Here is a 144,179-nt window from a genome sequence, read left to right on the forward strand (position 1 = left end):
GTGCATGACCTGAGACAAGTACTATTGGAGGACATATCGGCGCACACCCACGTTATCCATAGGCTTAGTGGTGAACTGCCTTTCTGAGCCGTTCTGCAGCAACTAATGCCTCTTTTTGTATTTGTATTCTGTCTATTTTATTTCGGACAGTATTTAAAATTTTGTATAATCTACTAGATGCTCATACACTTGTGACACCAGGTCTTGACACACACACTAGTAGAATTTGTGGATTTAATTATTTTACTTGTATTTTAATTTATCTTATTTTCTCATAACTTTCTTAAATTTTGAAATTTCGAAGAGTTTAATTACTCGGATAATTTTTAAAGAAATGAATATATATTTAAATCATTAGTTGGCTTGCCTAGATGAGATGTTGGGCGACATCTCGACATATAGGTGAGTTTGGGTCGTAACAGTTTGGATATAAGAATTGTGAAATTTCGAAAAAGTAAAAAAAAAATTCAAGTTAAAATGATATTTAAAAATTAGAGTTGTGTTTGGACATGAGTACTATTTGGAGTTGTTTTTAATTTTTGTGAGTGATTTGAAGTGAAAATTTTAAAAAATAATTTTTTGGAGTTTTATAAATTTTCAAAAAAAAATCAAAATTTAACTTCAAGTGATATTTGAAATTTTTATGGCGTTTTTGAAAAAGTAAAAGGATATAGAAAAAAAAAAAATGATTTTTGTCTTAATGGCCAAACGACAAACGGCCCTAAAAAGAAAAAGGAGAAGAGATGCAACTCCTAATTTCACCTTTTGAGAAATAGGTAAATGCATTTAATTTCTGTCTTCATTACCAATTAATAATTCCCGTCAATTTCTCTCTTTCAAAATTGCTTACACCAGCAAGAAGAAGAACCGAACAGAACCCAAAATCCCCAAATCTCTCCTTCCGCATCAATGGCTGAAATGGAAGAAACTCCACAGACCCAATTAGAACCCACTAATTCCCACGATACCCAGAAAAATTTTTCATTCAGAATTTGGCCACCCACACAGCGCACCCGTGACGCCGTCATTCAGCGTCTCATCGAAACTCTCTCTACCCCTTCTATCCTCTCGAAACGTTACGGCACTCTCACAAATGAAGAGGCTTCAGATATTGCCAGGTGCATAGAGGAAGAGGCCTTTACCTTTGCTGGATCCTCTGTCTCCCCTGACGATGATGGAATCGAGATCCTTCAGGTACGTAAAGGGTTCAACTACTTTCAACTTTAACCATTGTACGTATATACAAAGAGACTTATGTATACTAGTACTTAGTCATTTATCTGCTACTCTTTACTTAGTCATTTCTATATTTTGAAATTATTTGATTTTATACTTTACATTTTTCTTCTCTATTGTTTGAAATAAACTTTACTCTATTATTTATTTTTCTTCTTCTCGAGGCTATGGTCTTTCGCAAACAACCTCTCTATCCCTCCGAGGGTAGGGACATACATTCTACCCTCCCAGACCCTACTTGTGAGATTATACTAGGTTGTTGTTGTTGTATATTTTACCTTTAATGAGATCAGTGACAGTAAATTACACTGTTTAGATAGGTAAAAATTATATATACTCTGTATTAATTCCCTTGACTTTCTTGTGTACACTTCTTTAAATTTTAACTCCTTTCGTAAAAATCCTGGCTCCGCTACTGAGTGATGATTTATAGCCACAAAAATGTCTATGGTTTATTTTAGATCACATGTTTCAAAAGACTTTCTTTCGACGAAGAGAGTATAATGTACTATATCTCACCCACTTCTTGACGAATCTAGCTTGTAACTTAGGAGTTCACGTGAATATAATAGCCTTTGCCTAGATATTCTATATTTATTAAGAAATTCATTAAATATCTATAAATAGTTGATCGTGAACCTAGTTATTATTGTATATTGACTTGATGTTGTTGGAGGAACTCATAAACATCAAATCCTGGATCCGTCTCTACACCTAAATTGTGATATGTATCTCTTTAGGAATACTACCATGTATATGTATAATAAACTGTACTTCTTAAGATCCAGTGACTAAATGGTGGATATGTATCTGCTTTAGGTATACTCCAAGGAGATTAGCAAGCGTATGCTGGACGCTGTGAAGTCTAGATCTGCTGCTACCACTTCCCCGGAAGCTGAAAGTAAACCATCAGAGTCGCTGGCGAATGCTTCGGAGTCTTCTGCTCACACTGGGGAAACCTCATCCATTGAAACCGAGTCTTGAAAGTTGCACCGAGGTCATTTAGTTTTCGTCTAATTGATTCTGCAGTGAGAAAAACTCTAGGTTTTAGTCAATTTAGGTGTACTGAGATCTCATTGTGCTGTTTATGGATTATGTAGATCGATATATATAATGTTGGATCAATAAACATTTATGTGAGAGCCTTCTGATTTATTGCCTTTCTTCAGTAACATGCATAAGATTGAGGGTTCCTGATATAAAGTCTAGATTCTGCCTGTGCTTTGTTATATCTGACACTAATCTCCATTGATGCGGACGGGATTGACTTGATTTTATATTTTATTTCTGGGAGTCAGTGAGGGATGCGTTTATTTTTTTGTTTTTTCGATTCTTCACATTTTTTGCTATTATTAACTTGTCTGAGTGTATGTGATCACAAAATCAAATAAAGCAAGAGAGTTGAGGTTCTATGTGATCACAAACCCAAATAAAGGAGGAGAGTTGAGGTCTCTAGATGTTAGCGTAAAGAGTAACTCTGATAGATACTGAGGAATCATACCACCAACCGTAGCTAATTTGGGATTGAAGCTTAATTGATTGTTCAGTTTTATTTTTACGTTTTTATGATTGGTGCTTAATGATCCAGATCCTCCTCATCTTGATTGTGTTATAACAACCATGGTTCTTAGGGATGCTGTTTTGACGGGATGTGTCATTTATTGCTTATGCTGTCATGTGACACAAATAAGTTTATCTAGTCCCTTGATAATATTTGGGGTTATTGCTTAATTCTCTGTTAATTAAGATGGTATATAATAGCTGAATATTATTATTGCTTCTGGGATATTTGGTTGGTTTTGTATGGACATGACTTGTGCTGGATCTCAACATTAATTTAGAGAAAAATGATGCACATTCTATTAAGGCGTGGAGTAGGAATCTTGGAAGTTTTAACTTAAGCTGTGTATATTGCTTACATTCACATTTGTGTCAGAGGTAGTTCTTACATTTGTTTTGGTCTATTGTGTAACTTAAAAACAATTTCCATTGCTGATAGAATCCAACCTCCAATTATATGTGCGAGTAACAGGACAAAATTGGGGAATTGGAAGCCTTTGCATTTAGTGTATTTGCATGGATATACAATTGCCCTTTTAGAGTTTAAACCCAATTTTAAGTTTTGGTGGACAAAGTTATTCGATACATGTGCTGGTGCGAGGTAGTACATATTCGGTGGAATAATCGAGTTGTGCGAAAGCTTGTCCAGAGACCACCCTCAAGGCCTCAACCACAAAAAGGAAAGGACATGAACGATGAGATATATCCTTAATTAAGCTGGAAAGAATCTGGAAACAAACGCCATCTTTGGGAGATGTTTGTAGGGAGTTGGAACTTGACTTAACTTACATAGGTGGTAAACAGTTGGGATACTGAAACCAACGTTCTCAAATTAGAAGTACCAGAATGAGTAAAATGAACCTAACGTAGATCTATTGTTTGTTAATTCCTTCTAGTAAACCAAGACTCCAAGAGCCTAATGACTATTTTATTCACGTTTAGTTATTTGCTATGGTAATCAAACGTAATTTTGAACTTCAAGTGATCATATATTAATATGGCGTCATATACAATAGTAAATTATCCTAAAGAAAGTTAAATATTACATAATAAATCATTAATCTAGCTTAACAACTTCACTTCATACACTAACGTAATCATTAGAATTTACACTAGCACTATTAAGCACATTTGAGTCTCATTGCAATAAAGTTGTGGAACTCTTTATTCTGTATATATTCTGATGAGTGATGGGGGAACTGGGAAGTGCACAAATAGCCGTTTTTAGGACCCATATTTGAAGAATAGTTAAAATTTACAATACTTTTTGATTTTGGCCGATTGTGAGTCGAAAGTTTCTAACTCAGACTCCGGCTCTGTCAAAACCTAACTTTAAACCTCAGGTCTTAAGTTTGTATGCAAGTTAACTTTCACTTCCCTTATTTTTCCTTTTACAACTCCACTTTTCCCTTATTCCTGATGTTAAGAATAAAATTACTCCTTTTGACGCAGGAGACATGTATGTATTGTTTAAAACGGTTGTTTACTCTAAACCTAATAGCGTCCAGACAAATCCTTTCTCAATTTGAATACGGAATGACCAGTTCAATTTATGGAAATTCCAACATAGAAATTATAAAGGCAGCTTAATATCGTTCCCTTTTCCTTTTCCTTGTCGCATGCAAATTTCTTTCACTATAAATAGAAAGACAACCAAATTCACAAATACTTGGGACAATTAATCATGCAAGAAAAACATCAACAGAAATCAAAGGCACATACCATAGTACGTAACAAGAGAAATTCAGTGAAGAATTCAAGAACAATGACAGATTCAGATTGTACGGAGTTTGAGAGAACGAAACCCAGAAAGAGGCGTCAAAAGCTTATTAAGCGTCCAATTTCAAGATCAAAAACTGTTTGTGATTATTTAGAAGAACTGTATAAAAAGAAGTAAGTTCTTACACTTTTCTTTTTCTTCAATTTCCCTAGTTAAACTTTTAAAATTTAAATTAGAATGATCTGCTATTAATATATATGACTTGGTTTCTTTTTTTTTTTTTTAATTGTAGGGGATCCATAAGAGAAGACGCACTAGGCAAATTGATCAATGAATTTAAGAAAGCGGTGCGATATGAATTTGCTCAGAATATGTACGTAATATATTTAATTTTGCTGATTGTTTTTTTGAAATTTAATTGGCAGATAACAATATTTAGGGAAATATACTGATTAAATCATTGGTGTATGTTTTATTCAGTTGTGTTACTTTAACACACCGATGCGAAAATTCGTTGAAGCGGGGTTCTGCTTTGGAAATTGATCTTGCACTACAACTTATAGGTTTGTACATATTTCCATTAAATTACACAAGTGATATTTCTCGGCCACGATTTCAATAACTTCAAGTGCTAATAATTGATTTCTAAATTTAATATATGAGTACATATTTAATAAATTTCTTAATACAAATATCATGTTTGACCAAAATCTACTGGATTCGATCGAACCCATATCTGGACTTCTACGTCTTGCCCTGTAGACTATAGTTGATAGTACTATTGTTGTACTCATTAATTGATTGGGATGTAGGATTGTTAGCAATAACACTTGGGGCTGGAGATCATGCACATGAGATATATGAATATTCACTAGAGTTTCTTCCTCAAGTTCTCAAATCCAAGTCATCTCATTCTGCCAAGGTAAACTTTTGTGTTTGATATATTTTAAATATATGATATGAAATAGTTTTATGTTTATCTGAATTTTGGACAAATTTCATGAAATTAAATTAAAATTACCAGGTATTAGAATGTTTGGCTATTGTCACCCTTATTGGTGCCAAAAATACTGATGAAACAGAAAGATCCATGGAGATTATTTGGAAAATCATGAATGAAAAAGAGACAAAACCCAGTGTAAGTCCTTCGTCCTTCAATTATACTTGCTAGCTACTTTTTATGCACTATTGTTTTATCGTTCTCGATATGTTATTAAAGCTTTACCTTTTAGTCCAAATCCTATATTTGTATACAAACATCCACGGGATAATTTTAATGGAACTTAAAAAGACTAAGCAGATGTTTGAATAAAAATTATAATTTTTGAAAAAAAGTAATATTTGGAGTTAAGTTAAAAATAGTACTCCCCTCCGGTTTAAGTAATTTTTTTGACTCTTTTCACACATATTAAGGAATCCACCTTTTAACATTAATTAGTAATAAAATTGACCATATTAACCTTAATTTGCTCATTAGAAATATAACAAACTACTCTCAGACTCTTTACTCCATGAACAACTTTGAAAAGTAGAAGTTATTTCCTTCTTGATATCTTAAAAAATTAAATATTGTGGACCACAAAAAAATTACTTAGAGTGGACCGGAGGGAGTATTTGGAATTTGAAATTATGTTTGGAATGCATTTCATTTGGAAAAAAAAAAGTTATTTTCGAAAAATCTCCAAAACATGCAAAATTTCATAGACAAACACGATTTTGAAGAAAAATTCGAAAAAAGAAAAAACAATCTATGGGAAAACGGGTCCTAAAATTCCGAACACATAAATTTCAAATCATAATAATTTTTACTTTTGCTATATTGTAGGTTGTTGCTGCAGCAATATCTGCCTGGTCTCTTCTCCTTTCAGAAATAAATGGATGGTGTGTTAATCACAAGAAATGGAAAGGGTATGATATATACAAATTATTTTTTGTGATTAGTTTGAATTAATTTTTCCAATTATATTTTCAGTTTAAATCTCTTCAAATTGGTGCAGGTTGTTCTCGTATTTGCTGAAACAACTAGAGGAAGATTATGATCAAAATGTCAATTCTGCCTGCGTAGAAGCACTTGGTGTAATTTTTGAAAATGGCAGCCTTGAGAAATTTTCAGATGATGCAGAAAATTATGCAAACTTAAAAGACATGAAAGATGATATATTGATAAGAGCTTCAAGTGTCACCAAAGAAAATGCTTTAAAACTTCTTGAGGTGTTTTAATTTCCTACTTAATTATGTCAAGAGTTAATTAACATTTGCAAAGTTTTCTTGTTTTGTTAACCAATAATCTGTCAATTTCATTACAGGATAATAGTGAAAAGAAAATCACACTCACAATATGTGAAACTACATTGACCTTAAGCACTTTTTCCCTCGTGAAGCAGGTAAACTTTCCCAATTTTTGTTTTCTTTTCAAATGTCAGTGATTTTTTTTCATCCGGCGTCTTGTATCTGTATTGGACTATCTAAATCCGAATTTGGGTCAGATAATCTCATATTGCGAGTAAAATACTTTTTAACAAAGACAACTTCATGTTCAGGGCAAATATTAATGATTGTTATGCTTTAATTAAGTTTTATTAACAAGTCTTTCAAATGCACTTCTGTGACAGATTAATTATTTAAAAAGATATCTAGGCGATGGCTTTAAAAATCACATGAAGGTTAGTTAGTTTCATCCTCTTAAGTTTTTCATGCATTTTGAATATTAATTACGTTAATATTGCATCTCATAATTATTTGATTGGAAATACAGGATAACGAGCACCTCCATAATATTTTTCAATTTTGGCCAGAGACAACTTCTGAAGATGGCGAAGATTTGTATCAACCCGAATTTGAAGGGGTGAGCTTTCTAAATTTTTTTATATAGAGAGAGTTTATCCATAGTGTTAATTTTCTATTTTCGGTATTCTTTTTTGTATGTTCATTTTTATTTCTCTTTCCTTCTTCACCAATTAATTGTTTTCCCTCAACTTCTAAAGTACTGAAAAGTCTTACTCAATACGTATATTTAAGGTGGCTCTTCGGGTTTTTGCACCTCACATTAGAAGGGAAGCTTGCACAAAGGTACTTTGTCACAGAATTAAATTCTCTTAAATTCATGAATTATGATATTGTTAATTATGAATGCTTATGATAGATATTTACCTATAATTATATATTATAAATAATGTGACTGCGTAAAGTTTTTACATCATTAGTGCATACAACTTATATACCGTTTTTGATATAGTGATCTTGATTTGAATCCTTGTCGTCTGATTTTTCTGTACAATCTTTTTTCCTTTATTTTTATTTTTGGTATTTAAGTTATATAATTTATTTTGTTTCGTTCCAGGGTTCATCTATGCCCTTTTTAACCCCACCAATACAATTTCGTATTACAATCTTGCCAGTGTTAATTATTGCTTTATTTTAATTTCTATACTATTAATAATCAGCATACATTCATCCTGTGAACTAATTAGATGAGCGTTAATAATTTCATAATTTAGGTTGTAATCAATTTCGTTGGATATCGTTTTTGAGCTTTTTACGCTTTGTTGAACTGTCACTAAATCGCCCAAACTTATGGGGTTTACTAATAGTGTGAATTTTCCATACAATAGATATTGGTTTGATTCGCAATGTCCACCTTCCCTTGTAATAGAAATATCAATACATTTAATAAAACTGTCATGACTAATTAGCTCAATATCCTTTTTTGTTCTGTCTATAGAGGATTTCCATGTCGCCTAGTTCTTTCCTGAGCAAGGCAAATACTCAATTGAGGAACAAGTACAGGATGCTTGCAGAGGTATTTATGCTTCTTTTCATATTTATTTTTATAAATTATGATTGTGATTTATCGTTTTGATTGTTAGCTCATGTTGTTCTATGTGTGTTTTTTAATGAGCAGAAGACTAAGGCTGGAGAATATGGAGTTGATCAAGAGTTTGAATATGATGAATACTAGTTGTATTAAGATATACTATAAACCGTGTGTTTTGTTACAGTACTCCTATGGAACAATTATTTATTTATTCAATTCAATAAAATTTTATTTTAAATGTCCTTTGCTTATATAATATATGATGATTTAGTGTATAGAGTTTAGCTTATACACGAAAGATCAAATCATCGGTTCTTATAAGTCATAAAGTTTATGTGCACAAACTAATGAAAGAATTGGACAAACCAATGGTTGTAGCACAAGATTAAATATAATTTATCTTGATTATGGGAATGGTTTAGTTCCGACTTCTTGTGCCAGTACATTTTGTATGTATTGAACGGATCAAATGGAGATAAGTATTTTATACTAACTTAATGAAATAATTCTCTAATTCATTCAATGTACATATACTCTTAATCTTGATATAATTATTATTAGTTGTGTGTGTCTTTTATTGTTTTGATCTATTAAAAGACGAAATTCTTTCGTAGGTCAATAAGCCTGGTAAATTGGACAATAATGATATACATTGACGAAATAGTAATTAGTTTATAGAATCCATATCTCGGTTTTAATTTGAGATTGATGATACTCCTTTATGAAAGCTTATAAGTTTTTATGTGTAAACCCGGCCGGTAGATTTTGTATCCGAACATGAAATAAGTTAAGCAAAAGTCCAAAGGAAGTAATCAATAAATTTAATTGCCGGTAATTTATTTTGATTGATTAGTATATGAAAACACTGGGAGTTAAATAAGATTTTATGAAAGAATTTCAAAATTGAACTAAGGAGTGCAATTACAAATTTTAGCGGAATAATTCGTAATTTATTATGATAGATATTAATTAGTTCCATAATAGGGAGCCTTGTTAAGTAAATTTTATGGTGTCTACCGTGTCTAAATATTAGGAAATAAACGAAACCTTTTCTTGGTCAACAAGTTTTGGCAAAGGATTTTTATCTTAAAAACGTGTCTATATATACATGGGTTTTTCCTCCATAGAACTGGACGAAAATTTGGTGCTTTTTTCTTGAAATTTCGTCCACACGAATTGTGGGACGTTTTTGGAGGTTGTGACTGTGTTACTTTGGCACTGGAGACCAATGAGATAAAATTATTTTGTTTACGATTCAAGAGATAACTCGTGTAAACTCTATATATGCTAATTATTTAATTTACACGTGAATTCAATATCTAAATTATTTTCGCTTCGTTATATAATCGAACAAGTTGTATATTACTTAGAAAATCTAAAAAATGAATTGACTGTCTCTAGCTTTACTTTAGTTGTAAAACACTTAATTTCTTGCTATATTGGATGAAACTGACTCCTTCATGTGACTCTTATTTTCACGTTCGTCACAGTAACGGAGTCATATAGTAGTTGTTACTTTGACATTGTGCTTTCTTTTCCTTGAATTTTCGATTATTTATTACTGTATTCACATAATTGTTTGCCTTTTCATACCCTATATATTTTTTCAGATGTATTATTGAGCATGTTTCAAATCAAAGCAACAGGGTTAAACGTTAAAAAAATAATTAAGAATTTTGAGTTCGATAGAATAGTAGAAAATGCTCATGGAGTGTGTATAGAGTTGCACATTCACCGACAAGCTTATCTTCAGTTCAACTGAATGGACCTAACTACAGTTAAGTTGATATTTATACTATTGAATAGCTGGCTAATTTTTGAAAGTCTTATTTGCAGTTTTAACAAGTTAGAAACATGATATTAGGCTCTTTAATAGAGTATAACAAAACTACAATAAAATGCATCACAATACTTGTAGATATATGGTGGCAGAAGTAATTAAGGACGTATAAGTCCTTTACATTTTCTATAAGACTTGAAGGTGGGGAATTACAATATTGTATTTTGATGAAACTTAGGATCCACCAAATTGTATTGGGTACCAGGTTCTCTATCAGTTTCCACAGAACATACACAATAAGAGATAAGTAAATGACACAACAGAGTTTTACGTGGAAAACGCTCAGCTCACGTGATTAAAAATCACGACCTACACTCGTAGGATTTCAACTTCACTAACCGAACAATTTTAGATTACAACCTATTGTAACCTAGGAATAAAACTCTTAATCTATCACTCACTTGTAATAACTCTATTACAAGCCTCTTTGTAATAACTCTATTACAAAGCTAACCACTCGACTAACTCTAGCCAAGACACAAACACAATGTTTGTGGTTTTACAAATGATTTCCTACACAATGCTTCAGCTAAGCTAAGTAGGAATTACAAATAATTCATTCTAACAAAGGCACAATACAACTTAGGACATATTGATAACATAGAGCTAGAAACGGGTCCTTCGTTCCGCTGTTCTTTGTTCTTGAAGCCTGGAAGTCACTTGCAAGATGTCAACACTCTTGAGAGAAAACATGATTAATTTTTCAGATGTGCAAGTGTGTATTTTCTTCATTGGTTCATGTTAATAATATCCAAGTGACATCACTTGGATGATGCAAGCAATATCCGGTACAAGGCATTCCCCAAAATGTGACTGTTGCACTATTTACACTGTTGCATGTGTGCAGAGAAATAGTTGCAGCTACTTTACAGCTGTGAGAAGTTGACTGGTACAGTCAGCAAGGGAACTAATGTCCATTTGTTCCCTCTGTCGTATCTTTAACTCTAGCTGTTGGAACTTGTGCCCGATTTGAGATTTGTTGTGCTTTGGCACCTTGAGGATGTGTAACAGGTTTTCGATCTGGTTCTTATCATAAAGTTTGTTAGATCATCAAAATATGAAAAGGCACACATAACTTATCAATTTCTCCCTTTTTGATGATGACAAACTTATAATTGAAGTTCCCCCTTAGAACCAGAATCATGTACTTCGCCCTGAACCTGTTCTCCCTCTCAATTAATTTTCCCCCTTTTGGCACTTATAGTTAACTCATGCCACATGTGTGCACATAAACATGGATAAAAACATAGCACAAGAGTATATACGGAATGCTCAGTAATTTTAAGGAAAAGAGAACAGAAAAGTAGTACCATTGGTACATAACCATTCAAAAATCAAAATAACTTAAAAGTACCAGCCACAAAAATAACAAAACAAAAAAGGGACCAAGGTAGGACATACAACTTTTCACTTGTCACTGGGGCACGGATGAAGAGGCAAGGGTTCTGAGAAGAATATCCATTCGGGCGTTTACATATACTTTCTCGTTAAGAAGCCGCTCCTTCAGGTCCTCGACTTGTTTCCTGAGATATGCATTTTCCTTGTTAAGAAGGGCAATCTCTGTGCCAGGTGCACTACTGGAATCAGGTGCCTCCTGGGCCTGACTAAGCTGCCTTTCAAGAATAACATTACGTGCCTTCAACTTCCTTATCTCTTCATTGGAAGCATTCTGAACATCAATCAATTGAGAAATAGTGGAATTGCTGCCAACCCCTCCTTTCTTATCAATGCACTCACACTTTTCTAAGGTGGTTTTGGAGAAGGTTTGCTTGCGAGTTCCCATTGTTGCTTTTCCCAAAGGGACTTTGAAGAATTTGAACACACCTTCGTGACCAAGAACCTGTAGGGCAACCCATGATTATCATCCTTAAAGTCTGCCACTTTCTTCATATGCTCGATCATAAGGCATGGCAGATTGATTGTGGTATAGGAATCCAGTGCTTCCATTAGGAACAGGTCTTCTCGTGGCATAATGGTACGATTTTCTGTACGTTGAAGCAAAACCTTGTTCACCATCTCGAACAACAGTTGATACACTGGAGGGAGGGACTTCTTGTGCACCCATTCCCCTTGTTGCATTGCATCATCCTTCAGAATGGCATTTCTGAAATTGAGAGAACAGGTCCTCTCAATGGATGATATTTCTTTAGTAGGCACTCCCAAAATGCTCCCCAACACAGCCTCGTCCATCACAAAGTCTACGCCGTTGACCTTCAAACAGATGTTATCCTCTTCCACTGTGAATATGTCTGCGTGGAAGCTACACACTTCTTCCTCATACACCTTAGGGCTCTCATTGGTGAACAAATATGTCCAATGTTGAAATTCACAAATATCAATCAGTTAGCGCATCCCCATCATGTCAAGAATGTTAGGGGTAAATGTTCTTCCCCGCAGTACCCTTTGTTTTCTCAGATTTTCTCTGCTTTCATCCTTGGCCTCACTCACTTTGGCTTTCTTGGAGGAACCAGGTTCATCGTTGTCACCAACCTTCATTTTCACAGACTTTCTCACACTTTTCTCTTTCTTTGTAGACTTCTCAGACACTTTCTCACCAAACTTCTCAGACAAAGTTTCACCAAACTTTTCAGACACCTTTTCACTAGACTTGTCTACCTCAATATTTTTCACTTCTACAGCTTTCACAAATGTCTCTCTCCGGGGTTTTGGAATCACATGTTTCTTAGAGAACTTACGAATCAAGGAAGTAGGTTCCTCATTCACTTATTCATCATCAACATCAACAACAAGTGTTGGAGGCACTTCTTCCTCATTCACCAGCTTTCCCCCTTTCACCAGCCTCCTCATTTTCTTCTCGTCTTTATTTTTCTTCAGAACACATTCAAAAGCTTCCTTCTTTTGCGGCCTAGGAGTGGGTCCTTTAGGAGTGGGCTCTTTGGGAACTGCCTTCCTATTCCTAGCTGTAAAGAAGCTTGCTACAGATATATTGTCAGTCTTCTTCACTGTTGTTTCTCTTCCTCAGAAAGAGATCTCATCTCAGAAAAGACGATGTTTAACAGCTCAGTATTAAAGTGAGGAGAGTGAGCAGGATCAGTACTGACTTGGGGATCTTTCGAAGAGCAGGGAGTATCATCCTAAGTAGGAGCAGAGTGATAAGTTCCCTCATGTGTTTCCCTACTAGTACTATCATGTGCCAGATGTTCAAGTGGCACCAGTTCCCTACCCTTTTCCTTATGACCTTCACCTTCCTCCTGAGATCCAATAGTCTCATTAACACCCTCAGAACCACCAACCAAACCTCCCTCTGTAGTAATTAACAACATGTTCTCAATGTCTTCTTATTCATTTACCCCCAAAGTAGAGTCAGAGGGTACAAGAGGATTATTACCTATAGGGTTGGCAATATTCAAATCGAAGCTTGAAATAGGCGCTACTGATGCGTCACTACAACGAACCATATCATGTTGGGCTTCATCACTCTCCCCATCCTTTTGACTAGAAACTTATTGACCTTCATCACTATCTACTGTTACACCTTCTGCCATTTTTTCTGGCGAAGCAGAAAGAGAGGTCTCAGCAATGAATCGTTTGGGATTCTGAGTCTTGCGACTGTGGTGAGAACCAGAACTCGATTGGGTTGGAGAGGAAGTAGTGGGTAGTTGTTGGTCTGGTATGGGGTTTGGACTGGGTGATAGAGTAGACTCCGATTCTCGTTCCTATTCTTCATGAGATGAGGACACAGTGAGGACTACACTAAAGACGTTTGAAATTTTTGGATTTTGAGACAAAGTGAAGATTTATAGTGAGGACATGAGAAGAAAAGTATTTTCTTTGAGAGAGAAAATGGAAATTTTGGCTTTGATGTGGATAGTGAGGAAAGAGACTAACTTTTGGGGTTATTTAGGGGAAGTGAGAGACATGTTATAAATGGGTACGAATCACCGGGTAGACGGGTCATTTAGCAACATGTGTGATATTTGAGTTTTAAGAGATAAGAGAGAGAGAGAGAGAGAGAGAGAGAGAGAGAGAGAGAGAGAGAGAGATTGAAACTTTTAATGATGTGGTACTTTTATAGCCGTTTAAAAATGTGCATGAGAATACAAAGGAACTACTAACCTGTGTCAAGAGAACTAGGTTCCCTGACTTAGTTTTGTAAATGTAAGCCTCATCCCTTTACCAAGATGCAACATCATTAGCTACTTGTTTGCTTTATATTTGCCATGTATGTCTACCTGTAACAGTATAGAGATGAGTTAGAACTTGCCAAAAAATACTTTTTAATTGTTTTACATGTTCATTCTTTCATAGTCAATCATTGAGGGACCTGGTGCTCAGTCCAATTTTATCAACCCCAATGCCAATCGATTCTTTTCAAAGTGCGGGGGGTTCCATCATCATCAAGAGGTAAGTGATTTCTTCTAGTTGTGAGTTAAATACAAGGTTTATACATGGATTAAGACATGAAAATTTGTAGAAATTTAGAATTTTATAAAAAACCCTAAAAATTGGTATTTTTGAATTTTGACCACGAATTTGGGCATGAAATTGGGAATAAATTATATATTTGAGTTTATGGTGATATGGGTAAGGTTTATCTTCGAAAATGTTTGGAATCCGGGCAGGTAGGCCTGAGAGTGATTTTATCGACTTTTCAAGCGGAGTTAAGGATTGTTATAAATTAGATTATAATAAGTATTAGAGTGTGTATTTATGATTTTGCACGTTTATTGACTAGTTTTGGAGCGTTGGGCATCGGTTTGAGTTGTTGGAAGGGCTTGGGGGCCGGTATTAGAACTTCGGAGCGAGGTAAGTCTCTTTTCTATCCTTGTAAGAGGGAATTTACCCCATAGGTGAACTTAATTAATATGTGTTGTTAATTTGTGGGGGCTACGTATGCACAAAGTGACGAGAGTTCATACGTAGCTACTATTCCTGTTTATGTCCAGGTAGTTTTAGGTTTACATCATGCTTTGTGGATACTGTTATTTGATTATATTTGTTAATTGTATCAAATGAAACTAAGTCGGGGATTTTAAGGATTTAAAAGCTTCAAGTTGAATTGTCTTTATTTTGAAAATAATAAAGAAAGAGTTATGAGTTATTTATAATTTATATTTGACCGTGTCGCATGTATGATTCGCGAGCGTGGTAATAGATGCCAAGAAAGAGTTATGAGTTATTGATAATTTATATTAGGCTGTGTCGCATGTATGATTCGCGAGCGTGGTAATAGATGCATCTATGGTTCGTGCCGTTCGACCCTCGGCAGTACACAATTTACATTTATGTTGAATCGGGCCGAACGTCCTCGGTGAAATTTTGTGTGTGATAATAGAACTGGAAGTTTCTTTTATAATTGGTATAAATTCATTATTTGAAAGATTATTTGTTTAAAATGAAGGAAGTGATTTGGGTCCTTAAATAGGGTGATGAATTGTTCAGTTATTTCTTGATCTGAGTTTTTATTGATATATATATCATGCTTAATTAGAGTTTCATATTATCATATTGTTGGCCCTTAGTAAGTGTCGAATTCGACCCTTCGTCATTACTTCTTCGAGGTTAGGTGGGATACTTACTGGGTATGCGTTGATTTACGTATTCATGCTACACGTGCTGTCCATTTTTTGTGCAGGTTCATATACGTCTAGTGGCCTTGTGGGCGCAGAGGCGCGATTATTACGGGGATTTATGTGAGCTACATTCCATGTTACGAGTCCACAACCAGCAGAGTCTCCTTCAGAGTATTTATATTTTCCTGTCCAACTTGCATTCCGGACAGATGTTGTATTTTATTTTGTGTTCCTAGTTGATACTCATGCACTTGTGACACCGGGTCTTGGGCGAATTATGAATTTTACTGTATTGGAATTTTTAAAGATATTATTATTTATTTTGAAAACTCCATCCTTTACTATTTAATTGAAGGAAATATGATTTTAGAAATATTAAAAATGATAACCAAATTAAGTATTTATTTTTTGCTTGCCTGACAACGGTGTCCGGCGCCATCATGAACTTTAATAGATTTTGGGTCGTGACATTACACTTCCCTCTTTAATCAATAAATTATTTTGTTTTTGATAAAGGAAAATATTAATTAATTTATCACAATAAAATCACTGGTGCCAGAAGAAAGAGATGTTTTACTTAACCTTTACTTGTTTCTGGTGTATTGGCAATGTATGTGTAAAAGTTTTGACATGTGACTAGAGTTGGTTTATTTCGCCTCTGTCTCTAACTCTCAAGTTGTTTCCTTGTTGCATTCTCATCAACTTTGAGATTTTGCATCTTATCTTCCCTGGAATATCAGTTTATACTTTTTGTCTTGGGCTTCTTAATGGGTTTGATAATGTGGGATCTACCTCCCCAGACCCTACGGTGTGGGATAATACTGGGTATGTTGTGGTTGTATTTGTATCCAAGAAAACAAAGATAGACTAGGGGTTGTTATGTATCTAATTTCTTAAATATTTACCTTCTCACATACTGTTATATATTCTTACCCGTTGTTGGGCTAAAGTAATTTAATTTTTTTTTATGTATGATGAATCAAGCGCCAGCTCTTAAGAAAAAAGTTTTGAATCCAAAAAAAGAATATAGGTTTTGATTTCCAATACCGATCAAGTGCTGAGTTAGCCAAAGAAATTCAGATTAAGAGAGAAAATCTTGCTAATGATTGCAAGGACAAAGCTGTGAAAGAGCAGGCATTACTTGGAGTTAAAAGGAAAAATCATATACCTCCAACATCAGAAGGACAAAGTAGATAGAGGTTAACTCAATCCGATTAGTCAGTTCAAAAGTTAGGAAGGAGTAAATTACCTATGTACAAATCAATTCAATCGCCTTCAAGGGAAGATCTGAACACTTCACATAATATTGCAAGAAAAGGACAAAGTAAACAAAGGTTAATTCAATTGGAGGAGCCCATTCAAAAACAAGGAATGAGTAAATTACCTATGCACATATCCATGCTCCAATCATCTTCAAAGGTAGATCGTAACATTTCCCGTATGATTGGAAGAACACAAGGTGAAAGAGAGAAACAACTTGATATCCAGGAGCTACAGAATTGCCAAAAGGTAAAGACAAACTCCGTCCTACCATCGACGAGTCTTAATCAATTTATTGAAAAATATGGGATACACGTTGGTGGTGAAAAACATCCTCATAATCACGCAGTAAATGAAATCAGATTTACGTCATCCTCTTTTATTGATGAGCATGAAATAGAATTGGTTAATTTTGCTGCACAAGAAGAAGTTGGTGATGATGAGTTTGTCGGAGACGAGGATATGAACATCGATTGTGCTATAGGTGTTATGTATTAAACCTTGTAATTATTTTTCATATTGCAATTTTTTTCTTATGTCTTGGCTGTTATATCAATCTAGGGACATCAGAGAAGAAAAGAGTTCGAGGAAAAACAACATGTAAGAATATTCATGCAAGAAGTTTTGAAGAAAGAGAGGAGGTGACATTTGACAAAGGACAAGCAATGGGACCAACTGACAAGAGAATGTCTGATTTGACCAACTTTATACGAACAATTGTAAGAAATCCTAGATTTATCCCCTTGGTGCATACTAGTTGGCATGCTGTGTCAAAGAATATTAAGCAACGAATGTGGGAATATGTCAACGTAAGAATAATTAATTTTTCAATTGTATTATTATGTATGTTTCCTACTAAGTGAAGATAAATATACGTTATTTTGCATAGTCCAAGTTCATAATTCCATCAGAAGGAGAGAAGTCGGTAATGGCTGGTCTTCGTGGTGCTTGGAGGCGGCACAAGAGAAGTATTAAGATGAAATATTTCAATAGGAATGCTACTGATGAAGATATGCTACAAAATCGTCCGAATGAGATACCAGAAGTTCAATTCCGCCAATTGATTAAGTATTGGAAGGACTTAGATGTCCAAGTAAGATTAAACTGTGCATTTCTACTCTGTTGCATTATATCTTTTTTACTTTTTGATTTATTAATTAATATACTTCTTTTGGTGTTAGGCTATGAGCGAGTTAAATTTTGAAAATCGAAAAAAATAAAAGTGGAGGCATCGAATGGGACCTATTAATTTCGCAAGAGTACGCGTGGCATTGGTAATATTTAGTCAACACTTTGTAAAAAATCTGACTTCCATTTCTTTTTGTACTTTATCGTAACACATTGATGTTTGTTTTTTACTTTCTTTGATGTAATTTGTAGCGCGCAACCAAAGAGAACAACGAGGAACCATCAAAGTCTGAAATGTTTATTACAACCCGTACAAAGAAAGGGAAGGAAGTTTATACGGATACTCAAGTTGCAATAGTAATTCGTGTTGCAAGTTAAGATCTTGTTATTATATTTTTTCTCTCATTAACTGAATGTGTTTCTTGTAATGTTTCAGCTTTATTCTTTAAAAAATATTTACAATGTTACAAAAACTGAAAAATTATTGTGAAATAATGAATAGTGACAAGTTGACGAAATTTGGCAACAGAATAAGGGGGTACTTGGGAACAAAAATTAGTTCTGTTTGTGTGAAACTTCATATTAAAATGGTTACTATTCTTGTCGCTGAAAAATCTATTGATACTCTTGGCCAAATTTTGAGGTTCATTAAACTTTTTGAATTTTTTTTTAATTGTTCGTGTTATTCATTTCCATCTTAAGGTCAAGAGTTGAAGTAAAATAGTGGAAATGTAACAAACTAATTGTCAAAACAAATGAAGTAACAAAGTTTTTGGACTTGTGATTCTAACAGTTAGCAAATAGAGTTCTTAGGGGTTGTCTATCCCTTGTTAGTTCTAGACAGTTAACTCTAAGAATAAGATCTTGCTCGTATTGTTTTAGTGTTTGGGGCGGGGCGGAATATTTCATTTATTATTGAGTAGCCTATAGAAGACTATTTTTTTTCCTTTTCTTTTATGGTGCTTGACTCGCTTCCTGAATTTCTAATTTCTGCCACATCCAACATTCTTAGATGATTGCTACAGCGCGATATGGTATTTAATGCAAATAGTTTACAAGAAGTAAATTTAGCGGCAACACTCAGATGCATAATGGCAAATTTTGTAGTGAGATGTTGTCACGCCCCGAATGTTCCCACCTTCGCACCGTGATGGCGCCTAACATTTCACTTGTTGGCAAGCTAACGTTAGAATAATATTATCTATTTTAAAAATAATTTTTAAATTTATTAATAATCAAAGAACAAATGCAGAAGTAAAGTCTGAAATGTAGTGAATAATCTATAAAAATAACGGTGTCTAAATACCATCCCAGAATTGGTGTCACACGTGCACGAGCTTCTATAATAATACAGATAAAGGTCAGAATAAAATAAAGCTATCTGAAAATAAACACACAGCTAAAGTAAAATAGACGGGGACTTCAGAACTGCGGACGCCATGCAGTTATACCTCAAGTCTCCTCCGAGTAGCTGAAATCCGAGCAAGTCTATGGTACACCGCTGGGACCAACTCCAAAATCTGCACAAGAAGTGCAGAGTATAGTATCAGTACAACCGACCCCATGTACTGGTAAGTGCTGAGCCTAACCTCGACGAAGTAGTGACGAGGCTAAGGCGGGTCACTTACATTACCTGTACGCAATATTAGTAACAACAACAATAATAAAAATAAATCAGGTAAATCATTTATAATAATTGAAGCCAACTCAACAGTTATAACCAATTGTCATTTTCATTAATTCTGTTGCAGTGTGCAACTCGCTCTCACAATATATTCACATTCAATTCTGTTGCAGCGTGCAACCCGCTCTCACAATATATTCACATTCGGTTCTGTTGCGGCGTGCAACCCGCTCCTCCAATATATTTAGTTTAATCAGGTCTGTTGCGGCGTGCAATCCGATCCACCAATATATATATATATATATATATATATATATATATATATGTATGTCGACTTTTAAATAAGTCTATTGCGGCGTGCAACCCAATCCTCCAATATGGACTTTTAATAAGTCTGTTTGCGGCGTGCAACCCGATCCTCCAATATATTCATTATAATCAATTCTGTTGCGGCGTGCAACCCGCTCCTCCAACATATTCATTTACCCATTCTTATAGAAGAAATTTTCCAAATAAATGCAACAATTGATATAAAATTATAAGACAATAAGCATACAATAATTATGATTTAATTATGAAATAAACAATGATAAATAGTAAATTATTATGAAAATCAGGGAGAAAATAGGCAGTTTAATATTTAATATGCTAAATGTCAATAACAATTAAAACACATAATTCAAATAACATGTAACAATTAATGCAGGAATTCAAGAATTAATATTTGACAAAGCATAGGAGAGAAACAATTATTATAATAATTAATTTATTATTTTAAAATAATTTATGATTTTTCAAGTAAGCAGGCAAATAATTAATTTGATGACGTATAGACACTCGTCACCTTGCCTATACGTCGTTCACATGCATTTCACATAACAAATAATTTAAGGGTTCTATTCCTTCAAGTCAAGGTTAACCACGACACTTACCTCGCTTTGTAAATTCCAATCAATTTCTCGACCACAACTTTTCCTTTTAAATTTGTCTCCAAAAGCTTCAAATCTATTCACAAATAATTCGATATACTCAATACGAATCATAGGAATTAATTCCATATGAATTTATAAATTTTCTGGATAAAAATGCAAAATTTATTAAAATATTCGGCAGTAGGACCCACATCTCAAATTCCGGAAAAATTTACGAAATCCGAACACCCAGTCCGAGACGAGTCCAACCATATAAAAATTATCCAATTCCGATGTCAAATGGACCTTCAAATCTTAAATTTTTGTTTTTGAAAGATTTTATAAAAATCTAATTTTTCTTCTATAAATTCACGGATTCATGATATAAATGAGTATGAAATCATAAAATATAATCAATATAGGATAAGGAACACTTACCCCAATATTTTTCCGTGAAAATCGCCCAAAAATCGCCTTACCCGAGCTCAAAAATGAAAAAGAGTTGAAAATGGGTCGAAACCCCATTTCCAGAACATAAGATCTGTTTCTGGGATTTTTACCCTTCGCGAATGCGGTCAATACCTCGTGTTCGCGAAGCACAAATTTGTGCTGTCCAATTTTACTCTTCGCGAACGCGAAGCTTGCCTGGCTTGGCCTTCGCGAACGCGAAGGCAATTGTCCTGGCCAGCCCCTTTCCCTTCGCGAACGCGAGGCTTCGATCACGAACGCGAAGCTTCGCACCTCAAGCCTTCGCAAACGCGTTCTCTCTGTCGCGAACGCGAAGCATAAAATGTGTCAGCCCCAATTTGCTCTTCGTGAACGCGAAGAAGGAAACCAGAAATAGGTTTCTGTAGTTTTCTCAAGTCCAAAAATGATCCGTTAACCACCCGAAACCAATCCGAGCCCTCGGGGCTCCAAACCAAATATGCACCCAAGTCCTAAAACATCATACAAACTTGCTCGCGCGATCAAATCGCTAAAATAACACCAAGAACTACGAATCGGACACCAATTCAAAGGAAATTTTCAAGAAAACTTTAAAACTTATATTTTTACAACCGGACGTCCGAATCACGTCAAATCAACTCCGATTCTCACCAAATTAGGAAGACAAGTCATAAATATTATAGTGGACCTATACCAGACTCCGGAATCAAAATACGGACCCGAGGTCAATAAATCCAACATCGGTAATTTCTTAAAAATTATTAAGCTTTCAAGCTTTTAATTTTTCATCAAAATTCCATATCTCGGGCTAGGGACCTCGGAATTCGATTCCGGGCATACGCCCAAGTCCCAAATCACGATACAGACCTTTCAAAATATTCAAAACACTGATCTGGGTCCGTTTGGTCAAAATGTTAACCAAAGTCAACTTAGTTGAGTTTTAAGGCTCTATTTCACATTTTAATCCATTTTTCACATAAAAACATTTCGAAAAATTGTACGGATTGTGCACGCAAGTCGGGGAATGGTAAATGGTACTTTTTGAGGTCTTAAAATATAGAATTATTTATTAAATTTAAAGATGACATTTTGGTTCATCACATTCTCCACCTCTAAAACAAATATTCGTCCTCGAACGGAGTTAGAAAACAAATACCTGAGCTGGTGAATAAGTGTGGATATTTACTCTGCATGTCCGACTCAGACTCCCAGGTTGATGCCTCTACCGGCTGACCTCTCCATTACACCTGAACTGAAGGATAACTCTTAGACCTCAACTGTCGGACCTATCGGGCTAGAATAGCCACCGACTCCTCCTCGTAAGTCAAATCTTTGTCCAATTGGACTGAGCTGAAATCTAACACATGGGACGGATCACCATGATATTTTTGTAGCATAGACACATGGAACACCGGATGAACCGCTGATAAACTAGGTAGTAATGCAAGCCTGTAGGCTACTTCACCCGCCATTTCAAGAATTTCAAAGGGTCCGATATACCTAGGGCTCAACTTGCCCTTCTTTCCGAACCGCATTACCCCTTTCATAGGTGAAACCCGGAGCAATATTCTTTCTCCAACCATGAATGCAATATGACGAACTTTACAGTCGGCATAACTCTTTTGCCTAGACTAAGGTGTGCGAAGTCGATCCTGAATAATCTTGACCTTATTCAAGGCATCCTATACCAAATCGGTACCCAACAACCGAGCCTCTCCCGGTTCAAACCATACAACTAGCGATCGGCATCGCCTTCCATATAATGCCTCATATGGAGCCATCTGAATGCTTGACTGGTAGCTATTATTATAAGCAAACTCCGCAAGTGGCAAGAAATGATCCCATGAACGTTCAAAGTCTATAACACAAGCGCGAAGCATATCTTCCAATATCTGAATAGTGTGCTCTGACTGTCCGTCTGTCTGTGGATGAAATGATGTACTTAACTCTACCCGCATGCCTAACTTACGATGTACAGCCCTCCAGAAATGTGAGGTAAACTACGTACCTCGATCTGAAATAATAGACACGGGCACATCGTGAAGGCGGACAATCTCACGAATGTAAATTTCAGCTAACCTCTCTGAAGAATAGGTAACTGCCACTGGAATGAAATGTGCTGACTTGGTCAACCTGTCCACAATGACCCAAACTGCGTCAAATTTTCTCTGAGTCCGTGGAAGCCCAACAACAAAATCCATAGTGATACGCTCCCACTTCCACTCAGGAATTTCTAACTTCTGAAGCAAACCACCAGTCTCTGATGCTCGTACATAACTTACTGACAATTCAGACACCGAGCTACATATGTAACTATATCCTTTTTCATTCTCATCCACCAATAATGTTGCCGCATATCTTGATACATTTTGGCGGAACCTGGATAAATAGAATACCTGGAACTGTGTGCTTCTTCAAGTATTAATTCACGAAGCCCATCCACATTAGGCACACAAATATGACACTGCATTTGTAGAACCCCATCTTCCCCCCACAGCAATCTGTTTGGAATCACTGTGCCGTACTGTTTCCTTAAGGACAAGTAAATGAGGATTATCATACTGCCTCTCTCTGATGCCCTCATATAAAGAAGACCGAACGACTGTGCAAACTAGAACCCGACTGGATTCTGAAACATCTAACCTCACGAACTGATTAGCCAAAGTCTAAACATCTGCAGCTAATGGCCTCTCACCAACCGGAATATATGCAAGACTGCCCATACTCACAGCTTTTCTACTCAAAGCATCTGCCACCACATTGGCCTTTCCGGGGTGATACAAAATGGTGATATCATAGTCTTTCAACAACTCCACCCATCTTCTCTGCCTCAAATTAAGATCCTTTTGTTTGAACAGATACTGAAGGCTACGATGATCAGTAAATACCTCGCACGAGACACCGTAGAGGTAATGCCTCCAAATCTTCAGCGCATGAACAATGGCTGCCAATTCTAAGTCATGAATAAGATAATTCTTCTCGTGAACTTTCAACTGCCGTGACGCATATGTAATTACCTTGCCATCTTGCATTAATACTGCACCAAGCCCAATATGAGATGCGTCACAATATACCGTATACGATCCTGAACCTGTGGGTGATACCAACACTGGCGCCGTAGTCAAAGCAGTCTTGAGTTTCTGAAAGCTCAACTCACACTCGTCTGACCATCTGAATAAGACACCTTTTTGGGTCAATCTGGTCAATGGGCTTGCTATAGATGAAAACCCCTCTACGAACCGACGATAATAACCTGCTAAACCCAAGAAACTCCGGAACTCTTTAACTGAAGTAGGTCTAGGCCAATTCTGAACAGCCTCAATCTTCTTAGGATCCACCTTTATGCCTTCTGCCAATACAACATGCCCCAAAAAGGCAACTGAGTCTAACCAAAACTCATATTTTGAAAACTTGGCATACAACTGATTATTCTTCAAGTTGTGAAGCACACTTCGAAGATGTTTCTCATGTTCCCCTCGACTGCTGGATTAAATCAAGATATCATCAATGAATGCAACCACAAAAAAATCCAAATAAGGCTTGAACACCTGATTCATCAAATCCATAAATGCTGCTGGGGCATTTGTCAACCCAAATGACATCACTAGGAATTCGTAATGCCCACACCGAGTTTGAAAAGCTGTTTTAGGGACATCAGATGCCCTAATCTTCAACTGATGGTAACCCGACCTCAAATCGATCTTTAAAAATACCTTGGCACGCTGAAACTGATCAAATAAGTCATCAATTCTTGGCAGCGGATATTTGTTTTTGATAGTAGACTTGTTTAACTGCCAATAGTCTATACACATCCGCATTGAGCCATCTTTATTCTTTACAAATAATACTGATGCACCCCAGGGCGAGACACTGGGTCTAATGAATCCCTGATCAAGGAAGTCTTGTAACTGCTCTTTTAATTCTTTCAAATCTGGCGGAGCCATACGGTATGGTGGAATAGAAATGGGCTGAGTGCCTTGAGCCAAATCAATACAGAAGTCAATATCTCTGTCGGGTGGCATCCCCGACAAATCTGCAGGAAATACTTTTGGAAATTCACGAACAACTGGTACTGAGTCTATAGAAGGGACATCCGCACTGGGATCGCAAATATAAGCCAAATAGGCTAGACACCCTTTCTCTACCATACGCCGAGCTTTCATATAAGAAATAACCCTGCTGGCAGAATGGCCAGGAGTTCCTTTCCACTCTAACCAAGGTAACCCCGGCATAGCTAGGGTCACTGTCTTGGCATGACAATCCAATATAGCATGATAAGGGGACAACCAATCCATACCCAAGATGACATCAAAATCTACCATATCAAGAAGTAGAAGGTCCACACTAGTCTCAAGATTACCAATAGTAACCACACACGAACGATAGACATGATCTACTACAACAGAGTCTCCCACCGGTGTAGATACACAAACAGAAGCACTCAGAGAATCACAAGGCACAACCAAATATGAGGCAAAATAGGAGGACACATAGGAATAAGTAGATCTTGGATCAAATAGAACTGAAGCATCTCTATGGAAAACTGGAATAATACCTGTGATCACAACATCAAATGACTCGGCCTCAGGCCTAGCTAGAAAAGCATAAAATCGGGGCTAGGCCCCACCACTCTGAATTGCATCCCTGGGACGACCTCTAACTGGCTGGCCTCCACCTTTAACGGTCTGACCCCCACCTTTAATGGCCTGACCTCCACCTCTAGCTGCCTGACCCCTACCTCTAGCTGGCTAAGCAGGCAGTAAAGCAACCGGTGCCGGTATGATCGTATGAGAATCTTGCCGAGATCTATTACTCGCCAATCTAGGGCAATACCTCCTAATGTGACCAATGTTCCCACACTCATAACACCCATTCTGATGCCGTGGCTGCTGAAGCTTAAGCAGACCCAAATGGGCCGGATAACTGCTGTAGTAACTCTGGACTGGTGGTGCACTGATAGGAGCAGAATGTGCACTGAATGCTGACTGCCCTGAGTAAGGCATAATAGGACTGTGACTCCCTGAAGCACCGAGAGATACATGAAGTGCTGAATGAAACGGTTTGGGAGGATGACCCCTACCAAAATTACCTCTACCTCCAGACGAGGCACCACTGAAACCACCGAACTGACGAGGCCTCTTATCGGACCTCTGCCCTCTCCTGCAAGAACCATCTCGATCCTCCTTGCGACATTAGCAGCCGCCTGAAAAGAAATCTCACTTCCGGTCTCCTTGGCCATCTGAAGTCTGATAGGGTGAGTGAGTCCCTGAATAAACCTCCTCACTCTCTCTCCCTCCGTAGGTAGTAAAAGGAGAGCATGACGGACCAAATTCACAAAACGGGACTCATACTGAGTAACAGTCATACTGCCCTACTGTAGACGCTCAAATTTCTTGCGGAATTCCTCCCTCAGTGTGATAGGAAGGAACTTCTCCAGAAATAGCTGAGAGAACTGCTCCCAGGTAAGTGCAGGCGATCCAACTGGTCTGGTCAATGTATAATCTCTCCACCATCTCTTGGCGGAACCCGTTATCTGAAATACAGCAAAATCAACCCCATTGGTCTCAACTATACCCATGTTCTGCATCACCTCGTGGCAGCGTTCAAGATAATCCTGTGGGTCCTCAGAAGGTGTACCATTGAAGTGAACTGGAAAGAGCTTGGAAAACTTATCCAGTCTCAATAAGGCCTCAAAAGACATGGCGGGCCTATCACCGATCTATGCCGCAACAACTGGCTGAACTACCCCAATTGGTGGGGCAGCTGGAGCCTGATTCTGGGGAGCCATCTGCTCTGGAGCAGGAGTAGTGAGAGTTTGTGCTCCTCCCCCAGCCTGTGAGACGGCTGGTACCACTGAAAATGTACCATTCTGGGCGACGCCCTCCATAAGACTTACCAAAAGGACTAGAGCGTCCTGAAGTACTGGAGTGGCTATGAATCCTTCCAGGACCTGAACTAGTCCAACTGGTACATTCTGAACTGGAACCTCCTCCTGAAGGTCCACCTGAGGTTCTTCAACAGGTGCAGCTACTTGAGCTCTGGACTGAGCTCTACCTCGGCCTCTAGCACGACCTCTGCCTCGACCTCTACCCCTGGCTATAGTTGCCACCGGGGGTTCTGGTCCCTGACCATCGGTAGAGGTATTACGTGTTCTCACCATCTACGAGAGAATAAGAGTAGAATGGTTCAATCATCGATGATAGAATAAAATCGCACGACAGAATAAGAAAGAAGTGATATTGTTCCCAAACTTCATAGCCTCTGAGAGATAAATACAGACGTCTCTGTACCGATACTTCAGACTCTATTAAGCTTGCTCGTGACTTGTGAGACCTATGTAACCTAGTGCTCTGATACCAACTGTCACGACCCGAATGTTCCCAGCTTCGGACCGTGATGGCGCCTAACATTTCACTTGCTAGGCAAGCCAACGTTAGAATAATATTATCTATTTTGAAAATAATTTATAAATTTATTAATAATCAAAGAAAAAATGCGGAAGTAAAATCTGAAATGTAGTGAATAATCCATAAAAACAACGGTGTCTAAATAACATCCCAGAATTAGTGTCAAAAGTGCACGAGCTTCTAGAATAATACAAATAAAGGTCTGAATAAAATAAAGTTGTCTGGAAATAAACACACAGTTAAAGTAAAATAGACGGGAACTTCAGAACTGCGGACGCCATGCAGTTATACCTCAAGTCTCCTCCGAGTAGCTAAAATCCGAGCAAGTCTATGGTACACCGCTGGGACCAACTCCAAAATCTGCACAAGAAGTGCAGAGTATAATATCAGTACAACCGACCCCATGTACTGGTAAGTGCTGAGCCTAACCTCGACGAAGTAATGACGAGGCTAAGGTGGGTCACTTACATTACATGTACGCAATATTAGTAACAACAACAATAATAGAAATAAATCAGGTAACTCATTTATAATAATTGAAGCCAACTCAACATTTATAACCAATTATCATTTTCATCAATTCTGTTGCAGCGTGCAACCCGCTCTCACAATATATTCGCATTCAATTCTGTTGCAGCGTGCAACCCGCTCTCACAATATATTCACATTCGGTTCTGTTGCGGCGTGCAACCCGCTCCTCCAATATATTCATTTTAATTAGGTCTGTTGCGGCGTGCAACCCGATCCACCAATATATATATATATATGTATGTCAACTTTTAAATAAGTCTGTTGCGTCGTGCAACCCGATCCTCCAATATGGACTTTTAATAAGTCTGTTGCGGCGTGCAACCCGGTCCTCCAAAAATGATCTGTTAACCACCCGAAACCAACCCGGGCGCCTCGGGCTCCAAACCAAACATGCACCTAAGTCTTAAAACATCATACGAACTTGCTTGCGCGATCAAATCGCCAAAATAACACCAAGAATTACGAATCGGACACCAATTCAAAGGAAATTTTTAAGAAAATTTTAAAACTTATATTTTTACATCTGGACGTCCGAATCACGTTAAATCAACTCCGATTCTCACCAAATTCGGCAGACAAGTCATAAATATTATAGTGGACCTATACCAGGCTCCGAAACTAAAATATGGACCTTAGGTCAATAAATCCAACATCAGAAATTTCTTAGAAATCATTAAGCTTTCAAACTTTTAATGTTTCATCAAAATTTCATATCTCGGGCTAGGGACTTTGAAATTCGATTTCGGGCATACACCCAAGTCTCAAATCACGATACGGACCTATCGGAATAGTTAAAATACTGATCTGGGTCTGTTTGCTCAAAATGTTGCCCAAAGTCAACTTAGTTGAGTTTTAAGGCTCTATTTCACATTTTAATCTATTTTTCACATAAAAAATTTTTGAAAAATTGTACGGACTGCGCACACAAGTCGAGGAATGATAAATTGTACTTTTTAAGGTCTTAGAATATAGAATTACTTATTAAATTTAAAGATGATATTTTGGGTCATCACAGATGTGAGAATCGAGTTTAAATCAAACAGATTGAAACATGACTGAGTGAAACAAGTGTAAGTGTTTCAGGTTTCTAGGCATTTAGCTGTTTTTCACTAATTTGCATAGTTTTGAGTATGCTTGTAGAGGGATCATTATCAAACTTATTTTTTTATTTATTTAATAACTCCTCTTTGTTTTATTTATATAACAATGTTTATTCTAGTAGTGGAATAATTTCTCCTTTAACGATGTTTTTAGTAAGTTTTAAATATTTTTTACTATAAACTTGTAGAGGAACAGGTTTATGAGCTTGCTGAAGCTTTTCCTCTATAAAAATGTAGTTGTTGCAAGATCACTGAAGGAATACAACAAGCTCATAACCCTTTTCCTCTACGAACCTTCTGTGGTCATTATTTCCTTTTGTTCATTGTTATTTTGTTGTGTGTTTCTTCTGTTCGATTGAAGGAATTTTCACATAAAGAACATTAATCTAACCTGACTTGTTGAAATTTATTGTAGTGTTCATTCTATCTTGACTTGTAAGTGATGTTCAGTAATATATTTCTTCAAAATTATCAAAGTTCTAGAGAAACACCAGATGATGCATTTAGCGTTGTATTTAGAAAGGAGCAACCTGGTCGGATTAGATGCTATGGTAGATCGGTCACGATAAGCTCTCTGAAAAAAGATAAGGAAATCAACAAGCCTAAACAAAAGCATGCTAATGAAATGATTTCTCTGAAGGAAGAAATGAAGAAAATGATGACAGAAGAAATGCGAAACGTTTTTATTCAGTTGGTATAAAATAACCCTGGACTGGATATTCATGATATACAAGGGAGTGCCAGATCTAATCTTCCTTCACCTGTTGATGCAAGTAGTGCACGAGCTATGAGAGGCCAAAATCTACCACATTCTTCTAGTTCAACTCATGCTCCGAGTTTTGAAAAGGTATTTATATTTCATACTCTCGAAAAATACCTCAGGTTAACTTACAAGACTATGCTTTTCTAAATTATTTACCTTTTTTTAGAAGGTAAACTATTTGCTTTTGATGGTTGTGTTAAACAATAACATGGTTGTGTTATATATAATGTTTTGAACCTATAATCTGTAAAAAGATTAAATCTTTTACTCGCTTTTAGCTACTTGATTTGCTTTTTTGTATTTTCAAATCATGGAATTAATCATGTACTTTAACTTGTTTTCTATATATGTTTTTTTTCTCCCATTTATTGGTATGTAGAGTCAGATTGTTGGTATATATATGCTAATAGTACAAAGAGGTGAAGAGGAGTATAAAAAGTTGTATGAAATGGCTTGATATTTTAAATTGAATATCGAAAAGCTACTTGAATTTGATGCATGCACCTCTTCTTGTACAAAAATTTGCTTATCTGTAGTCGTTTTGGAGCAAATTGTCATAGATTAAAACATTAGGACTGCTTTCATTGAGGATCAGTCAATTTTATTATCTTATGGATAATTAGTGTTATCAAAGGTGAAAAGCGCAGATAAGCTCTAAGGTCTGTTAGAGAAAATTTATCATTTAGCTGAAGAAGAATTAAGGCTACATGAAGATGGTATGTTGTGAATCCTGTGATAGGATTCATGCACATAACATTTCTTTGTGGTTGTCAATAGCCTTTCCACATTTTCAACATCCGATTCTCGAATCATTCTTGGATTCCTCTAGTTGGGCTAGAAGCTTTGTGCGAGATATGGCTTCCACGTAGAAGGATAAAAAGAAGTATTTTTAGTAACTACATTTGGCAGTGGTAAGATGACTTTGCCTAATATGATAATGGAGATTTTTTATTGGAAACCTAACATCAGTTGTTATAATATTTTTCAATACAGAGAACTTCTTGATCACACATTTTCTGTGTGTCTGTGTGTTCTGAAGGTACTATTAGATCTACTTAAACTAGAGTCCAGATTACTGTCAAATTTTCTCAATGCATTTTAATTAGTTTTGATGAATGGTTTCCAGTGGGATAAACTGACAACTTTGACTATTTTATGTGTATACTGTAAGCAGTTTGATTCTTTTTCTCGTGTTATAGATACCTTATTAGTTTGTTGATTGGGTTTGAGACTCTGTTTATGCAAGCTTACGAAGATATTCAATGATTCTTGTCTTTTTCAGACCTACATACTACTATTATGCATATGCTTTCGTATTGACTTTGTGGGTTATCTAGGCAAAGTTCTCTGCATACTATATATAGGTTTTTTTCCTAATTTTTAATTTTATTTTGAATGTGTAGGAAAATGCGGGTGATGCAACTGGAAGTGGTGGCTACAAATCAATTTGACCTATTGAAGTGAACGGAGAAGACTTTTTTGAAGAATTGTGATGTTTATTATTATTGATACTTATACGAATAAATTTTGTTTTGTAGCATTTATTGCTAGTGAACTTGAAGTAGTGCTTTATTAGTATGGGCAATACTACACAAATTATATTTCTTTGTTCAGTCTATTTCAAGTATATGCATTTGACCTATTTTATTGTGTTACTTATTATCTTATTTAATGCTTGAGACCATAATGTATATGCTTGAAACAAATGTGAATATAGAATTTATTGTAGGCAACTAAAATTTCTTAACCACACAATTGTGGCAAATATAAATATTTTAAAAATAATTTTAAAGCGTACACAAAATTGCCACGTTTAGAAAATGTGGCCATAGGGACAGGCAATTTAGCGCTATGATTGATAATTGTTGCTTTAGAAGCCACGCTTTAAAAATGTGGTCTATAAGGAACCAAAGACCACGCTTCAAACATGTAGCTTTATGTCATAAAAAGCGTGGCTATAAGAGAAAATATAAGTGTAGCTTTTTTACCGCATTGACTACACTTTTGAAGCGTGGCTTCTAAGGCGACTCGTAATAAGCGTGGCCATAGGTCAAAGGTTACGGTTCTTTAGATCACCCCCGTAAAAGCGTAGGCTAAAGGCGTAAAGTGTTGCCTTTGATCAAATACTACACTTCTTGACATCTTAGGCCATACTTTTCAGGGGTGGCTGGAGGCCTTAAATGTTGTAGTGCTCTCGTACATGTGCCATTTTGATATGTTTTTGTAAATAAAAATATCTTTTACTCAAGTATTGTTTGAGTCTTCTTATCGTTAGAATATTTATGCAAGTCTTTAATCTTTCATTTTCTTTAAGAATTTTGCGCAAACTTTTTTGCGTCTTATTATATGAACTTTTGGGTGTATTCTCCCCGAAAGCATTTTTGGCTCTGGGCGTCAGCCCTTTTTCGTGAGGGTTTTGATAAATATTTGCGCAAGTTTACTTTTTGCGTCTTTTCATATACGGCTTCGGGTGTATCTTTCTCTAAAGGTATTTTTTTATTCCAGGCATAAATTCTTCCGGAACCAACCGTTTAACGTGAGGATTTTTATAAGAGAGGGCCCTCTTATATTTATGGCGCTCTTGAAGAGGACGTCTTCTGTTCATTACGACACTAGGATTTGAAGTACTTGTTTAACTTTGAAATGAAAATATTAATTCATCGTTCAGACAAGAAACAAGATAAAAACAAAAGGATTTTATTTCATTCCTTCTATTTTCAAAAATTACATAAGCATTTGCTATGCTGAAAAGAAATTGTCATTACTTGTGGCTAACTCATACAACTTGTTTCTACGGGGCTGACCGCAGAATCACCGGTCCCGATGATGTAATTATATTTCTGGTTTTTCATTTCCCGGTCGACGTAAAGATCATTGTTGTCGTATCCTCATATCATTCCCACCAGTGTTCGAATGCGAAGAGTGCGAATTGGAACACGGGAAGTCTTGTATCTTAGAAGATTCCACTAATGCATTGCTAGATAATCCTTAACTTGGTAACACAATTTACTTCCCCTTAGGAACTTATGCTATCGAGCAAAGTACTATCTAACAACCCTCTAGTGGTTTGTGCTTGTGAATGATCGGGTAACCTTTGCTCAATAGCAAACTTAACTTCCTGGTGGGGATATGCTATAAAGAAAAAGATTATCTAACCATCCCCAAGTGGATCTTTGCTTTTGTGCCTTGCTATTAAAGGTCTTATTGCTGCTGTATTCGTAGTATGCTTTCTGATAGGATAATGTTCATCAACAATAATATCTTTTGAGGTGTGCCACATTCCAATTATTGGGCAAGTTTTCTCTATTTTGGTTTTCCAACTCGTATGAACCTTTTCCGGTGATAGCTGAAACCCGGTAGGGGCCTTCCCACATTAGATCTAGCTTCCCCGCGTTGAGCTCCCGGGTGTTGTGAGTTACTTTCCTTAGGATCAAGTCTCCTACTTTGAAATAGTGGAGGTTGAATCTTAGATTATAATACCGCTCTATTCTCTGCTTTTGAGCTACCATTCTTACATGTGCCAAGTTCCTGCGTTCATCGAGCAGTTACAAGTTGACTAGCATTGCTTTGTTGTTTGATTCCTCATCTGTCTGGAATTATCTCAAGGTAGGTTCCCCTACTTCTACCGGGATTAACGTTTATGCACTGTATGTGAGGGAAAAAGTAGTTTCCCATGTGCTCGACTTGGCCGTAGTTCGGTATGCTCATAGAACTCCGGGTAATTCCTCAGCCAGTTTCCTTTGGCAGCTTCCAACATTTTCTTGAGGTTTTGAATAATCACTTTGTTCGTCGACTCCTCTTGACCGTTTGCACTTGGATGATAGGGTGAGGATGTGATCCTCTTTATTTTTAAATCATGGAGGAACTTTGTAATTTTTAAGCCGATAAACCGTGGCCCATTGTCGCATGCTATTTCTTTTGGTATTCCGAACCTGCAAATTATATTTTTCATAAGAAATCCACCTCTTCGCGTTCTCCGATTTTTTGATAAGGGCTTGCTTCCACCCACTTAGAAAAATAGTCAGTCAAAATTAAAAGAAATCTTACCTTTCAGGGAGATGGTGGTAGTGGTCCGACGATGTCCATCCTCCATTTCATCAACGGCCAAGGAGATATAACCAAATGTAAGGGTTCTGTCGGTTGATGCACTAGTGGCGCACAACGTTGACACTTATCACATTTTCGTACGAAGTCCTTGGCATATTATTCCACGCGGGGCCACTAATATCCTGCTCTTACTAACTTTAGCACTAAGGAATCTGTGCCTGAGTGGTTGCCACATATCCCTTCATGAACCTCTCTCATGACATAGTTAGCTTCGGACGCTCCTAAGCATCTGGCCAGTGGGCCTTGAAAAGATTTTTTATACAATTGGCCTCCCTTGGAGCTATATCACGCTGCTTTGGTGCGCAGTGCCTGGGATATTTTGGGGTCTTCAGGTAGTTTTCCATGTTCGAGATAATCGATAATTTCATTCCTCCAGTTCCAGACCAGATTATTTGAATTCACCTCATAGTAAGCATCTGTATCTAGGACTGAGTTCATCAATTGTACTATCGTCCTGGATTCCGATCCGTTTATTTTTGTTGATAATCCTAGGTTTGTCAATGTGTTTGCTTCTGCGTTTTCTTCCCTTAGGATATGAGTAATTGACCACTCTCGGAATCGCACCAGCAGAGCTTGAACCTTTACCAAGTATTGTTGCATGCACTCCTCTTTGGTCTCGAAGATCCCGTAGACCTAATTTACCACCAGCTGTGAGTCGCATTTGATTTCACTGACCTCGGAGTCAAGTCCCCAGGCCAACTCGAGCCCTGCAATCAAAGCTTCATAATCTAATTTATTATTAGTTAAATGGACCGTCCTGATGGCTTGCCTTAGGGTTTCCCCCGAAGGCGTGATTAAGACTATACCGAGATCGGACCCTTTTATGTTGGAAGCTTCGTCCGTAAATAAGGTCCAAACCCATGATGCCGATTCCGACACCATTACTACTTCTGTGGTTGCTAGAGGCAATAATCCTGGACTGAAATTGGCCACGAAGTCAGCCAAGACTTGTGACTTCATTGCAGTCCTCGGCTTATACTCTATGTCGAATTCACTCATTTCAACGGCCCATTTGTCCAATCTACCCGAGAGATCGGGGTTTATGGAGGATATCCGCAAAGGGAAAGTAGACACCACAGCTATTGGGTAGCATTGGAAGTAGGACCTCAACTTCCGAGCAGCGACTACGAGAGCTAAGGCCAGTTTTTCCAAATGTGGGTAACGAGTTTTTACTCCTGTTAAAATTTTTCTAACATAATAAATGGGTGATTGCGTACTTTCGTCCTCTCGGACTAAAACCGCACTTACCACAACTTCCGTGACCGCGAGGTAAACCAACAATGTTTTCCCTTCTTTTGGTTTTGAAAAAAATGGAGGGCTTGATAAATACTTCTTTAAATCCCTCAAAGCATGATGGCACTCTGGGGTCCATTCGAAACTATTTTTCTTTTTGAGTAGTGCAAAGAAATGATGACACTTTTCTGACGGCCGGGAAATGAATCTGCTCAAAGCTGTCAATCTCCCCGTAAGCCTTTGTACTTCCTTCACATTTGATATTTGGTTCGGGATATCTTTTATGGCCTTGATCTTATCGGGGTTTACCTCAACCCCCCTTTGGGATACCATAAATCCCAGAAACTTATTAGAACTGACCCCAAACGCGCATTTCTCGAGATTAAGTTTCATATTATGCTTCCTTAGGATGTCGAAAGTTTCTTGCAGATGTTTAAGATGATCACCTGCATTTGAAGACTTACCAAGCATATCATCTATAAAAATTTCCATAGTTTTTCCTATTTGATTTTCTATTATCTTGTTCATGAGTCGCTGATAAGTGGCTTTGGCAATTTTCAACCCGAAGGGCATCACATTATAACAATATATACCGAAATTCATTATAAATGAAGTTTTTTCCCGATCTTCCGGGTTCATCTTAATTTGGTTGTACTCGGAATAAGCATCGAGGAAACTCATTAAGTCGTGCCCGACCGTAGCATCAATTATTTGATCGATGTTTGGCAATGGGAACGAGTCTTTCGGGCACGCCTTGGTAAGATCTTTATAATCTACACACATGCGAAACGTATTATTTTTCTTAGGAACTACTACTACATTAGCTAACCAGTCTGGATATCTTACCTCTCGGATCGAACCAATATTAAGTAAGCGGGTTACCTCCTCTTTGACGAATTTATTTCTGGCTTCAGCATTCTTTTGTCTTACCGGAGGTATGTTAGGATTCAAGCTTAACTTGTGTACGACTACCTCTGTCGGGATGCCTATCATATCTTCATGCGACCATGCAAAATAATCGACGTTAGATTTAAGGAATTTAATGAGATCGGATCTGAATTCTGGGTGTAGTCCTGTCCCCAAGTGGAATTTCCTTTCTAGGAATTCTTCGAACAATGCCACTTGATCCATCTCTTCTGATGTGGACTTCGTTACATCGGTCTCTTCTGGAACTTGGAAATATCTCGGCACCTGATAATTTTCCGATGCCTGGCTAACTTCATCTAGTTCAGGAGTAGGTACTGATCCTTATAATTGCTATGCCACGTGTTCCTTTCCTTTGCTACTGGAGACCGAAATTGCATTCATCTCCCTTGTCGCCGGTTGGTCACCTCTTATCTGCTTAATTCCCTCGGGCGTTGGAAACTTCAATAATTGATGGTACGTTGATGGTACAACTTTCATCTTGTGCAACCATGGCCTTCCTAGAATGATGTTGTATCCCATATCACTATCTACCACTTCAAAAAGAGTTGTTTTCATTACTCCTTCAGCGTTCGTGAGTAATAAAATTTCTCCCCAAGTTGTCACACTTGCGAGGTTGAATCCAGCGAGGAGCTTTGTGGCCGGAATAATGCTTCCGGTGAGTTTAGCTTGCTTCAATACCGTCCATTGTATGATATTATCCAAACTCCCTAGATCCACTAGAACACGTTTAATCTTAAAATCTAGCACATTTAAAGAAATTACTAGTGTGTCGTTATGTGGTAGCAACAATACGTCTGTTTCCTCCTCCATAAAAGTGATATCGTCTTCCCGAAGCCTTTTGCTATGCGTTATTGATACTTTCATCTTCTTTGCTGCTGAAAAGGTGGCCCCATTAATCTTGTTCCCTCCGAAGATTATGTTGATTATTTGACAGGGATCTTCTCCTACTTTCGAGGGTTTCATGTTGTCTCGGTTATGACCATAATTGTTCTTAGCTCGGTCACTCAAGAATTCTCTAAGGTGACCATTCTTCAGTAATGTTGCCACTTATTTCTGAAGATGTCGAAAGTCCCCTATCCGATGGCCATTCATCCCGTGGTATTCACACCACAAGTTAGGATCCCTCTGGCTGGAATCAGATCTCATTAGTTTTGGGAACCGTGCTTCTTTGATGTTTCTCATGGACGATACCAACTCCACTATAATGACGTTGAAGTTGTATTCTGATAATTTGGGGTAAGGATAATCTAGCTATCCTATCATTTCTTTATCCTGCAGTAATCGATTGTTCCGACCATGATCAGTCCTCCTGTCAATGGTGAACCTGTTCGCTACCTGAAAACCTCTGATGCGGTATTCGATTCGTTCGTAGGGGAAACATCGACCCCTCGAAGTCTGCATGTCCGCGTTATAATCATCCTTTGATTTTTCATTATTCTTTTCTCGTCCTTTGGTTGACGATGAAAAACCAACGTGATCATCTTCGACCCTTATTTTTGATTCATATCGGCTGTGGACATCCTCCTAGGTCGTTGCTTAAAACTCAAGTAGGTTTTCCTTCAATTTTTGGGAAGCGTTTGACCTCCTTGGATTCAATCCCTTGGTAAACGCCTCAGTCACCCATTCATCTGGGACAGCCAGGAGCAACATTCTCTCCTTCTAGAATTGGTAACGAACTCTAGTAGTAGCTCGGACTCTCCTTGCGCAGTCCTGAATATGTCATCCTTTCGGGCCTGTAATTTTCTTGCCCCGGCATAAGCCTAGATGAAAGAATCAACAAGCATTTCAAAGGAATCTATGGAATACTCGGTAACAGCGAATACCATGTCAAGGCTCCCCTATTGAGGGTTTCTCCAAATTTCTTCAGCAGCACAGATTCAATTTCGTGAGGGGCTAAATCATTTCCCTTTATCACCGTTGTGTTGGTGGTAATATGCACCTGAGGGTTTGAAGTTCTGTCATACTTTGGCACTTCAGGCATTTTAAACCGCTTCAGGATTAACTCTGATGCCGCACTTGGCTTGTATGACAATTGAGTATACATTTTCAAGTCCGGACCTTTCAGCACTAGTGGCGCGCCCGAGATCTGGTCCATGCGGGCGTTCACTTCCCTCATGAATCATAAAAGTTCATTCTTGAACGGATCATTCTCATTGTTGAGGCCATATCCATTCCCCCTGCCCCATCAGAGCCAATTTCACCCCTGGAGTGTTGTTGTCGATCCTCCGTGTCGTTTGATTCGTGGGAACTCCGGGAGAAATTGGATCTCGTCTATTTGCATTATGTGAAGCTCCAGACAATGCTTGCTTCAACTCCGTCATACTTTTATCATGTCATGCGAGGTGGCCCAGAATGATCTCATGTTGCTCTTGCAAGACCCTTATTTCGTCGACAACATGTTCCTCATCAGCGTCATCGGAAGTGGTCCCCCGAACATGTCGAGGATACTGCCTGTCATGCACTGGTGTAGCATCATTCCCCTCATTATGGGTGTCACTGATTGAATCCTCGGAATGAGGCTGATCCCCTTGAATCTCGGGGTTGCGCATGTCCTTAACAGTGTTATCTGCCATGCCTTATGATCTTTTTTAAGACAAAAACAATCCAAACACGTTATTAAAAAAGGCAAGGATCGATTTAATTGCACGACTATCTAGGCCCCATGATGGAAGCCAAACTATTTACCTGTAAAATGGTACAATTGAATTTATACGTGGTTTTTAGATAAGTGAATTAATATGATCCTGAAATAAATAAATAATTGAAGAATTGCACAATACTTAGCCTTATGATATAGACGAAACAACAGAAGCAATGATTCCGGGAATATGGTTTCCGGGCATAACAACAAAGAAAATCAAGAAATAAGAAGATAAGATTGGATTGAGCTTTGTATAGAGTATAGCATAAGTTTGCCAGAAAACTCGTGTCCTTTACAATAACAACTGAGCTCACTATTTATAGCTATGAAGAAGGTCCTAGGGTCGTGCCCTTTGTCACACCTTCTTTTTCCGAAGAATAGGGAGTCTTTTCAATTAAAGTGCTATTATTCGAAATGAGATTATTTATTTAATTAGAGTCGCTATTTGGAATAATTATTATGGTATCCCAAGTCACCGGTTTATTTTAAAATCTCAAATCGAGAAAATTGACTAAGTTTAAAGTCCGCGAAATACAGAAGACCGGGTAAAAAATTTTGTTAATTCGGGAGAAGGTGTGAGGCACTCCCAGATTTCGTGGTTTTAGCAAGGTCGCTCTTAATCATACTTGGCTTAATTAATTATTTAATTACATATTTTAAAACCTATGTGAGTTTTCACCTTTTGTCGCTTTTAATTATGAACTTATCTTTGAAACGGATCATATGTGCGTAAATCCGTTTTATTAAGTGCGCTAAAGTCATGTCACGTGTACGTGTATACAATTAATCACGCTTTATTAATTATTAAGATTATTTTTGGCCAACGTCACGCGAACGCGTACTTGGATTTTATTTTCGGGAATCATGGTTATGCCACGCGAATGTATACATAATCACGATAGTTGATTAATTAAGAACGTGCTTAAAGCATACTAGCGATTTGAATGATTTGTTTCTTCGCTATATTTGAGATTGTTGTGAGGCTATGATTTATGGATATGAAATTGTGAAAGAAGTGAAGTTGTTCTAGCTATTAGGAGTATTGACAAGTTATTCACATTTAAAAATATTTCCAACTATTCCACCTTTTGAGTTAATTTCATACCTATTAAAATAGGCTAGCTTACTATTATAGACCATGACAGAATTCTTTTGGCCCAAGAATCTAAAATTATTCTTTTCGAAAAATTATTTCTTTTGTCATCAAAATTTTCTACAGCATCTTCCTTTCAAGTTATTAAACAAACAGAAGCAACTCGATTATTCGAATATCTCATGTCCAACTCCAAGTAAATAACTGTAAGCTCATTTAGTAACTTAACTTAATTTAAGAGGCAAATCGTATTTAACAATCAATAATCTTTAAAGTATACTAACACACATTAAGATATGGCGACATTCAAGAATTTTCAAACAGAAAAAGAAAACACTTTTATAAAATATTTATTCACTAATAGAATAATATAAAAGTAAAAGTAATTAAGGAATTGGACCTTTTGTGAAGCCAAAAATTGATTTTTCAATTGATTGAATAAATAAAATTCCTTGAACAAAGTTGTACAGCAGAAACAAGTGCCGGACAAGAACTTCGAGATAATGAATCCAACAGACCGGACAAGGCGGCGACCAAAATGAGCAACAAACAAGCTCAACCAACAGGAACCTTCAGCACGTCGACTTCGACGGACTCGACCCCTTCACTGACCCGTAGAGAGGATGTTGTGAGGGCGGATATTTTATGGGATTTCATGATATTTTGGATTGGTTTTCGAACTGGGGTTTCATGGCTACTTTTTCAGCTGTTTTTGGGCTGAGGAGGGCACGTTTTGGACTGTTTTTGCTATGGATTTTCAGCTGATTTTCGGTGGTGTTTTGACTGATTTTGTTATGATTTATCGATGAAGAAAAAGGATTAAAGTTTATGGGAGAAAGCTGCTACATTTTTGGGGTGCAAACAAAGGTGTTTTCCTAGAGTTTTATAGGCTATAATGGAGGTTTTACAACTCGGTGAAGAAGAAGAAATTGCCGCTGCTCTTTCTTTCCTTCGCTCTCTCTGTTTTTTCAGGTTCGGCTTTTTTATAAGGTGATTGCTTGGAGTGAAATAATAAAAAGGATCTGGTGTATTGTTGAGACTTGAGAGCATATTTTTCTAAAATATCAGGAGTGTCGCGTGTGGAGTGCACAAGTGAGGAATTGTGCCAAAATCTGTTACTAAGGATATAGGAGGAATCTTTGACATGTGACAGTTTTTTGTTTGGTTCTCTTTCTAATTCTTTTTGTTCTCTTTTTTGTTTAAACAAAAGATGAATAAAAAAATACTAAAATAAAATACTACTCCTACTAAATAAGTAAAAACAAGGTAAAATTACTACATACTCCACGTATTTATCGAAAATCTCTAAATTTTAAAATTGCACTAAACTAAAGAAAAGCTATATCTTTTTTTTTTGGAATTTTTTCTTTCTTTCTTTGTAAATGAAGATAAAACTTATATTAAAAATGTAACTTTTTTTTTATCATTTTTAATTTTCTTAAATAAAACCTATAAAAGGTAAAACAAAAGCTAAAATATGTAGATTAAACTCGAAAACTATTTACATACTAAAAATGATAAAATAAATAAATAAATATGGTAAATAATTAGGTGCTCACACCCTTCTTTAATGTCATTTATGAGTGGTATTGAGGAAGATATAACGGTGAATATAAATGGCAAATTCCTTGTAACGGGTAACTACTCTTAATGCCATGGAATATTCTCTATTAAATGCTACCGGGAAAAAAATATTTATCACATCTTTATGAGCGTTATTCTTTCCGGTGACAAACGAAACAGTTGCCTTCGATCTTTAGCCATCCCTCTGTCTTGGGTTCCACGTGTCCCTTTCTCGTACGGCCACGTGTCATAGCATATTTTACCTTATACACTTGATACAAAAAAATGACAATCAAGTAACTAGAAACAAAATAGATCTTTCTAATCTTGCCAAATGTTCATCGTGATCTCGAATTCTAAATTTAAAATCAGTCCATTTCTAAGGAACACTTGTTCGCAATAAATTTCTGTAGTACAGAAAATAAACTGCAATAAAAATAATATGAAGAAAAAGAGATTTTATTGATAAATATTTATGAGTACAATTTTATGTATCCCTTGATTCTCCTCTCTGAAGTTCTCCGTGATTCGAGGGTTTGAGCAGCATCCTTTTCGAATGTAAATGCAAACCTCCTTATGATATATTTAATTGCCAAGAACGTCGAGCAACACTTCGTTGTTTTGGATTGATCTCTAAGAAAACTCCATTGATCACTCCTTTGTTGAAGAACTATACACTTGATGATTGATCTCTTTCTTTGCGGATGCCTTCACCATTTGCAGAATACTCTTCTCGAACTCCCAATGTCTCCAGAGAGTTATGTAACCCCTTTATTTATAATTGTAGATGATGGACAATTCAGCTACATATAAACTCTCATGCTTGATTCTGATTAGCTCAGGTGAGTCATCAAACTGATCACATAAGCTATGTGATAAGCTTGATTGTGATCGGCCAAGACATGTCATTTTAGATACTTGCAACTCTTGATATTGGTCACTATTTTGGACTGAGATTGCCACATCATTTAATAGTGACATCATCTTGTTGGTTTTGAGTTTGACTGGACATGCCATGTCACTTGACACATGGCATGAGTTTGGGTCTTAAGATAAAAGGGACCTTGGGCTTGAAAATATAAAAATGGACTAATTTAATTTGCAAATAAATTTTTACCATGCAATGTTCTCAATCCATCTATTCCGAATCTACTCCCTCCGTTCACTTTTACTTGACAGGTATACTAAAAATAGATTTTCAGTTTTACTTATTACTTTACGCATATCAAAAGAAGACAATTTTTTTCTATTTTACCCTTAATTCATTAGCCAATATTTCTTGAATAAATAATGGTCAATTGTCGTTTTCCAATGCTCAATATTAGAATTCATAGAGAACTCTTCATTATCCCCCTTCGTTAAACACAAAAGTTCACTAAAGTCATCTTTTATTCTCTTGTTGTTTGGAGTATTTTTTTTCTTCAGAAGTTATTTGGGAATTTGGGTTCAATTATTGAGTATCAATTAATAGCGTTATTGTGGTAAAATTATGATGTCAATTATTATTTTTTAAGAGACGTGAAAAGTCAAAACGTGTCAAGTAAAAATTAACGGAGTGAGCATATATTAAGAAGTCTATGATTGACTTGGGAAACTGTACACTTCTAATTAATATTATATCGAATAACAGGACAATTTATAGGTTAGGTCTCAATGCTCCAATAAAAAGACTAATCACACAATTAAGTAAGGTTGCATTAGTGAGAAACCAGCTAATGCTTATTAAATTCCATGAAGTGTTATTTAACTAATTAGGACAAGTGGAGAAACAAACCACTTGGTGACAATAGCTTGCGTGGCATGTTCCTTCCTAACTCATGAGAAAATAGTTAAGTGGTTACAAATGTAATTAGATTTCAATACTTATTTAAAAGCAAGAGAAAACGACCGAATCAGTTACAACTTAAAATAGTTCAAAAACTGAGGTGGCCGCGTGTGACATGCACGTGATTGTGGCACGCTGGACATTAGGATGAGTCAGGTTTTACAGCATGGCCTCTCCAGATTTCTTTTGTTGTGTAGTGCCAGCTACTCACCACCCAATCCTCCTACAATTAAATAAATAAATTACATATATAAACAGTAAATTTAAAAGTTTAAATCCCAGTTTTGAGATACAAAAAGGCGTAATTAATTACCAAGATAATTTTAGAGTAAATCCCAGTTTTAGAGTAATGATTATTGCTAAAAAGAATAACTTGTTATAAATAGAGTTTTATTTAAGGTGAATGTCTATATTTTAGAGAGATTTTATGGATTTTACTTGATGACTAAGTCACTTTTTTCCTATAAATAGAGGGGTCATATTCCATTATAATTGATCCCAAATTAATAAGAATTCCATCTCTCTACTTTTCTCTACAATACTCTTTTTTTTCTTTTATTGTTTTATAACACGTTATCAGCACGAAGACTCTAACCAATTGAGTAGAAGCTTTGGGATTGAGCATAATGATTGTCAATTGTTCCATGAACTTCCTTCATGATTAAATTTTAGATTTAAGGTAAGTATTTTACTTTATTTTTCTATTTTAAATTCTTAACATTATATAATTTGATTTTAAATACAACAACGACAATTAACTTTGATTATAACTCTAATAGAGTTTGCAAGAAATTATAACCACCCGAAGTGGTAAAATTTTTATGTCTTGCCATGATCAAATTCATGTAAGATTGTGAGCACAAGAAGTGAAAATCCGTCCCATTAATTTGCTTCATTCTCATTCCCTTAAGAGAATGCGATAACAATATGTGATACGTCTTAAAGAAGACAAAATTATTACCATGAATTGTATCAATGGATGTGGACGTGGCAATAGACGAAATTATAATCATCATCATTGTGGTAACGAGAACAATAAGTATTATCAAAATAATCATTCACTATGTGAAAGTAATATTTGTCATCGATTTGACATGAGATTTTGTAAAGCACATATAAATGATTATGGTCTATTCATGATGTGAATATGACAACATGTGATTTATGAATACATATTCATTTTTGGAAGAATATGAGCGTGCTAGTGGTATATACCACACTCACCTCTAGAAGGAGGTTTGAGAGGAAATAAGAAAATAATGTCATTATTATGGCATAAATGGTCATTGGTCACGTACTTATTATACGCCAAAATATTTGTAGCAATATGATTATTAAAAGACAACAGTAATGTAAGAAACAGATCTTGCGTATAAGTTTGACCATGACCATAATGGTATAACTTTCTCCTTAAAAGCTTATTCACCATATAGATATTGATGAATAAGTGGTAGTACAAAATTAATTGAGAGCTCTGGAAGAGCCAATTATAATATTTTGTGTCGTAGTAAGTCTCAAAAAAATTTATTGAGTTTCTAAAGTATTCGCGAAAGTTGTTGGTTATATTGAGAGTATAAATAATAAAAATTTAATATCTTTATATTACTACAACTGTAGTGGGGTAATATGTATATATGAATACTACCCGCTTTATTGCCTGATTTGTATTACACAAATAAAAAATATGGCGAAATTACATGATAGAGTAAACTGGATATTTATTGATATAAAACCCATGTCGCGGTAAACTGAAAGTTTAATTAACGATTGCACATGTCATGATGTAAACCTGAAGCTTACTAATACAAAACAACTTTATCAAGCATGGCCTATTGAGCAATCTTGATTTAGATGCGTAAAATAAATGAGAATTAACATGGGTAAGTGTTGAAGAAGATTCTTTATGAATTCTCTTATGTTACTTGTTCTCGCGATTATTATACCAACTAAAATTGGGATTGAATCCCTTGAATTATGAAATTTATCAAAGGTGAATATGGGCCCATTCACCTGCCATGTAAACCTTATAATGATGCATCTATGATATGGTTACATGTGCGATTATTATTAACCCGCAACCTGGTGTTTGTGAGGTAACTTGCTCAATAATTTAATTTAGAGCATAATTTCCAAATTTTCTATTCAAGACAGTTGATCTTGATAGGTTGATTTATATCACAGCTGGTTTAGCAAAATGATTTATTGAGTGCCTCCACTTAATAGTTAAACTATTGCTTATGAGAATAAATTATCTATATCAGTTGATATACGTTATATACGAAAGTATATTACATTTTTCCCTCATAAGTGGTTCAGGCTCATGAACCAAATAATTTCATCTTATTATTATTGATGTGCGGTGTATCTTTTGATTAACACCATAACGCATAAAGGTGTATCCAAAGTTGTGGAAGCAAGTTAGTTTATCTAGCATGAGAGGGAGACAAGATAAACAATTGAGAAAAAGTTATGTCAAATGAATTATTATTTGTACATATAGATCCTCGAATAAGATAATATGAATTTGAAATTCATAAAAAGATAATTCATCTACAATATATTGCAAAGCATGCCAGACGCATTTGCTGACCCAAAGAAAGTAACTATATTCTTACTACAAATGCTCCTATTAGAATAAGTCATAGAAAGACAAAGACTAAGATATGCTTAAAGCATATAGATAAATTGATTTCAAGTAAAATTCTTGATAAAGAAAATGAGCAAATGTTCAAAATGATCATAATAAAGTGGCAAGTAATCTAGAAGATCACATGACATAACATTTCATAAAATTCAGGAGAGGTTTAGGTACCTGAAAATATGAATGAAGAGATATCTATGCCATGTCTTTATTAAAAAAAAAAAGATTGTTGGAATCGATATAAAATGTTCGTCGATTACGTCTATGATAACGTTAAATATATATGAGGATATTAAATCTAGGAAACAATTCAAGTAGAATTGGTTTCATACGAAAGACATGTACTTTTGGACATGTAGTTCAAACACTTGAAAGTATAAAGTTAATGGTGTATGCAATCACTTTTATCTATTTTATATGTCTAGCATGACATGAAAATTTGATATAAATCTAAAGTCTATTTATATGGCTTATTTGACTATACTTATATGATAATCCCTGAAGGATTCAATTGCTTGAAGCATATACAATTCTTGATCTTGAAGTACCACATTCTCAGTGCAATTTATGCACAAATGTATCTTGCTATAACTATAAGCATGATAATGTGATAGCAAGAATTTTTTTTACCTCTACGGAGATATTGAAAAGGCCATTCCACGGCAGTTTATGAAGACATTATATATCTATCAAGAATGATGTTTATTCAAGTTAATATGACTGATTTGTGTATCAAATCTCTACCAACGATATTTTGAAGATGTTGCACAAGATTAGAATGCGAAGGCTCAAGGATGTGAATTGATTCTCTCATAAGGGGTAGTTAATACGCGTTGTACTCTTTTTCCCTTAAAAGATTTTGTCCCATTGGATTTTTTTTGCAAGGTTTTTAACGAGACAACCAAAAGGCGTATTTCTAAACATATGTATTCTTTTTCCTTTCCTAGAATTTTTTTTCCCACTGTATTTTATTTTAGTTAAGGTTTTAACGATGCATATTATCTGTTGAATAGACATTCAAGGGGGAGTGTTATAAATAGAGTTTTATTTAAGGTGAATGTCTATATTTTAGAGAGATTTTAGGGATTTTACTTGATGGCTAAGTCACTCTTTCCCTATAAATAGAGGAAAGGGGTCCTATTCCATTGTAATTGATCCCAAATCAATAAAAATTTCATCTCCCTACTTTTTTCGACAATACTCTTTTCTATTATTGTTTTATAACATAACTAACTTTGTAAAATTTGGCAAGTGTACCATATAAAAACAAGAGAGAGCGTGCGTATAATGCACACGGAGGGAAATCCGGCTAGGCAAAAGTCCATCTACTTCTCGTCCCTAACCGTACTCTTCACTTCCATCCCGCAAATTTTGTAACTTCTAAAACGGTCAGTGATTTGAATTTCTTCCGTAATCATATAACAACAAAAGATAATTTACCCACATTAGTTTTACATCAAATTACACAATATTTTCATACTAAATGATAAATTAAATTACAAGAAAAAAATGACAAATTAAGTTAGGACATATGTAAATATATGGCACTCATGTTCGAACTAACGAGACCTACTCGTGAGATTCCACTGAATCGTTATTATTATTGTTGTTTTTGATGTTCGAACTAACTTGCATTTACTTTAATTATTTTATCGGGTATTTAATGTCTTTTATTAGCACAAATACCAAATAATTTTATTTACCCAAATCTAAAGTTTGAATTTGAAAACTTATGATTTTACTTTCCTTCTACATTTATTGATTTAGTGTGAATACAATTATGTTTATCCTTACAACAACTATTAGTCTTAATTAAATACTCTACTTGAAAGTACTTAAAAACACATCAATTTAGTGTGAACACTGTTAAGTTTTTCCCTACAATCCCGAGATTTTTGTAGTGTGAGTATGATATACAGTTGTCCAAACAGATCGCTCATCATTTGACGCGTGTCCATTCCAGCTGTATATCAGTAACTGTCTATTCCTCTCATCTAACCGATCATACCCGAACCCCTTCTCGTATATATACCCCCATCTCCCCCCACCAAGTCTTTACAAGTAAACGGTGAGGCCCGCCTCCCCACAACCACCCCTACTTTACATATTCTACACCCCTTAGCCGGTAATAGTGACCGGAATCCTCCATTTCCGGTATCTCAAAGCTCGCCGTTGATTGTTTACAATTCGATGGAAGCGATTAAGGAAACGGGTCGGATCAAGGGTCCATGGAGTCCTGAAGAGGATGAGTTATTGCAGAGGCTAGTTGAAGAACATGGGCCAAGAAACTGGTCTATTATAAGTAAATCAATTCCGGGTCGATCCGGAAAATCTTGTAGGCTCCGTTGGTGTAACCAGCTTTCTCCTCAAGTGGAGCACCGCCCTTTTACTGCTGAAGAAGATGAAACTATTCTCAAAGCCCATGCTAAGCTCGGTAATAAATGGGCTACTATAGCCCGTTTTTTATCGGGTCGAACCGATAACGCCATAAAGAACCACTGGAACTCGACGCTTAAGCGAAAGTGTCCTTCCACGTCGGATGATTTGTCATTCGAAACTCCTCAGCAGCCGCTGAAGCGATCGTCCAGTATTGGGCCGGGTACAATATCAATGAATCCGGGTAGTCCATCTGGATCCGACTTGAGCGATTCGGGTTTTCCTGGGATTGCTCAATCGAATGTTTATCGACCTGCCGCCCGACCCAGTGGAGTTTTACCTCCTTCAGTACCCGACCCACCAACATTTCTGAGTCTTTCTTTACCCGGATCCGGATTCAATGAAGCTACGGGTCGGGTAACCCCACAAGTGGCTGAACCGGATCCCGCACCATCTTCAGCTCCGGGCATAATGCCCCAGAATCTTCCAGTAATTGAGAATTACAGTTTTGGTCCTTCAATTATGGAGAAACAGTTATTTAGCCCAGAATTTTTGGCAGTTTTGCAAAATATGATACATAAGGAAGTTAAAAATTATACGGAAAAGGGTCAGAAATACCCCTAACGTATTGAAAATGGTTTAAATTTGCCCTTCTTTTACCTATTGGGCCAAAATTGTCCTTAACTTAATTTTTGGGTAAAAAAATATCCTTCTTTTTAACAGAACTATGAGATGGCAAATGTGGATCCTTTAATTAAATAGGTGACACTGATATATTGGTCCACGTGGCATTAGACCCATAAATAACCGATCCATATGGGTTAACCCAAAACCACTAAAAATCAAGTGAGTTCAGCAACAATGGTGGAGCCGATTTCATCAAGCTAGGAAATGATTCGAGTTCAACAATTTCACTACTACACTTGGATTAGTAGATACTGAAGCAATGATTTAAGCTTAAAAGTCAATCTTCACAGCAAGGTATAGAAGCAATGGTTTAAGTTTCAATCAGCTTTAGTCAAGCAAATTAATTAACACAATTAATCTCAACAAAGAAACTCAGCAGTAGAGGATCAACAATGTCCATTCTGAGCTCTCGAATCAGCAACTACTCTCGATTCACCGCCTCCATTCAATAGGTTTTTCCGAATGATTTCAACAAACCTTAATTAGTACTTCAAATTTTTATCAACCCCAGATTCGTTCTAGAGAAAGAAATTGAGAATTTCAACCAACAGACTTCAAATTCAGTATAAACTTCTCAAAGACTGTAAAAGTGATGTTTTAAAACCAAAAATAACTCAAAATCCCAGACTCGAAAGTCGAAACACCCAATTGATGCGGCGACAAATGATCGGGTTCAAAATTCAACTCAAGCTTTCAGATAGTTCAACAATGGCAATTCAAAGTTTTCTGGTACAAATTCAACTTTTCCAACATGTATTGGTATAAATCAATTTATAATGGTTTCCATCCTCAAGAAATGAACAAATTTCAAAATCTTTCCACAAACTTCATATCTATTCGTACCCCGTTCCTTCGATGCTTTGCGTTTATAACTGACGTCTGAAGCTCCAATTTTTGGTTCAAAACTGATTCAAACAAGCTCCAATCAATTCTATCTCTAAGTTCGACTAAGCTTCTTCATCCTTTAACAATGGTGGATATTTTGCAATCCAGCCCTAACAATCGCCAAACTCTTAAGCAAACAAATCCAACTAGTTGAGGTTATTCATAGGTCCGGTCGAATGCCACGTGGACCAATAAGTAAGTGCCACCTATTTAATTAAAGGACCCACATTTGCCATCTCATAATTCTGTTAAAAAAGATGGGTATTTTTAACCCAAAAATTAACATTAAGGACAATTTTGGCCTAATTGGTGGAAGTAGGGCAAATTTAAACCATTTCCAATAAGTTAAGGGCATTTATGACCCTTTTCCGAAAATTATATATCAGGATTTGAGGATAAAGGGGTCACTATGCACACAGAAGCTATAAGGAATGCTTTTGTTAAGCGCATTGGCATTAGCAAGATTGAGTGAACGGAGATATCATAGTCTCAGTAGTTACTCCCTTCGTTTCAATTTATGTGAACTTGTTTGAATGAGCACGAAATTTAAGAAAAAATTAAATTTTTTGGAGTTTGTGGTCCTAAACATGTCAAAAAGGGATCTAGAGTATTTGTGTGGTTATAAAAACTTTTCATTAAGGGTAAAATTAAAAGTTTAACCTTAATTATTTTCAAATTTAGAAATGGATCATTCTTTTTGGAACAGATCAAAAAATAATAATTCACATAAACTGTAATGGAGGGAGTAGTTTTTTTGCAGGGATGTGAAAAACTGAGGAGCAAAAAAGATGTTCATAAGAAAAGAATGTTGAGAATGCTATCCAAAAAAAAACTCCCCTCCAAAAACATGAAAAAAAAAATAGAATGTGAATTTTCCATATCCTTTGGACGAAATTCTTCTTAAAGTTGAAAGACTTGAAAAGGATTCAATTTTGTTCATTTTTATGTTTAAGTTTTGTACAATCGTTAAAAAAGGTCATTTAGACTGTTTGACTTTCATTAATGATTATACTGCTAGAGCAGTAAGGGTGAAATTAAAATGAAAAGTTAATGCATATTTTGGAATACATTTTTCGGTGGTGACTAAGGGGGCAACGGCCGGGTTGGGTGGAATATGGGCGGGTAAAAAATGAGTAATACAAAAACTAATAAATTATTCAATTCGACTCATATTTAATGCGCATAGAAAACGGGTTAATCGGCGGATAATATTCATGTCTTTTTGAAAATGATCACTTTTGGAATAATTCCTAATCTCCCAAGCTTGAATAACCCCAATTTGAATCTTTATAAATGTAAAAGTTAAATCCATTAGTTTTCTATTTTTCTAAGCGGATAATATGATTCTTATCCATATTTAACCCGTTTTTAAAAAGTATATTATTCAACTCACACTTTTTAGTTGATATTATAGATGTTTAACTGTTTTTTTTAAAATCTTTTTGCCACAACCAGAGGTGACTGACAAATAAAAAGGACAAATGAAAGTCTGAAAATATGTTATACAGGGAGTATTTAGAGCCCGTTTGGACAAAAAAAAATTTTCATATTTTTCGATTTTTTTTTATTTTTTTTCGAAATTAGTGTTTGGCCATAAATTTTTAAATTTTCACTTGAAGATGAATTTTGGAATTTTTTGAAAATTTGAAAAACTCCAAAAAGCTGTTTTTCAAAATTTTCACTCATATCACTCACAAAACTTCAAAAACAACCAAAAATTATATTCATGTCCAAACACAATTCTAGTTTTCAAATACCATTTTTACTTGAAAAAAAAATTCACTTTTTTCCGAAATTTTACAATTCTTATGTCCAAACGCCCACTTAGTTTTAGCGTCAGCATTGGACTCTAAAACTAGAATGAAAGATTGGCCGTTATAGCTTGGCAGTCGGTTATGAATGAAAGATTTGTTTGGTTATTCATTAAGTTTTTGACTATTCATTACCCGGTGACCAAGTTCAGTTAGAGGTTTGAAAATGAATCATATTGGTTCGCTTACAGCTACGGCAGCCTGTTGACAGGAGTTTGGCCAAAGACATGCTCTTTTTGTTAGATATTGACATGAGTTGAGTCACATGAGAGACAAATACAGACACAATGATCATCGTTAAAAATATTAGGGAAGGGTAAGCGAAAATATTAGTATCGATCATGTTTCTAATAAGGCAATTATTATATTCACTAGTTTTGATTAGCGAAACAGTTATTCATCTCTTTTTACTCGTTAATAGATAGATTAGCGAAACAGTTTAAGTTTTTCTTTTGGCAATAATTTTGGACTGGTGTTAGACTCCTGAATAGCAGGGTAGAGGAAAATAGAAGAACAAATGGCCCTTCGTTATAAATCCTGCAAGTGAATTCATCCACTTACAACGATGGATGTCTTCCATAACAGGTTGCGAAATGGTTCTGTATTCATAATAAATTTTGGATTAGTTCTGTACTCCATAATAAGTTTTTGATTGATTATGTATTCATAACAGATTTTGGATTTATTTTGTATCAACGAAATATTTCTATAATAGGTTCACTGATGAACCTATTTGGTACTAATTGAAAATTGAAGAAATCCTCTCTTATAATATTATTATTCCCTTCTTATGTTAACTTCTAGTTAATTATATAGTTCTTGCCATATTACTTTTATTTCATAACACGTTATCAGCACGAGCCTCTAATCCTTTAATTTCCATTACCATTTTAAGGTTTATTTTCATATATCCTCCAGGTATGTCTTAATACATGTTACATATTTTATATAATTCAAGTTCTTATAGTAGCTGTTATGTCGTCACAGAAAAGAAATTAGTAGACATGAAATAATTACATAGTAATATAATTCATTATTCACATGTATATCAGAAAGCATTTGGTTAGAGATATTGTAAAGATCTACTGCGATTTTTAATTGGTAGAAATACTCCTTAACTCCTCTTAACTGAAGATGACCTTAGTAATTTTATTTAACCAATTTCTTTTAGATCTATATTCAGATATAATATTAAAACAAAATGATATGTTTCTGTGTAATTGAAATGACTTGATCAAGTGTGTTTATTCATTCAATAAGTATTGGACATGTATATGTTTCTCACATGTCATGAAAATCTAACTTGGCTACTAATATATTGTGTAAACACTTAGAGTTGTCTAGTGAAAAATTTTCTTTTATGTGTTCTATAATATTTGTCAGATACCATCATGATTTATTACAAGTTATTTGCTGCAAATTTAAAGCCTATAAATATATTAATAATTCTGAAGATGGCTCTCTTGTTTAAAGAAGAGAATTTTAAGATTCATTTTATTTGGAAGATGAGAGGATAAATAGTAGTTGGCAGATGTGAATGCTTATTTGTCAATGAATCATAATAATTTCTTAATCGATTTCTACATGGTTGTTACTACTTTGTTGATGGTTTACCAGTACCTAGAATTTATCAAGCAATAGTTATTTAAAATTAAAAATCTTGCATTAGAAAATATATTTGAACTATATTCAGTTTCATGATATACATGACCGGCAGAAGTAATTATATTCTTATAACTAATTTTGTTTTTGCTTATGACCACAAGAGTGATAATTGATATTTTCATAAATGCTCGGGGGTAAGTCCCCACGACACTCTGAGAAAAATGCATCGAGTTCAAGTATTGGTGCACCATATTGATGATGATTCTGAAAGAAGACAATATAATTATCGTAGCCATATGAATTGGCGTGGTCGTGGCAAGGAACAAAATAATAATCGTCATCATGATAGTAATTATAAAAAGGAGAACAATAAGGGTTCTCAATATATCCTTCAAAAGGTGAAAGCAATGTTTACCATCAAATTGGTATGGAAAAATAATAAAGCACGTCGTAATGATTATACTCCATTCCTTGAAAAAAATATGACTTGTGATAAACATTTAGAATGCAGACTCATTCCTAAAAGTGAATGTAGCAATATGTGTAAAAGTAATGAATAAAGATGTGCAATGCATGATTCGATACATATCACAACTCACCTCTAAGGAAGGTTTGACAGAAAGAAAGATAATAAATATTACCGTGTGATTACATGAATATGTCATTGGTCGCGTACATGTGGTACGTCAAAAATATGTTGACATGCCTTATAAAAGGTTATTAAAGGCAAAATTCAAGCACGAAATAATTTTGCTTATGATGACTTTGACCATGACAATTTATTATGATATAATTTTCTCCGTGAATGAGACAATCACCATATGAATGGTGTGACAAAAGATCTTATAGTACATGATCAATTAAGAGCTCCAGAAGAACTAATTTGTTACTCCTCGGATGAATAAAATTGTTCATGATATTGATATTGTAGTAAGTCTCAAAAGAAACTTTTTGAATTTAAAATGTATAAGCCAAAGTGGTTGGCATGTATTGAAGAAGTAGAAGATTCTTCAAGAATTCTCTTGTGTTGCTTATTCTCATGATATACGAGTTAAGATTTAGAATTGAATCCCTTGATTTCTAGAACGAATAAAAGGTGATATTCTTGAAGAATCTTCTACTTCTTCAATACATGCCAACCACTTTGGCTTATACATTTTAAATTCAAAAAGTTTCTTTTGAGACTTACTACAATATCAATATCATGAACAATTTTATTTATATATATCACCTTTTATTCGTTCTAGAAATCAAGAGATTCAATTCTAAATCTTAACTAGTATATCATGAGAATAAGCAGCACAAGATAATTCTTGCTCAAATTGCCATGTGAACCATTTACTATTATATGATTTTAATAGATGCATCTATTATATGGTCACATGTGTGTATGTTATCAACTTGCAGTTTGACCTTTGGAAGACTACTTGCTCAAATTTAGCACAGTTCCAGAATATAAATTATAATGATTTATCTTGATAATGTTGGTTTAAATCAAAATTGGTTTAGAAGAAATTGTATGCCTCCAATTATAGTTAAACAATTGGTTATGAGAACAAAACTCCCAAAAATAAATTTGGTATGAGATGTATTATTTAATATATAGCAGCACTTGTACGCATCTAGCCAACAAGTTATGATAAATTCTCCCTATCACAAATTGGTTGAGGGTCAGGAACCAAATAAATTCCATCTAGAAATATGAATGTGCTATATGATTTATTATTCCACCACAATGCACAAAGATGGATACCCAAAGAAGGTTGGGGGATATATGTTGGTGATCCCAACATTAGGGGAGAGAAAATGAGCAACTGAAAAAGTAATACATAGAATGAATTATTATGAGTACATCTGGATCCTCGTACAAGAAAATGTGAACTTGAAGTTCAAATGATAATTCATTTGTGAAATATTGCAGACATATTTGCTGACCCAAGGCCAAATACTAAATTTCAGCTGTTAATGCTCTAAATAAGAATACAGTCCATGATGGACAAAATCTATGGCACACATAAAGCGCAATAGATCAATCGGTTCCAAAGATAAAACTTCTTGAAGAAGGAGAGGAGCAAATGATCAAAATGGTCATAATAAGGAGGCAAATGCTCTATAAGAGATGACATAACACTTTATAAGACCTCATAGGAGAGTCTCAGGTACCTGAAAATAATGAGATAAGGAGATCTCGGTAAGTTATGTCTTTATTTAGTAATATTTGGAACTGATGTAAAAAGATCATTAATGATATTGTTGATATAATGTAACGCTCAATATTATTAATATTGACAAGGATCTTGAACTCAAATCTGTCACAGAATGTTGACAGATAAATGATTGGCCAAAATAAAAAATACGTAATCAAGATTGACTTTACCTGAAAAATATGAAGTTGGACAGATAGTCCCAACATCTGAAAGTATAAAGCCTAGTGGAGGTCCACATATATTCTTGTGCAAAAGTGAAATGCAAAATCAAGTCTATAGATATAAAGACGACTTGTTGTCACGACCCAAAATTCAACTAGTCGTGATGGCATCTAACCTAACCCGCTAGGTAAGCCAATTTGACAATAATCCATTTCAGATGAGATTTACTAAGAGAAGTAATGACAATACAACTGAATTTTTATACAAAAATCCCAAGACTGGTAGTACAAATCATGAGCTTCTAAGATTTAGAATTCAGAAAGTTGGTATGAAATAAATACATCATCTGTTTGAAATATACACGAACAGATTAATAATTCTAAAGCTACCAAGAACAAGAGGCAGCTATGACCAGAACGCAGGTACATCTTGTCACGCCCCGATCTCGGGAGTGCGACCGACGCTCAACCGAGATACCCCGGCCGAGCAAGCCTGCTAGATGCAAGTGATAGACATGAGAAAAATCAAGTATTCCTCATTCATTTATGATTCCCAAAATATTACAAGTTTATAGATGTAATAAAAAATATGTTTGCCAAATACCAATATTTCTAGTTCAATTTCCAACATCGAATACCACCCACAACTTGTCTATGGAGTCTCTAAGTATAACATAAGTGAAGAATGGAAGTGCCGGCGACAAGGCCTCGGCTCCTCAAAGCACAAAATACAACGTCAAATGACATAAAGCCCGGAATAGAGCAGGGCTCACCAAAACCTGGTGAATAGAGAGTGACTGCTAATGAGTACCAAAGCTGCCCGCTAATGAACCACCTGCATCCATTTAAGATGCAGTACCCCCGGTAAAAGAGACGTTAGTACATGTGGAATAGTACTAGTATGTAAAGCTAAATATTCTCTTTCGAAATAGAACGCCAATAACAGAAGGTGAAACACCATGGAGCAACAAGTAACAATCAATGATATCAAAATGTCAAGTTAAAACATAACAATTTTCAACATACGAAAAATATTATATATTTTTGGTTGGGAGATCATTAGCACCGATATACCACCGTATTTTTAACACGGAGTCCGATCATGCCCGATCGGCTATACCATCTCCCCACGAACAACGTGGTTTAACATGTGGTGCAAAAGAAATGTGTTACCAAGAGTAGTACCACCATGTGCACAACATGGCGTCCGATCTCCACCCGATCGGCTAGGCCGCTTTCCACATATGTTGTGTGGGTTGACTTTCTAATTTACAACTAATATCAACCTCATCCTAATTAAGGGGAATAACGACAATCACATCAATATTTCAATCTCATCCCAAACAAGGGGAATAATCACAATCCACCCATACACCGGCACGTGTAATTTCGGGCATGGGCCTTATGACCCACCCTTCCTCGGTTTGCTAATGATACTCCCAAAAATAGTTTTGGTTTGCACACAAGGGAAACAAAAGCACAAATATATTTTATATTCACCTTATTACCTTTCACACTATATATAGCCTCGTTAGTACCTTCAACCATTCACAACATCATTATAATTCTATTGGCTCTTTTGGCCATACTTATGACTCCTCATCCTAAGGCACGATGGCTGTATCTTATATTGCACACTTTCATTTCTTTACTTTCAAGGATCATCAATATAAACATCAACATATAGAATATTCCGTAAATCACAACTTTAAGTTCATTAGTAATGAATACTTTAAACACAATGGATTTCGTTTCAAGAAATGGAGTAAAATGGTTGGCAATCGAAGCACAAATTAAAATCATAAACGAGTAACACATCATTTAATCTTGAAATACTTTTTTCCAAAAGGGCAATACATAATTTCAGCTCATGAATATATATATATATATATATATATATATATATATATATATATATATATATATATATATATATATAAGAGCTAAAGACACGTTAAAAATACTTACAAAGCATAGCATTAGTTAAAACAACCACGTTTGGGCACAAGTATAACTCTCATTATTGGCACGGTGGCCACACTTTCCATCTCCAACCCCCCTTCTTTCACTTTCAAGCCTTATAGATTATCAACAATAAGGCATTTTAATTCAAGACTTTAGGAACACATATAAGCGATTGGAGTTTTAGATGCATGGAGTATTCTTCCCAAGTTAAGCATAATGGACTTCCATTTGAAACACGACTTAAAGCCATAACATTTTAATATACATATCATTCTTGAACACATTCCCGAAGGATAACATAATGTGATAGGAACATTCAGAACATATTGTGAATACATAATTCTCGACACTTGCTTACTCGGGATAATCAAATTTATTGGGAACAACTCGGAACATGTGAATAAGGAACTTGAGCCAACAATACTTGAAACTTACGAGAACATCATGGAATTAAATTCTAAAGGAGTAGTTTAGCCAACATACCTGGAATTCGCCCCTTAATAATACTAAGACGTTCCACCACACTAAACAACTTCAATCTACAACAATGCAATACAATTGCACCAATATTAGCAAGGTTTCTATACCTTAAATTATTTAGACATTTTATCAAACATCTAGTGTGCATATCTTTACACAACCTCTTCCAATGGAATTTCTTCACTTAACAGCCACCTTCCATACCAATGATTCACCCCACAATCGTCTCTAGGCCATCCACAAATTCCATTAGCACATGCATGCCCAACAATTCACCCACAACCCATAAATCTTATCAATTAATTCATTTTACAATCTCTATAATACCAACACAACCTAGGTTAGGCATTTGTGGCTTCCAATCACCATCCCATAAGTCCTAGCACATATTTCATACATAAATAATTATCATGAATTAGTTAGAGATGGTGGACATACCCCTTGTAGTGAAACTCTTGAAAATCCTAACCTGTAGTGTTGTTGACCAATTTGGGGATTTGAATAGAAATCAATGGATCTTCAAGATTAATCCTAGTTAATATTAAGTGTTTAGGAATAGTAATCAACTCAAAATTACTCCATAAATATTACCTTGGTTCATGGGAGGGAAGTGTTGGACGGATTCCTCTTGATATGCAAGCCCTAGCTCAAAGAAATGACTTAGCCCCCCTCTCTACCCGGCCTTGGGGGTATTTATAGGGCTCCTATGTGCACGGCCGCGCACCTGGGCAAGTGACCGCGCATATGGCCGCGTACATGAGGCAGAAACACCCTTATATGTGCGGCTGCACATATGGCATAGGTCTGGTAAAATGGCCATAACTTTCTGTATACATATCCAAATGACAAACAGTTTGATGCGTTGGAAACTAGACTCATAGCGCTTTAATTTGATAGGTATATCCCCACCTAAGTATTTATATTTCGGAAGTGGCATTTGTTTGAATTCGAGCCTGATGCTAATTGAGACATCCTTTCCACTCAATGTATCCAACTTACTCCACACAAATTCTTTCCATTCACAAAACTCTTTAGTACGTTCCAACACACCTTAACCATACATATTTATTTCAAAATGACGTGGCTTTATCCCATAGGTCTCCTTTAATACTCAAATACGTTATTCCCAAATATCGCTGGCACACTTTACAATCTTAAGTCATTGGGAATTTTTTTTACGGGGCCTCACAGATCTTCAATGCCGGCTCCCGCCATACACATCAACATCAACATCCAAAATTTGCACGCAGGGTGCATAAGTGTAGTATGAGTACAACCTACCCCATGTACTCAATAAGTAACAAACCTAACCTTAGGTTGAAAGTGGTGACTAGCCGGGACAAAGGTCAGAGTCCAACACCAATAGATAACAAAAACTCATAACAATATAATAAAAGTGGTACAAGAAATAAATTAGAAATATGATGCTCAGCTAGTTCACAGTTACAAAAAATAGTCATGCTTTTCAAGTATAACAATAAAACCCAAATTCTTCACCGAAATCACCAAAATATGAGTAAGTCAGAAACCTTTGATTTTTCCCAAAAACTTTCAACAACAGATAAGATGATTCAATCTCAGATAGCATGAGAAAAGTACATCTCTATGCCTATATATCGATGTGCATGTGAAGTCATAAATGTCACAAAATCGTGTAACATGAGGAAATGCATCTCTATGTCTGTATGTCAAGTATGCATGTCAGATGCAATGCGTCACAGTGATGAACTCATGTACCCATACTCTCAGAGTACTCAATATCACAGTCTCACACTCCCAACCATCATGCTCAATCACTTAGCACATTCAGTCACTCAGCAGTGTACGGTACTTGCTGCGGTGCGCAGCCTGATCCCATCATGAATCAAAAGTAACAACGCTCACTGTGGGTGTGCAAAATCCGAAGGGGCAGATCCTGCCCAAGCGCTAATATAACCTGATGCGGCGTGTAGCCCGATCCCATCATGAATCAATAGTGCATGTTGCGGCGTGCAACCCGATCCCATCATGAATCAATAATACCTGTTGCGGCGTGCAACCCGATCCCATCATGAATCAATAACACTTGCTGTGTCGTGCAACATGATCCCATCAATATCACTCACAATCCGGCCCTCATGCCCCAACTCAGTCATTAAGCTCTCCAATCTCCCGGGCTCACAAATCTCATGCCAAATAGCCCAATATGATAATAACATGATGTGACAACAAATGATAACAGAGACTGAGATATGATATGTAAATGATTGAATATGACTGAGTATGTAAATGCAATTTAAAAAAATAACTCAACAACAGAAATGACCTTAGTGGGTCCCAACAGAATAAACATATAGCCTAAACATGATTTCTAAGATGGATCACAACTCAATTACTCCAGTACATAGAAATTTATGAATAATTATAAGATTATATAGCTACACAGTTTCACAGAATCAACCGAATCATACTTCACACGGTGCACGCCCACACGCCCGTCACCTAGCATGCGCGTCACTTCAACACTGAACACATAACAGGTATATTCAGGGGGTTCATACCCTCAGCACCAAGTTTAGAAGTGTTACTTACTTCGAACAAGCCAAATCCAATACCGAGCAAGCCAAACGATGCTCTAAAAATGCCATCCCACGCGTACCGACCTCTGAACGGCTCAAAACTAGCCAAATGTAACTCAAGAATATCAAATAATGCCAAAGAAAACAAACCCAATCGATAAAGGTGGAATCTTTAATCAAAAGCCCAAAGTCAACCAAAATTCAAACCCGGACCTGCACCTCGGAACCCAAAAAACTCACAAAATTTAACAACCCATTCAATTATGAGTCCAACCATACTATTTTCACTCTAATCCGACTTCGAATCGATGTTCAAAACTCAAAAATTTACTCAATGAAACTATAGACACCCTCCCCCCCCCCCCCCAAATTTCTCTTTTGAATTCATCCACCAAATGCCAAAAATGAGAATAGATTCATAAAATATAATCAAATATGAATAAAATATAATCATATATGAAAATTGCTTCAACAATCGTCTAAATCCGAGGTTTATAGCTCCAAATATGAATAAAATGACCAAACCCTTGATTTAAAGCTTCTGTCCAGCCATTTTCGCTTTTGCGAACAAATGAGCCGCTTCTGCGATAATACATCCGCTTCTGCGGAACCAGCTGAAAATTTAACCCTCGCACATGCGAACAAAATATCCGCTTCTACGACATTGCAGGTGCGAGCCATCATCCGCCCCTGTGCAAAACCTCGCTTCTGTGCCCCAACCAACCGCACCTGCGCATCCGCACATGCGCTCAAAACTCCGCTTCTGCGATATTCCTCACCAGCCTTTTCTCGCTTCTACAAAGAACAGCCCGCATCTGCGAAGTCGCGTCTGCGACCAAGACTCCGCAGATGTGGCTACACCAGCAGCAGAAATCTTCAGCAATGCGACAAGAGATAAAAATGATCCTAACCATGTCCGTAACTCACCCTAGCCCCTCGGGACCCCGTCCAAATTTACCAACAAGTCCCATAACATAATACAGATCTACTCAAGGCCCCAAATCACGCATAACAATATCGAAATGATAAATCGCACCTCAAATCATATATAATGAATTTTGAACTTTCAACTTCCCAAACTCGTGCCGTAACATATCAAATCAACTCGAAATGAACTCAAATTTTGTGCACAAGTCCCAAATGACATAACAAAGCTATCCCAATTTCTGGAACCACAATCTAAATCTGATATCCTCAAAGTCAACTCTCGGTAAAACTTATGAACTTTCCAAATCTTCAAATTTCTAACTTTCGCCAATTAGCGTCGAAACCTTCTAGAAATATCCAAATGCAAATATGGGCATTCGCCCGAGTCTGAAATTACCATTCGGACCTAACGAAACCATCAAAACTCTATTTCAAGGTCAAATACTAAAAAGTCAAACTTGGTCAACTCTTCCAACTTTAACGCTTCAATAATAAAATTCATTCCTCCAAATCAATTCCGAATAACCTGAAAATTAAAACTGAGGATTTACACAAGTCATAATACATAACACGATACTTCTCAAGACTTCAAATAGCTGAACAGAATGCAAATGCTCAAACCAACTTACTGGGTTGTTACACTTGTGGCACAAGATTTTTCGCAAATATCCTAGCATTGATTATATGGAGATATATTCTCCCATGGTTGATGTAATCACATTCAGGTATCTTATCAGTTTAGCAATTTATGAAAAACATGATATGCATCATATGAATGTTATCACCGCCTATTTATATGGCTTACTGGACGATGAAAGTTTTATGAAAATCCCTGAAGGATTCAAAGTGCCTGAAACATACAAAGATTCCCGGGAAACTTGTTCGATAAAGCTTCAGAAATTCTTATATAGATTGAAGCAATCAAGGCTCATGTAGTATAATCGCCTTAGCAAATACCTATTGAAAGAAGGGTACAAAATTAACCCAATTTGTCCTTGTGTCTTTATAAAGTACCTGGATCTGAATTTGTTGTAATAACTGTGTATGTTGATGACTTGAGTATAATTGGAGCTCCTGAAGAGATTCCAAAGGTAATAAAATATTAAAAAATAATTTGAAATGAAAGATCTTAGAAAGACAAAAAATATTTCTTGGCTTACAAATTGAGCATTTGAAAAATGGAATATTTGTCCATCAATCAACATACACCGAAAATATTTTGAAGTGCTTTTATATGGATAAAGCTCATCCATTGAGTACCCCGATGGTTGTGAGATCGCTTGATATAAATAAAGATCCATTTCATCCTCATAAAAATGATGAAGAAATTCTAGGTGCTGAAATACCATATCTTAGTGCAATTGGGGCATTAATATATCTTGCTAATATTTCTAGATCAGATATAGCTTTATCTATAAGCTTGTTAGCAAGATTTAGTTCTTCCCCAACATAAAGACATTGTAATGGTATTAAGCATCTATTCAGATATCTCTAAGGGACTATTGATATAGAATTATTTTACTCAAATTAATCCAAGTCACAACTGATTGGTTATGCAGATGCAGGATATTTGTCTGACTCACATAAAGGTCAATCTCAAACAGGCTATTTATTCACATGTGGAGGACTGCCATATCATGGCATTAAAACAAAGCAAACTATGATTGCTACTTCTTCAAATCATGCAGAAATAATAGCCATTCATGAAGCGAGTCGAGAATGCGTTTGGTTGAGTTCAATAACTCAACATATCCAAGAGATATGTGGCCTTTCATGGGGAAGGGATATTCCAATAACATTATATAAAGACAATGTTTCATGTATAGCTCAACTAAAAGAGGGATATATTAAAGGAGACAACAAAGCATATTTCACCAAAATTCTTTTTCATGTATGATCTTTAAAAGAATGGTGAATTAGATGTTCAACAAATCCATTCAAGTGATAATTTGGTAGATTTGTTCACTAAGGCATTGCCGACATCAACATTTAAGAAGTTAAGATACAAGATTGGAATGCGTCGTCTTCGAGATATCAAATAAAGTTTTTATCAGGAAGAGAATTACGCGTTGTACTCTTTTTTCCTTAACCAAGGTTTTGTCCCATTTGGATTTTTCTGGAAAGGTTTTTAATGAGGCAACTCTTAATGCGTAATATGTGTATTCTTTTTCCTTCACTGGATTTTTTCCACCGAGTTTTCATTAGTAAAGTTTTAATGAGGCACATTATCTATTAATGGACATCCAAGGGGGAGTGTTATAAATCCTGCAAGTGAATTCATCCACTTGCAACGATGGATGTCTTCCATAATAGGTTTCAGAATGGTTTTGTATTCATAAAAGTTTTTGGATTGGCTTTATACAAGTAACATGTTTTGGATTGATTTTGTAACAACGAAATATTTCTATAAATCTGTTCATTGATGAACCTATTCGATACAATTGAAAATAGAAGAAATCCTCTCTTCTAATATTATTATTCCATTTTTCTTCTTTCTATTTCTCTTCCTTCTCTCTCTATTCGAGCAAAATACCTGCTTCTAATCGTGAATTTTCTAGCTGAATCATCTAGAGTTAATATAACGACCCGGCCAGTCGTTTTGAGCTCTAGCACATCGTTAAGTGGTTTGAGACCATGAGTAGCTTTATTTCGGGTATTATGACTTGTACGTGTGGTAGGAATTGAATTTCGGGAAGTTCAGAGTTGATTTGGAAAGAAAATTCTAATTTCAGAAGCTTTAAGTTGGAAGAATTCACTAAGGTGTGATTTTTAAGTAAATGACCTCGGAATCGAGATTTGAAGGTTCTAAGTTCCAACAAGTTTGTATGATGGTTTTGGGTTTGGGTGTATGTCCGGATCGGGTTTTGGATGATCCGGGAGTATTTCGGCGCTTATTACGGAAGGTTGGAATTTGGAAGAATTTCATAAATTTGGGTTGAAGTGTATTTCAATGTTATCAATGTCCGTTTGGAATTTTGAGTCTGAGAATAGCTCCGTATAATGATTCTGGCCTTAGGAGCGCGTCCGGAAGTAGATTTGGAGGTCCGTAGGTCATTTCAGGGTCATTTGGCAAAAATTAAAAATTTGGATAATTTATAAAAGTTTAACCGGGAGTGGACTTTTTGATATCGGGGTCGGATTTTGATTCCAGAAGTTGGAGTAGGTTCGTAATGTCAATTATGACTTGTGTGCAAAGTTTGAGGTCAATCGGACCTGATTTGATAAGTTTCGGCATCGAATGTAGAAGTTTAAAGTTCTAAAGTTCATTAAGCCTGAATTGGGATGTGATTCGTGGTTTTAGCATTGTGTGATGTAATTTGAAGTATCGACTAAGTCCGTATGGTATTTTAGGACTTTTTGGTAGGTTTGGTTGAGGTCACGTGGGGCCTCAGGGTGGTTGCGGATGGTTAACGGACCAAGTTGAAGCTTCAAGGATGGTTGAAGTGCACCAGTTCTGGTGTAATCGTACCTGCGCAAATTTGACCGCAGGTGCGTGACCGCCAAAGCAAAGAAACGGTCGTAGGTGCAGTTTGGGCGAAGCTGGGCAGTGACCGCAGGTGTGAAGGGTCATCCGCACCTGCGAGATCGCAGATGTAGAGGTGCATCGCAGGTGCGAGATTGAGAGAAAGCCTGGGGGCGCAGGTGCGGAAGCATATCTGCAGATGCGGATGCGCATCTGCACATGGGAGACCGCATATGCGGTAATGGGCTGGAAGCCCTGGATCGCAGAAGCGATGGGAGATCCACAGAAGCGGGACCGCAAATGCGGTCAAGTAATCCGCAGAAGCGGAAACTGGGCAGAACATAAGGGATCGAACTTGGACATTTCTCCATTTTCATTTGAGATTTTTGGAGCTCGGTTCTTGGGCGATTTTGAGGAGACTTCATCATGTAACACAAGGTAAGTAGTTTTTTACTTTTTGTGAGCTAAATGTAAAGTTTATAAGGAGGAAAATTTGGAAAAATTATGGGATTTTTGAAAGAAACCGATAAATTTATATTTTTGGATTTCGACCATGAAATTGGACATAGAATTTGGAATAAATTATATATTTGAGTTCGTGGTGTCATGGGTAAAGTTTATCTTCGAAATTTTTTGAAATCCGGGCACGTGGACCCGGGGGTGATTTTTATCGACTTTTCGAACAGAGTTGGAAATTGTTGTAAATTGAATTATAATGAGTATTAGAGTATATATTTATGGATTTGCATCTTTATTGACTAGTTTTGGAGCGTTGGGCACCGAATTGAGTCGTTTTAAAGGCTTGGGAGCCGGCTATGGAATTTCGGAGCGAGGTAAGTCTCATTTCTAACCTTGTAAGAGAGAATTAACCCCATAGGTGAATCAAATCATTATGTACTTCTATTTGTGGGGGGCTACGTACGCACGAGGTGATAAGAGTCCGTACGTAGCTACTATTATGCTTATGTCCGGGTAGTCTAGGACCCATATCATGTTGTACTTGCGATGTTGCGCCCTGCTTGTTAATTTAATTGCTTAAAACATTTAGAAACTCGATAAGGGAATTGTAAAAAAGGGTTAAACTTCATTTACTTGACCATTAAACGAGAATTTGAAATTCTTGGAATATTTACCCCTTAATAAATCTTGAATTGGTTGTTTAATATATTTTTTCTCTTTTGTGGAGCGGGCCGAACTCCTCGGTAGCAGATAGATGCATCTATAGTCCGTGCCGTTCGACCCTCGGCAGTGTACAATTTAAATATTATGTTCGATCGGGTTGTACGACCTCGACATAATTTGCGCATGATTGAATTGGTTGCTTTGAAATTTATGATAATTGATATTGCTTCATTGGCGTGAGATACAAATTGATAATCGATGAAAAATAAATTTGGAAATTTCTTATTAACAAAAGAATTATTCACATATTTCATGATATTGAGCTTACATCCGTTCTACAAAATCCATGCTTTGTTATATCATTGATATTTTAATTATAGCCCATAGTAAGTGTCGAAGCCGATCCTTCGTCACTACTTCTTCGAGGTTAGGCGGGATACTTACTGGGTACGCGTTGATTTACGTACTCATACTACACTTGCTGTACATTTTTTGTGCAGGTACATATATGACTAGTGGCCTCGTGAGAGCAAAGGCATGTAGGCATGCCGAGACTTAGGTGAGTTGCATTCCATAGTACGACCCGCAGCCAACAGAGTCTCCCTCAGAGTATTTATATTTTTCCTGTCCAATTTGTATTCCGGACGGATGCTGTATTTTATTTTATATTCCTAGTTGATGCTCATGCACTTGTGACACCGGGTTTTGGGGTGATTTGGGTTGTCCTGTATTGAAATTGTTTTAAAATATTATTATTTACACTGTAGATTTCATCTTTTACTGTTTAATTGAAGAAAAATATGATTTCTAAAATATAAAAAAATGAGAACCAAATTAAGTATTTATTTTTTGGCTTGCCTGACAATGATGTCCGGCGCCATCACGACCTTTAATGAATTTTGGGTCGTGACAACATGGTATCAGAGAACTAAGTTCACTTAGGTCTCACGAGTCATGAGCCAGTCTTGTAGAGTCTTGCGAATCGGTATGGAGATATCTGTACTTATCTTCTAGAGTCTACAAGAATGTTAGGAGCACTTCCCTTCTTGATCCCTCATCGTGCGATTTGATTCCTTTGAGGCTTATGCCTTAATTTCCTTCCTATTCAATCTTGTGTGACATGAAGTGCTTGTTATAAATTGGGAATCGAGGAATTTTAATGGTACTAAAGATGTGGTGCGGGATATTTCTCCATGCGTATTTGATTGGGCTATTGTCGTCGCCTTGCGTAAGGTCGTTCTATCATTTCAGCTCGGTATCAGTAATACCTAAGGTTTTGAGGTTTGGCATTGATTGTTATGACGATCTGTGTGTTGCTATCGCACAGTGTTTGTTTAATGGTAGGATGCTTGTCTATGCGTCGAAGCAGTGAATGACTTGGAAGAGGTTAACTCAGTGCATGATTCGGAGATCCAGTATTTTATTTCCGGCAAAGGAAAAGCAATCGGACTATGAATGTTTAGGTTCGGGTTGACGGAGTAACGAGACTTGGTAATTCAAGCATGGTGGAATTTTCATCCGTGATGTGGTGTCGTCGCCCTGGATTGAATGTGTTAAGTTCGCCGGTGTAATAGTCTTCATCAATTTGCCTTCGGGGCAGGGTAGTGTGAAATAGTGCCGGGGAAGCGACAGTCAGAGATCGCGGTGTGCAGTGGTTTAGGATTGAATTGGTATTTCTAGTGTTGATGGCTCGAGAAAGATGATCTTCGGAAAGGTTTAAAGTTGGTAGCGATCAATTAGTTCAAGTGCTACAGAGATAGATTTTGATTTAAGGCAACAACTGGGTAGCGAAGGATGAGAAAAAATATGTGGGAGGTGTATTGTCGCGGTTAAGTTTCTAGAAGGCCAAGTGTGAGAAGCACAAATTGAGTAGTTGCTTAAAGGAGAGGGTTTGACCAAAGTGGCAGAGTATCAGATGGGTTTTGTGGTAGTATAGCTACACGCGTTGAGGAAAGATTAGAGTGATTTGGAACTCATGGTGGACAGTGACTAAGTCTACGAACTTAATTTGGAATATTGGCTGCTATACGGAGAAGGGTTGGATACGACAGAAAGGAGTTGCATGATATGAAGAAGGATACAACATGACTTAGGATTGGAATGTATTGTCACACCTTTAGTTGATGTCCACGAGGAGTGAACAGACTTGTACGCCTGGTGAACGAGCACGAGCTCAGGATGGTTTATTGGTTTCGTTGTAATTGTACTCGGTGCAGCGTTGTTGGAAGATGTCGGCATGGAATTTCCACAGGTAGGTTATTTACGGCGAACAGGTTAATTGTTGCGTGGTGTTGAAGAAGCTTCTACGAAGAATTTTACTGGCTATCCGGTAAGAGGTCGAATATGTAAATGTGACTAGTGATTCAGAGCATTCATGAAATGGTTAACATAAGGATTTCGAGGAATTTGGTGGGTCGATTGCGCGAGGTCATGTCGGTAAGGGAGAAGGAATCTTGGTAGGTTCCAGGGTCATGTAATGGTAGCTTCAAGCTTAAGCGGGAGAGCCCCACCGCCTACGATTGGATTGCATGGTTGTCTACTTATGAGGTTTCTGGTTATTGGCATATTGGTGGGTTATTACGACTAAGGAAATAGAACATCAGTGGTGATTTGAGCAAAGGATTTGAGAAATGTGTGCTATAATTGGCCTTATAGATTCATGTTCAAGCTTTGGGAAGACTTAGGATTTATACTTCATGTAGATGTGTTATACAAGAAAGGCGATTCAGCCGGGTGCTTCTTCGAGAGGGCGTTCATGTGCTAGCAGAGCCTTGGAATTTGATCATATTTGGGAACAAGTCAGAGTGGGTGACTCTCAACAATGGTTCTAGTGGGTTCAAAGTGCGGTGCCTAAGGATTTCGAGCCAGTAGTATGGTTAAGTATTGAGCTTTTGTAGGGGATTATGAAAAATGGCTTGGAGTGTTCTACGTTATCTTCGGTCAGCGGTGTGGCATTGGAGGAATGGGAGAAAATTACTTCGTATTCATAGAGAGATTTTCAGAATGGGTGTACCAGTTGAAGATGCGAATATGCGCATAAGTAGGGTATGAGATGGTTCATGGTTTTTGGAGACAACATGGTCTCGTGAAATAAGGTCACTCAGGATGAGTGCGGATTTGGGTTCATGATGTTTTGAATGGAGCTATTATTATTTCTAGGGCAAGTTCTGAGTATTAGAAGAAGTGGCTCGGTTGGTAGTGGTTGAATCAGCACGGTTATGTCAGCGATCGGTTTCTCCAGCGTGAAGTTATACATGTAGTTTGTGGGCTTGAGCTCCACCACAACTTGGTTGATTTGGGAGGTATTCGATTCGTATGGCTTTGTTATGTAAAGGGATTTCAGGAAGAGTTATGGCAGTTTAGATTACAACACGAGGTTGTATTTTTTGCGGTTTGGGAATTTAGTTGCGTGTTGCATTGGTTCTTCTGAAATGTGCTAAGTAAAAGGTTTCTATATGATGAAGTATTTATCCTATTAGTGGATCAGGGGTTATTATGGAATTCTGATACTCTCACGTATTGGCATGTTAGGTGCAGTGAGCTTCATAGGGAATTGGAAGCTGAGGATCAAGGTTGCGGTTCGGTGTTGACAAGAACGTCACAAGCTCGGATGATCAGGGAAGAATTCAGATGGTTAGATCAGCTGGTATTGTCTTTTAGCGTCACCTAAGATCGGTGTCCTATGTAAGAGGCTTTGTGTACTGATTTGCGACTTCTTGATTTGCTTTACAGCATTAGTGTAGCCAGTGGTATGGATGTGCAGACTTGTTACCTGGTGCGGAAGGTCGTGGGAGTGTATCCCACAGGAAGATGGTATAAGTGTGACTTGTAGTCACTTGATTGATTAAAGATTTAAAACCAAGTATGGATATTGTGGTACTATCGCTAATGTGAGAATTTATGTCTGAAGGGAGCTTAGTTCATTTGGTTGCGGACTGTGGAAGTTTGTTCCGGATTTGACGGTTGTTTTTGTGTGTCGGGGGAAAGAGGGTTATTGTGGATACTTGAAAGGTTATTTTCCCGGTGCGGTACGATCAGAATCAGCTTGAGGTCCGTGGATGGATCTAAATGTGAATATGGGCTCTATATCAGGCCGGATGTGTTCATTTCAGCATAGCATTATTTTCGGAGGGGTCTTCGGGCCTTGGATGATATTTCTATTGTCGGCCTTTCCGTATGGTCTCTATTGTGCCATGTGGGTTGTGAGGCAGTTTGATTATTCGCACTCGTACTGAGATCCAGCATAGTTGTGGTGTTATATAAGCAAGATGGCTCCCGAGATACAGGTCATTTATTGCACCTTAGTCGTGCTCGAGTTTTGTAGCGTATGGCGCTATCTGTCTCCCCAGGGATGGTATTGTGCACTTAGCGTGCGTGTGGTTGACATTTAGGTATTTCGTAGGTATAAGCATTTTGGCTTGATAGGTACTTCCCTATTTATTCTCATGTGTGGATCGGGTGGCAAGCCGCCACGGGTATATGGTTGGATCAGGTGGCATGCCGCCACAGGTACGTTGTTTGGATCGGGTGGCACGCCGCCACGGGTGTCATGGTTGGATCGGGTTGCACGCTGCAATGGTATCATGGTTAGATCGGGTGGCACGCCGCAACAATGTGATGTTGAGTGCAGTTCCCTGTACCTATTTTTTGTGTTTTGCTTCTCATTTTCTGAGGAAGGTTCATAACATCTTTTCGGTTGTTTAATTAGTCACATGGGTTGAGCAGTTCTTTCCGGAGTTCATTTTTCCTTATGTATCACATGCGAGTTTGTGGATTGTTGGCACATGGTGGCATCATATGAGACCTTTGGTAGTGTTTATGGTGGCTTATTGCCGGAACAACTTATACTGTGTGAGACGAGATTATTAGACCTGGGATCAGTGCGATCGGATTATATGAGGCATATTAAAAAGAAAATATCGTTATTTGGTTCATAATGGGGTAATGGTCCTTGTCAGGAAGAGGGACTCAATGATTTGTTGACTCGGAAGTTGGTTCTGAATTTTTACACATCCCTTATATTGCGGTAGTATTGCGAGAGTTGAAACGGGACTTATATGCTTCATGAGGTTTGTTGTGAGCATCAGATTCGTGGGATTTCGGTTGTTGTTATTAGGGGATGTTATTATGGTCATGTAAATTATGTGGTGCATGGTGTGGATTCTGTGAAGGTATGCAAATATGTATTGGTGCATCATATAGTGATTAATACGGCGTTCGTATGTTAGAAACATGCATGGCATAGAATTTCATATGTTAGAATTTGTCTCTAAAGCTAATTTGACTAAATAAAAGGGAGAATCTTCAGATTTGCTTGAGCTAATGTTCTCAACTGAATTGTGGTAGCACGGGTAGGTGCACGAGGTGTTAAATAATGATTTCGAAGACCAAGATCCTTTACCATAGATTTGGCTTTATTGTAGGATATAGGAATGTTCAACTCAGGCATCGCCTCTTTTAATAGCTCTAAAAGAGAAGTAAAAGATGCATTGCTCCATCCATGTAGACACTTCAACAAATACAGACGGATTGTGAAAGATAATCTAGAGAATTCTTTACAACCAGGATATAGTTCTTGGCTTGCCTCGTTGTAACAATCCAGCCGGTCGTTTTGAAAGTAATAGCCCTGATCCCCTATTTACTATTTCTCCCGCATCTATCTCTGCTATTGTGACTTGTCGAGAGGTTTCGTTTTGGGTTTTGGAATGTTTCGGGACACTTAGTCCCTAAAACGGGAGCTTAAGTCTTAGGACTTTGACCGTAGTCAGAATTATGTAAAGACGACTCTGGAATGGACTTTCGTCAGTTCTGTTAGCTACGTTGGGTGATTTTGGATTTAGGAGTGTGTTCGAAATATGTTTTGGAGGTCTGTAGCTCATTTAGGCTTGAAATGGCGAAAGTCAAATTTTTGGGAAGTTTGACTGGTAGTGGACCTTTTGATATCGGGGTCGTATTCCAATTTCGGAAGTTGGAGTAGGTCCGTAATGTTAAATATGACTTGTATGCAAAATTTGGAGCCAATCGGACGTGGTTTGATAGGTTTCGACATCGGTTGTCAAATTTGGAAAATTCTAAGTTCTTTAAGTTTGAATCGGAAGATGATTCGTGATTTTAGCGTTGTTTGAGGTCGTTTGAGGGTTCGACTAAGTTTGTATGGAGTTTAGGATTGGTTGGTATGTTTTATCAAAGTCCCGGGGGCCTCGGATGAGTTTCGGGTGCTTAATGGATGGAAAATTTGACTTGTGCATATTCTGAAGTTGCTGGTTCTGGTATTTTTGCACCTGCGGTGCGAAGTCCATAGGTGCGGTCCCGCAGAAGAGAAAAAAAGGTCGCAGGTGCGCTTTTAATCTTTAGGGACAGTGGATGCAGGTGCGACGAGTAAGCCACAGAAGTGGAGCCGCATCTGCGGAAGAGAGGTCGCAAAGCGAATTTGGGGAGGAAGCCAAGTTCCGCAGAAGCAGACGATTGAGCGCTGAAACGCATCCGAAGATGCGGATATATGTCTGCAGGTGCAGAACCGGGGAATTTAATGAAATTCCGCAGGTGCAGAGCTTTAGCCGCAGAAGCGGTTAATGGACCGCAGGTGCGGTTTAACTGGCAGAAAAGGGGCCAAATCGAGGGTTTGATTCATTTCTTCATTTTTGGACTTGGGAGCTCGGGAATTGGCGATGTTTCGAGGGATTTTCAGAGAGAGCTCTAGGGCAACGATTCCTAACTTGTTTTTGGTTGTATTTCATTAATCTATAGTTGTTTCCTCCATTTAATTTCGGATTTGGATTGAAAAGTTAGGAAAATGGGGGAGGAGTTCCCTAACCGAATTTTTGAGTTTTGATTGGGATTTAGACATCGAATTTGATTAATTTTGGTACGAGTGAACTCGTGAGTGAAAGGGTGTTCATATTTTGTAACTTTTACCTGATTCCGAGACGTAGGCCCGGGGAGGCTTTTTAGGACGGATTTCGGATTTTTTATTAAAATCTTGATTTCATTAATTAGATTAGTCTATTATAGTTGTATTTATGATATGTAATTATTTTTGGCTAGATTTGGGCTATTCAGAGTCGGATATTCGTGGAAAAGGTATTGTTACCGATTGATTGAGCTTGGTTCAAGGTAAGTGGCTTGTCTAACCTTGTGTGGGGGAAATCCCCTTACGATTTGGTACTGTTTTGATATGTGAGAGTCGTGCACGTGAGGTGATGAGTGCGTACACTGGCTAATTGTTGTAAAAACCCGATTCCTACTAAGTAATAACCAGTTTCCTTCTTATTTGAGTTACATCAGCATGTGTAGTATCCTCTTAGCTTAGAATAACATGTCTACTTGCCTTAATTGCTTATCTGAACTTCGTGCAGCATGTTTAGTGAATTTCCTATTTTTCCTTGACTTGTACCTTGTCTAAATTGTAGGACTTCGCGTTATAGCTGTTAATTCTATTATTTGAGCTGCATATTTACTTTGGGACTACGGAATGGTATTCCGGGAGATCCCCCTGTACTGCATATTTACTTTGGGACTACGGAATGGTATTTCGGGAACTCCCCCTGTGCTGTATATTTACTTTGGGACTACGAAACGGTATTCTGGGAGCTCCCCCTGTTCTACATATTTACTTTGGGACTACATAACGGTATTCCGGGAGATCCTCCTGCATATTTACGTTTGGGACTACGAGCTGATGTAACTCAAATAAGAAGGAAACTAGTTATTACTTAGCAGGAATCAGGTTTTTACAACAATTAGCCCGTGTACGTACTCATCACCTCACGTACACGACGCTCACATATCAAAATAGTACCAAATCCTAAGGGAATTTCCCCCACACAAGGTTAGGCAAGCCATTTACCTCGAACCAAGCTCAATCAATTGGTAACAATGCCTTTTCCACGAATATCCGACTCCGAATGGCCAAAATCTAGCCAAAGACAATTACATATCATAAATATAACTATAATAGACTAATCTAATTAATGAAATCAAGATTTTAATAAAAATTCCGAAATCCGTCCTATAAAGCCTCCCCGGGCCCACGTCTCAAAATCGGGTAAAAGTTACCAAATATGAACACTCATTCACTCACGATTTCATTCATACCAAAATTAACCAAATCCGATGTCTAAATCCAAATCAAAACTCAGAAATTCGGTTAGGGAACTCCTCTCCCATTTTCCCAACTTTTCAATCCAAATCCGAAATTAAATGGAGGAAACAACTATAGATTAATGAAATACAACAAAAAATGAGTTAGGAATCGTTACCCCAAAGCTCTCTCTGAAAATCCCTCGAAACATCGCCAATTCCCAAGCTCCCAAGTCAAAAATCGAAGAAATGAATCAAACCCTCGATTTGGGCCCTTTTCTGCAAGTTAAACCGCACTTGCGTTCCATTAACCGCTTCTGCGGCTAAAGCTCCCCACCTGCGAAATTTCATTAAATTCCTCGGCTCCGCACCTGCGCACATATTTCTGCATCAGCGGATGCGCTTCAGCGCTCAATCGTCCGCTTTTGCGAAACTTGGCTTCCTTCCTAAATTCGCTTCTGCGACCTCTCTTCCGCAGATGCGGCTCCGCTTCTATGGCTTACTCGTCGCACCTGCTTCCACTGGCCCTCAAGATTAAAAGCGCACCTGCGACCTTTTTCTCGCTTCTTCGGGACCGCACCTGTGGACTTCGCACCGCAGGTGCGAAAACACCAGAACCAGCAACTTCAGAATATGCACAAGTCAAATTTTTCATCAGCTAAGCACCCGAAATTCACCCGAGGCCCCCGGGCTTCGACCAAATATACAACCAATCCTAAAACACCATACGAACTTAGTTGAGCCCTCAAACGACCTCAAATAACGCTAAAATCACGAATCATCCTACGATTCAAACTTAAAGAACTTAGAATTTTCCAAATTCGACAATCTATGCCGAAACCTATCAACCCATGTTTGATTGACTCCAAAATTTGCACACAGGTCATATTTAACATTACAGACCAACTCTAACTTTCGGAATCGGAATTCGACCCCGATATCAAAAAGTCCACTGCTGGTCAAACTTTCCAAAGATTCAACTTTCGCCATTTCAAGCCTAAATGAGCTACAGACCTCTAAAACACATTCCGAACATGCTCCGAAATCCAAAATTACCCAACGGAGCTAACGGAACCGACGAAAATCCAATCCAGAGTCATTTTCACACAATTCCGACTAAGGTCAAAGTCCTAAGACTTAAACTCCCGTTTTAGGGACTAAGTGTCCCAAAACACTCCAAAACCCAAAACGAAACCTCCCGACAAGTCACAATAGCAGAGATAGATGCAGGGGAAACAATAAATAGGGGATCGAGGCTATTACTTTCAAAACGATCGGCCGGGTCGTTACATCCTTCCCCTCTTAAAATAATCGTTCTTCCTCGGACGAGTATAGAGACATACCTGAAGTGGTGAAAAGATGAGGATAACGGCTGCGCATATCCTACTCGATCTCCCAAGTCGCCTCCTCGACTGGTTGTCCCCTCTAATGAACCTTCACGGAAGCAATGTTCTTTGACCTTAGCTTTCTTACCTGCCTGTCTAAAATATCCACTGGCTCCTCAACATAAGATAGATTCTTGTCCAATTAGACTGAGCTGAAATCCAACACATGGGACGGATCGTCGTGATACTTCCGGAGAATCGAAACATGAAATATCGGATGAACTCCTGCTAGGATGGGAGGTAAGGCAAGATCATAAGCAACTTCCCCAACTCGCTGCAACACCTCAAAGGGACCAATAAACCTTGGGCTCAACTTGCTCCTCTTTCCGAACCTCATAACGCCCTTCATAGGCGAAACCCGGAGCAAGACCCGCTCTCCAACCATGAATGCAATGTCGTGAACCTTTCGGTCCGCGTAACTCTTCTGTCTGGACTGGGCTGTGAGAAGTCTACCCTGAATCACCTTAACTTTCTCCAAGGCATCCTGAACCAAGTCTGTATCCAATAGTCTAGCCTCGCCAACCTCAAATCATCCCACTGGAGACCGACACCGCCTACCATACATGGCCTCATACGGTGCCATCTGAATGCTGGACTGGTAACGGTTGTTATAAGCAAACTCCGCAAGTGGAAAGAACTGATCCCAAGCACCCCCAAAATCTATCACACGCACGTAGCATATCCTCTAGTATCTGAATAGTGCGCTCGGACTGTCCATCCGTCTGAGAGTGAAATGCTGTGCTCAACTTAACCCGAGTACCCAACTCATGTTGTACACTTCCAGAACCGTGATGTGAACTACGTACCTCGGTCAGAGATGACAGATATCGGTACGCCATGAAGTCTGGAAATCTCGCGGATATAAATTCGAGCCAACTGCTTGGAAGAATAGGTAGTCATCACAGGAATGAAATGAGATAACTTGGTCAGCCTATCTACAATCACCCAAACTACATCAAATTTCCGTCGAGTCCGTGGAAGCCCAACAACAAAATCCATCATGATCTGCTCCCATTTTCACTCCGCAATCTCTAACTTTGCAAGCAATCCACATGATCGTTGATGCTCATATTTTACCTATTGGCAATTCAGACATCGAGCCACATACTCTACTATATCCTTCTTCATTCTCCTCCACCAGTAATGTTGTCTCAAGTCTTGATACATCTTTGCGGCACCCGGATGAATAGAGTACCGAGAACATTGAGCCTCCTGGAGAATCAACTCACGCAAACCATCTACATTGGGGACACATAGCCTGCCCTGCATCCTCAATGCACCATCATCTCCAATAGCGACCTCCTTAGCATCACTGTGTTGGACCGTGTCCTTAAGGACAAGCAGATAGGGGTCATCATACTAACACTCCCTGATACGATCATAAAGAGAAGACCGAGAGACCACACAAGCCAATATTCGACTCGGCTCAGAAATATCCAATCTCACAAACTGGCTGGCTAAGGCCTGAACATCCAATGCCAATGGCCTCTCTGCTACTGGTAGATATGCTAAACTCCCCAAACTCTCCGCCCAGCGACTCAAAGCATCGGCCACCATATTGGCCTTCCCCGGATGGTACAAAATAGTGATATCATAATCCTTAAGCAGCTCCAACCACCGTACAAATAATGCGGCCAAATCTTCAAGGCATGAACAATAGTTGCTAACTCAAGATCGGGGACATGATAGTTCTTTGCATGCACCTTCAGCTGTCTGGACGCATAGGAAATCACCCTACTGTCCTGCATCAATAAATCACCGAGACCAATCCGCGATGCATCACAATATACAGTATAAGACCCCAAACCTGTAGTCAATACCAATACTAGGGCTATAGTCAAAGTTGTTTTGAGCTTCTGAAAGCTCTCCTCACATTCCTCTGTCCACCTGAATGAAGCACCCTTCTGGGTTAGCCTGGTCATAGGTACTGCAATATATGAGAAACCCTCTACAAATCGATGGTAATACCCCGCCAAACCAAGAAAACTCCGTATCTCTATAGTTGTGGATGGTCTGGGCCAACTCTGCACTACTTCAATCTTCTTCAGATCCACCTGGATCCCATCACTCGATACTATATGACCCAAGAATGCCACTGAGTCTAGCCAAAACTCACATTTGGAAAATTTTGCATATAATTTCTTTTCTCTCAAAGTCTGGAGCATAGTCCTCAGGTGCTGCTCATGATCCTCCCGAGTCTGGGAGTACACCAGAATGGCGTCAATAAACACAATGACGAATGAGTCAAGGTAGGGCCGAAACACACTGTGCATTAAGTGCATAAATGCTGCTGGGGCATTGGTCAGCCCAAAAGACATCACAAGGAACTCGTAGTGACCATACCGGGTCCTGAAAGCAGTCTTCGGGATATCTGGCTCCCGAATCTTCAATTGATAATAACCTGAACATAAGTCAATCTTGGAAAACACTATGGCACCCTATAACTGATCAAATAAGTCATCAATACGAGGCAATGGATACATGTTCTTTACTGTGACTTCGTTCAACTGTCGGTAATCAATACACATCCGCATAGAACCATCCTTCTTCTTCACAAATAAGACAGGATCACCCCAAGGTGACACACTAGGCCGAATGAAGCTTTTATCAAGCAACTCCTGTAACTGCTCCTTCAACTCCTTCAATTCAGGAGGAGCCATACAATATAGAGGAATAGAGACGGGCTGAGTGCCCGGCAATAAATCAATGCCAAAATAAATATCTCTGTCGGGCGGCATGCCCGGAAGGTCAGCTGGAAACACATCTGAAAAGTCCCTCACTACTGGAACTGACTCAACTGTAGTGGTATCAATACTGACATCTCTTACATAAGCTAGATGCGCATCACACCCCTTATCAACCATTCGTTGAGCTTTAATAAAAGAAATAACTCTGCTGGGAGTATACTCTAAGGTACCTCTCCACTCTAATCACGGTAAACCTGGCATAGCCAGCGTCACGGTCTTAGCGTGACAATCAAGAATAGCATAATGGAGCGACAACCAGTCCATGCCCAAAATAATATCAAAGTCCACCATGATGAGAAATAATAAATCGGCTCTGGTCTCAAAACCACTAAGAGCAATCAAACACGACCGATACACGTGGTCCACAATAAGAGAATATCCCACAGGAGTAGACAAATAAACAGGAGAACTCAAAGAATCCCGAGATACACCCAAATACGGGGCAAAATAAGAGGACACATAAGAATATGCAGAGCCTTGGTCAAATAATACCGACGCATCTCTATGACAGACCGGAATAATACCTGTAATGACAAAATCAGAAGAAACTGCCTCTGTACGAGCAGGAATGGCATAATATCTGGCTTGGCCTCCCCCTCTAGGGCGACCTTTACCTCCCCGACGTACACCTCGAGGTGGATGAGTAGGTGGGGTGGTAACTGGTGCTGTAATCATAGCCTGAGGACCCAATGGAGCATGCTGTGGCTGAGAAGTCTATGGAGGTGCACCCCTCAGAATCCTGGGGAAATCCCTCACCATATGGTGAGTGTCGCCACACTCAAAACAAGCTCTCGGAGGGCATGGCTAATGTGTCTGACTCAGGCCAAATCTGATAGACTGGCCGCTAGGAACACCCCGTGCAGGAGGTACACTAGATATTGGCGGTGCATAATAAGGCTCCTGGGGTCTAGAAGGAGCTGGAACACCGCTGGCGGTTGGAAGAGCTGAATGAACGGGGCGGCTCACATAACCCCTACCATGGCGAGCTACTGGGGCACGAGCTCCAGAATAATAACCAGTCTCTTGAGACCTCTTGGCCTCTCTCTCCTCTCTGTCCTGGGCAAGCATGCCTTCCAATCTCCTAGCAATACTCACAACCTGCTGATAAGAAATATCCATCTCCAACTCCCTGACCATACTAATCCGGATACTAGGGTGGAGTCCTTCAATAAACCGTCGAGCCCTCTCTCGAACTGTGGCAACCAAGGCCGGTGCATGTCGGGCTAAATCACTAAAACAGACTGCATACTCTGACAGAATCATAGCACCCTGGCGAAGCTACTCAAACTTCGCGCGCCATGAGTCCTTGAGGCTCTGAGGGACATACTCTCTCAAAAACATGTCCGAGAACTGAGTCCATGTAAGTGAAGCTGCCTCATCTGGACTACTCAATTCATAAGCACGCTACCATTTATAGGCTGCTCCCCTAAGCTGGAAGGTGGTAAAAGAAACCCTACTCGACTCTGCTACGTCCATAGTACGGAGAATACGATGACACTCCTCCAGAAAACCCTGAGCATCATCTGTATCCAATTCGCTGAAGGTAGGTGGGTGGTACTTCTTGTACATCTCAAGTCTGAGCTGCTCCACCTCAGAAGTTGCTGCCCTAACCTCGGGATGAACTGGATCTACCGGCTGCATTGATACAATCTCTGTAACCTGGTCGACCTGAACCTGTTGCTTTGGAGTACCGGTGATGGGAGTCTATGCTCCTCCCCCGGCCTGAGATATTGTAGGAGCAAGTGGAATGAATCCAGCCTGAGCTAAGGTGCTGAACATGCTCAGAAACTGGGCTAGAGTCTCCTGGAGGGTTGGTGCAGAAATAGGTATCTCAGGTGTCTGCCCTCCAGTTGGAGCTACTGGGGGCTCCTCTGTAGTAGCTCGTGCGGGTGCTCTGGCTACACCATGTGGACGTCCTCGACCTCTATCCCGGTCCCAGCCCTGGCCTCTCGCGGCTTTAGCAGGGGGCGCAGGTGCCTGGTTATCAGATCCACCTATACGTGTCCTCACCATCTGTGAGAGAATAGAATACAGAAGTTTAGAATTTTCAAGTCAACAATTTTTGCACGACAAGGAATTCAAGTAGTGAAATTTTCCTAACAGTTCCATAACCTCCCGAAGATAAGTACAGACGTCTCCGTACCGATTCGCGAAACTCTAATAAATCGGCTTGTGACTCACGACACCTATGAACCTAGAGCTCTGATACTAACTTGTCACGACCCAATTTTCCCACTGTTTGACATCGTAAGGGCAACTAGTCTCTACGACTAGGTAAGCATAACCTTTGCGGAATAATGAAATGAAAACATAAATTTTTACAACTAACTGTAGCAATAACACCGTAACTGAATACCATGCCGCTTGTCATGTACAATAACCAACTCCTCAATATACTACACAGCATTCCCAAAACGCGGAACATCATGAATCACAAACTATAGAAGGAAAATCTAGTATCTCTATACATTAGAGTCTAACAAAAGAAAATACCGAAGTTAATGGACATGGGAAAGAGTAGAAGGGGACTCCGAGATTTGCGGACGCGAAAGATATACCTTGAAGTCTCCAACGATGTCCTGGTTCACTGATAGTGTGGCTGACAAGGAGCACCTGGATCTGCACACGAAAAACATGTGCAGAGAATAGCATGACTATACCACAATCGGTACCCAATAAGTGCCAAGCCTAACCTCGGTTGAGTAGTGACAAGGTCAAGCCGGGGCCCTACTTGGTGTGTATATATATATATATATATATATATATATATATATATATATATATATATATAAAATAAAACTAGATAGAATGAAATCTTGTTAGCTTAGAATAGTATGTCTACTTGCCTTAATTGCTTATCTGAACTTTGTGCAGCATGTTTAGTGAATTTCTTGTTTTTCCTTGACTTGTACCTTGTCTAGATTGTAGGATTTCACATTGTAGCTGTTAATTCTATTATTTGAGGTGCATATTTACTTTGGGACTACGGAACGGTATTCCGGGAGCTCCCCTTGTTCTGCATATTTACTTTGGAACTACGGAACGGTATTTCGAGAGATCCCCATGTACTGCATATTTACTTTGGGACTACGGAACGGTATTTCGGGAACTCCCCATATGCTGTATATTTACTTTGAGACTACGAAACGGTATTCTGGGAGCTCCCCATGTTCTGCATATTTACTTTGGGACTACGGAATGGTATTTCAGGAGATCCCCCTGCACATTTACTTTTGGGACTACGAGACGGTATCTCGAAAAATCGCCTATTGTTATCTCTGTATACTGAGCTGTTGTCTTCTAGGGTTTAATTCTTGTTAAATTTCAGTTTTTATTTTACTGCGACATTTCATTCTATCTTGTTTTATTTTATATATATATATACCAGTAGGGCCATGGCATGACCTCGTCACTACTCGAACGAGGTTAGGCTTGGCACTTAATGGGTACCGATTGTGGGGTACTCATGCTACTCTCTGCACATATTTTTCGTGTGCAGATCCAGGTGTTCTTTGTCAGCCGCACTATCAGTGAGCCGGGACAGCTTTGGAGACTTCAAGGTATATCTGTCGCGTCCGCAGACCTCGGAGTCACCTTCTACTCTTCTCCATGTCCATTATCTTCGGTATTTTCTTTTGTTACTCTGATGTATAGAGACACGAGATTTTCCTTTTGTAGTTTGTGATTCACGATGTTTCGAGTTTTGGGAATGCTGTGTAGTATATTGAGGAGTTGGTTATTGTACATGTTAAGCGGCATGATATTCAGTTACGGTATTATTTCTACAGTTAATTATAAAAATTTATGTTTTTATTTTATTATTCCGTAAAGGTTAGGCTTACCTAGTCGTAGACACTAGGTATCGTCACGACGTCAAACGGAGGGAAAATTGGGACATGACACTCATCAACTAAGTTATAGAATTTAGTGGAATCTTCATTTGGACCTTCATACACTCCTCCAGTATGTGCAACATCTCTAAATTGATCATTCAACAACCCATCAATATCATCGTACGAGTAAACATTATCATCCATGTCACAATTAACATTTATCGGAATTTTCTATTCCCCATGATTAATCCATCTTGTATAACCTTGAACAAATTCATAGCATATTAGATGATCATACACTACATTCCTTCGAGTCCATCGAATATTACAACACTTTGTACATGGGCATTGAATTTCTTCGCCTTGAGGATCTCCAAAAGAGTAAGTAAAATCTAAGAAAGATTGAACACCATCGACATACTCTTTGCTATACCTTGGTAAATCCATCCATTCCTTGGATGGAACATTTAAATTCCTAAAAATTAAATTTATTAGATCTTCAAATATATAATCATTTAAGCATTGACTATAAAATAAATCTGAAACGTCAAGAGTGAATTTGCAAACGAATGCATTATAAACCAATAAGACTTTCTTACCTAGTCATGACACTTATGCTAAGCAAACCCAACTTCAAGTCCACCACAGATCTACCTGAGCGTGACTAATCTTCTTGAAAAAAAGGAGTAAAATTAATAGGATCCATAGAACAACGACAACAAGTAATAAAATTATAAACCAAATTTTTCATGAAGGTAATATAATAATTTTACGCCCAAAACATTGTCATGAGCATATTGGCAAGTATAATGACACCTAAAAGGTGTATTGTACGTATAAAGATTAAATAATTAAAAGAAGTTAAGATATAAATATCTAACTAGCTATTTCTGATTTCATCAACTCTAAAGAAGAAACTCCAGAATTAGCCATATTCTGAAATTACTAAAAGAAACCTTTGATACCCAAAAATTAAACAAAAGAATATAAAATTAGAAAAAAAAAAGTTAAATACTTGAGTATAAACAAAGACTTTACAAATTTACCTAGAAATTATACAAAAATAAAGATTATTTTTTCAGCCCGATTAATCCGAAACTAGAAAATTTGAAAATTTAAGTATAAAAATATTAGAAGACAATACAAAGATACCAAAAAATATATGATCAAAATTTGAGGCAATAGGAGTCCAACGGTAAATTAAAGCTTGGCGACAACTATAAGGAAGACTCACAAGCTACAAATATCTTAAGTTAGGGTCCTAATGCAAAGGAATATATAGCAAAGTTGGAGTATAAAGTGCTAGATGCCCATAATGGAATTTTAGCTTTTTGGCCATAGAAACTAATTTGGAGAACAAAACTCCCACCAAAAGTGATATGATTCAGCTGGTTAGCACTAACGAATGCTTGTCTGACACAGGACAACCTACGTAGGAGAAGCTTCCAGCTTGTTAAAAATTAGATGTTTCAGCTATTTCAGCTCAGATGTTTTCATGGAGTCTCAACTCCAATCCACTTGCTAAAAATCAGATATTTGCTTAGTCTTTTTGTTAGGCCAAATAGTTCTACGTAAATAATTTTATGGTCTTTTTAGATTTTTTGAGCTCTCTCACTCTAGAATAGCCTCTTTAAGGTATATTTTTTGATTATTTGCTAGCTCCTAGGTCCTATCATAACATCTTCTAATGGGGTTAGCATCTCTATTTTTTGGTTATTGGCTAGCTTCCAGATCCTATCAAAATCATCTCTGCTTGATGCTTTCAATGAAGCAACTTACTTTATAAAACAAATACAAGAAAAACTATACAAGCATATCCAATAATTAAATATTATTGAGCATCTTTAATAACATTCTAACAGTTTGCCACTATTACATTTTGGCGAAATAATTTGCAGCCATAAATAACTATGAACTCTTACACTCAAAAAATAATCATTTTACATGAATATTTTAGCTCATTTGCCCAGAGGGGGTCAATCATTAAATAAAACCTTCAAATGAAGCCTCACCACAAAATTAACGAGCAAGCCAAAAAGTCACATCAACCATGCTTATTTGGTCAAAGTAACTCTAGATCAGTTTCACAAAATTCTCGCACAATGATTTAAGTAAAACGTAAAACAAAGTTGTTGTACAACTGAAATTAAGTCAAATAACCACCAAATTCAGAAGCAATTTCAAAATATTTTGAAATCACAAACTCAAGCTAAATAACACCCTACTTGCGAAACTTTTCGGTATAATTAGATCGAATGCAAATCTCAGTAAACGTATACATTGCAAAAACCGATTAAAGCTTTGGCACCCAAAATCAAATAAAAAATTTTACTTATTTCTCAACTCAAGAATATAAAACAAGGATAAAACTAAAAACTTTGATAGCCAAAAATTTAATGAAAAAAAGAAATTCACTTCTATCGGCCCCAAAAAAAATTCAATAAGAAGCTAGACAAATTGAAACTTTAAGTATAAGAAGGAACATCAATCAAAGATACCAAAAATCAAATAGAAAAGATTACTCTTTTTCAACCCAAGAATCTGAAATTAGTAAAAAAAACTAAAATTTATACCCAGAAATTAAACAAAATAAAATTACTTCTTTTCAGCCCAAGAATCTGAAATTAGAAAAAAGTAAAAAACATTGAGTATAAAATGAAGACTATACCAAGATACCCAGGTATATACATAATAGAAGATTATTTTTTCATCAGAAATCGAAAACAAAAAAACGGAAAACCTTTGAGTAAAAGAAATACTAACCAATAGAGAAAGGATGGAGATTTGCTAGAGTGAGATTAATCTAGAAGAAGCAGCAATAAAAAGCTAGCGGCCGCGGGAAAAAAGCAACAAAGTTAGGGTAATGAGAAAAGAATTGGGAAACGTAGTATTCTAGGAGCTTATGATTTCTTTGCCTTTTGAGTATTGGGGGAGGGAAATATTTTCATTAACTGTATATTTGGGGGGAAATTTTGAGAGAAATTTTTTATAACAAATTTTTAGGTTACGCCTATAAAGTGTTAAATTTAGTATTAGAATATAACAACTCTTCAAAAATATTGCATTATAATTAATAAGCGTTGTCAAATAATTTGTAAATTGGCAACACTTAAGAAGTGTTGTCTTTATATTATAAGAGAAAACTTTTTAAGTGTAGCCTTACAAAACGTGGCCAAAAACTCTAGTCAAAGACCACGCTTTATAAGCGCATCTATCGTTACTTTTGGCAACACTTTTCGAGTGTTGTCTATAATTAGTGTGGCTATAGGCCAAAAATGCTGTAGTGAGAATTGGAAAAGGAAAAAAAGAAGCTAAATTGCAGTATCTCCGGAACCAGGAGGAAGAGAAGTGTATGCGCCCCCGGGATAAGTAGACGGACCCACCAATAGATCAACATTTTTACCAGTTTAGCCTTCATCAACATCATCCTCCGATTCTTCTTCAGTTCCCGAAAACTCGGAACCGGAACCAAAAGGACCAGGTGCATCAGACCTCGCAGGGAGTCCACTTTTAGCACCTAACTTAAGCTCGCAGGCCTTAGCAATTTTGGCATCAAAATCAATGACACCTGCTTTGACCTTTTCCAAGGTTTTTCTCCTTATGATGTATATGGCATATGTTTTCTCAACAACGAGGGAAGACGCTCGGTGCTTGAGTTCTTCTTTGAATTGGGTTACCTCAACAGAAAGGTTTTCCCTGGCAGACCTAGCAGATTTGAGGCTAACATCAAGGTCACGGACAGTTGAATTAAAAAGCCTATTATGCTCGATAGTTTTTCGGTACTTCTCTTCCATCTGATAGTGTTTCGCCCCCACAACAGCAAGCTCTTCAATTTTGGAGTTCAAGGTTGCCTCTAAGTTAATAACTCTTTCAGCAGAGGCAGCCTCATGTTCGGTTGCAGCAAGAACGGCGTTATGGACTTCAACCCACTTGGCCCTGGCTTCGTCAAATCTAACCCTCAGCGGGCCAATTTCATGGCTAAGGGTTACCACTTCTTGCTCATTTTGCCGCAAACGAGCTTCCAATATAACATCCTCAGCGGCTTTGGCTTCCAGTTTCGAAAGGCGAGCGAAATGTTGCTCCTTCTCTACCAAAAGTTGATCCCGTGCGGAGGTAATCTCTTCGTTATCACGAATCAACCTCGGAAGGCCCTCGAAAGCAAGAAAGTTGGCCTACAAAGTAAGAAGGGTAAAATTCAGGATATGTTCACACCCGAAAATAGAAGAAGTAATAAAGGAAGAAAGGAACATACCGTTGCGGCATTATGCATGGCGTTGTTCAACAAACACTCTCCCGAGAGTTCCTGAATCTTTTTCCAGTATTTCTCTAAAGCCAAAGGCTTCAGATAATTAGCAAGCTCCATCGGTCTGGATAGCAAGTTGCATTCTGTAGAGACCAAAAGAGTAACGTTCATCCTCCTTTTGTGAATCTTTAGAAGGGGCAGTATAATTTTTCCCCAAATTCCCATAAACTGGGGACTGTGAAAGAGGAATACCTTCTTCATGGTCAAGTGTGACCGGTGGAGGTGATGTAGCAATTTCTGGTGGAAGAGTGGATGAAGATGGAAGTGATGTAGTAGTTGCTGGTGTTGGTGAATTTGGAGATAAAGCTGATGGAGTTGAAGAGTGAGAAGAAGTTGTATCAAATGCAGTGATGGTTGTTGAATGCTCGACAACCAAAGATGGCAAGGGCCCAATACTCAGCCCCGCAGTACCGGACACAACAGTTGGAGCCCGAAAACGGGAGTTGACATTATCTACCAAATCAAATTCTACCTAAAGTGCCGAGGCACCGTCCTCAGTTGGTGTAACCCGATCAACAGGTTGAGCATCCTGTTGAGATGATGAGGATCGTCGTCTTCTATGTAGAGAAGCTCCCTCATCACTAGCTTTTTCATCATCGTCGATCGTCACGGTGTCTATGATAGGCCTCGAAGGAGGGCCAATGTGATGACCCAAAATATCATCTTTAAAGTTAATAATTAATTCTGTGTTATAAGACCTCAAAAAGTACTATTTATAATTACTCGACTTGCATGCGCATTCCGTAAAATTTTCCGAAAAGTTTTTATGTGAAAAATGGATTAAAATGTGAATTAGAGCTTTAAAACTCAACTGAATTGAGTTTGGTCAACATTTTTAGCAAACAGACTCGGATCAATATTTTAATAGTTTCGGTAGGTCCGTATCGTGATTTGAAACTTGGGCATAAGTCCGGAATCAAATTCCGAGATCTCTAGCCCGAAATATGGAATTTTGATAAAAAATTAAAAGTTTAAGTTCAGATAGTGACCGGATATCTAATTATATGCAAACGACCCCGGAATAGAATTTTGATGATTTCAACAACTCCGTATGGTGAATTTGGACTTAGGAGCGTGATCGGAATTTTATTTGGAAGTCCGTAGTAAAATTAGGCTTGAAATGGCTAAAATAGGAATTTAAAGTTTGGAAGTTTGACCGGGGAGTTGACTTTTTGATATCGGGGTCGGAATCCAGTTCCAAAAATTTGCATAGTTCCGCTATGTCATTTATGACTTGTGTGCAAAATTTGAGGTCAATTAGACTTGAATTGACAGGTTTCGACATCGAATATAGAAGTTGGAAATTCTTAAGTTTCATTAAGCTTGAATTGAGGTGTGATTTGTGATTTTAGCGTTGTTTGATATGATTTGAGGTTTTAAATAAGTTCGTATAATATTTTAAGACTTGTTGGTGTATTTGGTTGAGGTCCTGAGGGCCTCGGGTGAGTTTCGGTTGGTTAACAGATCAAAAGTTGGACTTAAACAGTTGCTGCAAAAAGCTGCTGCAAATTTTCTTCTGCTGAGCATTCGAGCCCAGAAGTCAAGCCCAGAAATCGAGTCGAGGATCGAAGACAAGGCTCGAGAGCCATAATCGAAGGCAGGCTCGAGAGCCATGATCGAAGGCAAGGCTCGAGGGCCATGATCGAAGGCAAGCTCGAAGGCCACTGATCGAAGGCCCAGGATAGAGGCCCAGGATCGAGGGCTATGACCGAGGCCAGTGATCGAAGGCCATAAAGATCGAAGCCAGGATCGATGGTTGTGATCGAGCCCCAGGGTCGAGAGCCATGATCGAAGCCATGATCGAAGGCCATGACCGAGGTCCATGATCGAGGGCCATGATCTAGCCCCAGGATCGAAGGTCCATGATCGAGGTCTAGCCCGGACAGATCTGTAAGTTTATAAAACTGGGGATTTCGTCTCATTTGCCATTTTTGACGAACTTGAGCTTGAGCAGAAACGATTTTTGACAGATTTTCAAGGAAAAATATTTGGGTAAGTGATTCTAACACGGATTTGGTCAACATACACGAATATATCATTGTTTTCACCATTTAATTAGTGTATTGAAATGGAAATTTGGAAAAATTTTAGAAATCTCATAAAAATGATTTTTTGAGATTTCTGTGTCGATTCAGAGTCGGATTTGAGTGAAACTTGTATGGTTGGACTCGTAATTGAATGGGTTATCGGATTTTGTAAGTTTCGTCGGATTCCGAAATATGAGCCCCACAGGCAATTTTTGAACTAATTTCGGATTTTATTGAAAAAATAATATAATATTTTCTTATGAAATTGATTCCTATAATTTTATTTGACTGTATCGAATTAATTATGACTAGATACGAGTCGATCAGAGTCGAAAAATCGAGGAAAAAGCATACTACTTGGTTAAATTGGAGCAAGTCGAGGTAAGTGACTTGTCTAACCTTGTGTGAGGGAAATCTCCCCTAGGATTGGTATTAATTATAATATAATGAAAGTCGTGTACACGAGGTGACGAGTGTGTACACAGACTAAATGTGAAGGATTATGTTTTTAAATTGTGTAGATCATTATTGCATATTAATTAAATTATTAAATCTTGTTATATTCTCCATCATTGATTTGATTTATATACTTTAAATTTACTTGACCTTTTTTCTGCTAATTGTTTTACTTGTTTAGTTGGAACTTGATTTCTTTTATTCTGTACATTATTTGAAGTTGATTTTCTTTAAAATAAATATTATTAATATGAAGTATTTGACATTTTTAAATTTGGTATTGAAGTAACATATTAAAGACTTTGAAATATTATTTTGTTGAATTAGTTATTCCTGAATATTTTTGTAAGATTTTTGTACGCATTGTGATGGAGCCGTGAGCTCTTTATTGTGGAAAGATATTATTGATGATTTATTTTGGCATGAGTCGGGAGCTCTTTATTGTGAAAAAATATTGTTATTGAATTATTTTGGCAAGTAAAATTATTTGAGCACTTGAGGTGCAAATTGTGATATATTGTGATATTGATACGCATGCGGTGGTATAAGGTCTGGGTATTGAAACGCATGCGGTGAGATAAGGGTGGCTTGATACGCGTGGCTAGTAGGGGAACTACTAGAAGTCATGCGGTTTGATAAGGATGGCTAAAACGCGGGATGCTATTTCTGGAAAAATATTTTCTTTAAAATAAATTGTGAAGGCTCCCGCTGTGAGATAAGGAAATGAGATATTGTGAATTTATTTATAATTTGGGACTACGGGGCGGTACCTCGAGAGTGTCCTTGTTGATATTGATTTATGGCCCCAGTTGCCTTTGATTAATTGTTGTGATTTTCTTAAAGTTGAAAGAAAATTTTGGTTGAGATATTAATTGCCATTATTTTGTGTAATTAAATGGTGACCTGCTACTTGATTCATTTTCATTGTCATTTATTTTATTACATTGTTAACATTTTACCATGCTATTATTCTTTTTCAGTAGAGTCTGACCTGACCTCGTCACTACTATACCGAGGTTAGGCTTGGCACTTACTGGGTACCGCTGTGGTGTACTCATACTACGCTTCTGCACATCTTATTGTGTAGATCCAGGTACCCCTTATCAGACTAGGCATTAGTAAACTAGTTGTACGAGGAGACTTCGAGGTATATCTGCCAGCATCCACAGACTCCGGAGTCCCCTTCTATCTTACTATGTTGTCTTCCTTATTTACTTTAGACTCTGATGTATAGAGACATAGAGAATAAATTCTTAGAAGCTTGTGACTTATTTCTATCGAGTTTTGGGAGTTGAAATTATTTGAATTGTAGTTTATTTATTTCAGATTTAAATTTCTATTATGCATTGATAGGCTTACCTAGTCTTAGAGACTAAGTGCCATCACGACATCCTACGGAGGGAAATTTGGGGATCGTGACAGCCAGTCACTATCGCTACCGGAGATGACTCGGGGGCATCGATCCTCGCCCTCTTATTCTTTTCCCCGGCTATAGATGAATGTCTTCTCTTTGGTTGTTTGTCTTCCAGTCAGGGACTCCGTAAAGAAACATTTGCTCTCGAAGAAGGCACAGAGCCACCTATTCGATTAAGCACCTCCTGAAGTAGCCTCGCTGCATCAGCAGGATCACCCAAGACATCCTCCTCGGGAACAACAACAGAGCATGTGGGTAGAACTACTTTCATAGACAGGTTAGAAGGGATCAATCGAGTTCTTCACATGAAAAATTGAAACAAGATGAGTTTGAGTTACCATGATTCTTGTCCTTCCACCCGTATTTAGGGGCCAGTTCTTTCCACAAGCGAGTCTCGGGCATCGTAACATCCAAGATCTTTTATACCTACCGGTCCAAACCTTCAATCACTAGTGGGATCCATCGAGTTTCTGAAACAAACGAAGGATGGAGGATCAATACGGCTATAGAAAAATATTTATTAAAAGGAAATACTAAACAAAGAGCTTACGAGTGCTATTCCAAGCGGCCGGAAAGGATGAAGCCGTTGCCGGAATGATATCGTTGGTGGAAACTGTAACGAAACATTCCATCCACCTACGGTCGTTGTCATCATCCATGCTAGACAACAAAGCATGGTGGCCACGCTTGCAGAGGTTTATCATTCCACCGCGGAAGATTTTGGGAGAATAAAGATTCATCATATGAGCTAAGGTTAGCTCCTCTCCAGTTTCCTGGCACAAACGCCGAAGACAAGTAACTGTCCTCCACACATAAAGGCTTACTTATGCCAAACACACTTGGTAGTAGAGGCAAAACTCCGCAATCACGGAGTCAAGCTCTCCGCTCAAAGAGAACGTACCCAAAGTAAAGGGATATGTGTAAACATATGTAAAACCCTCCTTGGGTAGGGTGACTCGCTCCGATAGATCAGGAGCAATAAATTCTAAGTCATGGCAGCGACAGTCTTTCTTCACAGCAGGAATGCTCGAAGGACGTATGGAAGAAGGATACCTACTAACGGCCCATTTACGAGAGTTAGCAGTAGAGAATTTATCTTCGAGTTTTTTGTGGTAATAAGACTTCTAGGGATGATAGAGGCCACTGTTGGAGGAGCAGAGTCATCAGCCTTGTTCTTGTTTTTTGAAAAATCGGTACGTTTTGAGGAAGAAACCATTGAATGAAAGAAGGAGAATGTTTTTCGTTTGAAGAGAATTAGAGAAAAGATGAAGAGTAAGATGCGAGTTAGATAAAGGAAGCTTGAAAGATTATGAAGTATAAGGGAGGAACTTGATGCGTATAAGAAAAAAGTTTTTGCAGCTAAATTCATGGCCATGATTACCTCGATAATCGGCAAAAGTTGTGGTGCATCATGGGATGACGCATGTTCGGGGCATTAAATGCGGAGAGAAATGCGTTTAATCAATCGTCAGAAACCTTCAGAGGGAATTATAGTAATTTCCGCCAAAAAGAGTGTTTCTACCAACTTCTTAGTAACACAAAGTCATGTCATCGGAAAGTAGGGGGATTATCTGTATAGGGTAGAATATGCTATGACACGTGATCGTCCGAGAAAGGAAAACGTGGAACCCAAGACAGGGGGATGGCTAAAGATCGAAGACAACTGTTTCGTTTGTCACCGAAAAGAATAGCGCTCATAAAGATGTGATAAATATTCTTTTTCCGGGAGCATTTAATAGAAAATATTTCATGTCATTAAGAGCAGTTACCCGTTACAAGGAATTTGGCATTTATGTTCACCGTTATATCTTCATCAATTCCCCTCATAATTGACATGAAAGAAGGGCACGACCCTAAGACCTTCTTCGTAGCTATAAATAGTGAGCTCTATTGTCATTGTAAAGGACACGAATTTTCTGGCAAACTTATGCTATACTCTATACAAAGCTCAATCCAATCTTATCTTCTTATTTCTTGATTTTCTTTGTTGTTGTGTCCGAAAACCTTGTTCCTGGAATCGTTGCTTCTGCTGTTTCGTCTATATCCTAAGGCTTGTTGTGCAATTCTTCGATTATTTATTTATTTCATGATTAAATTAATTTACTTACCTAGAAATCACGTATAAATTCAAATTGTACTATTTAGCGGGTAAACGTCAATCAATTTCAGTTACGGCTCGACTAACCACAAAGCATGGGAAGAAAAAGTATCTCGATAATACAAATTTGTCAAAGTTTAATTAGGAAAACAATGTATGAAAGCCTTGATCTTGAGATGAGGATCCTTATTGTATAAGGTGTGACGATGAAGTTACAAAGCGACGTTGATAGTTTCAGTACTTTTTTACATGTTATAATATAAAAGTTAAACTCTATACGATTGGTAGATTTTCTTTGGACGGGAGTGGGACCCAGGAGGGGCCACGTCAATATGCTTCTAGATGATAGAACGGCTGACGTGTTACAGCTTAATCATTCACCTGCGGATCTAGCATGCCACGTAAGAAGTTTGTTAAGTGGGACCAAGTCAGTTGTCCATTTGCTAGTGACGTGTGCTAAATGGTTCAACGGGGTAACCGGTAACTACTGCCTTACGTTAAAGTGTATTTCTGGCTAACGTTATTAGGTTTGCCAGCTATATCCCATTTCATTCATGTTTTCCTAAAAAAGTATTAATTCCTAATTTCAATTTATATGAACTTTTTTGATTGGGTACGGAGTTTAAAAAAAAATAAATTTTTTTGAAATTTATGGTCGTAAACAAGTTAAAAAAGGACCGAGTATTTGTGTGGTTATAAAAGCTTCTCATTAAGGATAAAATTGTAAGTTTAAGTTAAAGAAAGAGATTATTCTTTTTGAAACACATCAAAAAAGAAATAAATTCACATAAAATTAGAGAGGGAGTAGCACATTATGTTCTCCTACCAGAGTGCGATTTGAATACAACGTCTAATCTAAGAATAAAATGCATTTGAATAAAGCAAATGAAATATAGATGATCTATGCCATGTGGACTCGACGCATAACTGCAACTGAGTCAAGCTAGATACAGTTAACATATACTCTTTTTCGTTTCAATCTATATGAACTTATTTGACTGAACACAGAATTTAAGAAAAAATAAAAACTTTTAGAATTTGTGATCCTAAACAAGTCAAAAAGGTGCCCAGAATATTTGTGTGATTATAAAAACTTATCATTAAGAGTAGAATTGTAAGTTTAAGCAAAATTGTTTATAAATTTAGAAAATGATCATTTTTTTTAACGGACAAAAAAAAAAATAGATTCACGTAAATTGAAACAGACGGAGTATATAGCTTATTCAACTTAAAGACTAACACATACTATCACTCTTTACGGCTCAAGAAAATGACAGAGTTTGAAATATGAGGATTAAAATATTTAATTTTAATTTGAAACTGGACGTCAATTCCTTGACATCTTTTAAGATATACAGTTAAAGTTTAAAAATTCTATAAACCATAATTTATATTCATACTATATTAAGAGATACTTAAAAATTGTAAGTAAAGAAATAATTCTGACATTCGAAACAACTAAACTGTAATATAAGCAATGATAGAGAGTAGCTATTGTTGACTTATTCAATTAAGGGAAGTAAGGCTATTTAATTTCCTTATTGGATTCAGGAGTGTCTAATAATTTTCTTTAGCACTGTGTACGGTCAAAACCGATTAAGTTAGTCGTACGGATTGGTCGAGATGATAATACTTCGATCAAAGGGTATCTGCGTGATGACAGGCCGAGGTCCGAAGTAAGGGCGTCAAGCTTCGAGCTCTAAGACCGGTCAATGACAAGCTCGGTATCATTATCAAGCTCGTATCCAAATCAAACTACGAGGCAAAGAGGAGATTATCGAAGATGTATAGACCGACCAACACTCACCCCGAATATCGAGACTCCAAGTCAGAATCGAGCTCAAACCAGGGCCGAGAGCTCGATCCAATACCGAGCTCGAGCTAGTATCGAGGTCATATACAAGAGCCGTTGCAATCGCACTAGGGGAGAGAATCTCGGCGGAAATCGAAGAAAAGACAATTCATCATGGGTTCTTCACTATATATTTTTTATTATAGATAAAGTAGGATCCCTCTACTATAAAGAGGAGAATCCTAATAAGCATAAGGGGATGGCAACAAAGACAACTGGAGAGAGATTAAACACTTTTGGGCTCATTTACTTTGCCTTGTTCATCAAAATTTCTTTTTTCTCTGTCTTATATTTCATTTCATTTGTTCAGAATATATATATATATATATATATATATATATATATATATATATATATATATATATATATATATATATATATATATATATATATATATATTTCTATCTCACTCTATAATTTGTACGAAGTTATATCACGTATCCTTATAACCATATTTCGGGTAAATAGTTTGACGCCCACCGTGGGGCCAAGGATAACAGTGGTTACTTGATACGAATTTGCAAAAACACACCGTTGTGTTTTGCGCTTGTTTCTGAAAATATCTTGGATTTCGGATTAGCAACGACTAACTACCTATCAAATAGCCTCACCAATCGACAATGAAGCCGGTCTTCAAGATGAGAACAATAACTTGACACCCAGTATCGAGAGACCACTTGTCAACTCCGTTGGAGCTCGAATCGGAGCGCCGATAGATATCAATTCGTATGTGGCCATTGAGGCGAACCTACATTCTGAACCCGAAAATAACATTCATGGTGGCACTCGGTCTGCAACTCAAGATACCCATAACATCGAGGAAAACGGCGTCAGCTTGCGTATGATTTTCGAAATGTTGCAAGGTCAGCAGGAAGAAATAGCTCAGTTGCAGAGCCAAACCCAGCTACAAAGTAGTCCGGAGCCCAATCCACATCGCGAAACCACCCACGGAACGGAGCCAGCCATAGTGAAGTCAAATGAGCAAGAATCGGGGACTACTCCCGAAATTTCCAAATTGCTCGAGGAACTCACAAAGCGAGTCCAAGCCAACGATAAAAAAGTAAAAACATATAAATCTAGGGTCGATTAGATCCCAGGAGCTCCACCAATGATAAAAGGGTTGGATTCCAAAAATTTCGTGCAAAAACCTTTTCCCTCGAGCGCGGCCCCAAAATCAATCCCCAAAAAATTCTGTATGCCCGAAATTCCCAAATATAACGGAACGACCGACCTCAACAAGTATATCACTTCTTACACGTGTGCTATCAAGGGCAATGATTTGGAAGATGATGAGATCGAATCTGTATTATTGAAAAGATTCGGTGAAACCTGTCAAAGGGGGCAATGGTATGGTATCATAATTTACCATCTAACTCTATTGATTCTTTTGCTATGCTTGCAGATTGCTTCATAAAAGCACATGCCGGAGCCATAAAGGTCGAGACCAGAAAGTCGGACCTGTTCAAGGTAATACAAAAGGATAACGAGATGCTAAGGGAGTTCGTATCTCGTTTTCAAATGGAACAAATGGATCTGCCACCGGTCACAGACGATTGGGTTGTTCAAGTTTTCACTCAAGGTCTAAACGAGCGAAGCTCGATGGCTTCACGGCGGTTGAAGCATAATCTGATCGAATACCCAGCTATTACTTGGACCGATGTGCACAATCGATATCAATCCAAAATAAGAGTCGAAGATGATCAGTTGATTTCTAGGTCTGTTACTAAAAGAACTACCAAGCAAAGGTCGGCCATAGATCGATACCGGCCATATAGCGGAAATCCTCCAAGACCGGTCTGATAAAATGGCAATCAACTACCAAGTGATTTGAACGTGTAACGCCTAAAACGATACTACTGCTGAGTATCCGAGGCCTCTTTACAATCAACCTCGAATACTCGGGGGGCTTTATCATTGAACGTATCTGTGATGATTATCAAGTTCGGTGCAAAGGAAGTTACTTCGTTATTTCATGATAAACAGTGTCTCGACAGGAAACGTTGTAAGAGCCAAATGGTCAAAACGAACCATGCTCATATAGTTGGCCCGAGCCCTGACGCAAAATATGAACACATGTATAATGACTTGCAAAGAAAGCTCTTTTCTTTACCGATATATTATATCCAAGATTTATTATGCAAATAGGATCGAGTTCGATTAAGCACTCACTCGATCACTAAGCCTATGGGCTATTTTTATTTCGAATTCGAGCAAGCACTCACTCGACCATTACACCTACGGGCTACATTACTTCGAGTTTGAATCATTCACTCGACTACTAAGCCTACGGGCTACTTTTATTTCTAGTTCGAGCAAGCACTCACTCGACCATTACGCCTACGGGCTACATTACTTGGAGTTCGAATTATTCACTCGACTACAAAGCATACGGGCTACTTTTATTTCGAGTTCGAGCAAGCACTCACTCGACCATTACACCTACAGGCTACATTACTTCGGGTTCGAATCATTCACTCGATTACTAAGCCTACTGGCTACTTTTATTTCGAGTTCGAGCAAGCACTCACTCTACCACTATGCCTACGGACTATATTACTTCGAGTTTGAATCATTCACTCGACTAATAAACCTACGGGCTACTTTTATTTCGAGTTCGAGCAAGCACTTACTCGACCATTATGCCTACGGACTACATTACTTCGAGTTCGAATCATTCACTCGATTACTAAGCCTACGGGCTACTTTTATTTCGAGTTCGAGTAAGCACTTACTCGACCATTATACCTACGGGCTACATTACTTCGAGTTCGAATTATTCACTCGACTACTAAGCTTACGGGCTACTTTAATTTCGAGTTCGAGCAAGCACTCACTCGACCATTACGCCTACGGGCTATATTACTTTGAGTTTGAATCATTCACTCGATTACTAAGCCTTCGGGCTACTTTTATTTCGAGTTCGAGTAAGCACTCACTCGACCATTACGCCTACGGGCTACATTACTTCGAGTTCGAATCATTCACTCGACTACTAAGCCTACGGGCTACTTTTATTTCGAGTTCGAGCAAGCACTCACTAGACCATTGCGCCTATGGGCTATATTACTTCAAGTTCGAACTACCCACAAGGCAACATAGATTAAAATTCAAACTATCTATTTAGCTTAAAAGTCTATTTTGCTTCAAAAGGAAGAAAGATTTATATTTATAAATTTTTATACAAAGGTGGGAACTCAACCAAAAGGAAGTTCTTTATACAAAAACCGAAAGAGGTATCAAAAGAATGCAGCAAACGACCTAAGGCCCTAAATGACTCAATATTCATCGGAGGCCGTGTTCTCGGCATCTTCCTCATCTTCAGACTCCCCCGAGTCATCAGATTCCTCCTCAGGAAAGGCCAAACTTCGAGCTTTGTTCTCCTTCGCCCTGGCGACTTCAATCTCGGCCCCAATATCGAAGCCCTGAGCTCTGACCTCCTCGAGATCTTCTCTCCGAGCTTTCCATTTTGCATGTTCGACCATGCTCTTAGCTTTGGCTTGGTTAACCTCAACATCAATCCTGAATTGAGCCACTTTGGCATCAGCTCTTTTATTAGCCCCGATCACCTCAGATCTGGCCTCTGCAAGTTCTTTAGCCAAATCTGCTTTATCTGAAGTGGACAAATCCAACCGATGCTCAAGCTCTTTCATCTTTTCAATTATCCCCAAAGCATTTTCTTTTGAAGATCGAAGTTGGGCATCGGACAGCTCCAACTGAGCTTGAACAACTTCCTTTTTTGAGGCAAGGATATCCATACACTTTTTAAATTCTTCCGCCTCAGCCAGTAGCATATCTACCAGTGAGTTAAGTCATCCAATCTGCTCGATCCTCTGTCGAACCTGCAGAATCAGATCGTTAGTGGTTATCTCTTTTTCATCTTCACTATCATGGAACATTCGGAATACTTGCTCAACCATCTCCTCATGCTCTTCCCCAGCCGCTGTCAAATCTGCTCGAAGTTTTTTACTAAGGAGCTTGTATGAGTCACTCTTCACAGTGAGGCTCCGAACCTCAGTATCATGCTCCTCCCGGATTCGAAGAAAGGCCTCGTGATGCAACACCGAAGCCTACAAATAGAAGGAGAAACATTAGAATTACCTACAACTCTAAGTGTAAAAGAAGCGGCAAAAATGCCATCAGAGTTACCCGATTCAAAGCATGTTGGGCCTCATTGAAGAGACAGGTGGGCCCCACCACATTCATCACTGATTGATCTTCTTCGGTCACCAAGGACTGAAGGTAACTGGCAATCCCCACAGGGGGAGAAAAAATTCGGGTATCCTCAGGTACGGAGAGCACTATCTTCTGCCTTCGGTCGGGATCGATACTCGGGGTTGGGAATCGGTCCACCAGTTTGTGAATCGATGAAGGCCCGGTAGAATCCGACCACGATGCTTTTTTAGGTACCGGAATTTCACCAAAGTCGGTAACCTCATCCGAGGCACCTGACTCAAGCCCCTCTAGAAAACCGTGGATATCGGCCGACTCCTGAATTCCCTCATAAGACCGATCCTCCAACATGCTGTCCTCTCGAATCATGGCATCCAAAATCTGAGGGGATCCGCTAATGTCAACTATCCCGAACCCATCCCTTGAAATATATTCTACTGCCCGAGAAGATCCACCCTCGGTATCACTTTCAATCATCTTAGCTCGAGAAGGGATAATCTCGGCTTCTTCTTGTTCTGGGATTATGGCCAGGATTCCCTGATTTGCTTCCACCAAATTGGAAGACTGTTGAATCACAACATTAGCCCATACGCAGGCTAAATTCTCCTCTCCTTCTTCGGGCTCGTCCCTTAAATGGCGGGCTACTTCCGAAGACATAACACCAGAGCCCCCCTTCGGCTTTCGAGATCTCTTAGCCGGTTTCTTTTTTTCCGAGCTTGGGGAGCCTGATACGTCTTTTCTCTTCCTTTCTGTTACCTGCTTCAGGGCAGGAACTTCTTCACCACCAGATGGGGGCCTCATGACTACATCTTTTCCGAGTCCTACAAAGGGGAAAAGGGAGATTTGCCATACAAACTGATAAAGAGACAAATCGATAAAATTTTTTACCATGACTGCAGGCCTCCCATCGACCCTTTGATAATTCGACCCAAGCACGCTCGGAGTACGGTCTCTGCAACACCAGACCTTCGACCCATTGTTTAAGATCCGGAATCGGTTTCGGCATTCGAGCTACGGCTGTGATAAGAAAAGAAAAATGGATCAACAAAATGAAAGGCAATCACAAAATCAAAACGGGCAAAGAGAAACGTTTACTCACGGCTCATATTCCATTTCTCGGGAAATGGCAAGTCATCGGTAGGGATCAGGTCTGAGGTTTTGATTTGAACAAAACGGCCCATCCAACCCCGATCCCGAGTCTCGTCTATGCTTGATAATGGCGCTTTGGTTGCTCGACGAGCAAGCTTGATTAACCCTCATCGATAAAGTCGGGGACTGTAAAGGCACATAAGATGATCGAGGGTGAAGATACGCCCCTCGACCTTGCTCGAGAAAAATCGAAGAAGAATTACTATCCTCCAAAAAGAAGGGTAGATCTGGTCGAGGGTCACGTCGTACCTCTTACAGAAGGCAACAATGACAGGGTCTAGAGGGCCCAACGTGAAAGGATAAGTGTAAACACTTAAGAACCCTTCGACGTGGGCAGTAATTGATTCATCAGGCGATGGGATCACTACGAGTTTATTATCCCAGTTGCATTCTTGTATGACTTTATCGAGAACTTTCTCGGTAATTGAACATTGGTACCTCGACATCGGCTCACATCGACCCGGTATCGGAGAAGGCTTTTTAATTTTAAAATCACCTACAGTCGAGCACCCTACCGGAACGAATTCCTCAGGGCGGGGCTCTTCCACATCTTCTCCACCAGTAGGTCGAGATGAAGAAGCGGCCTCTTTTTGCGGAACAGTTTTAGACGTTTTTGCCATTTAAAATTCCGTGAACAAAAAATGGGAGTATTTGGTGTTTTAAGAAAGAATTTATAGTAAAACTCACAGATTTGCAGACAGAAAACTCAAAAAAGACGAAAAGGAACTTAGAAAATTTGGAAGATTGAAGAAGTAAAAGTGATGAATGGTGGAAGGAAGGGCTATTTATAGATTGAAGCAATGACGGTTTAATATCAGCGGTGGCCGACAACCGTCTGACACAGATTAAATGCCTTGGTAAAACTAAACCGATGGGACAAATATCACGTACGTCATGGTCGGATCGATGCAAACGTCAGCATATATCTGATCGAGCTGTTGGAAAATCATATCGTTTCTCGCCTCATCCTTTCCGAAAAACGAGGGGACTATCTGTGTACGGTCAAAACTGATTAAGTTAGTCGTACGGACTGGTCGAGATAATAATACTTCGATCAAAGGGTATCTGCGTGACGACATGTCGAGGTCCGAAGTAAGAGCGTCAAGCTTCGAGCTCTAAGACCGATCAATGACAAGCTCGGTATCATTATCGAGCTCATATTCAAATCAAACTATGAGGCAAAGTGGAGATTATCGAAGATGCATAGACCGACCAACACTCACCCCGAATATCGAGACTCCAAGTCAGAATCGAGCTCGAACCAGGGTCGAGGGCTCGATCCAATACCGAGCTCGAGCCAGTATCGTGCTCACATACAAGAGCCGTTGTAACCGTACTAGGGGAGAGAATCTCGGCGGAAATCGAGGAAAAGATAATTTATCATGGGTTCTCCACTATATATTTTTTATTATAGATAAAGTAGTATCCCTTTACTATAAAGAGGGGAATCCGGTAAGCATAAGGGGATGGCCACAAAGACAACTAGAGAGAGATTAAACACTTTTGGGCTCATTTACTTTGCCTTGTTCATCAATATTTTTTTTTTCTCTGCCTTATATTTTATTCTATTTGTTATATATATATATTTCTATTTCACTCTACAATTTGTATCAAGTTATATCACGTATCCTTAAAACCATATACAAATTTAACTCTATCCGATTTTTCGGGTAAACAAGCATATAATCTTGGATGTTTGCTGACTACAACATTCTATATTAGTATATATATTTCATGATTGGAACTAGGGTTGGATTTTAGAAGAAAGAGAGGAGGAATGAACAAAAGAACATAAAAAGAAACAAGAAGAAACATAGTGAACACTTTTTTGCTTATTTTTCGTTTCTTTAAATAAATTGGCCAGGGAAAAAATCTGCTTACACTTATCAAATTTTAGAACTTTATATAAGAGATTATTCTCATGGGATATCTGCCGTTGTACCCCTATGAAGTAGAGTACCTGTCATCGTTGTGCATGATAGAAATCCATGTTAAAATGCCAAAAGAAGCTACGAAGGCGTAAGCTTAGAGTTGTTTAATTTTCCTAGGACGAGTCATTCTTTTGTTCCATTTCTCCCAATCTACCCCGATGCTATAGGCCATAATACTAGATATTTAGCTTAATAGTAACGTTAGAATTCCATTAGTATCCAATAACGTCTTTGGCGAACCTCTGACTGCAAGATGAGGTTCGAAGTTACAAAGAATTTCAATAAAATGAAGTAGTTAATTAAATGCGATGCAGGCAAACACTCATCGGAGGGCATTTGGTCTAGTGGTATGATTCTCGCTTTGGGTGCGAGAGGTCCCGAGTTCGATTCTCGGAATGCCCCCATTATTTTCGTTGAAAAGCTTACGATCTTTTTGAAACAAATTCTACCCATTTGGATGTTAACGTGTTCGAGTCAAGAGGTTGTTGTTGGATGTTAACGTGTGTTAACAAAAGTGATGTGCAGAATTACACTCGTGCTTCCCGGGATATATATTTGTATTTCACAATTTTGGAAAGTATTAGCTTTTCTCGGTTTCTTAATGGGATTGCTTTGTATATATGTACTCTTTAAGCTATTATATAATAATAAATAATTTTAAAAAAACAATCCATTTCAACAAAACAGCTGAAGTTCGAGGAATCTGCCTTTGGGACTTGGGAGCCGTAAGGCCGTTCATACTTCATACTTGTCTTGCTCTTCTCAATTATTTAACCCATATTTGTCTCCACCTTTTCATTTTTGCTTTTCTATTTTATTTTATTTTGGTAAATTAGAATTACATTCATTAGTTTATATATAAGGTATATTTTGCTGTATAAATATAGATACACACGGAAGTCGAGTAAGTTGTAAGTGGGGTGGGTTACAACTAGCAAAGAGTTCAAGTGCGACTTTTAGTTTTAAGATTAAGAATAAAAAAAGATTGTAGATACTTAACATATGAATTGGAACATAGTGGATACTCAATCATAGGTTTAATTATTAGGGTTATGGAAGTTTCCAGTGTGAGTTGTTCATGAGTTGTACTTGGATATACTTATATTTAATTTAATAAAAAATTTACATCTCAAAGTCGTCCATTACATGCGTTTGTGGGCTGGTAGGTGTTACAGGGTCATTTTATTTTTAGATTGACACTGCACGGCAATCACCAAACAATGACTCAGTCTTCTCTCTTTTTCCCTCACGTTTTCGGCCTACCACTTTAGATTATGATAGCAAACAGAAATGAAACAAGGCACACGCGAATTTACATGAATCGCTTCCTTACTTTGTCTTTTAACTCGTGCCACAAAGAAGCACATGAAAATCACAACCTTTACAAAAAGGAGTTAAGGCAGCCAACACCTCTCTCTCTCTCTCTCTCTCTCTCTCTCTCTCTCTCTCTCTCTCTCTCTCTCTCTCTCTGCCTTAACAAGTTTGCCTAGCCCCCATATATAGACAAACGTTTTTGAACTTTGCCTTATCTAAAATCTAGTAGTTGACATCCCCAACTGATAAGGAATTCGAATTTCAAACATTCAAATAAGACAACTCCCACCAGCCCACTTAGCCAAACTTGCTGAAAAATCGGAACTGCCAAAAACTGCCAACTGCCCGGCATGTGCATGGCACACGGGCGCAGCTTTGAACTTGTGGCGCCAAAAAGGCCAACTCTATCATGTCTTCGCGCCAAGCCTTCGTGCAGCATGCCTTTGCACGCATGTCTGCCACAAGCCTTCGTGCAGCATGCCTTTGCGCGCATGTCTGACACCGCCGTTTCTATAGCTCGCCCATGACACTGCCTTGCGCGCCTTGCCCTCGCCCATCTGCCTTGCCACGCACTGCCTTAGTTTTTCCAGCCTTTGCTAAGCTTGCTGCCCGTTGTCTTTGCTTTGACATAGCCACGCTAATGCCATGGTCTTTGTCATGCCTTGACACCTTAGCCACATGCCGTCGTGCCACAGTCCATGCCCATCAACACCTGCCCAAGTCGAACAGCTTTGTCAATGTGATGCCATTGTCATCATGGGGCAGTGCCGAGGTTCATCATGTAAATCCCTCGCCACACCCATGTCATATTTCGATTAATCAAGCCGAGGGGCTAACAAACTTCCCCCACCAGATGAGCTCGTGGCCCTCAACGAGGCAGAATCCAAGTACGCCTTGATTTGATCCTGAAATTTCCATAGAGACGGTCCTTTTTCCCAAGTTGCATCACATTCCTGCTTTCCTGTCCATTGAACGAGAAACTCTGTCTGTCTGTTCTTTTTGCTTTGACCCAGCGTCCGGTGATCCAAAATCTTCTCAATATCCTCAAATTGCTTGCGTTCAACTAGAGGAGCACGCTTTGGCACCGCCCTTGTCGGATCCTCAGCATCTTCATGAAACTGTTTCAGGAAACTCACATGGAAAGTGGGTTGAATTTTGAGGCGTTCCGACAGATTCAACCGGTAAGCTACTTCACCCACTTTTTTCACAACTTCAAATGGGCCGTCATACTTTGGAATCATCCCACGATAGCGCGTCTTGCTACTGATTTTCTTCCAAATCTGTGGAGTAAGTTTCAGCAGCACTTTGTCACCAACTTTGAATTCCAAAGGCCGACTATGTCTGTCAACATTCGTTTTCATCCTCTTAGCCGCTTTCCTCAAGTTGTCTCGCACCTCAGCTAGCAATTCATGCTTGTCACGAGCATATCTATAAGCAGCAGGACACTTGCCTCCTGATTTCATCTGAGCGACTTCCAACGGTGTGTCAGACTGTCTTCCCAACACTATCTCAAAAGGGCTCATTTCAGTTGCCGAAGACCTGTGCAAGTTGTAACAAAAATGTGCACTGTCTAGTAGCTCAACCCAATTCCTCTGATTACAGTCACATAATGCCTCAAGTACTCTTCAAGCAGATGATTGATACGTTCGGTCTGTCCGTCGGTTTGTGGGTGATTCGCTGTAGAGAATTCCAAATCAGTCCCCAAGAATTTGAACACATCGGTCCAAAACCGACCTGTTAATCTCGCATCCCGACCACTCACAATATCCCTTGGCACCCCAAAATGTTTCACAACATGCTTGTAGAATAATTCAGCAGCTACTTCAGAAGAGCAAACAGTTGGAGCAACAATGAAAATCCCATACTTTGAGAACCTGTCCACCACAACCATAATTGATGCTTTGCCATCAACTTTAGGAAGCCCGCTGATGAAGTCCATGGAAACAGAAGCCTACGGACACTCCGGAATTGGTAGAGGTTGTAGCAAACCAGCTTCCTTCTTCTGTTCAGTCTTGTCAAGTTGAAAACGAGGCAAGTTTTCACATAGGCCTCAACATCATCTTCCATTTTCGGCCAAAAATAATTCCGAGACAGCAATGCCAACATCCTTTCAACACCCGGATGACCAACATAAAGAGTATCATGCGTCTCCTTTAGAAGAGAACAACACAATCCGGCACCTTGAGGAACCACAATTCTCCTCCCTTTGAAGTGCAGCAGATCGTCCTCGATCCAATATCGTTTAACTGTCCCATCTTTTACTTGATCCATCAACTTCACATACAATGGATCATTTGCAACACATAGCTTGATTGTATCTAGAAAGTCAGATTCAATTCGAGTAAGCATATAAGTTGCAGCAAATACCTCTTTGCGACTAAGTGCATCGGCAAACTGATTTTATTTTCCAGGTTTGTGCACCCAAACAAAGTCATATTCAGCCAAGAACTCTTGCCACCGGGCCTACTTCGGACTCAATTTTTGCTGAGTCTTGAAGTATGTATTAGCCACATTGTCCGTCCGCACCACGAACTTTGTTCCCAGGAAGTAGACTCTCTAAACTTGAAGGTAATGGATTACTGCAACCATCTCCTTTTCATGTGCAGAATAACGTTGCTCCGCAGCGTTTAGCTTTCTGCTTTCAAATGCAATCGGATGATCCTCCTGGACCAGCACACCGCCAACAGCATAATCTGAAGCATCCGTATGTACTTCAAACGGCAAATCAAAATCTGGCAGCTTCAAGATTGGTTTGGATGCAATAGCTTTCTTCAATGCATTAAAAGCCTTGTCGCATGAATCTGACCAAACCCATTTGACATTCTTTTTCAGCAAGTCCGTCAAAGGAGCATCCCTTTTTGAGTAGCCTGCAATGTACTTCCGGTAGTAATTTGCCAAGCTCAAAAATGATCTAAGTTCCTTTATCCCGCTTGGTGCTTGCCAATCAATAATTGCTTTCACCTTCTTTGGATCCATCCGCACTTGGTTTTCACTAACCAAATGACCTAGAAACTTTATCTCGCGACTTGCAAATTCACACTTTTCCATCTTGACATAGAGCTGATATACTCTAAGTCTTTCCAGCACCTTCCTTAAGTGAGCCAAATGATCTTCAAGGGTCCGGCTATAAATGACTATGTCATCTAAGTAAACGGCTACAAAGTCATCAAGATACTCGTAAAGAACATTGTTCATTAAATTACAGAAAGTTGTTGGGGCATTGGTTAGCCCAAACGGCATTACAAGAAATTCAAAGCTACCATATCTAGTTACACAAGTAGACTTAGGGGCATCTCCCTCGGCTATCCTAACCTGCTAATAGCCTGAACCTAGGTCTAACTTAGTAAAATAACTAGCCTTAGAAAGCCTGTCCAGCAGATCTTGAATCAAAGGGACCGGGTACTTGTTTTTGACAGTCACCTTATTCAGCGCTCTATAGTCAACACACATCTGCAACATACCATCCTGTTTTTTATAGAACAAAATAGGAGCACCGTATGGAGCCTTCGATGGTTGAATCAACCTAGCATCAAGCAACTCAAATAATTGCTTCCTTAGTTCCGTCAATTCCATAGGCGACATGCGGTAAGGAGGCCGCGCAGGCAGCAATGAACCAGGAATAAGTTCAATCCTATAATCAATCTCCCTCCTTTGTGGTAACTCCCTTGGCAATTCTGGAGGCATCACATCTTTGAATTCCTTTAGCAAATTTGCAACACAATCCGGGACCTCAATATGCACATCTGGCTTGACTTCAACGAGTGAAACAAGGTATGTCTCCTCGCCCCTCTTCAAGCCTTTCTCAAATGCAATGGTAGAAATCAAAGCGGCAATCCCAGCATTCTCATTATTAACCTCGTAGGGCATAATACCTTTCACAAAGTCGGGGCTTGACTCCCCCATGAACATAAGTCCATCCAAATGAGGAATTGGAGCGACTTTGTTCTTTTTCAGAAAATCAATTCCCAACAACACATTGAAGTCATCCAATGGCACAACAGTCATGTTGAATTTTTCGGACCAATGGCCCAAAATCATCGGGACATCCAGCACCACCCCATAACCGGGTTGCGCCTTTGAGTTCATAGCCTTCATCTTTGTCGGACACTTTGTCACTTGCAGCCCATATTCTTGAACAATTCTGGAGGCAACAAAAGTGTGCGTGGCTCCGGTATCAACCATTGTCACGACACTCTTGTTTCCGATTTTCAGATCCACATACAACAAAGTGGAATAAGCATCATCCAAATCATCACCCGTAGCTTTCACATATGTAACTTCTTCCTTGGCAGAATTTTCATCATCATCCGCCATAGTCACACAAGCCAAAGTGTTCAGCATCCGCAACAGATTCACATAGGCAGCAACTTCCTGTCCCTTTCCTTGTTTCTCCTCTTCAGCACGAAGAGCAGAAATCTTTCCTTGATTTGGACAGTTTCGTGCCTGATGTCCGGGTCTTTGACATGTCCAGCAAATCTTTTCACCACCCGTTGGCTTGTTTGCTTTTGACGAAGAAGCATTCATCTTACCCTTGCCCTTATCATTTCCATCCTTCTTCTGATTGTCCTTCTTCCAATCCTTACCCTTCTCCTTTTTCTTTGACTTATAAGAAGAGACATGATCAAAAGTTAGACCCGATGTGCAAAAATCCACCAATGCGTCCGCTGCCGCAATTGCACTAGGCAGATCTTTAACTTTCTGCCTACGAATTTTATTTTGAGCCCAGCCTTGCATTCCGGAAATGAAATTGTGCAACTTGTCCTCATCTGACATATTTTGGATGTCTAGCAACAAAGATGAAAAATCTTTGACATAATCCCGAATTGAACCAGTTTGTCTTAACCGCTTCAAGCCATCCCTAGCAACCCAGGACGAGTGGCTAGGCAGTTACTTTTCCCTCAATGCGTTACGAAGTTTTTCCCAAGTATCTACCTTGGGTCTGCCCACACTATCATCGTCAGCATTTTTTGTACGCCACCATAACACTGCATCTCCTCTGAAATAACGCACCACCATAGTCAATTTGTCCTTCTCCGAGACATGAGCAGTCGAGATATAATGCTTCAAGTCCCATAAGAAGTTTTCCAATTCCTTGGCGCCTCTCACACCATCAAAAGTCTTTGGTTCTGGGATCTTAATTTTGGAATGTTCTTCACCTCCTTGGGGCACATTTGCAATAGCCCGTCGGAGGATCTGGAGTTCCGTTTTAAGATCCTCGATCTCCTTTAGTAAATTTTCCAACTGCCCAACAACAGTTTCCTAGAAAGCCTGCAATTCCACAAGTTGGGTATCAACAGTTTCACGAACATGTTAAAGTTTTGTGTTGACGCCATGGATCTGCGTCAGAATATCCACCAGATCAACTGCGCCATCCGTAATTCCCACAAGCACGTCTAACTTCTGAAGCCTTTCACGAAGTTCTGTATTTTCCGCTATAATAATACCAAGATCTTGCCGACGTTGCTCTGATACCAGTTGTTACAGGGTCAATTGTTTTCAGATTGACACTGCACGACAGTCACCAAACAATGACTCAACTTTCTCTCTTTTTCCCTCACGTTTTCGGCCTACCACTTTAGATTATGATAGCGAACAGAAATGAAATAAGGCACACACGAATTTACAGGAATCGCTTCCCAACTTTGTCTTTTAACTCATGCCACAAATAAGCACATGAAAATCACAGCCTTTACAAAAAGGAGTTAAGGCAACCAATACCTCTCTCTCTCTGCCTTAACAAGTTTGCCTAGCCCCCATGTATAGACAAACGTTTTTGAACTTTGCCTTATCTAAAACCTAGTAGTTGACATCCCCAACTGACAAGGAATTCGAATTTCAAACATTCAAATAAGACAACTCCTACCAGCCCACTTAGCCAAACTTGCTGAAAAATCGGAACTGCCAACTGCCCGGCATGTGCATGGCACACGGGCGCAGCTTTGAACTTGTGGCGCCAAAAAGGCCAACTTTGTCATGTCTTCGCGCCAAGCCTTCGTGCAGCATGCCTTTGCGTGCATGTCTGCCACAAGCCTTCGTGCAGCATGCCTTTGCGCGCATGTCTGGCGCCGCCGTTTGTCTAGCTCGCCCATGACACTGCCTTGCTCGCCTTGCCCGCGCCTATCTGCCTTGCCACATTCTACCTTAGTTTTATCAGCCTTTGCTAAGCTTGATGCCCGTTGTCTTTGCTTTGCCATGGCCACGCCAATGCCATGGTCTTTGTCATGCCTTGACACCTTAGCCACCTGCCGTCGTGCCACAGTCCATGCCCATCAACACCTGCCCAAGTCGGACAGCTTTGTCAACATGATGCCATTGTCATCATAGGACGGTGCCGAGGTCCATCATGTAAATCCCTCGCCACACCCATGTCATATTTCGATCAATCAAGCCGAGGGGCTAACAGTAGGTTAGACCAATAGACGGAAGAGAACAACCGAAACAACATGACATAATTCACGTGTTTCATTTATAAATATTATTCCTCTCCTTTTTAACTTATTTGACATAATTTGAATTTATACACAATTTAAGAAATAAATAAATAAAATTAAAATTTGATGTGTTAAACATGTCATTACATTTAACTAGTTTTGTTATAAAACTTTTGAAATTTTGACTTTAAATATGCCATAACATTTGAGTTTTTATAAAATTTTCTCATTTAGAGTAAAATTAGAAGTGTAAAGTTAATTGTTCTCAAATTCAAAAGTATGTTCAAAAGAAAAGAAAAAGTGTCAATATTTTTAGACAAATTAAAAAGAAAATTATGTCACATTAACCGGAAAGGAGAGCGTGCACCTGTGTTATTGATCTGGTCAGAATTGGCTTATCAGTGTGGTAGTTGGGGCCACTACATAATGCAACATACATAATACTCATAGTAATAGGAGCGAAAACTGAAAATACATGAGTATTGCCCCATGCAAATAAATAACAAAAACTTAGTCATTAGGTTTAGTGTTAAGAATAAAGAATATACTCGTAGTCGTAGGTCACTGAGCTTGACTCATCTCAAAACTTGATCGACTTTGATCTTTTGAAAAAGGGTGCGAGTGAAAGTTACTCATCAAGCTAAAAATGTTCTGGTGCTCAAGTCATGATTTGATCAGTAATGCTCTTAAAAAGATAGGTGTAGTCAGTAGTGGTGTGAAAGCAAATGGAAGACATGAAAACATAAGAGCTCAAAGTGAAGTGTATAAGTCAATTAATACTTGTGCCTGCAACGTCTTTTTGTGAATGCAATAATAGTCAATTGGGCCGTCTCCTACGGCTGGATATGGGCATGTACAGTTACCCATTTTCAGAGATAAAAATTGTGCAGATATACATCAAGTTTGTCGTGGGATAAACAGAATCCATCAACCCTTAACCACATGTCTGAGCTCTGAAAACGAATTTTTTTTGGGTAGAGAGTGCTTGCTCCTTCAATAGGCCTTATGCTCAGGGGCGGAACTACGGTGTTATTTGCGGGTTCGGCCGAACCCAGTAGTTTTTGTTCAAATCCTATATTTATATTAAAACATTCAATGAATATGTACAAATTATTAATTTAGAACCTAGTAACTTAGAAAAGATTATAATCCCGAACCCATAAGGTTCAAATTCTAGCTCCGCCTCTGCTTATATTGCACGAATTCAAATTAGTCAAGGCTTGTTATGGGTGGAAAAAGAATTGTACAGATACTCACCCATCTTGCTTGTTATGGGTTGTTGACTAACATTGTTGTGACATTGGGAAAACTATGTTTTTTGCCGGTGATTTTGAATTTCAGGAGGATGGGCCATCTGCCTGTGGTTGTGAATGTGATTGTTTTTATCTTTCCGGTCCACTTTAATTTATTTTTTGATATTTTTCTTGTAATCCACGATATATAATTTTTTTTCCGATATCAAAAAGGAATTAACTTTTTTTTTTCAAAATTACTATTATAGTAAGAGTCTAGGAGTATTTGTTATATTTTGAATGTACAAATTAAAGTTAATATGATTATTTTTATTGTTAATTAATATTAAATAATGAATTCTTTAATATATATAAAAACAACCAAAAATATCAAATAAAATGAACCGAAAAGAGTACAAAATTAGTTCTGAAATACACACTCCCATTACCCCTCGGGTTGTCCAATACCTCATTCGGAAAGGTGGACTTACAATTTCTGTCTTCTACCTGCTGTTTTGACATATGCCGACCTTTATTTACAAAATGTTTCACATAGCGACTGACATATCATATATGCTCCGCCCCTGAATTGACTCTCTATGGGGTCCTTTTACTCTACCATTTAGTGCATGTTGTCACGTCCCTTAGTATTTAACTAAGTATACGTGTGCTACTTGACAACTCGCTCACGATCTTGGATAATTTGCTCACGTTCTTGCTATGCCAAGTCAGCCTTACTACACTAAAGATCGCTAAGGGAATGTTATAACACTGGAGAATTGCCAAAGGAAGCTTTTGTATTAGAGAGAACTTGATTGTTTTTCTTGGTTGGTGAATTACAAATGAATGACCCCATTTATATACTAGTCTCCTAGGGGCTAGTATGTAAATATTAATTGTTGCACAAGTCCTTAATATTTACAAGATAAGGGCTTTCTCTAGAACTCTCTACAAATCTAAAAGATTCCAAGGACTTTCCTAACAAATTCATAGGGATCTAGGGTCTTCCTAAGAAAATGTTCATACTTCTCTAGAATCTTCTCATAAATGCCAGCATTCCTCCTATGTAAGTTTTCATATGGTATTAATATATATGCCAAATGTCACCATTCCTCCTATGTAAGTTTTCATATGGTATTAATATATATGCCAAATGTCACCTACGTGACATGATGATGTGGCGGATCGTGATAATGTGCATCCAAATTGAAACATTTAAAATAATAAATTGAGCGTCGCAATATCTCTACGAACTCCTTTGGATGTCTTAGTATTTTTATATATATAACTGAATATCTTGATGCACATGTAGTTCAATTTTGGGTCTACGCGTGAACTTTGATGTAGATTAAAAAGTTAAAAAAGAATATGCCAAAGGGTGGCTCTCAGTCTCTAATACAACGTGAAAGAATTCGAACATATATCCCAAAATCTCAAGAATTTTCATGCTTGAGCCGAGAGTCTATCAGAAACAATATTTCTACCTTTGCAAGATAGAAGTAAGGTTGTGTACATACTATCCTCCCAAATTCCACTTGTGAGATCACACTGAATTTGTTGTTGTTGTTATTATTGTTATTGTCTAATGTTGGACTTTTATATAACCCAATAGTCTCTGTATGATATAAAGAAAGATTTTGGAGTATGAGCGTTAAAAGTATATGACATTTGGTGTAAAATTGGACTGATTTCTTGTTTCTTCATATGAAAGTTAGATAATTAGCAATTAAATAAAGAATTCTCCTCATTTATACTATTATATTAAAAGCACGAAGACCCTTTCCAAAATATCGTTCGCCTTTTTTACCCTTTAAAAATAGATTTCACAATTATAGAAAATAGTCATTTACCTAAGTTCCTAATATTTAGGACTATGGAATTAACTCTTAAGTTATTAAGTCTTTCCTTATTAGGACTATATAATATAATTCATGATATTTAGAAATTTAAACCCAAATAAAATTTAACTTATTTAAATGCATTCCTAATTTGGGTAAAATAACTATTAGCCCGTCATTTATGTTTCTTTCATATATAATAAAGTGATCTTAACTCCAAAAAAAAATTAAACCTCACAGTTACACGTAACATTAGATAGACATATTGCTTACTTTATAATTATGACTATATTCCTTCCTAAAGACACATAGAAGCCTAATTATTTATAAAACTTAATAGTGTAAACAAAGTCAAATATTGGAAATCAACGAGGATTTTGGCTTTGGAAACCTAGAATATTTTTGAAAACTACCATGAGATTTGGTTACTTATTAGTATATGTTAATTTTGAACAACAAATATTCTGAAGGAAACATAACAAAAAGTAAAAAATATGTAAGGTACCTGACAATCTAAAAATAGAGTAATTTATACGAAGAATGACCCTATGTAGCCCCTCAAAATTTTAGGGAGAATGACACAGACACAGTTACCCACAAAAATAAAATTATTTATCCTTACCTACTTATTTATTTTTTTACCTATTAAACTAATTACATTTCCTACCCATAGTAGTTTTTGTGGGATTTTTTTTTTTACTCCAATACTTTTTTATTTTTATGCTTTTTTTCGTTTTTTCCTTTTTTTTTCTTTCTTTTCTCCTTTTCTTTTTTCTCGTTTTCTTCTTTTTTTTTTTCTTTTTTCCTTTTCTAATTTCATTCAACTTATTTTTTTTATATTCTTTTTCTCTTCATAATCTAATTTCATTTACTATTTTATTATTCTTTTTTTATGCAATAAGAAAAAATAATTGATATAGTAAATATTTGTTCACCTTTTTTTTAAATATAACTAGTATAATATACCTTTTATTTTTTTTTTCTCATTTTTTAAATTCAATTATTAAACTGAAATAATATCAGTTGTCACTTGATCTAATTCACTGAATATCGCATTGACTGCTGCTGAGCACCATAAATTACATAATCAGATTCTAAGAATCAACATGTGATTGTCATGCAAACCTTGATCTCCTTCCCTATAAATATCAGCACACACTCTACCATTAGTAGTAACACAACCAGTTATGGAGCAAGAAAACATAATCTATGGCCACCAAATCTCCATATATACTAGTTAGAATAGAAATGATAATAGAATATTAGAAAATACAATTAAAATATAAGTAGCAAAAAAGACTTCTAGTACCATATAATACCAATATGGTATACATGTATACCAACAGAGTGTATGATTGCTCTAGAATATTTTTACAACTATCTGCGACTATACTATTATACCAAAATATTAAAGGATGTAATAAAAATATGAGAAAATTACATGCTCACATTGCAAGCTAAATATTCGCAAAGCAACATGCTCATTTTGTATACTAACAGGGTATATAGTTGTATGGGGTCGTTCCAACAATTGCCTATAACTATAAAAACTATTACATAATACACATAATCTATGTCCATCGGCACAAAAAAACTCCAGCACTGCAAATCATGTTCATATAAATAATTTCAGTATAGTAATCACTTAAAAATGCAGCTAAAACAACCAAAAAAAATATTCAAACTACCATATGATACCAATATGGCATATAATTATACCAACATGGTATACAACTTTACTGGTTAATTTTCGGCAACTGTATGACTATACTACTATTACATAACACATGTCACGACCCCATTTCACCTAAAAGTTGTGATGGTGCCTAACACTACAGCTAGGCAAGCCAACTAATAAATTAAATATATATCAATCATTCTTTAAAAATTTTCTAAGTAATTCTATTCTTTTTCCTAGCAATATTAATGAAAATAGAAAAGATACTAATAATTTAAATCCAAGAAAATAATACACATCCAAATTCTACCAGTATGTGTGCCAAGACCTGGTGTCACAAGTGTATGAGCATCTAGTAGATTATACAAAAATTATAAATATTGTCTGGAATGAAATAGATAGAATAAAATTTCCCAGAAGAGGCACTAGTTGCTGCAGAACGGCTCAGAAAGCAGCTCACCACTAGGCCTCTGGATAACACGGGTACGCACCGATAGGTCCAACGATAACACCTGTCTCATGTCCTGCACAAAAAAGTACAGCAAGTGTAGTATGAGTACGTAAACAACGTGTACCCAGTAAGTATCAAGCCTAATCTCGAAGAGGTAGAGACGAGATGACCGACTTTGACACTCACTAAGGTTCAATAATAATAATAATTGAAATAAAACTAGAATATCTAAATCAACATGATTCACAGAGTTAGCAATAATTTTAGTTAACCAGCAGAAATAATTAAATTCCTTCAAATGCAATAATTTCTAATCTATTAATTAAATTCACAAGCTGCAATTAAAAAAAATATCAAGGTATCGTGTAATTATTATTATTATTAGGCACGATTTATGCTGAGGTCATACAGCCTGATCCAGAGTGTCGTGTACACTGTCGAGGGACGTGCGGTGAGATACATAGATGCATCTATACTGCCGAGGCGTTCGGCCCGCTCCACAAGAAAGAAGGACATTTTCTTATGTACCTCCGGAAGGAGAATATATTTATTAAGAGATTAATTCGGGAGGATGAACAAATTCTTTTAACAATTAATTAATTTAAGCAGAAAATTAAGTATATAATATTTTCATCTTTTACTATCTTTCCCTAACAATTCACAATATATTTCAAATAATTAATTAAATAAAGGATACAATTTACACACATAATTCATGCTTTGAGTCTTAAACTACCCGGACTTTAGCATAAATAGTAGCTACATACGGACTCTCGTCACCTCGTGCGTACGTAGCCCCCACAATTAGCAATAATTATTAATTTAATCATCTATGGGGTAATTTTCCCCTCACAAAATTAGACAAGAGACTTACCTTATCTCAAAGTCCACTTTCCGATCAAAATGTCGCGTAAAAACCTCAATTCGATGCCGAAAAATCCAAAACTATCCAAAAGTTATATAAAATAATTAATACATGTTCAATAATTCGAAATTCATCTATTAAATAAATTACCCTATTCAAAATGGTAAAATTCCTAAAATTTACCTCAGGCCCAGGTGCCCGGATTCCGGAAATTTTCGGATGAAAATGTTACCCATAATCTCAAGAACTCAAATATATAATTTTTATCCAATTTCATAACCATTTTCGTGGTTAAAATCTCATTTTTATACAAATCTAGGTTTTTCATCTAAACCCTTGATTTCTAAGATTTACCGATTATAATCTACTCATAATCTATGTATTTAACTCAAGGTGTGTAGAATTAACTTACCTCCAAGTTGTTAGTTGAAATTCCCTCTCAAAAAGCTCTGAAATTACCCAAACATGGAAGAAAAACGGACAAAAATGGACTGAGCTTCGTCCGTTTTTAAGGTTCTGTCCAAGCAGGTTTTTCGCACCTGCGAAGGAATGACCGCACCTGCGGAAGTTTCTCGAAGGTGCGAGTTTCACTCGCCTGGACCAACTTCGCATCTGCGTACTCTGCCTCGCACTTGCGCGTCCGCATGTGCGCCAAAACTTCCGCATCTGCGGTGGCATACTTGCTCCTCAGCTTCGCACCTGCGTCTGATGGCTCGCACCTGCGGCTGTCCATGCGCAGGTGCGATCATACCAGAAGCTGGAAGCTTCAGTTCTTCTTCAAAATGCCAAAATTGATCTGAGCCTCGTCTGGTTAACGCTCGGGGCCCCCGGACCCCCACCCGAACATACCAACAGGTTTGAAATCATAAAACGGACTCGCTCAAACTCTCGGAACATGTAAAATAACATTAAATCTAAGAATCATACCCCAAATCAAATTGATTCAACTTAGAGATTTTAAATTCTTCAAACATACTTCGAACGCGCCGAAATATACTTATACAACTCGGAATGATACCAAATTTTGCGTGCAAGTCTTAAATCACCATACGGAATTATTCCCAAACTCGGAATTCCAAACGGCCTTCAATTTCTCCAAAACCTACCCTAAACCAAATTTCAAGTACTTTAAGCCTTTAATTAGCTAGTTTTCACTGTTAAACGCCAAAACGCTCCCAGGTTATCCAAAAATCGATTCGAACATACGCCCAAGTTCGAAATCATCATACGAATCTATTGGAACCGTCAAATCCTGATTTCGGGGTCGTTTTCATAAAATATTGACCGAATTCAAACTTGGCATTTTAAAGCCAAACTAAGGAACCAATTATTCCGATTTCAACCCGCTCACTTCCAAATTCTGAACCAACCACTCCCCTCCCCCCTCCCCAATCATAAATAATTAAAAGTATATTCGGGAAGTTTTATTTAGGGGAACGAGGTTCTAAAAGTCAAAATGACCGGTTGGGTCATTACAACACATGCATAAAGAGAAAAAAAAAATAGTGTACCACATATTAATATAATAAAGTATTTTAAGATATTTTACTATATTACTAAAATTAAAAGAAAATCAAATAGTGTACCAATTAAATGCAGCTAATACAATCAAAAAATGATTCAACTAGCATATGATACCAATATAGTATATAACTATACTAATAGAGTATATAGTTGTACGTGATCGTTCCAACAAATGCATATAACTATAAAATCTATGTCCATAGGTACAAGAAAATCCAATACAGCAAAACATGATCATATAAATCATTTCAGAATAGAACTCACTTAAAAATGCAGCTAGAACAACCAAAAAATATTCCAACTACCATATGATACCAATATGACATATAATTATACCAATAGGGTATACAATTCTACTAATTAATTTCAGGCAACTATATATGACTATACTACTATTACATAATACACATGCATAAAGAGAAAAATTAAAAAATAGTGTACCACATATTAATATAAGAATGTATTTCAAGATATTGTACTATAATACTATTATATAAAACAAACGCATAAAGAAAAAATCAAAATGATTATATAATACACATGCATAAAAGAAAATTAAAAAAATTCAAGATACTGTACTATTCTACTATTACTAAAGAAAAATCAAAAAGTGTACCAATTAAATATAGCTAATACAACCAAAATATATTTCAACTAACATATGATACCAGTATAGTATATAACTATACCAACAGAGTATATAATTGTATGCAAAGAGTTTAATTATATTTTTTTTAAATTCAATTATTAAACTGAAATAATATCAGTTGTCACATAATCTAATTAACTCAATGAGAGCTTATGCAATGAATAATACCTCCATGAAATTCCATTAATGTTAATAAATATTATTAATATTAATAAATATTATTATTTATTTATTGAAAATGTGGACAACAATTGGACAAAAATTTAGGACAATCCTTTTGAAATTGTGGTATGCACGGCAATCGGGAGTTTCTCCGATCAACTTATTCCTCTTGTCCATTTTTCTCACTGCGAATACCCTATTTCATTTTTATTTTTGTTTTTAAATAATTATTAATATATGTTTCTACAGTCAAAGTACATATCATAGACAGAAAGATAGTCAAAAGTAATGTGATTCAAGTCATAAAATAAAACAAAAAGGGGAATAGATTTGCATTTTTCACATACCCCTCACGTGGGATATGTGAGCACCTAATTTTTTACCGTACTTGAATATTTTCCGCTCTCATCTTCCCAGGCGTGTCCCCACTCAACTTTCCTTTGTCCCCCATGCTTGTCCCCCATACTTGTCCCCCTTGCTTGTCCCACACACAACCCCCCACATATCCCCATTTTCTTTCTTCACGTGAAGGGGAAAAAGATGACGAAGATATACCATCTTCTTCCTTCTATTAATTCCAGCAAGAGAGACATCTGCAAAAAAAAAAAAAAATAGGAGAAGGAGAAAAACCTAACGGCCTTCCCTGAATTCTGCTTCTCTCCAAAAACAAAAACCCTTAAACCCCAAAACCTGGTTGGACAGCTTCGGACTGATTCTCTCTTTTCCATCAGAGAAAACATCCGACCATCGTCTCCACCTCTCGTTGATTCTCACAAAAGGGTCTGACCCCTATCTCCCCTCACACTCGCCTCTCACCCATCGACACCAACACACATACGGTAACATATAGTAGAGAGTGAGTCGTTCTTCTTGAGGTTGTCGATTAAGGCTTTCAGTGCGAGGTTTAACATTCAGTCGAGTTTGTTCTAATCTTCTATTTCGTGACTCGGGACTCTCGTTTAATCAATTTCAGCATCATTTTGTGTTATTATAAATGTGAGTTGTGTTTGTTCATTATTGGTTGTTGCTGTTGTAAAGTTACTGGGCTCCATTTTCAAGTTTCGTAAGCTCCATTTTGGGCGAATTTTGTTGGGTTCGCTGCTGTCGAGGTAATTTCCCCCCGACGTTATGTTTCTAGTCCATTTTGATGCCATAAAGCTATAAGAATGTCATGTTGTGAACTTGAATCAAAGACTGTTGAATATATGTGGCTGAAATGTGATTTGTATTACACTTTGTTTTGAATTTAATAAGATTTAATTATTTTGTCCCATATGCTTCGTATGTATACATCATATCTCTGTTTAAGCACGTTAAGAGTGGAAATATCATTAAGTTTAACTGTTATTGGTGTCCTTAACACTGAAAAAATGAAGGTTGGCCTCACTGCTCATTTCGATGAGCTTAATGCTTTGTCCTTTATTTTTTTTGTTAACTACTGTGAGCATGCCTTTGTAATGTGATGATTGTGTTTGTTTTCTTTCCATTTTCGTTTTGGTTTGATGACATAAATTGGTGGAGCTCATATTTTGATAAAGAACTAAGACTTTGTGCACCTTCTCGATTCTTGAGATGAGTACTAACACTTTTGGGCTTTATTGCTTTTAATATTATAATAACTAATTATCATATGTTTTCTCCTGATGAGTTTGGGACATTAAGAAGCATTTCTTATTGGCTAAAGTAATATATTTTGTTACTTGTCTCCAGTAATATTGTTATTTTAGGGTATTCACTCAAAAGTGACCAACTTTATCGGGTTGGTTACTCCAAAAATTAGTTCTTGTTATTGAAGACGGTTTTCACAATAATATCTTGTCCATAATCCATGGCCTCACGCTCATCTCAAAATTTGGGAAATAAACATCTTATAAATATCCTAATTTTGCTTTAGGAGTGATTAATAATAAATTATCGTGGCTATGAGTACGGTTCTCGTGACATGGTCACGATATGTAAATTCCAGTTCGGGTGTGTATTTCATGTGACACGACCACAACTTCAAACAATAATAAAAATAAACATGTTATAGATCATGGGTACGGTTCCCGTGATGCGGTTCGCAATATGTACAAAAATAAATGAGTGCGCGACATCGCGACTTGTTCAAACAAATTCCATAAATATTAAAAGCGGATAGATAAAACATGGAAATCAATAAATCACAGTTTATCCAAAATTAATTTAAGCCAAGTTGTAGTCAATAAAGCGACCGTGCTAGAACCACGGAAATCGGGTAATGCCTTACACCTTCTCCCCGGTCAAAAGAATTCCTTATCCGAACTTTATTTTTGCAGACCAATAATAAAAGAGTCAAACCTTCCTTTGACTAGGGATTCAAATAAAAGGTGACTTGGAACACCAAAAATCAATTTCAAGTGGCGACTCTATAAATAAAATAATCTCTACTCAAATTTGTCACTTTAATTGGAAAAATTCTTTAACCCACAATCCATAACACATATTTATCTTTGTGGGGGATAAAAAGGAGGTGTGACAGCTCTGACGACTCTGCTGGGGACCTTCAAGAATTCGAACTTGTACATTGACTTTATTTGGCCTTATTAATTTTTGTATATATTGTGATTTATTTGGGCCTAATGTGTTACTTGTCGAGTTTTTTACCGTTTTGATATTGTTGAACTGTACATATAAACTGTATCTTCTCTCGCATCTCTCTGAGTCTTCTGATAATTAGTTATGTTGTGTTTGCCTACCAGCATCACAAAATTTCTGTCTTGAGATAAAACCAGTTAGCCTACTAGCTTCTGGTGAAGGATTTAGTCACATGTGTTTAGGCGGGAGAGCCGTTAGCTAGCCAGTGCTGTTCTACTACTGGTGATGCTTGACGCTACTCAGCTCGGGTTGTCCGCCCGGGTAAGCCAGATCTAGATACCATCTCCTTTAGGATTTACAAACTTAGAAGAACAAGCCACAAGCAATGAATATTCCTAGTAGGTTACGCTTTATTTGCATCATGTGCATTTGACTTAGCAGCGCTCGACACAGAGATCGAGTTCTGTGTTAGGACAGGCTTTGTTGAGACCATTATGTCATGTTACGTGCTACTTGTTGCATTATTTGGGAGGCTTGCATGTCGACTAGCTTTAGCATATATCAGTTGAACGAAGAGAGAAAAAAATGATGTGGTTTAGTGCATATGGTTTTTAAAGATTAATTTTTATTTAAAAAAAAGAACATAGTCGATTTTAACCGAACTGCGCGGGTCTGATTCTCATCGGATGTGAGATACGTAGGCAAACCTCATCGGTTCCGGCCCCAATTTTCAAAAAACAAAATCAAAAATATTTTCTTTTTCCTTAATTCCCTATTTACAATTCTTTCCTTAGAAAATCCAAAAAAAAAAAATACTAAATTCAAAAATATTTTTTTTTAGTCCCACAGTTTAGCTTTTTTTTTTTAAAATTCTTTTATAGAGTCAAAACCCGAGAAATCAGAATTTTTGTGTGTCAATAATATGTTTGATCAAAGCCTAACCCTGTGTCTGAGTAGACAGGTATACCATGAGTGGGGAAAGAGATAAGTCTGAAAAGAGGCCCAGATCAGAAGGGATACCAGATTTTCTCATTGTCGATCAGATACCACAGTTGTTGTGGGATTGGTGGAGAGACTTTAAGGAATATGAGCGAAACCAGATAAAGAAATACTCGGGACATTTGGTTCACATGATTACGATAAAGCCCAGGAGGGATGTGATTGAAGCTTTGATTCCGCACTGGGATCCTGAAAATAATGTGCTCTGTTTTACCGACTGTGAAATGACTCCGACCTTGGAGGAAATCGCCCTTTTCCAGGGGTGGGGCCGTAATCTTCGCCGCCAAAGGCCCATAGTACCAAAAAATGTGAACGAGGGTAGGTTTCTGAAGCTTTTGAACATAAATTACGGACAATATGAAGGTCTAGGAGGCAAATGAGTTAAGTTAGGCTTTTTGTTTCAGTTGTATGGCCTAGAATACAATTTTGAAAGGAATGTGGGAAAATTGAAATCAAAGGAAGATAAGGAAACATGGAAGGTACATAGAAGGTTTGCATTTATGGTCACTTTTTTGGGGCGTGTAGTTTTCCCGGAAAGAGAGGGATGCATTGGCATCCGCTTGGCAGGTGTAGTTGAGGCTCTGACCTCAGAAGGGGGTGATTATACTTTGGTCCCTATGATTCTTTCTTGCATTTTCCGTGCTTTAACTAGATGTAAAATGGGCACGCAAAACTTTGATGGTTGCAACATTTTGTTATAGATATGGGTTTTGGAGCATTTATATCGTCATCCTACGATCACTAATTTTAGTGAGCTATGGCCCAATCATACTTATGATCACCAGAAAAGAATTGACGAATGTGACTTACCAGAGGGGATTGGCGCTTGGAAAGAACTACTTCTTACTCTGTCTGCCAAACGGATTACTTGGAACTACAATTGGTTCTCCTCTAAAGAGGTCATTTGTGAGTCTGCATACCATTCTTATTTGGTACTCATAGGATTGGGTGGTGTTCAGTCTTATGCTCCACTTCGAGTAATACGCCAATTTGCATGACTACAGGAGGTGCCACCAACACGAGATATAAGCAAGCTCTGTTATGATTTTGGTAAAGATCAACCTCATGACGAAGAAGAAATTATGAAAATTTGGTATGCAAATAAAGTCTCGGAGTTGAATGATATAGTAGAAGACCGAGATCATGGAGACGTGATCCCTGAATATATTACCTGATTTCATAACCCTTCATCGCTTAGAGATAAGCCTGAAGGATCCAACATGAGGAGAAATGATCAAAGAGCTATAGAAAGGTTAAAAGAGGAATTAGAGCATTCTCGGATGACCATATCTAAACAACAAATCCAACTGCAAGTCGGAGTCGCTCAGATTCGTTAAATATTGAGAAATATTATCAATCGGCCTTATGGGGCATGGATAAAGATCTAAAGCATGCTAAAAATGAGGCGGCCCGCTTAGAAGAAGAATTGGCAAGCATTATTGGTTTAGTTAGAAGAGTTGAGGCAAATAACAATGTTGAAATGCATAAGCTGCAAGAAGACTTGAATATCATTGAAGAGGATGCGCACCAACAACAATTGGAGTTTGATCAGCAGAGAGAGCAGTTTGAAAGAGAAAGGGCCCATTGGATACGCTCAAAGGGTCAGTTTCTTGCACAATTGGAAGAAATAAAAAGGCATAAGGGAGGTCATCAACATGCAGATTTTGAGGTAGAGCGGCGTCAGTGGATCATTGAGAGAGCTGTGCTAAAGCGCCGTATTGAAGAATACGAGGGACGCGAGACTGAGATGGGTAACGCCCTCAACACTACCCAGATATGGTTTCAGAATTGTCACGTGAATATGGGGCAAGCTAGAGAGCAAGTATTTCAATTGGCAGAGAAAGCAGCATATATTCATGGCAATCATCGTCATCTAAACAACGAGAAAGTTGGTCAACAGGCACGTGCCCTCGTTCCACAATTGCCGGGAGTGTTTCAGAATTTGTACGAGATGTTGGGGGGAGAGTGGAGGCCAAGGGATGTAGACCATTGATGATATCAGTTTAAGAAAGAATGCCATTGAAGATTAAAGTTTTAGTGCAGTCAATTAGTTTTTAGTTTCATTTTGCATTTGTCGTATTTTTAATTTTATATTTGTCGCATTTTCAGTCATATTTATGTCTTTAGAGTCAATTTGAAGAAAAAAAAATTGTTATTATTTCCCCCTAAACTGTGTAATGATCTGATTCATGCGGCGACATGATACGTAGGCAACCCACGAAAGGTTCGATCAAAATATTTTTCAATGATTCTAAGATGAGGGATCAATATGAGGCGTGAGTAAAAAGAAAATTAGAAGAAAATAAGAGCGTCAATAAGAAGCAACTTCATAAGCCAGAATGAAACATGAAGCCTCCAAAAGCATGTTAGAAATAGTGACAATGATAGGAGCATGGCACATTATGTGTGATTTCATATCTATAAAATGCTTAACACTAACACGTTTGTTGTCTCTTACATAGTAAGCTTAAGGTGGTTGGTTTGTGGTGAAACTGGAAACACACCATTACTTCACTAGATCTAAGGGAACAGTAGTAATGGCCAACGATGATGAAATCGAGCTGATCAGTGATGACCCCCAGGGTCAATCAGTTGAATAAGAGTTAGAGGAAATAAGAAAATTGAGACAACAATTGTCTGATGTATATCAAGCTTGGGTGTCTGGTCAGCCTCCACCCCGTGGTCCCTCAGAGGGAACTTCCACCGTACCCCTGGCTACTTAACCACCGCTCCATGCAACGAGCGACCACATCCTACCACCAGGGTATGTGCCAAACTATAGCCTCCACGTTGCTCCTGGTACCTCTAATGTGTGACCTCCAGTCGCACCGGTCAGGAACACTCCTCTAGTCGTGTCTGGCTCAACGGCATACACAATCCCGCCTCCACCTCCCGTGACAAGGCCAATCAATGAGCCACCATCTCATGCTTATGATAGCCAATACTACTCTCCAAATATGGCTTTTGGGGTCTCGGCTCCATATAATCAGACTCCTCAGTACGAGTCACTAATGGAAAATGAAAAGATTGCCAAGACGGTAGAGCCGGATGAGATGACCAGGAAAATGAAAAGTCTTGAACAGAACATAAAGAACATACAGGGACTAGGGGGTCACAAAAGTGTTTCGTTCAGTGATCTATGCATGTTCCCTCACATCCATTTGCCACCAGGATTCAAGACCCCAAAATTCGAGAAGTATGATGGACACGGCGACCCTATCGCCCATTTGAAAAGGTACTGTAACTAGCTGAGGGGTGCAGGTGGAAAAGAAGAATTACTGATGGCTTATTTTGGGGAAAGTCTTATGGGGGTAGCCTCCGAATGGTTCATTGACCAAAATATCTCTCACTGGCATGTCTGGGACGACATGGCCCAAGCCTTCGTCAAACAATTTCAATATAACATAGATATTGCGCCGGATCGCAATTCCCTGTCAAATATGAAGAAAAAGCCGACTGAAAGCTTTAGGGAGTATGCAATCAAATGGAGGGAGCAAACAGCTAGAGTTAAGCCACCCATGGATAACCACGAGTTGATCACTATTTTTCTGGAGGCCCAAGAGCCTGATTACTTTCAGAACATGATGTCCGCAATGGGTAGACCTTTTGCGAAAGAGATCAAAATAGGAGAAATGGTCGAAAATGGCCTCAAGACTGGCAGAATTGTAAGTCAAGCTGCTCTCAAAGCCACCACCCAAGCTATCCAAAATGGGTCGGGAAGTTTGGCAAATAGAAAGAAGAGAGATGAAGGGTCCATGATGACTTCGGGATCCAGGGAAGTTCAAAGAGGGGCATCGCACCCTTATGTGCAAGTTCAGCAAGGGCAATCCAGCTACCCTCAACATTACTATCCCCCGCCAATTCCTCAGTACTCTGTGGGACCGCCACAATATATAGTGTTTAATGCTCAATCATATGCTCGTCCTCCCAATCAACAGGTACGGGCACCAGCTCCAAGATTCCGCCGACCTCAGTAGCAAAATTTTCGGGCACCCTACAATGCTCGTCCTAGGCAGGATTGTGGTCGAGAGTAGAGGCCGGTGGAAAAATTTACTCCATTGGCTGAATCATACTCTAGTCTGTTCCAGAAGTTGAAGTAGATGGGCGTGATTGGACCCATCGCTCCCCACCATATGCATCCCGATTCACACAGATTTCAAGAAAATGCTAGATGTGAATATCATTCAGGTGCTCCGGGGCATAGCACTGATGATTGTTGGACCCTGAAAAGAACCATAGAAAGACTCATTGTTGAAAAATTGATTATAGTCACGAATGGCGAGGACCCTCCTAATGTGACCAATAACCCATTGCCAGTACACAATGATGTTCATTTTATGGGAATGATTGGCCAAGATCATAAATACAAGCCGGTTGGTCGAGCAAAAATGACAGTGGTAACGATTTAAGAGGGAACCAAACTGGAAGTAAGTCCAAGCCTAGATGCACCGTTGATTGTGAAAGGCGCCCAGAGCTCAGAGAGGGCAACTTTATTTGTTCCAAAAATCTCGAGGTTAGAAGTTCGCTCCAATATTCCAAACCCAAAGTTATACGTCCTTGGAGGTCACCCCATCACAAAGTAGAATCAGGATGATACGACGGGTATAATAGAACCGATCATAATCAAGCCTGCCACACAACCCCGTGTAACAAATACGAAAACCATCCCTTGGAACTACAACAAAATTGTAGTAACCTACAAATGCAAGGAAATCATAGAAGAAGTGGGGGAAACTGGAGGTTTGACTCGATCAGGGAGGTGTTACTCTCCAGAAGAGTTGAGGAAGGCTAAGCAAATCAGAGAAGGTCAAATGCCAATAAAGAAACCGGTCACTGAAGAAGAGGCGGGGAAGTTTTTGAAAAAGATAAAAGTTCAGGATTACTCAATCATTGACCAGCTGAGAAAGACTCCTGCCCAAATCTCTCTGTTATCTCTGCTCATACACTCAGGAGAGCATGCCCGTGTACTAATCAAAATCCTGAACGAGGCACATGTCTCAGAGAATGCCACCGTGAATCAGTTAGAGAAGATGGCCAATAGATTTTTTGAGGTGAACAAAATTTCCTTTACTGATGATGAACTTCCTGAGGAGGGATCCAGTCACAATAGGGCTTTGCACTTGATTGTCAAATGTGAGGGGCATTATGTGAAGCGAGTCATGGTTGATGGAGGCTCGAGTGTAGATTTATGCCCCCTCTCTACCTTGCAAAGTATGAAGATCAATACAGACAGGATCCGACCCAGCAATATTCGCATCCGGGCTTTTGATGGCTCAGCGAGAGATACCATTGGGGAGATCAACCTCACCATGACGATTGGGCCTGTTGATTTTGAAATTGTCTTCCAGGTAGTGGACATGGAAACTTCTTATAACTTTCTTCTTGGAAGGCCATGGATCCATACGGCCCGAGATGTGCCATTCACCTTGCATCAGATGCTCAAATTCGAGCACGACATGCAAGAAATTATTGTTCACAGAGAAGACGAGTCATCCGTTTATAAAGACCCGTTAATCCTATGTATTGAGGCCAAGGAAGGATGTGAGTCTATTGTCTATCAGGCTTTCGAAGTGGTTGCTGTGGACCATGTTGAGGAAGGAAAACTCATTCTACATCCGCGTCTCTCTGCCACATCTGTAATGGTGGCTGCAATTATGATGAGACAAGGTTATGAGCCAGGAAAAAGTTTGGGGGCATCATTGCAAGGAATTTCAGAACCCATTTCTCCGTTCAGTAATAGGGGTACTTTTGGTTTAGGATTCAGGCCAACACAAGCAGACGAAGACAAAGCCAAGCACCGCAAAAAGTACGGTTGGGTCTTGCAGCAATCTATCCCTTACATTTTCTACACTTTTGTCGAGCCAAGATTCAAACATGGTCAAAATTCCTCGGCGCATGCAAACATTGATGAAATTTGCCATGGCCCCGGCCAGATATTTTCTGAAGTGAGTATGATCTAGGCTGGTGAAGGCACTAGTCATGCCGATATGCAACTAATTGGCCCAGAAACCATGCTCAATAACTAGGAAGCAACTCCTCTCCCCACAAGGAAGGAGTCTTGGTAGTTGACTTTTGCAGCTTCTTTCTTTTGTACTTTGGGTTACTTTCAGGGTTGTAATCCAAATATCTTAGTATGATTGTTTTATTTTGACGTTAACCCTCCTTCTATCCTTTCAAATTCAATGAAATGCAGTTCAGTTTTGTATTTTCTATCTTTTCCTTTTCCTAATTCCTGCCATTTTATTTCTATTTCAGTTTTGTTAATGCCGGCTTTAATAACATGACATGCATGCGAAATTCACGCCCAGATCTCAAAAAGCTGTCTAATTTCAAAATAATGCATCAAGAAGTCGAATATGATGAAGATAAGGTTTTTGATGAAATAAAAAGAGAGTTGGAACAATTTGAAAACAAGCCTAGGCCCAACCTCAATGAAACTGAGCCAATTAATATCGGAGGTCATGAAGAAGTCAGAGAAACAAAGATAAGCATTCACACTGAACAAAAAACCAGAGATGCCTTGATTCAACTTTTATTTGAGTATAGAGATGTGTTTGCCTGGTCTTATGATGATATGCCTGGTTTAAGCATCGATTTAGTTGTTCATAAGCTTCCCACGTATCCTGATTTTCCACCAGTCCAACAGAAGCAGCGAAAGTTTAAAACAGACATGAGTGATAAAATCAAAGAGGAAATAATAAAGCAATTGAGCGCCAATGTTGTCAGAGCCGTACGATACACCACCTGGGTGGCAAATGTTGTGCCCGTGCCAAAGAAAGATGGAAAAACTAGAGTATATGTTGACTACAGAGACCTGAACAAAGCAAGTCTGAAGGATAATTTTCCTTTGCCGAACATCCATATTCTTGTAGATAATTGCACAAAGCATGAGATACAGTCGTTCGTGGATTGCTATGCTAGGTACCACCAGATTCTAATGGATGAGGGTGATGCAGAAAAGACCGCTTTCACCACTCCGTGGGGTACCTATTATTACAAGGTCATGCCATTCGATTTAAAGAATGCAGGGGCAACTTACATGAGGGCCATGACCACCATTTTTCACGACATGATGCACAAAGAGATTGAAGTATATGTCGATGATGTCATTATAAAATCAAAAACACAGGCTGACCACGTGAATGATTTGAAAAAGTTCTTCGAACAGCTTCGAAGGTATGACCTTAAGCTCAATCCAGCCAAATGTGCGTTTGGGGTTCCATCTGGGAAACTCCTCGATTTTATAGTCAGTCGGAGAGGCATCGAATTGGATCCATCTAAGATAAAGTCCATTCGAGATCTGCCACCCCCGAAGAACAAAAAGGAGGTCATGAGTTTGCTCGGAAGGTTGAACTACATCAGTAGGTTCATTGCTCAGCTCACAACCACGTGCGAGCCCATCTTTAAGTTGCTGAAAAAGGATGTTGCAATCAAGTGGACAGACGATTGCCAAAATGCTTTTGACAGGATCAAAGATTATCTATCAAAACCCCTGTACACTCCCACCTGAACCTGGTAGGCCTTTGTTTTTATATCTATCGGTGATGGATAATTCCTTTGGATGCGTTCTGGGGCAACATGATGCGACAGGTAAAAAGGAACAAGCAATATATTATTTGAGCAAGAAGTTCACCAATAATGAGGTTAAGTACACCCTTTTAGAAAGGACATGTTGTGCTTTGACTTGGGTCGCTCAGAAGTTGAGATATTATCTTTTGGCCTATACTACTTACCTCATATCCAGAATGGATCCTCTGAAGTATATTTTCCAAAAGCCAATGCCCACCGGCAGGCTCACAAAATGGAAAATCCTGCTCACAGAGTTCGACATCGTCTATGTCACTCGCACCGCGATGAAAGCACAGGCTTTGGCCGATCATTTGGCAGAGAATCCAGTTGATGATGAGTACAAGCCACTTACCACATACTTCCCAGACGAAGAGGTCAACTCAATAGAGGAAGTAGTACCAGATGACAACCCTCTATGGAAAATGTAATTTGATGGAGCTATCAATATCAAAGGAGTTGGGATCGGGGCAATCCTCATCTCACCTATTGGACAATATTACCTTGCAACAGCCCGACTTCGGTTCTTCTGTACCAATAATACGGTAGAATACGAAGCTTGTATCATGGGTTTGAAAATGGCCCTCGATCTGGATGTGCATGAACTATTGGTAATGGGAGATTCTGACTTGCTTATCCGGCAAGCCTAAGGTGAATGGGAGACTCGAGACATCAAGCTTATTCCATACAGACAATGTGTACAAGATTTGAGCAAAAGATTCAAATCCATCGAGTTCAGGTACATTCTTAGGTTTCACAACGAGCTAGCTGATGCTTTGGCTACTTTAGCCTCGATGCTCCCTTATCCGGGAAACACCCATATCGATCCACTAGAAATCCAAGTTCGGAATCAACACGGTTACTGCAATACAATTAAGACAGAACCAGATGGTGAACCATGGTATCATGACATAAAACGATTCCTGAAAATGAGAGAATACCCAGAGCACGCCAAGGGAGATCAAAAAAGAACTATAAGGAGGCTCGCCAGCGGTTTCTTCCTGAATAGGGAAATTTTGTACAAAAGGACCCCAGATTTGAACTTGTTGAGATGCGTAGATGCCACAGAAGCTGAGCGGATCATGAGTGAAGTGCATTCGGGGGTATGCGGACCTCATATGAATGGATATGTTTTGGCGAAGAAGATTCTGCGAGCAGGGTATTATTGGCTTACAATAGAGCGAGATTGCTTCAGTTTTGTTCGCAAGTGTCACCAATGCCAGATTCATGGTGACCTGATTCACTCGCCACCTTCGGAGTTGCATCCCATGTCCTCTCCTTGGCCTTTCGTTGCTTGGGGAATGGATGTTATTGGGCCAATTGAGCCAAAGGCTTCAAATGGGCATAGATTCATTTTGGTTGCAATTGATTACTTCACCAAGTGGGTGGAGGCTGTCACTTTCAAAGCAGTCACCAAGAAAGCAGTGGTAGACTTTGTTCATTCCAACATCATCTGCCGCTTTGGTATCCCAAATACCATTATCACTGACAATGCAGCCAATCTCAATAGTCATTTGATGAAGGAGGTATGCGAGCAATTTAAAATTATACATCGCCATTCTACCCCTTACCGGCCAAAAGCCAATGGAGCCGTTGAAGCAACGAACAAGAATATCAAGAAGATTCTTAGGAAAATGATCCAAGGTTCGAGACAATGGCATGAAAAGTTGCCTTTTGCTCTTTTGGGATACCACACGACTGCTCGCACATCTGTTGGTGCAACTCCTTATCTGTTGGTATATGGGACGGACGCTGTAATACCGGCTGAAGTCAAAATTCCCTCTCTTCGGATCATTGTGGAGTCGGAGATTGAAGATACAGAATGGGTAAAGACCCGATTAGAACAACTAATGCTGATTGATGAAAAACGGCTAGCAGCAGTGTGCTTTAGCTAGTTATACCAGCAAAGAATAGCACGCGCTTACAACAAGAAAGTGCGTCCAAGGCATTTCGAGGTAGGCCAACTCGTTCTGAAATGCGTTCTTCCACACCAAGTAGAAGCTAAAGGAAAGTTCGTCCCAAACTAGAAAGGACCCTACATCATCAAGAAAGTGTTACCAAAAGGGGCCTTGCACTTCGTAGATGAAGAAGGACGGGTACCAGACATGACTATTAATGCAGATGCAGTCAAAAGATATTATGTCTGATATATACCCACTGTGGAACTTTCATGCATGATTTTCTTAGATCGAGATGACGAAGGCTACCATTGCTCGCTATTCCAAGCAAGTTTCACCCTTTTGTTACCCCTTTTAAGCTGTATTTTTCTTCCTTGTTTTTCATTTTTTGGAAGCTGTGTACTAAAAAAAAAAAAGGAGAAGAAGTCAAACAATAAATTTTTTGAGTCATTGAACTACGTCCGACCTGATTCCAAAAGGATACGTAGGCAGCCTTACCCTGGGTTCGGTCCCATTGCAACAAAAATCCATATTCCCAATACTCCAAAACTGGGGCAGAAGTTTGTTTTTATCTTACATTTTTTTTCCTGTAGGAATAGTTCCAAAAGTTGTAATTCAGTTCAAGGTTCCTTTTGCCTTTTCCTGTTAAGAACTTTTGATCTATCTTTGAGAATACTTGAAGTCCCCATGCCAGGGGCATTGGTCAAACTTCCGCGTGTCGTATCTTGTTAGCAAAAATCCGTATGGGCACTGTAAGGCGACAGTGATTAGAGAAATGAGAGAGGTCAGTTAGTGAAAACCCGCAAAGGGCGCTACTAGCCGAATGAGGGTCTTCGATGCTTCGGCATGAGCATAACCAAGACAGTTTCAAGATGAACATTTGCGACGTATTTTGAGAATTCGACAGCTCAGACAGATCAGGCGTCCAGTCCAAAATGCATGTCATGATTCATTGAAGTCGGCACATATCTCTAGATAAGTCTCCTTATTTCTCTCCCCGAAAGGGACACCTTTTATTTAGACACAATTCCTTTTTCACTTCCAATTGCTCTTCTATTCTTTTCCATAATTTTTCTAGATTCCCTTTCGGTCTAATCTTGCATCAAAAGCAAAGCAAAAATGGCTGCAAAACTGTCTACAGTTTTCCCGTAATACCGAGCACAATTTGGAGCATATATGACATTGACGAAGGCAGGAATCCATCTGTGATCTCTTTTGATAAGGCAGACAAAGTGTCTCAAAGAAACTGAAAAGGTCGCCTAAGCAAGACTTGCTTCATGGGAAAAGTTGATAAGCACTACAGACACAAACTGGTTCTGAGTGCAAGACAGCTAAGTTTGATTTTAAAGAAAAATTGCTTTGCCTTATATACAAGGGTTAACGGTACCATGGACATCCGGGTATGAAACAGCCAGGGGAGACAACAGAAAGACAAAGCCTCCAGAAAATGATACAAAATATCCTAGCATCTTGGTACCACTCTAATAGAATCAGTTCTTCAACAACGGGGTGTCCGTGAACTCAAACTCCTCAATGCATCAAGGCTACAAACCGACCACCACTTTAAAAACTCACAAATTTTCTTTGTTTGAAGCAGGAACAAAGCAGTGCAGAATGACAGTTCTCAAAGGACGAATGTCACCAAATGTAAGCTCCTTAAAATCTTCAGCATGCATCACTACTGTCCATACCTCTCATTTTCATAGCTTAACCCAGGCAAAACCTTTTTACCTAGGGAGATCTACCTCATAGTTCCGGGTAGAAGTACTCTTCGCTCAGGTTGCTTTTCGTAACTTAACCTAGGTAGAACCTTTCGCCTAGGGGGATCTAGCTCATAGTTCCGGGTAGAAGTACTCTTCGCCCAGGTTATTTTTCGTAGCTTAACCCAGGTAGAACCTTTTTTCCTAGGGGGATCCAGCTCACAGTTCCGGGTAGAAGTACTCTTCGCCCAGGTTATTTTTCGTAGCTTAACCCAGGTAGAGCTTTTTCGCCTAGGAGGATCCAGCTCATAGTTCCGGGTAGAAGTACTCTTCGCTCAGGCTTGTTTTTCGTAGCTTAACCCAGGTAGAACATTTTTGCCTAGGGGGATCCAGCTCATAGTTCCGGGTAGAAGTACTCTTCGCCCAGGGTTTTTTTTTCGTAGCTTAACCCAGGTAGAACCTTTTCGCCTAGGGGGATCCAGCTCACAGTTCCGGGTAGAAGTACTCTTCGCCCAGGTTGTTTTTTCGTAGCTTAACCCAGGTAGAACCTTTTCGCCTAGGGGGATCCAGCTCATGGTTCCGGGTAGAAGTACTCTTCGCTCAGGATGTTTTACGTAGCTTAATCCAGGTAGAACCTTTTCGCCTAAGGGGATCCAGCTCATAGTTCCGGGTAGAAGTACTCTTCGCTCAGGATATTTTATGTAGCTTAACCCAGGTAGAACCTTTTCGCCTAGGGGGATCCAGCTCATATTTCTGGGTAGAAGTACTCTTTGCCCACGCTTATTTTTCGTAGCTTAACCCAGGTAGAACCTTTTTGCCTAGGGGGATCCAGCTCATATTTTCAGGTAGAAGTACTCTTCACCCAGGTTTGCTTAATTTGGTTTAATCCGGGTAGAAGTACTCTTTGTCCAGTTTTGTTTTTCATAGTTTAACCCATGTAGAACTTTTTCGCCAAGGGGATTTAACATTCTTTTTCCCAGTAATATAGGGCGTCAACCCTTGGTTACAATTCCTTTTCAGTAATACAGGGTACCAACCCCTGGTTACATTTTCTTTTAGTAATACATGACGCCAACCCCTGCTTACATTTTCTTTTTAGTAATACAGGGCACCAACCCCTGGTTACATTTTCTTTTTAGTAATACAGGGCACCAACCCCTGGTTACATTTCCTTTTCAGTAATACATGTCACCAACCCCTGGTTACATTTCCTTTTCAGTATAGGGTACACCAATCCCCGATCTCCTTACCAGTATATGTTACACCAATCCCTAGCTGCGTTCTCCAATATAGGATACTTCATTCCCTAGTTGATTTGAGCTTAAATGCATGGTACACCACTCCCTGATATTATTGCCAATATAGGGTATCCCATTCCCTTGCCACATTTTCCCGACATAAGGTACACCAATACTTAGTTGAGACATTCTTTTGGGATCATGACCTTTTCAGGGTACACCATTCCTATTCTTTTATTTCTTTCAATAAATAAGTAGTTTAGAATTTTTGTTACAATAACTCACGAAATTTTCCTAGTGAAAACTGGGGCAGAAAAATTTCGTTTGTTTGTTTGTTGTGATGTCTGAGCAGGTATTACCGCGAGGCACAGTGTTCGAGATGAACAAAAGAAAAAGTCTCAATCCAGAATAAAGAAAAGGAAAAGAAGTGAATCCAAATGTAGAAGAAGATGGAAAGGATATAGACTACTCAAGACATGACTGAAGCTTTACATTTCCCGTTTTGCTCAGAAGAAGCTGTAGAAGAATGAACTATCACTTACAGCTAGCAAGCATCAAGGTTCAGGTCAGAGCTTGCATGAACAACCAGTCAAGATTCAAGATCAAGCTTCAAAAGACTTATAGATAGGAATCTTGTAACTCATAGTTGATAGGCTTGTTTAGTTTTTTTCAATTTTGATGTAATAGCAAGACCACGGACTGGAGCCTCGACGGAACCTCACTCGACTCTCCAACTCATCATTCCATCACTTTCCTTGAACTACACGTGACCTGATTCCCTTATAACCCGGGATATGTAGGCTATCCAAAACCAGGACTCGGTTGTACCTTTTTCTTTTATTTTCTTCCTCTTTTGAATAACGATATGGTCAAAACTTAGTCACACGGCTCACTTTATCTTTGCCTGAAAACTTTTAATGTTTCCAAGCAAAGAAGGACATGCTGTGAGCACCTAATTTTTTACCGTGCTTGAATATTTCCCGCTCCCATCTTCCCAGGCGTGTCCGCACTCAACTTTCCTTTGTCCCCCATGCTTGTCCCCTATACTTGTCCTCCATGCTTTGTCCCACATGCTTGTCCCACATGCTTTGTCCCACATGCTTGTCCCACATGCTTTGTCCCCCATTCTTGTCCCACACATAACCCCCACATATCCCCATTTTCTTTCTTCACGTGAAGGGGGAAAAGGATGACGAAGATATACCATCTTCTTCCCTCTATTAATTCCAGCAAGAGAGACATCTGCAAAAAAAAAAAAAAAAAAAGGAGAAGGAGAAAAAACCTAACGGCCTTCCCCGAATTCCGCTTCTCTCCAAAAACAAAAACCCTTAAACCCCAAAACCTGGTTGGACAGCTTCGGACTGATTCTCTCTTTTCCAACAGAGAAAACATCCAACCATCGTCTCCACCTCTCGTTGATTCTCACAAAAGGGTCTGACCCCTATCTCCCCTCACACCCGCCTCTCACCCATCGACACCAACACACACATGGTAACATATAGTAGAGAGTGAGTCGTTCTTCTTGAGGTTGTCGATTAAGGCTTTCGGTGCGAGGTTTAACATTCAGTCGAGTTTGTTCTAATCTTCCGTTTCGTGACTCGGGACTCTCGTTTAATCAATTTCAGCATCATTTTGTGTTATTCTAAATGTGAGTTGTGTTTGTTCATTATTGGTTGTTGCTGTTGTAAAGTTACTGGGCTCCATTTTCAAGTTTCGTAAACTCCATTTTGGGCGAATTTTGTTGGTTTCGCTGCTGTCGAGGTAATTTTCCCCCGACGTTATGTTTCTAGTCCATTTTGATGCCATAAAGCTATAAGAATGTCATGTTGTGAACTTGAATCAAAGACTGTTGAATATATGTGGCTGAAATGTGATTTGTATTACACTCTGTTTTGAATTTAATAAGATATAATCATTTTGTCCCATATGCTTCGTATGTATACATCATATCTCTGTTTAAGAACGTTAAGAGTGGAAATATCATTAAGTTTAACTGTTATTGGTGTCCTTAACACTGAGAAAATGAAGGTTGGCCTCACTACTCATTTCGATGAGCTTAATGCTTTGCCCTTTGTTTTTTTTGTTAACTACTGTGAGCATGCCTTTGTAATGTGATGATTGTGTTTGTTTTCTTTCCATTTTCATTTTGGTTTGATGACATAAATTGGTGGAGCTCATATTTTGATAAAGAACTAAGACTTTGTGCACCCTCTCGATTCTTGAGATGAGTACTAACACTTTTGGGCTTTATTGCTTTTAATATTATAATAACTAATTATCATATGTTTTCTCTTGATGAGTTTGGGACATTAAGAAGCATTTCTTATTGGCTAAAGTAATATATTTTGTTACTTGTCTCCAGTAATATTGTTATTTTGGGGTATTCACTCAAAAGTGACCAACTTTATCGGGTTGGTTACTCCAAAAATTAGTTCTTATTATTGAAGACGGTTTTCACAATAATATCTTGTCCATAATCCATGGCCTCACGCTCATCTCAAATTTTAGGAAATAAACATCTTATAAATATCCTAGTTTGTCTTTAGGAGCGATTAATAATAAATTATCGTGGCTATGAGTACGGTTCCCGTGACATGGTCACGATATATAAATTTCAGTTCGGGTGTGTATTTCATGTGACACGACCACAACTTCAAACAATAATAAAAATAAATATGTTGTAGATCATGGGTACAGTTCCCGTGATGCGGTTCGCAATATGTACAAAAATAAACGAGTGCGCGACATCGCGACTTGTTCAAACAAATTTCATAAATATTAAAAGCGGATAGATAAAATATGAAAATCAATAAATCACAGTTTATCCAAAATTAATTTAAGCCAAGTTGTGGTCAATAAAGCGACCGTGCTAGAACCACGGGAATCGGAGAATGCCTTACACCTTCTCCCCGGTCAACAGAATTTCTTATCCGGACTTTATTTTTGTAGATCAATAATAAAAGAGTCAAACCTTCCTTTGACTAGAGATTCAAATAAAAGGTGACTTGGAACACCAAAAATCAATTCCAAGTGGCGACTCTATAAATAAAATAATCTCTACTCAAATTTGTCACTTTAATTGGAAAAACTCTTTAACCCACAATCCATAACACATATTTATCTTTGTGGGGGGTAAAAAGGAGGTGTGACAGGGTAAAGCAAATTAAAGGGAAAATAAAAAATTAAATAGTCCGGTAATAAGTTTGTGTTGTATAGATAGGAATTGTAATTAATTTTCAAGTGGGCAACACCTGGTAATTATTTTGGCCTTGATAGGCACTATGCGTTATTTTCTCAAAATTTTAATAGCCCATGTTTTTCCCCATTGACACGAAATGGCCTTCCGGCCCAAACATATTACATCTAATAGCCCGAAATGTCTATTTTGTATATTTTTTTATATAGTTACAGTCTATTTTGTATATTTTTTGTATAGTGACAATCTATTTTGTATAATTTTTGTATAGTGACAGAATATTTAGTATATATTTTATATAGTGACGGTCTATTTTGTATATATTTTGTATAGTAACAGTCTATTATATATAAAATGTATAATGGTAGTCTATTTAGTATATTTTTATATAGTGACAGTCTATTTTGTATATATTTTGTCTAGTGACAGTCTATTTAGTATATTTTTTGTATAATGACAGTCTATTTTTGTATATATTTTGTATAGTGACAGTCTATTGTATATAAATTGTATAGTGACAGTCCTATACAATTCTTCTTGCTTTCTTTTGTTTATAGTTGGTTGTAATAGATTTGCCTACAACCTTGAATTAATGTGAACCTCATTGGTTAAGGTATAGAAGCTACATACAGAATTGAGGAAGATGACAGGTACAACAGTCCTATACAATTCTTCTTGCTTTCTTTTGTTTCTAGTTGGTTGTAATAGATTTGCCTACAACCTTGAATTAATGTAAACCTCATTGGTTAAGGTATAGAAGCTACATACAGAATTGAGGAAGATGACAGATACAACATTGGCATCATAAATCAAAACTCCAAAGGTGTCATACTGCTCATGAATGTGAACATTTTATCAACAATGTACAACATAAAGAAAGCAAAGAGTATTTGTTCGACAAACGATGAACCTTGTCGCCTCAATCTGCCATACTCTTTTACCCAATATGTTGTTCTGGCAACACATGATACTGTAAGTACCCAACTAGTATATTTTTACAAAACCTAGAAAAAGATCTAATAGGAGAATACAACTTCCTCCTACAATAGGAGGAAGAGTTTTTGAAACTCAAACACCAGCGACCCTCCATTAAATCCGGCGACTCTTTCTTCTCGTTTTATTTACTGTTTTGGGGGCTTTTGGTATTATGAAAATCTAGATCTAAAAGATGGTTTGCTTGCTATTTGGATTTCGGCAGATCTGGCCGGTATATAGCTTTTCCGGCGACCGTGAATTTTTCGGCCACTGCTGCGACCGGTAAAGTTTTCCGGCTAAACCATTTTGGGCCGAAAATCATTTCTCCAATGAACCTGTGTTTGTGCTTGTGGGTCAGATGTATCGATGGCTAGCCGTTATAATTGATTTTGGGTTATAAAATACACATTGCAATTTATGGCTAGCGGCTGATATTAATTTCTAGCGGATGGCCATAAATGAAGTTTATTTCTATAAAGTTGAGTTCGTCGACATATCCAATTTTATACATTTTAAAAACTAAATTATTCATTCAACAAATAAATCTATGTTAAAAATTTACATTAATTTTAAAAAATTAATAGGATTGACAATCATTATTTTCATGATTTAACATTTATTCGTTAACCTTTATCATAGAACTCAAACATAAATATTAAAATAAAATTTATTTGACTTCCCTCTAAATTTTGTATTCATCGAGACTAGATACACGCGCAACGCGCTTACCCTAAGACTAGTTATTAAAAATATGCAAGTGACCTTAATGACTTTTTAATTGTCGTTATCACAGACTAGATTATAGTTTCCAAACATAATTACCAACTGTAGTCTGTAGAGCAGTTGGATACAAAATATCTATTCCTTTTGTGAACCAAACTTCAAAAAGGCATTAGCTAACATCTGTCCAAGCTGGACCTCTGCTGGAGTACTGAGATGCACAAAATCTGGGCCTACTTTGAGCCCATTAGCATCAACTGTTTTCACATTTCTAAGGTGAATACCCAACTGGGCCTCTCTGATAATTTCCTTATAATGCCCCAGTGTTGTTGCCAATGCCACCTGTGCAAGCCCAAATCACAGGGAAAGATCAAGTAAAGCTGTTCAAACTCGACTATGCTTCAAATAATACACAATAATAGTAGTCGGTGTATACATTTGAATTGCTATTCTAAATGGTACAAGTAAGAAAATGTTAAGCAAAAAACAAGAAACATAAATTTTATACTTCTTAATTGTTAGCTAATCTATATTTTAATTGCAACATATTGTTTGCTTTGATCTAATAAATCTCATCGATTTGTTTCCTAAGAAACGCCTCATAACTTAATGATTTTTTATTTTTGATATATGAATAAAATCCTGTTCATATAATCATATCTGATGTAAACACTATTAATCTCCTTTCTTAATTGAATCTCTTGTATGTAATTCACAAGTCACTTAGGTTCTTTTCTTTTTTCTTTTGTATTATTCTATATTTCTTGTTCTAATTCCCAAGAAATCATCTATGTATTTACCCAATAAAAACTATGAGTAATATTTCCAACTTTTTGAAAACATTTCCATGAATCTTCTAAAACCAAAGATTCTACTATCTTGATTAGTAATGAGGATAACTTAACAATAAATTAGGTATTACTTGGAATCATGTTACATAAATTGAAAATGAGAAAATAACTTGTATACACTAATAATGTAAAGAAAACATTGAAATTACCTGAATAATAGGGAGGAAAGGTGCATGCAAGTCATTGCGCATATCAGTGAAGAATTTCAGCAATCTTGAATTATACAATTTTGCATCCTCAAATTCCAAAGTATCACTTTCTCCTTGATACCACAAAAGTGCTCGAACCGTCCCACCACCTTGTAGCGCAGTCTCAGTTCTATTTAGCATCTGATTGTAATTAAAAGATCCCTTAGACCATTGGCTAATATTTGTGGAACCAACAGCACATGGCACTAAACCAATCACACCTATTTTTGGGTCATTTTTCAAGACTGAATTAGCAAATGACATGCCAGGACCAATCCCACAAACTGCATAATAATCAATATCTTGATGCATTGGCTCTTTTGCTTCTTCCCACAGAAGTTCAGCTGTTAGCCTAAGAATTGATGGATTGGACTGACATTCAGGTGGAATATACTCATCCCATTTGTTGTTTACTACCCCTCCTCTGCCGGACATGTTGCTTTGGCCTGCTAAAATAAATATATTTTTGTTACCATTTGTTGTACAAAAGGGGTGTGCTGCCAAAAGAATCAAGAAAATATAGCGCAACATCGTTTTCTTGGGGATGTAGTGGCTGAAAGAGAAGCAAAACAGGCTGGTTGGAAATTGTATTTAAGTATGACATAGAGAAATAGGAAGGAAAATTATGTAATTAAGACTAGTGAAGCTGCAGTTGATGTGTCATATGGTTAAATTGGTAAGGATGCGTTAATGATACGACCAAAAATGGCCTCCAATTCTTGCGATGGCAGATCAATTTGGCAATGCATGCATTAATGCAAACGACCAAAAATGATCTCAACTCTTGAGATGACAGCTTGGTTAAAACTTACCATTTACAGAGTACTAAGTAATAGTATAAACAATGAGCAAATCTTGGCATCGAAAAGTGATGGATTGCATATACCGTTCTAATTAGGCAGCGAGAATATAATAACAAACAAGCCGGGCAAGGTTTATTTTATGTTTAAACATTTGTTCAGGCTAACTAAAAAGCTAATATATAGTATGAAATACATAAAAGGCACTTTTTCATAGTTCTTGGTGTACAAGTGTATATAGCTTCGGAAATAAAATTATTTCGGGAAGAGATAGTGGCTTAAGAAGAGGCAAATGAGGTGGGTTTAATGTGCTAAGCCATTCTGTAATTTATAGTACCTGTCAAAACAAGGTTGATTTCATATGCATATGATAGTTTCCAAATAAAGTCCAGCTTCATATGATAAGTTAAGGATATGCATATGAGAGTTTCAGAGTAAACTATGGCTTCATATGGTAATTAAGTTGGCAATGCGCTGCATATGATAGTTTCCTAGTAAACTGTGGCCTCACATGATAAATTGGAAAAGATGCATATGATGGTTTCCAGGTAAACTGTGGCTTCATATGTTTAGTTTGTGAGGATGAACACATATGACAGGCCACAAATGTCTACCAACTAAAGTCTTGATACGACAAATTATTTACCATCTACTATATATTTAGATTATTACTATAGGTAAGGTGAGGTGCAATGCACAATCACGGTATGAGGTCCCGTAGGAAGGGTAAAATAAAAAGTCAAGCCCGATGCACAAAGTATCCTGCATTCACGTAGGGTCCGGAAAGGGCACCACCCCAAGGGGTGGGATGTAAGCAACCTACCCGTATAATATAACTTAGTTTCGGGATACATCTTTTGTATTTTAAAATCAAATACTTACACCCTCTATATTATGAAAATCTTACACTCACACCCCTGAGGAGCAGCATTTTTCCAATGTAGGCAGAAGAATAGGAGCCAAAGTGAACAGATCATATGATTATCAAAGGTGCTTTACACACTTTTTGCACACTCGTGAATTTCAAAGTTGCTTTTTTTGTTTGGTTTTTAGCAATTATACTTCAAAATGCTGTTGACTCATTGCTTGACTTTGAGGGGATATCATTTTGGCACGTTAGAGAACATCTGATGCTCTTAACAATGAAAAATTAAGAAAATCCATTCATAGGCATATAGTTGAATATTCTAGGGTCATATATATAAGGTTGGTTCCATCTGTTTTAGGTTTATTTGATCTAATTTTCCATTCGTAGATATACAAACTCATCACTAAACTGAAATGTATCCCCTTTCATTTTATTTTATTTGTCTTTCATTTCACATATTTCGACTTTGACTTGGGCATCTGCCTGGGCCTTATAATTCTACTGTAACAGTATGGCCCAATTTAAGCTTGAATTTTGAGTCCTCATATCTAATAGGAAAAATGATACTGTATAACCGTTGTAAAAATAATACTCGAAAAAATATATAAAATTTATGTATTTTTTGTATATATATATACATTCTATATGTTATATATAAAAATTATACAAATTTTATATACTTTTTCGGCTACCAGATGTAAATAGTTTCTGGCGCGAGCTAAAAGTGATAATACCCCTACATAATATTCCCTCTATTTAATTTTACTGACAAAGTTTTTTCTTTTTAGTCTATTCTAAGAAAAAATAATTAACACTTTTGTATATATAAGAATAATTTAACTTTAACATTTTCATTTTTCTCTTCGTGACATGGATTTTGTAGCCAAAATGGCATGACATCTTTAAGCGGTAAAAATTAAGCATCTACTGCATTTTCTTTCTATTCATTTTGTGTAAATGAATTCTTCTTCAGTTGCATAGCCTCTAAAAGTCTAAACGTTCCATTGTAATTAAACCCATATGCCACTTCCTCTTCATTGGACACAGCAATAAGCAGGAAAGTGCACAGTTAGCCACTAATTAAAGATGTCTTTATTCTTTAGCCACTGTTTAAAATATATTTACTCTTTAACCAATGCTTAATAAATTTTTACGTGTAAATATTAAGGACATAATATTCTTAACTTCATGAATGCTGTGTAAATATTAAGGACAAAGTGTCCTGTATTTGCACCTTCTGTTGTTAAACTTTAGGACATCATGTCCTTAACTTCATATGTGCAGTGTAAATGTTAAGGACATGACATCCTTAACTTCATGTGTGCAGTGTAAATGTTAAGGACATAATGTCCTTAACTTGTATTTGCACCTTCTATTATTAAACTCTAGGACCTCATGTCTTTAACTTCATATATGCAATGTAAATGTTAAGAACATAGTGTCCTTAACTTTATGAGTGTTGTGTAAATATTAAGGATATGGTGTCCTTAACTTCATGAATGCTGTGTAAATATTAAGGACAGAGTGTCATGTATTTGCACCTTCCGTTGTTAAACTTTAGAACATCATGTCCTTAACTTCATATGTGCAGTGTAAATGTTAAGGACATGACGTCTTTAACTTCATGTGTACAGTATAAATATTAAAGACACCATGTCCTTAATATTTACACAGCACTCATGAAGAAAGGGTAAAAAAAACTTTTCGTATTAATTTTAATAGATTAATGACTATTTTTGCTCAACATTAAAAATACTGAATAAAAACTAAATACCATGCTAAAAAGTGGCTATCCTATACCATTTCTACGCAATAAGCCCGGCTTTCCCTTGGTCCCGTCTCTTCTTAATCACCTAGTCCACTGCTTCTTGGAGGCCCAATTCCTTATACTCCACAACAGCTGCCACATCTAGGGCGAATGTAGCCTTTCGACTATGAGTTCAATTAAGGAAAAATTACGCGACACATCAAATATTTACACTATATTTATCATTCGTAGCTATACTTCCAGCAAATTTACCATTTGGAGCTATATTTAAATTTTATAGCAAATTCATGAAATGAGAGATAAATTGTTTTGAACTAAAACAAGAGGGCAACAAGTTCTTGTAGCTTAGTTGGTTAAAGCGCCTGTTTAATTAGTGGAGGTCTTGAGTTTGACTCTCAACAAGAATATTTTATTTTATACAGTCGATACAAGTTGTATCCTTTGTATACACTCATGTACAATTGATACGAATATAATTGATACAGGTGTGGATTTATATATAAAAACCTACTGAAATCTCAATAAATATTAGATTTGAACCAATAATATTAACAGTACAATAAATTTAATGCTAAAAATCTATAAGCTAAATTCACTAAATTTAAACCCTGAATCCGTCTTTGGCCACGAGCTAAAGCCCGCAAGAGTCATGGCTTGAACTTCACCGGTACACGAATTATGCAAAAAAGTCTGTTTTTCTGAATTCTCTCATCATTAGCAAAAATAACATTGTAGTAGTAGTAATTATGGAAATGTTATTCTCTTTTGAATTTTAAATACTTTCTCTTTTATAGCCTTGTTAAATAAGGTTACTACTCTTAATGAAATGTTTTCAATTTCCATATTTTAAATATAGTATTTTCTTTTACTCTTCTCACTCATCTTTTTTCAACTTGACTAAAACTTACAGTTAGTTCATGTATTACTCCTTGAAACACAAACCCGATAGTGAAACGTATTCTTTTACCAATTTTTATAAAAAAAAATTTACGCCATCAAATTAACAATAGAAACTGTAGATTGATAACCTTTTAAAAAAAAGTTATTAACCTTTTGTGATTGGTACTCTGGGCCAGTTTTACTCATGACCCACCCTAGATCCCTGGACACATAGAA

At 37.9% G+C, this 144,179-nt stretch overlaps 6 protein-coding genes, 2 long non-coding RNA genes and 1 other non-coding gene across 14 annotated transcripts; 6 read left to right on the forward strand and 3 right to left on the reverse strand.

Moving 5' to 3' along the window:
• The first annotated feature begins 752 nt into the window (after nucleotides 1-752).
• Nucleotides 753-2,391, forward strand: LOC104114259 (MFP1 attachment factor 1-like). The gene is made up of 2 exons (XM_009624649.4): nucleotides 753-1,194; nucleotides 2,056-2,391. The coding sequence occupies exons 1-2, from the start codon at nucleotides 910-912 to the stop codon at nucleotides 2,218-2,220; spliced, it is 450 nt and encodes a 149-aa protein (XP_009622944.1). The 5' UTR covers nucleotides 753-909; the 3' UTR covers nucleotides 2,221-2,391.
• A 2,015-nt stretch (nucleotides 2,392-4,406) lies between these two features.
• LOC104114257 (uncharacterized) lies at nucleotides 4,407-8,570 on the forward strand. Of its 2 annotated transcripts, XM_009624648.4 has the most exons (13): nucleotides 4,407-4,689; nucleotides 4,809-4,889; nucleotides 4,997-5,079; nucleotides 5,329-5,438; nucleotides 5,541-5,654; nucleotides 6,342-6,424; nucleotides 6,514-6,727; nucleotides 6,823-6,900; nucleotides 7,129-7,179; nucleotides 7,272-7,361; nucleotides 7,535-7,585; nucleotides 8,238-8,315; nucleotides 8,418-8,570. In XM_009624648.4, the coding sequence occupies exons 1-13, from the start codon at nucleotides 4,481-4,483 to the stop codon at nucleotides 8,472-8,474; spliced, it is 1,299 nt and encodes a 432-aa protein (XP_009622943.1). In that variant the 5' UTR covers nucleotides 4,407-4,480; the 3' UTR covers nucleotides 8,475-8,570. The 2 variants fall into 2 exon arrangements, with proteins under 2 accessions (XP_009622943.1, XP_033516676.1); XM_033660785.2 differs by lacking the exon at nucleotides 5,541-5,654 and having other exon boundaries at nucleotides 4,408-4,689.
• Nucleotides 8,571-16,729: 8,159 nt separating this feature from the next.
• On the forward strand, nucleotides 16,730-18,470 carry LOC138903063 (uncharacterized). Its single transcript, XM_070190978.1, has 3 exons — nucleotides 16,730-17,448; nucleotides 17,526-17,773; nucleotides 18,345-18,470. The coding sequence occupies exons 1-3, from the start codon at nucleotides 16,956-16,958 to the stop codon at nucleotides 18,468-18,470; spliced, it is 867 nt and encodes a 288-aa protein (XP_070047079.1). The 5' UTR covers nucleotides 16,730-16,955.
• Nucleotides 18,471-29,590: 11,120 nt separating this feature from the next.
• Nucleotides 29,591-31,478, forward strand: LOC138903713 (uncharacterized). Its single transcript, XR_011413069.1, has 2 exons — nucleotides 29,591-29,959; nucleotides 31,279-31,478. It is a non-coding gene; the product is annotated as an uncharacterized lncRNA (long non-coding RNA).
• Nucleotides 31,479-36,472: 4,994 nt separating this feature from the next.
• On the reverse strand, nucleotides 36,473-37,105 carry LOC138903064 (uncharacterized). Its single transcript, XM_070190979.1, has one exon. It carries the CDS (start codon nucleotides 37,103-37,105, stop codon nucleotides 36,473-36,475), a length of 633 nt encoding a protein of 210 aa, XP_070047080.1.
• Nucleotides 37,106-47,943: 10,838 nt separating this feature from the next.
• On the forward strand, nucleotides 47,944-50,340 carry LOC104085007 (transcription factor MYB44-like). The gene is made up of 2 exons (XM_070191922.1): nucleotides 47,944-48,888; nucleotides 50,240-50,340. The coding sequence occupies exons 1-2, from the start codon at nucleotides 48,096-48,098 to the stop codon at nucleotides 50,323-50,325; spliced, it is 879 nt and encodes a 292-aa protein (XP_070048023.1). The 5' UTR covers nucleotides 47,944-48,095; the 3' UTR covers nucleotides 50,326-50,340.
• Nucleotides 50,341-55,852: 5,512 nt separating this feature from the next.
• Nucleotides 55,853-85,195, reverse strand: LOC104085009 (uncharacterized). Of its 2 annotated transcripts, XR_011413070.1 has the most exons (4): nucleotides 84,960-85,195; nucleotides 82,796-82,865; nucleotides 62,582-62,641; nucleotides 55,853-56,472 (listed from the first exon to the last, which is right to left on the reverse strand). It is a non-coding gene; the product is annotated as an uncharacterized lncRNA (long non-coding RNA). The 2 variants fall into 2 exon arrangements; XR_683738.4 differs by lacking the exons at nucleotides 55,853-56,472; nucleotides 62,582-62,641 and adding an exon at nucleotides 82,347-82,671.
• Nucleotides 85,196-101,926: 16,731 nt separating this feature from the next.
• TRNAP-UGG (transfer RNA proline (anticodon UGG)) lies at nucleotides 101,927-101,998 on the forward strand. The gene has a single exon. It is a non-coding gene; the product is annotated as a tRNA-Pro (tRNA).
• Nucleotides 101,999-138,513: 36,515 nt separating this feature from the next.
• On the reverse strand, nucleotides 138,514-140,892 carry LOC104090459 (probable carbohydrate esterase At4g34215). 4 transcript variants are annotated; one of them, XM_009595557.4, is made up of 3 exons: nucleotides 140,765-140,892; nucleotides 139,589-140,073; nucleotides 138,514-138,930 (listed from the first exon to the last, which is right to left on the reverse strand). In XM_009595557.4, the coding sequence occupies exons 1-3, from the start codon at nucleotides 140,823-140,825 to the stop codon at nucleotides 138,727-138,729; spliced, it is 750 nt and encodes a 249-aa protein (XP_009593852.1). In that variant the 5' UTR covers nucleotides 140,826-140,892; the 3' UTR covers nucleotides 138,514-138,726. The 4 variants fall into 4 exon arrangements, with proteins under 4 accessions (XP_009593852.1, XP_070047940.1, XP_070047941.1 ...); XM_070191839.1 differs by lacking the exon at nucleotides 140,765-140,892 and adding an exon at nucleotides 140,440-140,718; XM_070191840.1 differs by lacking the exon at nucleotides 140,765-140,892 and adding an exon at nucleotides 140,440-140,718 and having other exon boundaries at nucleotides 139,589-140,076.
• Nucleotides 140,893-144,179: the final 3,287 nt, after the last annotated feature.

The sequence above is a fragment of the Nicotiana tomentosiformis genome, chromosome 12, assembly GCF_000390325.3.
Source record: "Nicotiana tomentosiformis chromosome 12, ASM39032v3, whole genome shotgun sequence".
Lineage (NCBI taxonomy): Eukaryota > Viridiplantae > Streptophyta > Magnoliopsida > Solanales > Solanaceae > Nicotiana > Nicotiana tomentosiformis.

Bases quoted from the DNA above. Each gene is read 5' to 3' on its own strand.
- LOC104090459 (XM_070191838.1), bottom strand. From the start codon at position 140,158: ATGTTGCGCTATATTTTCTTGATTCTTTTGGCAGCACACCCCTTTTGT. The intron at 138,931-139,588 runs GTAATTTCAATG...GGGCTTGCACAG, and splicing joins CTTTCCTCCCTATTATTCAG to GTGGCATTGGCAACAACACT.
- LOC138903063 (XM_070190978.1), top strand. From the start codon at position 16,956: ATGTACAAATCAATTCAATCGCCTTCAAGGGAAGATCTGAACACTTCA. The intron at 17,449-17,525 runs GTGTTATGTATT...ATATCAATCTAG, and splicing joins GAACATCGATTGTGCTATAG to GGACATCAGAGAAGAAAAGA. The intron at 17,774-18,344 runs GTAAGAATAATT...TGTAATTTGTAG, and splicing joins GAATGTGGGAATATGTCAAC to CGCGCAACCAAAGAGAACAA.
- LOC104114259 (XM_009624649.4), top strand. From the start codon at position 910: ATGGCTGAAATGGAAGAAACTCCACAGACCCAATTAGAACCCACTAAT. The intron at 1,195-2,055 runs GTACGTAAAGGG...TATCTGCTTTAG, and splicing joins ATGGAATCGAGATCCTTCAG to GTATACTCCAAGGAGATTAG.
- LOC138903064 (XM_070190979.1), bottom strand. From the start codon at position 37,105: ATGAAACCCTCGAAAGTAGGAGAAGATCCCTGTCAAATAATCAACATA.
- LOC104085007 (XM_070191922.1), top strand. From the start codon at position 48,096: ATGGAAGCGATTAAGGAAACGGGTCGGATCAAGGGTCCATGGAGTCCT. The intron at 48,889-50,239 runs GTCAGAAATACC...ATTATATATCAG, and splicing joins TAAAAATTATACGGAAAAGG to GATTTGAGGATAAAGGGGTC.
- LOC104114257 (XM_009624648.4), top strand. From the start codon at position 4,481: ATGCAAGAAAAACATCAACAGAAATCAAAGGCACATACCATAGTACGT. The intron at 4,890-4,996 runs GTACGTAATATA...TGTTTTATTCAG, and splicing joins TATGAATTTGCTCAGAATAT to TTGTGTTACTTTAACACACC. The intron at 5,080-5,328 runs GTTTGTACATAT...ATTGGGATGTAG, and splicing joins TCTTGCACTACAACTTATAG to GATTGTTAGCAATAACACTT.